General features: G+C 42.0%; 4 protein-coding genes across 5 annotated transcripts in view; 2 read left to right on the top strand and 2 right to left on the bottom strand.

Annotated features, from left to right (window-relative positions):
* LOC117376858 (SEC14-like protein 2) overlaps window positions 1-19527 on the top strand; it is a 108711-nt gene extending 89184 nt beyond the window's left edge. The window contains exons 2-13 of the mRNA XM_033973403.2: window positions 2051-2113; window positions 5267-5342; window positions 6247-6290; window positions 6769-6831; window positions 8289-8477; window positions 9134-9229; window positions 9826-9886; window positions 9972-10055; window positions 11115-11221; window positions 16677-16816; window positions 17297-17466; window positions 18469-19527. Of these exons, the coding sequence (XP_033829294.1) occupies window positions 2060-2113; window positions 5267-5342; window positions 6247-6290; window positions 6769-6831; window positions 8289-8477; window positions 9134-9229; window positions 9826-9886; window positions 9972-10055; window positions 11115-11221; window positions 16677-16816; window positions 17297-17466; window positions 18469-18566 (1182 nt within the window). The 5' untranslated portion in view covers window positions 2051-2059 and the 3' untranslated portion in view covers window positions 18567-19527. The remainder of the gene's footprint in view (window positions 1-2050; window positions 2114-5266; window positions 5343-6246; window positions 6291-6768; window positions 6832-8288; window positions 8478-9133; window positions 9230-9825; window positions 9887-9971; window positions 10056-11114; window positions 11222-16676; window positions 16817-17296; window positions 17467-18468) is intronic.
* A 4558-nt stretch (window positions 19528-24085) lies between these two features.
* On the bottom strand, window positions 24086-69175 carry LOC117376157 (protein unc-13 homolog B-like). The gene is made up of 32 exons (XM_055224266.1): window positions 69130-69175; window positions 68960-69032; window positions 66698-66760; window positions 57039-57258; window positions 53410-53637; window positions 51843-51984; window positions 51106-51275; window positions 50129-50244; window positions 49108-49271; window positions 48299-48449; window positions 47406-47474; window positions 47248-47337; window positions 46426-46563; window positions 45992-46194; window positions 45317-45402; window positions 45201-45236; window positions 44092-44133; window positions 43323-43449; window positions 42520-42616; window positions 42000-42143; window positions 41636-41713; window positions 41261-41338; window positions 31472-31560; window positions 30928-31065; window positions 30727-30850; window positions 29533-29577; window positions 29348-29419; window positions 28322-28469; window positions 28001-28057; window positions 27562-27642; window positions 25712-25871; window positions 24086-24628 (listed from the first exon to the last, which is right to left on the bottom strand). Exons 1-32 carry the CDS (start codon window positions 69138-69140, stop codon window positions 24346-24348), a joined length of 3723 nt encoding a protein of 1240 aa, XP_055080241.1. The 5' UTR covers window positions 69141-69175; the 3' UTR covers window positions 24086-24345.
* Window positions 69176-111472: 42297 nt separating this feature from the next.
* rusc2 (RUN and SH3 domain containing 2) lies at window positions 111473-127304 on the top strand. 2 transcript variants are annotated; one of them, XM_055224148.1, is made up of 13 exons: window positions 111473-111603; window positions 112805-114237; window positions 114453-114891; window positions 116214-116780; window positions 117305-117445; window positions 118336-118458; window positions 119174-119250; window positions 119719-119893; window positions 120439-120544; window positions 120631-120677; window positions 121024-121741; window positions 122126-122350; window positions 123570-127304. In XM_055224148.1, exons 2-13 carry the CDS (start codon window positions 112909-112911, stop codon window positions 123856-123858), a joined length of 4236 nt encoding a protein of 1411 aa, XP_055080123.1. In that variant the 5' UTR covers window positions 111473-111603; window positions 112805-112908; the 3' UTR covers window positions 123859-127304. The 2 variants fall into 2 exon arrangements, with proteins under 2 accessions (XP_055080123.1, XP_055080124.1); XM_055224149.1 differs by lacking the exon at window positions 117305-117445 and having other exon boundaries at window positions 123570-127298.
* Window positions 127305-130521: 3217 nt separating this feature from the next.
* On the bottom strand, window positions 130522-133458 carry ccl19a.1 (chemokine (C-C motif) ligand 19a, tandem duplicate 1). Its single transcript, XM_033973401.2, has 4 exons — window positions 133337-133458; window positions 132458-132581; window positions 132257-132371; window positions 130522-131182 (listed from the first exon to the last, which is right to left on the bottom strand). The coding sequence occupies exons 1-4, from the start codon at window positions 133413-133415 to the stop codon at window positions 131150-131152; spliced, it is 351 nt and encodes a 116-aa protein (XP_033829292.1). The 5' UTR covers window positions 133416-133458; the 3' UTR covers window positions 130522-131149.
* Between the last annotated feature and the right edge of the window lie 10721 nt (window positions 133459-144179).

The raw sequence follows: 144179 nt of genomic DNA, 5'->3' as shown, positions 1-144179 counted from the left end.
TTTATATTTACTGTACATTCAAGGACATTTTACATTGCATTATTCTCTCCATACTCTCCATAGTAGGATGTGTTGACCTGCAGTTACACAAAATGTCCAATAGAGGGCGCTGCACGGCCACATATAAACTCAGCAAGTCAACCGAGCTCATGGATCTATTATAACAACGAATGAACCTCATAAGGTTAGTGAATCCTCGAACGCTTTAAATGTTCACTTGTATGCATATGCTCTCAGTTTGGTGCCTCAATTTAGTTAAAAAAAAAACCCCAACACATTTGATTTATGAGTAAAAGTTCTTGGGCAGAGGTGGGTAGTACTCAATGAAATGTACTTTAAAAAAATAAATAAAATAAAGTGTGCTTTTCTAGCAGAATGCTTTTACTGCTGCTTGAGTAATATTTCTATTGAAGTAAAAAAATACTCTTACATGTGTTTTTCTCACTGTGTGTAAGTTTACAAGTGACAAAAGCTTTATGTATGAAATTATTTGAATATTTGAATATTTGTTTGTTTTTGTTTTTTTTTGCACCACTCTTTCAGATGTCTAATTTTTGTGTCTATCCTAAATCCTAGATTTTGTACATTAGGCTAGTTCATGTTTTGTCCTTCCAGGTAGCCTACATTAACTTCAATTTATAAATCAGATGTTACGTCCTGACAGTTACTCTTAAGTTAGTATTACTATTTACTATTACTACTATTACAGCTACTACTACTACTACTACTACTACTACTACTACTACTATTATTATTATTATTATTATTATTATTATTATTAGTAGTAGTAGTAGTAGTAGTAGTAGTAGTAGTAGTAGTAGTGGTGGTGGTGGTGGTTGTAGTAGTAGTAGTGGTGGTGGTTGTAGCAGTAGTGGTATTTATTATTATTATTATTATTATTATTATTATTATTATTACTACTACTACTACTACTACTACTACTACTACTACTACTACTACTACTACTTAATTCTACTTCTGTAATATTATTTTGAAGTAACTTTACTCCACACCACATTCCCACAGAGCATTCAGTGATGACACAGAAAATCCATTTACAGACAAATATCGCCTATGCAGTAGCTGTGACTGTGTGGAGCCCAAAACGTAGTCAAGCACAGGCACACACTATGTAACTTTTCTGATGGGAGAGTGCCATGCTACCTGTTTGTCTCTACGGAGATGTTGCTTTGTCTGCAATTTGAGGTTTTATTGCTCAGAAAATATCATGCCTGAAATACACCAGAACATTACACCCAAAACAATAACATGCAGACAGATAAGATTAGATTAGGGTTTAATAATTAGTTCAGTTCACCTTTAAGCCTACCACAATTAGGCCTACGTCACTATGCAGGGAATGTTGTCCATTTAAAGGTCCTATATTACACAAAATAGTTTCTTGTGAGCTTTAAACCAGGTTATAATGTTGTTGTTATATCTCCTCAAAAACATACCTGGAGTTAGTGTTTTGTTTCATTTGCACATGGTTTATTAGTCTGTCTATATCTCCAATGAAGCAGTAGTTTTCAAATGAACATCTCCTTTTACCTTTAGTTCAGTAGAGATTGGCAAGTCAAGGGTTGAAATAATCGAAATGATTATTTAAATCCAAATGTGTATGAAGTTTAAAGCCATAGTGAAGCACTTCCTGTATTACCACATGACGTCACAAGGTGGAACTGACTGTTTTCCGTTTGAGACAAACATGTTAAACATGTGCGAATGAAACAAAACACAACTCCAGGTCTGTTTGTGATAAGGAAACAACATTAGAACATAGAGAATAGTGTAATATGGGCCCTTTAAATGAGAATATGCGCGGCAGATTGTGGATTTACTCCGCTGGACAATGTTCTCAAGGGGTTTTCTCAATATATAAACTGTATCCTGTGAAGCACGCGGATCTGATTGGCTTTCCGTAGATAAAGGGCGGTGCTTGTGCGCAGAGCGAGTGACATAAGCTGTATCACCAGCTCCGTGAGCGCAATGGTCTGTGCGTCCTTCCGCTCATCATCTTCATCCCAAAACGAGCAGTGCTGAGCCTCAGAGCGCAGACATGAGCGGGAGAGTGGGGGATCTGAGCCCGAGACAGGCCGAGGCGCTGCAGCAGGTCTGTACCACATCTCTATCTATGTAGGATACTCCTGTCAATCTATTTACCATAACAGCGCGTCACTGGTCATCTGATACGACACTGTCACAACGATTTGCACTATAGGCATAGTCAGGATTCTCAAAACCTTATGACCAAGAAATGTGTCTTACTCTGAAACTAAGTGCTGTCCAGTGTGCTGAAATGTGACCATAGAGGGCACCCCCAACTTACTAAAGCTGTAATGCACAACAAATCCTCCTACAGTCTATCTTTTGAAATTATTCTTCATTTTACTGACATAGATTGGATTCACATGCTGCTACGACTAAAGGTTTGTCTCTTAAGGGTAGCTCAAATTGTGACTTCAAAATAATATTACTCAAGTAGAAGTGCAAAGCAATCGCCCAAGAAATTACTAAAAAGACTAAAGTACTACTAAGTAGCCTAACACAAAACTTAGATAAACTAAATAATATCTGAAGGAGATGTGCAAGAAATACAAATGTTTAAATAATTTCATATAGTCAATATCAAGATTTTGTCACTTGTAGAATTACATCTGTGTAGTCTCTCAGTCGTCCAGGTATGATCCATAGTAAAAGAAAAATATAAAATCTGTCAACTGGACAAAAAGTTGCAGGAGACGTTTCACTACTCATCCAAGTCGCCTCTTCAGTTGTGGTCAGATATAAAGCAGTGCCCACCAGTAATCTGACCAGAGCTGAAGAAGCAACTTGGATGAGCAGCCAAACTTTTTGTAAGCAGTAATCTGGTCTTTTCAGTGGAATATTTTTTAAATAACTGATGTTCTATAATGCTTTATAAACCATTATATTATCATAATAATATTATTACATAAGACAGTTCGTTCCATAAAGGTTGGGAGTCTCTGGACTTGATTTTATGATGGCTTATTGGAAAACATTGGATCACTACACATCTGTAGTGCAGTAATAGCCTAATGGTGTACAATTGGTTTTGTGTTTCACAAACCTCTCTAAGCACCACACTGTATTTATTCACTCCACATCAGGTTGGTTGGTTATAAATAGCCAGAGCTGCCGTGGGGCTGACTGAAGGAAGTGAGGCTGCCAATCTGCCCCACTGGCCCAGAAGTTCCATTGCACTCATCACATTCACACAGGTGTGTGATGTGTTTTGCCCACCACAGCAGCACATACTGGTCGGGATTGAACTGCTAATCTCTGGGTTGATGAGTTGATGGCCCACAGCGCTCGGCTGCAGCCAACTGAATCTCATTGACGCCAGCAGTCATAGAGGTGAATCTGGAGCCAAGTTCTATATTTGGAATTCCAACTGCAAGTGTCATAGCAACGAAAGAGCCAATCAGGAGTGAGGCTGATGAAGGTAACGCCCCTTCTTGCCTGCACCACTGGTTTGGCAGGGGGTGTGCCTGTCAGCATAACACATTTTGAAGTACGATATACTGTTGAAGGAAATCTACACAATAAACAATAATATTGAGACTCATTTGTGCCACTGACACAATATCTCTAAAGCAGGATTATCCCACAAATGTTCTAAATGTATTATATGGTTAAAAATCATGAACTGCAATAAATAAACAGCAGAATGAAGCACTTAGTATTTATTTTGTATCTCTAATGAGTGAACCCTCTATAGATCAAATATTTTGTAGTACAGAAAAATAACAAAAGGTCCCCACCCCCCTTACCAAAAAAAAAATAAATAAATAAATAAAAAAATGTTCCACCTATCTTATATTGAACAATAAGTCAATATAGTAATTTTTGTGACATTGACAGTGCATTTAGCAGTGCTGCCAATAAAACCTGTGGCTAATGCTAGCAGGATCAGCCCGATTTGTCTGTTATTAATGTTCATAGCTTAATTTATGGACAAAATGGCAAAATAAAAACACCAGGATCATGTAGAGTGGGTTAAAACGAACATTTTAAGGTCAGAAGTTAGAATGATGAGCCTGACAGCAGAGGTTACAGAGAGGGACGACGTTTTTTAATTAGAAAGTGAATTGTAGTTGATAAGTGGGAAGTTCGCCCATACTTCCTATTTGGAACGCAGTGGCTAGTAGGTTAGTTATGTCCATTTATGTGTACAGTCTATGGCTCTAATCACTGAGTCGCAGCCTCTTAGCATGTTGAATCACAGGTGCAAAGTTGACAGCAGCAAACACACCCTTTATACTGCTGCATGTGATCAGAGTTTCTTGGAAGAGTTTAAATAAGGATTGTTAAGCCTATAAGATGAGAGATAATGAGAGTTGTGATTTTTGATGCATTTGTTTGGCACAGACTGTGTTCATAAGGACTGATGACACACTATGGAGCATTTAACCCTTTAGATTAGACGCTGGTTTTAAAGGCTGTCTGACATGAAAACACATTCAAACCAACCTCAAACAGTGGCTTAAGAAGAACACAGTCTGTGAGCACTGATCCTTAAGGCTTTTTTAAAAGAGGGGGTATTATTCCAAATTGAGCTTTCTACCATGTTATAACTTTTTTCCCTCATCAAAAACATGCCTGAAGAGGTTTTAGATCCATCCATGCATGTTTGAGTAATTTTGCAATCTCTCCCGGGCCCTATTCGAACCCTCGTTATGGTTAGCAGTGCGATTGTATCCAAGTTCAGCCCACAAGCTTACGCCACCCACGCTATACAAAAGCAGTGTACAGAACTTCACAAACCTGATGCGATGTGCAGTAGTTTCATTAGCGAAATTCATGCAGATTGTAATGTGAGAGTGCTCTGAAGGGGGAGTGACTTATTAAACACGTCAAGGCATTGTTTTTGGCAAATATATCATTTTCAAAATAAATGGGTATATGGTGATCTATATACATTATGTGCTAACAATTAATACCCCATAGAAGTGTAAGTGTAGAAGTGTAGAAGTGTAGAAGTCCCATACACCGTCTAAGTCTACTGGTGTCATGTGTGTGTTGTTGGTTTGGTATTGAATGTGTGTACAGCTTGTTACCCCTAAATACATTTAAATCTACTGATGTAAATCTTTTAAATCTTTTGATGATTTAGAACGACCTTGTCCAGTGTAATTTTAATCCATGTTTAGCTCTAATTTAGGCCTAAGTAAGTAATTGGTGTTTGAGAAGCACTGTTTGTGATGCTTTGCTGTCACTTGTGTTGTCTCTGTGTCTGTTTCAGTTTCGAGAGAGAATCCAAGATGTCCTGCCCCTCCTTCCCGCACAGCACGACCACTTCCTGTTACGGTGGCTACGAGGTGGGTCTGTGATGACACGAAGGAAGTGAGCCAATGCATGGTGCTTGTGAAACTGACCCCTGTACCTGTAACATCCAGACACTCTGCTCAGTACTGCTCTGGCTCGGCATGTATCAGACTAATCCATATGTGGCTAATCGCATTAAAGATGCACCAGGGCCGACAGTCACCTCTGTGCCAGGGAAAGCTGTAGCAGTATATAGTCATTAGTGTAGTGGTCACGATACTAAAATTTCAAACTTGATTTCGAAACTAAGGAATAGATTCAACACCGATTCTGGTATTTAAACAATAGAATGTAATTTTCAACATTGAAAATTTTGTATCTTGATATTATTCCATAGTGGTCCATGGGCGTATATTAGTCTATGTGTCTTATAATTGTTCTGATACAGCTCTATTATTCTAAAGCTCTTCAGGAAAGGTTCTTTTCTGTCCTGTGAATGTGACTTTTTCAGTATTGCTACCTTCTCAAATGAGTATCTAGCTTCAATAATAGTTTTAGTATCTATTAGTATTTTCCGTAGGTTTGTCAACCATAGCCCACGACCCAGGCCCCTGTTCACATGATCTGTCAGACATTAGTCAGCTGTTGACGAAGACCTTTATTTACAGCAAATGTTTCCAGTCAAAGCAGGCCTCGTGTTTGTGGCGATCTGAAGTTCCCCTCTGGACCACGAGCTATGGGGCATTAGCTGTAATCCACACTAGTGGTTGTGACACTGTTGAGTAGGATTATTTGCACCAGAGCTAAGCACATTAGACATGCTATTAAACAATACTGTTCTTGTACAGGCCAGTCACACCGTAGCACATAGCCCCATCTCCAAATGCTCAAAGCAGCCTTTCAGTCCCTCGTCTCACCTCATCCTCCACATGTTTGTTTATCTCTCATCTGTTCCAGCCAGAAACTTCAGTGTTCCAAAGTCTGAGGCCATGGTGCGAAAGGTAACACCAAACCGGACCCTAGTGCATCACCCCTTCCCCCAAACGCACACACACACATGTGGAGCGTACATGCTTTTTGGGGACATTACTAGGTCTTAGTTAATTGCCTAACCTAAGGATAAGAGCACCTTTATTTCTCACGCAGTGGGGAAATTCCAAAAACGTTAAAAGGTTGTGTATTACGCAAAATTGACTCTTGTGAACTTTTAAGCCATTTTAGATAATTTTCACGTATATTAGTGTGCTCTGTGGACCGACCCTAGTGAATGAAATAAATATAACTCCAGGTATGTTTCTGATGAGGAAAGAACATTATAGATCAGAAAATAGAGTAATGTGGGCACATTAATCTAATCATAAAGGATTTATCGTGGGGCACCCGATTTTTGTCCCCATAAGGCAGGCAGCTCCATGATGTTAAGTTATACAGTTACTGCCCCCCCCCCTTCCTTCTAATGAGGAGTATTTGTGTTTGCAGCATCTGGACTTCAGAAGACAAATGGGTGTAGACGTGATCCTGACAGAGTGGCACCCCCCTGAGGTAAGACTGCTCAAGACCCCGGGTTTAGATTGTACTCAAGTATAAGTAATGTTGCATAGTACGTTGAAAGAAACATGGTAAGGATAAAATAGTACTTGGGGAAACAACTAGTCCACATAAGAACATTGTAAGAATGATGTAATATCAGATTTATAATTTTAAGTTGACTTTACTGTAAGAAGCACAAATGTTCAAATCATGTAATATTGTCATAAAGGTTTTGTCACTTGTAGACAAAGTGGAAATAATAACCAGATTTTAAAATAAGAAAACTCAAACTAAATATTGCTTAAACAGGGTAAAAGTATGGTGTCCAAAAGCTAATCCAAGAAGTACATGTTTCTCAAGTAGATTGGTAAATGTAACTGAGTACTACACCTTTGCACTGGTGGAAAGAGTTATTTAAACCTGTACTTGTACTTGTACTTAAGTATAATTCTAGCCATGTAATTGTAATTTGTTACTTTTAAACTCATAGTACCAAGCACAGCACAAGTCCCAATTGTCCCAATCCACGTCTATCTCACGTCTGTCTCTGCTCCTCTCTAAACCTTCAAACTCACTCCTGCTCTGATTGGACGGAGCTTAGATAATATATTATATATATTTGAAACAACTAAATTCATCCTTAATTTGTTCAGTTTATATAAAATACTGATCTAATATGATACTAAGAAATTGGTTAAAAAGTAACTAGTGCTCTGAGTAGTATTTTTCATGTGTTCTTTTGACTTTTACTTAAAAAATATTTTTGGAAGCAGTACTTGGACTTACATTTTTAGCCATATAACTGCACTTTTACTTGAGTACACATTTGTAGTACTTTTTCCACCACTGAGTAAAAGTAAAACTCCCTGATGAAGACTTCCATAAGTCAAAATGTGTTGGCATAGAAAATTATATAGGCTACTTAGCAATGACAAGATGAGGCTGATCATAGTATTTTGAAATAAAAAGTATGCATGAAAAATACTACTCTTACTCAAGTAGACCAGTTACTTTTTAATACAATTTTATGAAGCATTTTAGATCACGCTTTTTAAGGGTTCATATTATGCTGTTTTCTGTTATAATGTTCCCTCATCACAAACATACCTGAGTTTGTGTTTTGTTTCATTAAAACACAAATCCTGCATATTTAGGCAGTTCTTCTCACAGAAAGCATTCTGCTCCACTTTGTGATGTCATGTGGTAATACAGGAAGCGCTCTACTGAGTTTTGAAACTTCATACACCTTCACTACATCCCGAATCCCTACTATAAATAAAGTGAATTGAGTCGTTTAAACCACAACATGTATTTTGTGTGAGCTCAGAGGAGGCGATGCAGTGCTGTTCTGAGTGCTATGTGTGAAAAGGAACAGGGAGAGATGTGGATTGAGTCAAATGGGACTTTATTTAACTCATTTACAGTAATGTAAGTATTTGTGATTAGTTTGTTTCCCTCCCTGGTCCCAGGTGATAGAGAAGTATCTGTCTGGAGGCATGTGTGGCTATGACCGTGAGGGCAGCCCGGTGTGGTATGATGTGATCGGCCCTGTGGACCCCAAAGGCCTCTTCCTGTCTGCCTCCAAACAGGACTTCATCAGGTCCAAGATCCGTGACTGTGAGCGGCTACAGCAGGAGTGTGACCGCCAGTCTCAGAGAGTGAGCCACACAGCAGCACTATTTGTCAGGTTTAATGACTCTGTAAAGGCTGTTAACTCATACATTCTGGAGGCTAATGTGACGTGGAAGATAAGGCAATGTCAGTGGACAAATTGGGATGGATCAGAGAATATTTAAAGATTAAAGATTCAAAGAAATGTATTATCCTGTACACAGTGAACATATAGTTTAAACTATACAATGAAAATCTTGCTTACTTGCTCCCCTTAGAAATAAGTTAGTATAGAGACCTTTACTAAAACAGACATAGACCATAAACAGTGCCTGCATAAAAACAATTGCACTAGTCACACTCCCTGATTATTTAAAAGTAAATGGCACTCAAAGCACTTTCACACACCAGTGTACGCAGACACAGGGGGTGAGGGGGTAAGTGTCTTGCCCAAGGACACAACGACAACATATTCATATGTGAGTAATATCAGAGCAAGATGTCTGTAATCAGTTGTCCAGGCTGACACAAAAAAAAAAAAAAAACAACAACCAAAAAACATTAGTATTTAGATCTCATTTTGCCTCCAGATGCCTCCATCCTGCCATTTTGAACATTCTAACAACATTGGCTTTTAAAGGGTCTGTACATCACAGTAGTTTGTCATGTATTGCTCACATTGTGACTGTGTCTGTATCTGCAGCTCAACACAAACGTGGAATCCATCACTATGATCTATGATGTGGAGGGGCTGGGCCTGAGACATCTGTGGAAACCAGCCATAGAAACATATGGAGAGGTATGTCAGCTACTATATTTATAGGGAGATAATGCTTTCCATTTGCCTCTGCTTCAAATATGGTGGATTTCCATGGTAATGGTCATTTTTGGGCGTATCCCAACCTGACCTGTATATAAGATTTGCTCCACAAACATCCACTTCCTGGCCAAAAAAAAGGGTTACACATTCTAACATTTTGTTGGACCACCTTTAGCTTTGATTACGGCACACATTCACTGTGGCATCATTTCAATAAGCTTCTGCATTGATAATGGTAGAGTCTGACCGCTGCACAAAGCCTTCTCCAGCACATCCCAAACATTCTCAATGGGGTTAAGGTCTGGACTCTGTGGTGGACAATCCATGTGTGAAAATTATGTCTCATGTTCCTGAACCTCTCTTTCACAAATTGAGCCTGATCAATCCTGGCATTGTCATCTTGGAATATGCCCGTGCCATGAGGGAAGAAATCCACTGATGGAATAACCTGGTCATTCAGTATATTCAGGTGTCAGCAGACGTCATTCTTTGAGCACAGACTGTTGTTGAACCTAGACCTGACTCGTACCTATATTCTCGTACCTATTTGCTCACCTCTGCTCTCTTGTGAGTAGATCCTGCAGATGTTTGAGGACAACTACCCCGAGGGTCTGAAGCGGCTCTTCGTCATCAAAGGTGGGTTCAGATGGTTCAGATCTGATCTTAAATAAAATATGATTCAAATTTAGATTTAGAAATGTGATTGTTTTTTCTGCTGCAGCGCCCAAACTTTTCCCTGTTGCCTACAACCTGGTCAAACACTTCCTGAGCGAGAACACGCGGCAGAAGATCCACATACTCGGAGGTGAGAACCACAGTATTTCTGTTCACTATATCAACTGTTACAATTAGGGTTGTCAAGAACATCGAAAATCAGATAATAATCAATTCTAAAACTAGTATCAAAACTAGATACTCATTTAGGCAAGTATTGATACTAAAAAAGTCACATTCACAAGACAGAATTTAACCTTTCTTGAACAGCTTTAGTGTGATCTTGAGCTATATCAGAACATGTATAAAACCATTGACTACTCCATGGACCACTATGGAGCCTACTGGATGACTGAGGGATTACACAGATATAAGGATACATGATAATATAAAAGAAAGTACTACGATCTAATGCTGAAAATCACATTCTATTATATAAAGAAAAGTGTTTTTTTATTATCTATTATCTATTAATCCATTTCTTAGTAATGAAATAAATTTTGAAATTTTAGTATCGTGAAAACACTACTTACAATATATACATTTATATTTCTTGTGAAGGAATGAACATTTTAGAAAGGTCCACATGCTTAGTTTGGCAGTAAATGTTTTTTCAGTTAAGTGGCAGTTTGTGGAAAAAAGTAGAGAAAAAAAGTAAATATACTTGCCCATCAAATACAGATGATATCTCTGTGTTATTTATACAGAGGGATCAGTCTGGTCACTACTCCCTCCTATTTGTTTACTTCAGTGATGCATGTGAAAAAAGGATCTCATGTCACCTATCATTTACAAACAAAATGACATTTCTCTTACTTCAGAGTTCAGTGCTTCACTAATTGATTCTACAGAAATGTGCCATGTTTTTCAGTCCCTTGTGATATATATTTTTCCTTTCTTTTGTCCTTGTAAGCAGTCATATTTGTTTTGATATGACCTTATATCTGTGTAATCCCTCAGTTGTCCAGGTTCTGTCCTGTGAATGTTGACTTTTTTAGTATTGATACCTGCTCAAATGAATATCTAGTTTTGTTACTAATTTTAATATTGATTAGTATCTGATTTTCAATACTTTTGACAACCCCACTAAGCTGTCAGCTGCGCCAAGTTAGCTTCCAGTGCTCTGATGTGTTGCTGTTTGTTGGTTTAGCAAACTGGCGGGAAGTGCTACAGAAATACATTGATTCACAAGAGCTGCCCGCCGTCTATGGAGGCACAAAGACAGACCCCGATGGAGATCCACGCTGCCGCACATGGGTGAGTGCACCGCTTGGCCCAGTCCTGCAATGTAACAGAGATGTCAAGTCTGAGAATCATAATAAGAAGGTTTAAAAGGAATTCCCTCCCCCTCACCTCACTATTTTTTCTGCCCTTTGCTAATGAAGTTAATTATTTAATGTGACAGCTAAACACTCTGCCACTCACTCCCGAAGACACATGACTACAAACCACTCTGCCACTCACTACAGAGGACACACACTCACTACAGAGGACCCATGACTGCTAACCACTCTGCCACTCACTACAGAGGACACACACTCACTACAGAGGACCCATGACTGCTAACCACTCTGCCACTCACTACAGAGGACACACACTCACTACAGAGGACCCATGACTACAAACCACTCTGCCACTCACTACAGAGGACACACACTCACTACAGAGGACCCATGACTGCTAACCACTCTGCCATTCACTCCAGAGACACCCTCTTTTTAAACCTTTGGATTGTGTTGTATTAGTTGTTATGATTGCAGTAGTTCTAGTAGTAGTTGTAGTAGTTGTAGTAGTTGAGGTAGTTGCAGTACGAGAATGCAGGTAGTAGAGGTTGAATAGCACCAGGTTGCGTCCCTTGTAGATTATAATAGCTGTGTTTTGCTGTGTGGGGCTGGGTACAGACAGTGAAGTGCATTCAACAAGCTAGACAACTCATTTGACTAAAACACAGTTAACATGATTACATTTAAGATTTTATTACAAATCTTGCTTTTTTTTCTTTTTTGTTGAATGAAGTTTATAATTTTACTTCTTGATTGGACACGGGCAGCAGATGTGACATGTGTAGAGGTAGTTTTCATGACTGTTACCTATAGCAACCATAATGTTAACAAAGGCCAGAATAATTACGGTTAGACTAGTACAGTGCTTCTCAATTATTTTCTATCATCAAACTCAAACTCAAAAAACTCCAGCGTCTTATCAGCGTGACTGAGGTGTAATGAGGCGTCTTAACTTATTTGGTTTCATACTGTCCGCTGCCACAGCAGACACCGGTCTGTCCTCGTGTCCCACCAGAGTCACGGTGAAGCCAAGTGCTAAATACACTTCATCAGACTTCCTCGTCTTATTTTTACTTCACCTCCGTCTATATCCGCCTTTCTTTTCATCCCTGTTACAATGTTTTCCATAGTGTCTCTTTAGCAAAAGTGTTTCTTGTTCACTGTTCTGTGTCACGATCTGTTCGCTCTCTCCTGCTCTTTGTTGTGCGCACTGCGTACAGTACTACAATGTCATACGCGGAGTCATACGCGCCCCCTTCCCCGGTATCTCACCGCGCCCCCGCAGGGGGGCGCGCCCCACTATTTGAGAACCACTGGACTAGTACAAATAAATGACAACACCTTTATTTGGTTTGAACTGCCTGAACTGAAAAATGCTTTCCTTGTGCCGAAATTATCTCTGCATTTTGGATGGAGTTTTCTGTGTTGATGAAGTAGAGACACAGGTTTTACGTGCTCTTGATGTACTGTTAATGGTATAGGAAATGTCTTTAATATTGGGTGTGGTAAATACTTTGTTATAGGAGTATAGTAAAGCTCAGAATCTTGTTATAATGTTATGGTTAAAACTGCACTGCGTCACTTTACTTTTACTTTCACTTTATTTTTGTGATATTTTATTCTTTTATGTATTGTGAAGCGACTTTTAGTGCCTTGAAAAGCGCTATATAAATAAAATGTATTATTATTATTATTATTATTATTATTATTATTATTATTATTATTATTATTATCTGATAGAGGGTTCGGCACCTGTTTCCATGGAGATGTAATTGCTTTGGCCTGAATGTTCAACAGTGTGACTCAGGGCAACAGGACAAAATTGAGAAATTTAGGGCTGAATGATTTGGGGAAAAAATATCGAATGTGATTAGATTTGAGATTTATGTTTTAATAATAGGATTCTGTTCAAAGTTGAATTGTCAAAAAGACTGAAATATGAACTGACAAACTAATACAAGAATAACATTTCAGCACATGTTAGTACAGATCTAAATTACAGGGTTATCAGTGTTTATACAGAATAAGACAAGATATTTAGCTGTTTGTGGAGACAATTATGGTACTTCAAAAATTGCAGCCTTTGTGATTTGTTAATTTGGTCCATTTAAACTGCAATTTTGATTTGATTGTTATTCATCTTCCAGTGCTAAAAGACTTAGGCCAACAATGCCAACAATATGACATGAAGCATAGAGACCCAGCCCCCCAAGTGAGAATAGAGCCTTTAGTCACATACAGAAGTGGGTAGTACTTAGTAACACTTAGCTGAGTAAGTTTTGAAAGAGATTGTACTTCTGTTTTTTGGAGACCATACTTTTAACTACTTGAATAATGAAGTAACCGTTCTCTTACTTGGATACAATTTGGTTACTCTTGTAAGTCTAGTACAAGTGAGTAATAATATTAGAGGCAACATTACTCTTATGCAATTTTTTAGCTGCTCTACCCGCCTCTGGTTGGCTATAGAGAACCTTTACCCTACCCCCTACCCCAGCTCTGCTCTGAGGTTATCAGGACCCCCAGACTGACCCGCCTCCTCTCGCGTCTCCTCAGATAAACTGGCCCCAGGAGACGGGGGAGCTCCAGGACTGTCCCAGAGAGGGCCAGGCTCTGCTGTCGAGCGTGGCCCAGGCAGGTGCATGCTCCTCGGCTGTGGGTTGTGGAGGATCTGGGGAAACAAGTGACATCAGCACATTGTAGAATCTCCGTAGTTTAAAGTGCATATGACAGATTAAAATGTAGTTAACATGATGAAGATTTTACTGAAGATTTTAACATATAAGTAATGAAGAATTTTACTTCCTGGTTTGACACGGTTAGCGGTGTGACATTTGTAGAGGTAATTCCATATCTGTTATGTAACAAAAATAATGTTAACAAGGGCCATAACTTGACTAAAACGCACAATAATTATAATTAGACTAATAAAAATAGATGACAACACCTTTATTTTGCTAAATGCCAGAACAATAACTTAATAATAACACTATCACTGCATTTTGGATGAAATATTTGCTGTTGATGACATAGTTAGAGGTATTCTGTTTTACAACTCACTGCTACTTCCTTTATTTTTTTTACTTTTCTTCTCAACTTTTTTATTCCAACTTAAATGGCATAAACCTATGATACATCTTCACCACAGGTAATATCCCACCAAACCTTGTCAGAAATAGAAAAAACATGAAAACCTGTCATATGCACTTTAAAATTCTGTGCTGGAACGTGCTGTTTAACTGTCAGGTTGCAGTTATGCCGTTATTGTCCTGGTTTATGGTTAATGCCTCTGTGATTACTGGGTCTATTCGTATAAAACTAAATCATATCCTGTGTCAGCATAAATAAATAAAAGTAAAATTATTTTGTTGCGTAGAAGTGGTTGCCAATACTCTGTGAGTCTGGTCACTGGTGAATTTCCCCACTTTCAGATGGGTGTGATTGACAGGTGGATTAGCCAATCAGGGAAAGGTATGGTCCAGTCCGCTGATATCAAAATTAATATGGCTGCGTTTGAGGAAAAAAGAAAGGAATGAAATATCACAGGAGACTGAAAAACATGGTGGATTTCTACAGAATCAATAAACGAAGCTCTAAACTGTTAATCTGAGGTGAGAGAAAAGTCATTTTGTTTATAATGATAGTTCGTTTCACATGTGTCATTGAAATAAACAATCTGACTGCAAGATCATGCTTAGTTGTTCTGGCTTTAGATGTGACAGAGGGTGTGGTGACCAGACTGATATCTCTCTGTATAAAAAACACTGAGAGATATCATTCTGGATTTGTCAGGCAATAAAAGTGGTGCCATTATTCAACCCCAAAAACATAACTGTTGTTAGTAGAAAGGACTTTAAGCCATAAGATTAATATGGCAATCCCTAACAAATAATATTAAAGCTCAGCTACTTTTGTGGATGTGGTTTCTTTCAAAAACAGTAGAGTAGAGTTATATAAACCCCTGCCCTCCATCTGAAATGATGACGTCATGCAGAATGTGACCGTAGTCATAGAAAAAACTGTAGTGATGTTTAGAGAAATGTGTGTGTTTGACTTTGGAGCTGCTCACTTTGTATTGTCTTCAATAAAAAACACATTTGTAGAAGAGTGGTACTTGTGATGTCTTGTGATAAATATACTTGTGATATATATATATATATATATATATATATATATATATATATATATATATATATATATATATATATATATATATATATATACATATATATATATATATATATATATATATACTTGTGATATATATATATACACTTGTGAGATATATATATATATATATATATATATATATATATATATATATATATATATATATATATATATATATATATATATATATATATATATATATATAAAATAAATTTAAACTGTATTGAAACTAGATACTCATTTGATCAAATATCAATACTGAAACTAGTCTCATAAAAGGGTCGACACTGAACCTTTCCTGAATAGTTTTGGAATTGTATTAATGTATTGTTTATTTGATAGGGACAGATACAACAAACATAATTTCTCATCATTTGTTGTCGGTATCACAGTGTTCACAGTCAAAAGTAAAAAAATTCATACACAGACTCATACACTAAAGGTAAAATGTCACATAGCAATTTTTCAAATAGAACTGCTAAACTAGGAAATACCTGGAGGACTAAAGCGGAGAGTGAAGGGGGAGGAGTGGCAGGGTCTGGAGGTATAAAAAACAGGTATCAACATATCTAACACTAAACCTGCAGCAAGGAAGATCATGCTATGATCAGGGCAGTCTTGGGTGATACCATCAACTACTAGAAATTGTAGCAGCCCCTGAAGGCAGCACTTAAGATGGTTTATCCAGAAAGCTGAAAATGTGACTAGGAACAGTGCACAATGCTATTAAAATATCATATGCACAGCTTAGTAGCTAAAAAAAAGTTGATTTAGTGTTTAGTTACACTTTAAAGGTTTTAAAGGTCCTATTACGCAAAATCGACTCGTGTGAGCTTTAAGCCATGTTGTTACCTGATCCAAACATATAGGTTACCTAGAACTGTGTTTTGTTTCAGTCACACGTTTTTGTAACCTTATATTATTAGGCTGTCCTCAAAAATCAAAATGTTCTGTTCAAGTTCAATTGTTCATCTTAACAGCCATCTTTTAAATGGGAAATGGTAACTGGTAAAATTTTGATATAGCACTTTTCCACCTCAAGGAACCACTCACCCATTCACACACACATTTGTAGAGAGCTTGATTCAAACTGCCAACTTTCAGATCAGTGGACAAATGCTCTTCCGAAAAAATGTTGTTTAAATACATTTTGTTATTTTGAACATTCCACCATAGAAATGCATGTTGAACACCCCCAGCGTGATGTCCTGTCATCGTGACTTCCCTCCTCCTCTCTCTGCTGTGATACTGTGCTGTAGATTAACCATGTGGGTCCAGTGCCGCGCTGCTACTACGTCAGAGACCAGGTGAAGGTGGAGTACGAGCAGAGCCTGACCGTGAGCCGACGCTCCACACAACAGCTCGACTATGACATCCTGGTGCCCGGGTGTGTCCTTAGGTATACAGCAACACTGCAGCACACACACACACACTGACTGAGAGGAGAGGAGCCGCCATCACACACACTCACTCAGACTTACTCACATTGGGAAGAGTAACTAAAACTTTTATTACCTTCAAATTATAAATCAAATATTACTTCCAGTTACTCCAGTTGCTCTTTAAGTTACTCTTATTTGAGTAGTAGTTTTCCCAAATACTCTACTTTGTACTTCTACTTGTGTAATATGATTTGAAAGTAATGTTACTCTTACTTGAGTACAATTTTTGGCTACTCTAACTACCTCTGTCCGTGTGTGATTTTCCTTCTCAAATTAATATTTAATGCAGTACGGACGGCAAATCTGTTTTGTGTTATGTTTTTATAATTTAATGCAACTCAGTGTGAAAGTATTCAGAATACAGTACTCTTGCAGCTTTACTTAACATTGAGAACCATGGTGGTAGCAGAGGATCCTGAAGCCAGTGCTGTGCACAGGTGGCAGTTCTGCAGTGACAGTGCCGACATTGGCTTTGGCGTCTTTCTGAAGACTAAAAAGGGTGATCGACAGAGAGCGTCCCAAATGACAGAGGTGGTGGTCAACCAGCGCTACAACGCTCACCTGGTGCCCGAGGACGGATCACTGACGTGTGAAGTACCTGGAGTCTGTGAGTACTGTGCCCATTTCAACCTGCATCAGTAAAACTGGAGGAGTTAAATTGGCTTGACTGTAGAATCTGAACTGGAGTACATTCAGCTATAGTCAGTGTCAGTTTTTGGAATTGTTTCAAGGTATACTGGGCTGGTTTATTTTCTATTTTAATTCCAGTCAGTGTATAGCCCAAAATCACAGCAGTCGCCTCGCAGGGCTTCACAGAATTGTTGATTTAACAACAAAAAGGTAGAAAAGTGAAACAGTCATTGGTGAATAACACACAGATCAACATTCACAAGAAACAAGCACATGTAGAAGTTTAACTTCTGCTGGAGAGTCCTCTGCCTTTAATTTGACTGTTATTTTGACCATAGACTGTATAAAGAAGTGGACTAAGTGAGTGTGACGTCACCCATAGCGTTTGGCTCCAGTCAAATGAAGCTCATCGAGGCTAGAACAGTTATAGTGGTGAATTTGGAGCCAAGTTCCAAATTTGGAATTCTGAGTGCAAGTATCATAACACATACGACGGAAGAGGTTTTAGATGTCATCCATGTGTGTCCATCATCTATGTATGTTTGAGTCATTTTGAGTGATCTCTCCCAGACACTATTCCTTACAGTTAGCTGTGAAATTCAGTGCAATGCTCTGCCCACAAGCTTAGGTCACCCATGCTCCCACATGACAACTCTCCATAAATATGCAAAAGAATGTAACAAAACTGTACACAGCAACTTGACAAACTTGATGCGATGTGCAGTAGCTTCATTAGCGGGATGCACACTGATTGTATTGTGCTAGGAGCAAATGGAGAGGGGGCTCAGAACGTCAAAACCAAAAATGAAACTTGTTAATACGTTTTTTCGGCAAATACAGCATTTTCAAAAACAACAAAATGTAACTTGGTGACCTAAATATGCTATGTGTTATGTGTTAGCAGTTAATACCCCATAGAAGTAAATTACATCATCTGTAAGTAATATGAGAATAATCCTGTAACCTGCTCCATTCACAGATGTTCTGCGCTTTGACAACACCTACAGCCTCCTGCAGCCCAAAACCATCCATCTCACTGTGGAAGTTCTACTCCCAGACCACTGCCCCGGCCCATGAGCAATGCACCTGATGAACCCTAAAACCCACTGTGCCTCAGCAGGACAGCGATGAATGTGTCCCACGTGTTTGATGCCTTACTCCACTCATGGTTGTATAGAAGTATATGAAGTCGTATTATGAACAATATGCATTTGTGTTCTGTTATGCACTGGCTGTGAACAGTCTCCCACTGTATATGTGAGTTTATGTGTAATATCTGTAATTACTGGGCCTATTACTATTAAAGCTGACTCGATTTCAGTACCAAGAGAACGACTTGATGACAACAACATAGAGAGACAACAGAACGCTATTTTCTTTAAAGGCCCTGTAACTCATTTTTGCTGTCTTAAAAATGTGAAAAACAGAACCAGTTAATTCAACATTTCAATGGTTTGCAGAGGTCCAGAGTTATTCCTCACTTATGCTTTCCTTGCATCCTAATATCAGGTGTTATACTGGTTCTGGTATAGAACTACCTGGGATACACAGATAGGCTACTTATGGTACATATTAAACATATTTTACATCAGTAGTTTGTGGAAAAAACTGCCACTGCACCCATGAGAGCACCCCACTGAATGTGCCTGTGGAGCGGGACTCTTGTTGAGGGTGATCGCATCAAAAAGTTGGGTGAGCCATGAGATTTGGTGGGACAGACACAACTTGATATAATAATGTATTTAAGATAACATTTAGCCTATAGCCTTTTGACAGTTTATAGAGGGTCTGTAGGTCTCCACCATGGAGATAAACAGTGAATTAGCCTAGTATTTAATGGACTAGGGATACAACATTATGTGGGTCATGATATTGTTAGAATTAAGTTGAATAAATTCACGGATGGCTAGTTGAAGGACTATGTGGAAATGTGTTATCAAATGTAATCCCCACCAGCGACAGTGGCCCTTCCCCTCTGTCCCCTCTACACCCTGCACCGCTCTCGTCATTTTAACCCCTGAAACTTGTAGGAAGGAAAAAATGTCTTAACGGACCATTTTATTTTTTTGGTTTGTTTTTTATCAAAGGCCTAATATAGCCAAATGCTTGCCTTCATTTTTGATGACATGGTTTATAAAGTTTAATTGAGCAATAAAAGTTGCGTGTGTCCTGACACCCAGTGTGTTTCCAGTGACACAGCAAACTCGGCAACTTTGGCTGTATTGTGAATTTCATTTGACATTTTCTTAAGAATTAAGTTAATTATAGTGTAGGCTAGTTTTTTGCGACTCGAGGCACATTAAGTAGCCTTAAAGTCTTGTCATTACATTATATTTTACAGTTAGTATTCCTTCTCACACACACTGGTCCATAGTCAGTTTTGGAGGTGCTGCTGATAAATTGGGACCATGAATCTGCATTGCAGCACCCATTGCTCCTGAAGCGGTGCCTCCATGGCATTGAAAGATGGGTCAAATGCAGAGGACAAATTTCCTTATAGAAACAATAAAGTCTACCTTAATATTAATTCTGGTCCTGAGCAGCCCTCAGATGAGCTCATGTGTAACTCCTGTGCTCTGACCAGAGACTAGACTCATCATTAATGTTCTGGACTCCTTTGATTCTTTTACTCAGTCTGTCTGAAATAAATAATATAAAATGCTTTAAAACAGAAACTGGTTCAGCCAAAGGACAAAACCCCAAGCCATAAACAAAGTAATGTGGTCTACTCCATTCAGTGTAGTGAAGAGTGCAGTGAGCGTTACACTGGAGAAACTAAACGGGCACTTCATAAGAGAATGTGCCAACACTGTTGCGAGGGCTCCTCTGGACCCCAGTCCGCCGTACATCTCCATCTCAAAGACACTACCCTCATTTGAAGATAGTGAGGTACAGATCTTAACCAGAGAAAAACGGTTTGAGAGGGGAGCTAAAGCAGATTTGGAAAGACAGTCCTTCCTTGAACAGGAATGGGGACCTGAGACATCACCTGTCCCCAATTTATAATTCCATCATCAGACCCAAAGCAAACAAAGGAAACAAAGAGAATAATAGAGCGATCCAGTACGGCCATTAAAGGTTGAATGGAGACCATAAAGGATCAAACTGTTTATAGTTTCAGTGTAGTTAGCTCCTCCCTTCAGATAAATAGGCAGTGTCAATCAGCAATCTGACCAGAACTGAAGAAGCAGCTTAGACGAGCAGCGAAACGTCTTCAGTCCTAGAACGTTTTGTCCAGTTGACAGATTTAACTTTGGCTTTTACTACAACCCATTAGTCCTCAACATCCGTCCTTTGAACTGCACTTATTAGTCAAAAGTTAGTTGGTCAAAATCTCACAAGGGTTAAAATGTAAAAAGTAAAAAAAACTCCAGTAAGCCACAAGAGCAGCCAACCACGACCATGGCAACCACAGAATGCGTCTGTATAGCTCATGTATGGCTCATATATGGCTCATGTAGGGCTCAGGTATGGCTCATGTAGGGCTCATGTATGGCTCATGTAGGGTTCATGTATGGCTCATGTAGGGCTCATGTATGGCTCATGTAGGGTTCATGTATGGCTCATGTATGGCTCATGTAGGGCTCATGTATGGCTCATGTAGGGTTCATGTATGGCTCATGTATGGCTCATGTATGGCTCAGGTATGGCTCAGGTATGGCTCATGTAGGGTTCATGTATGGCTCATGTATGGCTCATGTAGGGCTCATGTAGGGTTCATGTATGGCTCATACATGGCTCATGTATGACTCATATATGGCTCATGTATGGCTCAGGTATGGCTTATGTAGGGTTCATGTATGGCTCATGTATGGCTCATGTAGGGCTCATGTATGGCTCATGTAGGGTTCACGTATGGCTCATGTATGGCTCATGTAGGGCTCATATATGGCTCATGTAGGGTTCATGTATGGCTCATGTAGGGCTCATGTAGGGCTCATGTAGGGTTCATGTATGGCTCATGAATGGCTCATACATGGCTCATGTATGGCTCATATATGGCTCATATGGCTCATGTATGGCGTATGATCACTGTGGTTGAGATGTTGGACAGGGCTAGTTCAACACACATCTTACTCAGGCATTGATTTGAACATTTGTGTTTCTTGCACGCCTCCTTAAAGTATGATGTAGTTTGTCTCGTTTTTGTGTCTATCCATTAAAGGTCCTGTATTGCACAAACTTGACTCTTGTGAACTTTAAGCCATGTAATATCCTGTAAAAATCCTGTTACCTATTCAAAAACATACCTGGAGTTGTGTTTTGTTTCATTCATGATTTTAACTGTATCACCACATGACATCACAAAAAACTCAGCCCAATTATGCAGGGTTTGTGTGTTAAACATGGGTGAATGAAGCAAACCACAACTCCAGATATGTTTGTGATGAGGAAACATTATAACATAGATTAGAATGATTAGAAAACAGCATAATATGAGCTCTTTAAATCACACACAAAATCCTTACAATTACATACACTTATTAGACGTTACATCACAACAGTTACTCATTAATATGGTGAGTGCTAGTGTTAGTTAATGGATGAATCGCTGACAAATACAACTGCTTTGGATTTTTCATTCCATAGACTTACAGTGCCCTTTGTCCTCCATCTTGAACGTGCGTGAACACAGCCTGTTCAAGTCATAACATTTGAGAAGAATTACTGAATGAATAACTTCACATCACAACCATTTACTGTTAAGAATACATCATTTAATTGAACTTAGCACAGTCAGTTTTAGCCCAATATGTGACATTTACAGCATCCAGTAAAACACAAACAGGTTGTTCAGTATTAAAAAAACAAAAACAAAACTTGAATACGTGAAGGCCCACTGTTATACACAATTATTATTATCTTTAAACATGATCTATTTTACAAAAACATGTAATTAATGGATATTTCAGTAATCTTACATAATCTTGCATATCTCTGTCAAAGTCCTTGCCTGGTATATGTCAGTACATTGTTCTCTATGAAGCTCCTCTGTGTTTTTAAAGTTCACACACCTTCATCTTGACTCTGTGCAAATATTTCCTTAACAGTTATGGAGTGCCTCAGCTAAGGCATACGTATTTTCCAAACACAAACGTGATTTGAAGTCTACAGGCAATAACGTAAAGGAGTCCAAACATCCAGGTGTAATAAGGTTTGAAGATGAACATATTAACTGCTAAATAAATAAGAAACCCGTGGATTTTAGAATATGTTTGCAGAAGTATAAACTACAGCTGCCTGAACAGTGCAGACTTTAGAGGTTTCAACTAAGTGCTTATAACAGGTTAGACTACTCAGTGTTGTGTACTGTTCTTAGTCATTTTTTGGCAATTTTAGTGCAAACTAGTTAAACAGTTTGCAGCTTTGTGTGTAAAATGTGTGTGTCCTGGCTCCAGCGGCCACAGCACTTTCAAGTACCTGGTGACCTCACGCATGACTGTCCTGATTAAATCCAGGCGTTTCTGAGTACACAAATACATGACTGCAGGGACGAGGTTTGAAGTGTGGATACCTGTTAGACCAATCAGACTGTTCCTTTCCCCCCCTCTTCTCTCCAGGTCCTGCCCAGTTTAGCAGCTATATTTGAAATGCGGGTGTGGCAAAGCTTAGGTGCTTAGTCCCACTTTAAACACATTTTAAGACTATGTTAAAAATGTTTACAATTTTTTTTAAGTTCATATTTTATTTCCTGGTTGGACATGGACAGAAGATATGACACAGAAAGAGGTAATTCTATACAGGTCAGGTCTGAGGAGAGGTGACCCTGTTCATGAAAAAATGCTAGTTTAATGGCATAAATCTCGAGAGGCAGACCGTGGATCACCAGAAAAGTTATGTAGCACACCTTTAACTTTCTTTTTTATATATATTTTAGGTGTATGTATAATGCAAATTTAGTAGACTACTTCTATGTACTTTAAAAAGTGTTTTTTTTTTTTTTTTTATTACAAATATATCGCACTGCTTTAAAGAGGGGGTGTTTTACTTCTATGGGGTGTTAATGGCTAACACATGACATATTTAGACCACCATCTTACAATGTATTAACATGACGCTCTGAGTCTCCTCTCCCTTTATTAAGTCAGTTCCCCCTTCAGAGCGCGATCACAACATAAGCATACATCCTACTAATGAAACTACTGCACATCAGGTTTGTCAAGTTGTTGTGTACAGCTTTGTATCATGTTTTTGCATATTTATGGAGAATTGTTGTTTGAGATCATGGGTGACGTAAGCTTGTGGGCTGAGCATTGCACAGAATTGTCCAGCTAAACATAAGAAGGGTTCGAATAGGGCCTGGGAGAGATCGTTAAGATGCTCAAACATGCATGGATGACATCTAAAACCTCTTCAGGCATGTTTTTGATGAGGGAACAATGTTATAACATGGTAGAAAGCTGAAAAAAAAAATCAACTTTGCATAATACCCCCTCTTTAAAGACCTTCTATTTGGTGTAACAGAGCAGCAGAATTGTTCACTGGATAAGTCTGTATTTAAATAAGTAAAATAAAAAATATCATATTGTTTAGCTTGGATCTTGTTCCCACTTGACCCATCTGTTCTTTTAGTATTTTTTTTTTTATAGGCCTTTACTTACTTTTGATCTATTTTTCATTTTTCAAATATAATAGTGACGCAAACACACTGACACCAACTCACGTACTGCAGCTCCTGGAAGCTCTGGCCCAGACAGAATTCTCCCATAGGACACAGTGCAACAGAGGATTACTGGTAGCGTACCTGGCCATAGACCACAAAGCATCGACCCTCCCTCTCAACGTCCCTCATCCTTGTCAAACCTCCCCCTCATTGGCCTTCTTCCTCATTGTTGATCCTCCTCTGTGTCCCTCTTCATCGTCCCTCCTCAGCTGGGCGGTTCTCGGATTTGAGCCGAACAAACTCCTTGGCCACCTCATCGGCAGACCTCTGGGACAGGATGCGTATGACGGTGGTACCAGTTTGGTCGGTGTGGACGCTGGCTCCGAGGGGACACCAGCACACACAGCTCCGGCGATCGACCACGTCCCTCAGCTGCACCACGGTCAGCCCAACTACACGGTCCGCTCGGCCAAAGCAGTAGTCCTTCACCACCACCTGCAGCTCGTAGCAGTCCAGGTTTTCCTTCCCCAGAACACTGCACACAGACAGAGACAGAACAGGATACTAGTCTTGTGGTTTTATACTTGTTCTGATACAGCTCAAGATCATTCTAAAGCTATTCAGGAAAGGTACATTTCTATCCTGCAAATGTAACTTTTTTTTAGTATGTATACCTGCTCAAATGTATGGATACCTGCTCTAGTTTCAATATAACCCTAGTCCTGATACTTAAAACAGATGTTTTAGTTTACCAAATTGATGTTTTGATAAATGTAGAATAACAATATGCATTGGAATTTCATGTTCACAATGCCCTTAATATCAGCAGGTTTATATGGATATATCTCTTCAATTGAGTGGGGAAAATGGCATTTGAAAATATGAAAAAACTACTATTAAAAAATAGTTATATTAGCAAATCCAATGTCAAGGCTATTCAAAATTATTCTAATCTAGTCAAAATGTCCTTAATCAGGATAAAGGTTCATCAGACCTATTATGGAAAACTGACTTTTCAGAGATTTTTTACAATGTTATAGAAGTTTCCTCCTTCTCATTTACTTTCTTAAAGTTGTATTGGGAGTGAATTGAGCAGGTTTAAGCAATCTTTAATCACTTATTTTTAGGACGCCGTATTGCCAATCAAACCCCTTTTTCACCGCTACCAGCCAACACCCACTGCTTTGTACTTTGTTCTTCAATTTTATTTTCTTATATAGGGGATAAGCATCTCATAATCATTTTTGTACAAATAAAAAAAAAAAAAGACTTTTAGTGTGATGTGGAACTATCCATCTGAGGTGCCGAGAACTTCATGCCTCTTTCTTGTGATGACGTTTACGGAAGTCAGCGGACTTGTTTCTTTTATTAAATTGTTTTAAATGAATATTGCAATTTCAAATTATAACATAATGATTCATGGGTGTTGTAGATTATATCTATATAGCACACACCAGTAGACACCAATAGAGCTTCTTTAAAATGAATGGGGAAAAACTGAACTTGAAATTGGGAAGAAAATACTTGGCAAATCCAATGTCTAGGCTAGTCAAAACCATTCTAATAAGATAAAGGTAAAGGTTCATCCTCCCTGGCCGCAGAGAATGGAAATACTCACAACTGAAATGACTCATTGAATTTGGCCGTCCAGCTGTTGTTTTTGGATTTGGTGGTGAATTTGCGCTTCTTGTCGGCGAGGAGGGGTCCCACCAGAGTCACCTCCACAAAGGGTCTGAACATGCCCGAGGTCTGCCACTTCAGGTCAGTCACAGCAATCACTGAAATGAGAAGTATAACCAGAACAGGAGGGTCACTGGGTCTGACAACCACTCCAAAAAAAAACAAACAGCAGCTTCACAAGTATACAGTATACTGTCAGGTACATTTAGTATAGTACTTTTTCTTCAGTGACTTAATCATATTGTACTTCTTGGATTAAATTTCATACACCTACTAGATTGTATAGAGTAACAATACTCTTACTTGAGTAAAAGTTGTGGTTACTTTTCACACTGTGAGTAACTCACTTAAGTTTTATGTTGACAATATCAAATGATTTGAACATTTGTGTTTGTTGCACCATTACCTCTCTTTCTTTTGAAAATGCCACATTTGGTTTCAATTGTGCATTATTTAATGTTTTGTCCTCCCCATTACATTAAAGTTTTATTAAGTGACTTTTCTAGAGGATGGTTCAGCACCTGCTTGTCTGCATGGAGCTGTTATTGCTTAGCCTAGAACATTCTACAGAACATTAAACTATCTCAATAGAGACAAGCAGGTGCCAACACCAAGCCAAGTTACACACATATGTGGATAGAAGAGCCCACTAGCAAAAAACATTACATGTTTTCAGAATGTTTCTTGAGTATTAAAAACACTTGAAATGAAAAAGTAAGATGGACACATTTAATGCCATATTGTGGACCATTCCAGCTAAAACAAACATTTTCACAAGAGACAAGCAGATGAAACTGAAAAATTACATTTGGTAGCTTAAACTTCAAAATAAAAATCAGATGTTATATCCAGACACTTACATTTACTGGACTAGTAGTTTCATAGCCATTTCTTAGACCACTACTACCCCTAATTGAGTAATATTATTTTGAAGTGACAGTACTCTTACTTGAGTACATTTGTTGGCTAGTATAAAGGTTATGCAGATGACATACAACATATGGAACTGTAGTAGTGAGTGGCACTGTTGTATAAGTGTCAGTCGTGATTAATGACATTTTCACCTATATACACTCAAAAAATATCTAAAATGTGAAAGAGCTGCTACAGTCTGATAATACATATTAAACTCTGCTTAAACCCTGACATCTTAAAAAGAAAATTAACAGTGGCAGAGAAACATTTAACTGCTAATGGAGCTAAACAGACATGGCATGACATAAATATGAAAAAAAAAAACATATTTAAAGAGGGGGAAAAACTGTACTTTTTGGAGTTTTGTACCATGTTATAACAGTACTGTAGTAATAATACACTACAACTTCACAAACCTGATGTGATGTGCTGTAGTTTCATTTACAAAATGCAAGATGATTGTAATGTGCACTCTGAAGGGGGGAATGACTTAGCATAGAGAGCAAGGAAGGGGCACAGAGCATCAAAAAACAAAACTGTACCTAATTAAACATGTTAATATGATATTTTTAGCGAATATGGCATTTTTAAAACAATAAAAGGTGAAATGGTGATCCAAATATGTTATGTGTTAGATTAATACCCCATAGAAACGTAATAAGCCGCACTTCAACATGGGGATTAACTTCACATAACTCTGGGTAGCATCGGCCAAGTGATAGAGTAGTAGCAATGGGCAGAGACAGAGAGCTTTGTGTCTATGAATATTGAAAGGAGAATTTTAATAATATCAGAATTAAAATGATATCAGACATAACATCCACCTGTGCTTCTGGCCTATGTTTGTGCAGTGTGCTGAGAATGGGCTCTGACCTTTTACGTTGAGCTTGCGTTCTTTGCTGAGAATGTCGATCTGCAGCTGCACTTCCCCAATGGGCTTCTCCACACCAGAACCTGCCCAGAACAAAACAGGCCTCAATCAGGACGCCAAGGTTTTACAGGTAATCCATAATCAGGATTATTCAAATCACAATATAATTGTAAGAACTGAAATAACCTGGACCATTTTAGAAGCAAAATTAAATCATTTCAGTCCAATTTATACTCCAAAAAGTTAAAAACATAAAAAAACAGAACTAGTTCATTTTAAACAGTTTCCAGTGGTCTAACTTTCAGAGGCCAGATTGGATTTTCAATCACAGTAATGCTCACAACAACTAGCACACTTCCTATCATTCAGAAAGTTTGATCTGGGTGATCTGGTCTGGTGGGTGCAGGGGTCAGCATACCCTCACTCTAGGCTTAGACTTACCTCGCTCTGGCCTGGTCTTCTCATTGTTGGTGATCCGGATGCCCCTGCCGTCATGGACTGGGGACACAAATAAAAGTAAAACTGCTGTGAAAAATACAGTGAGTAGTACTACATATGGATTTGTGATGTAGAACAAATAATACTTTGTGAGTACTACGGTGTAGAACTGTGAGTAGTACTATGTTGTAGTAACTGGATTAGTACTGGGGTATATTACTGTAATGTAGTATTGTGATCGAGAACTCTGGTATAGAACTGTGAGTATTAGTGTGAGCAGTGTGGGTAGTAGTGAGTGTAGTAGTGTGAGTACTAGAAGAGTACCTTGTGACCTCTGAGTGCTGACAAAGTTCCTGATCAGTGCGTCAGTGCTCTGGGAGTACAGGGACAGGGCATACTGCAGAGAAGCCAGCTCCGGACTCTTCTCCACAAACGTCCTCTTCAGCCCACTGCCCCCCGCATGGAAGAAGCTCTGCACAGACACACACACAACACAAATCACATGCGCATTCACATGCACATTAATGCAAACACACACACAAAACACATCAGATGCGCAGACACGCGCATGAACGCAAACACACGCACAACACTCATACATACAAGCATGCATGAACACAAACACACATGCGCACACACAGGCGTGTTGGGTTTCCATGCTCCTCGGGGACATTACATTGGCTTTCCATTCATTTCTTGGAGACTGACCATAGCCAAACAGTCACCACTTGCCTAACCTTAAAGAAAAACATATTGTGCTATATCTGCTATATAGTTATAATCTGTGACACCTGTGGATTGTTATGTTATAATTTTGATGCTTTAAATCACACTATTTATCTAAAACGACTTAATAAAAGAAACAAGTTCGCTGACTTCTGACTTCAGGGCAAACATTGCCCTGAACGTCTTCACAACAAATACCAGTACAGCATTTTGTTTTTATTTAAACCAAAATGACCACTTATTGCTGCCAAATCCTGTGCGTATCACACATTAAGAAAATAAAATTGGAGGACAAAGTACAGAGCAGTGAGCGTATACCGGTGGTGGTGAAAAAGGGTGTTGATTGGCAATATGGCGTCTTCAAAATAAGCTATTTAAGATTGCTCAAACATGCACAGATCACTCCAAATACAACTTTGAGAGGGTAAATGAGAAGGGGAAAGGTCTAAATATTCTAAGTATTCCAATGACTGCGATTGTGGCATGTGTTAAGAAGGGGAATAAAGAGGAGCATAGAGAGGAGCTATTCAAAACTTTTGTGCAGTGAACAAAAAACAACTGTCTCCTGCTGAATACAGATAAGCAGCAGAAGCTTTGAACATTTCTACACGTGGCTTGGCTTACCTTGAGGGTCTCCAAGCTGGCATCAATGATTTGACACTGTTTGGACGTCAGCGTCCTGGGCTCTGCTCCGCCCTGTAGACACATGCAGAGTCAACCATCTGCTAAGCTGCTCACCACAGCAGCTCAGGTCAGTTCAGATCAAGTTAGGTCAAATCTTTTCAGCTCAGGTCTGCTCAGGGACTTACCTTCAGGTTGGACAGTCCTTTAGCTGCTGTGAGAAGCTGAGCACCCTGGACACAGTGGCAACAAAAGTGACTTCTCAACACAATTTTGATTTCTAAATAATTTTTCTGTTAATGAATTTATTTCTATCACTAACACTAATGTTAAAGAAGACATATTATGCTTTATTTCAGGTATCTGCTGATGAACTTTTACATGTAATAACGACACTGGTGGCTATGTTTGCTTGTTTTGCCTGTGTCTAGGTGGCTTCCCTCCCTCCGGGCACTCCAGTATCCTAACCTTATACAGCAAGATGGATTCTTGCAATATTTGAGTTCACAAACTCACAAGAATCCATCTTGAGATTCTCCCGCTGTAAGGTTCAAATTTGCCCAGCATCGGGCAGATCAATTAGAGTAGCATTGAGGTTTGTGCAGAAGCCCAAGGTGAAGCGCCCAAATAAAACTAAAACAAACAAACAGACGTACTTCAGCCTATTTTGGTAAAAATATAGACCATTTGGTTTGTGTAAAATGTGCAGAAAGGAAGTGCTTTGTTCATTTGTGGACAGGGAAGATGTCTGTACTTTTCTCTCAACTAAATGTGACAAAAGTTAGATTTTTTTTTGGCTTGTGATGCTTAGGGTTAGGATTAGAGGCTTGAATCAGATTCAAATATTAGTCATGACGTTCTGCATTTTCTGATCTCTTTCAGCAAGAGCTGATAATGGGTAGAACTAATTTCAGAGTGACCCATAAGATTAATGTCTCTGTACATTGTCCCTTCAAATAAAGACTAAACTAAACTAAACTGAACTAATGTGCTGTGAGCCAGGTACCTGATTTTCCCTCAACAACCCAAAACCTGCACCAGGTAAAATCCTTCAAGACTAACTTAAGATCTGGAAATGGGTCCCCAAGCCCTGTACTGCAGTAGCTCATTGCTGCAGACCCCAGCGGCACAGAAGGATGGGTCAAATGCAGATGACATATTTGCCAATTAAGTGTACCTCAATATGTAGATTGTGATTTAAAATATTTTCTTCATATTAAACTTCAATATTTGTCTATAATGACAGAACAATAAAAATGCTCCACAATACAACTGGGAGTAAGAAGAAGAACCATTACAACAAGTCAAAAAGCTCCTAAATGTTGTTTTGCATAATATGTCTCCTTTAAGTACTTTGTGTATGTGTGGTAGTGTGTTGGTACCAGGCTGTCACTACTCTGGGGTAGGACGATGGTCTTCTCCAGGCAGCTCAGCACCAGCTTCCACAGGTCCTTCAGAATCCTCTTCAGCACGGCCTTCTCACACACGTCTGCAAACACACTCAAACTACAGGAGATAACACATGTCATGCTCAGAAATCCTCCCACAGTCACATGCTCTGTACAGCAGGGGGCAGCACTTACTTTCTGTCCAGGAACTCCATGACGGGCCGGAGGGCGACGTCGGCATCAGCCTCCAGAGTGCTGGGGTTTAGGGGGCCCTTCATCTGGTAAAGGATCTCAGCCATCTGCCTCATGCAGCCAGTGAGGCGGCCCTGGAAGCTGAGCACACAACACTATAAGTCATTTATATCCCCACACTGTGATAAAGTTAATAAATGGTTGTAATATAGGTTAAAGAATTTTAACTTGAAAATGTGAAAAAACAGAATTAATTTTAAATGGTGGTCCAAATGTATTCCTCACTTACCGTATGCATTATGCTAATCTTCTCCTACATCCTAATTATTCACTGTGATGAGTTTATACGCACTTTCCTCTATCATAGACCAGAGTGGTGTTGCTGTCATGGTAAAGCTACAAAAACTAGCATGCTAACAATCCACTTTATTGTATTGGAAAATAAACACTTTAATTAGATGCAGACAGCAGACTTATTTTGACCTTAAGAGCTGCTTATACAACACATTTAGTGGTGTGTGCTGCTCCTGAGGAGAGGGGAGAGTACCTTTTGGTGAAGACGGTGCTGAAGTTGTCCAGGACTGTGCTGAGCTGAAGCTGCAGTTGGTTCAGGACATTGGCGGCCTCCTGGTCCATCTGCAACACACATTCAGAAGTCATTCAAGACATCTGACCCTTAGCTCTCTATCCTCTGCTCCATTTGACCCTCTCCTCTGTATCCTCTGCTCCATTTGACCCTCTCCTCTGCATCCTCTGCTCCATCTGACCCTCTGCTGTCACTCCACATCACTCCAACCTACTGCACACACATATTCGATACGGGCATTGTTCTACATCACTGAGCCCAAAGCCTTCAAGAAAGCATTAGTAGAAACCATAGCTCCAGGTTTCTGAGAGCTGATCTAAGGAGAACCCTTTGAGAAGCCATCATCCAGAATAGGCCCTCTCTTCACAGTTACCAGAAAACTATTGTCTGTTTTTATGTGTGGGACATTTTTAATTGCAGTTTAATATGGGAGCTGACCACATACCTGATGGCTTTTACTGTCCTCCTGTGACCCAGAGAAGCACAGAGGAAAACACAAGGCAGTACATATGTATTAACTTACATCAAAAAGGTTATAGCTATTGCTTAATTTTTATCTGTTAACGTCAAAGATCACAAAGAACATTCTGAGACAAGTACATGAGCACAAGACTAACAGAAGAATGGTTCTCTACCACAAACGTCAGAATGCTAAAGGTCCTATATTATGCAAGATTGGTTCTTGTGAGATTTTAGCCATGTTAGAATGCGGTTACCTCCTGAAAACATGCCTGGAGTTGTGTTTTGTTTTGTACCACTTCACAAATTATTTAAGAGTTTAAACACACAGTGAAGCACTTCCTGTATTACCACATGACATCACAAGGTGGAACACAGTGTTTTTCATTTGAGAAAATAACTCAGCGTGAATACATAGAATTCATGTGTTAAACATGGGTGAATGAAACAACCAACAGCTCCAGGCATTTTTTGATGAGGAAACAACATTATAACATAAATCAGAAAACAGGCCCTTTAACGAAGGGCAAAAATATCAGTGCAAAGAAAAACTATTACGCAATCATAACAACCTTATACTAGAACAGTTTTTGTTATAAAATATTAGTTTATAGTTTATCACGAATTGGAGCACTATTTTAAAGTGCACTATGTCATTTTCCACCATCTTCTTGTCTCTATGGAGATGTTAGATGTTTGCCTGGAATGCTCAACAATATGGTATCTATCTCCATGGAAACAAGTAGATGATGCAACCATACCAATTTACAAGTCAGATGTATGGAGACGTAGCTCTGCTCACAGTAATAATCTATTTTTTTTTCCTTTTTTTGAGGAAACATAATATCTTTAGCTGAATAAATGCACATCTAATGAGCATAAGCTGGTTGCAGACCTTCCAAAGAAAATTTACATGGTGCACCTTTAATGCCCACAGAAATTGTATACATAAAATTCTTATGTCAAAACAACATATTAGACTCAGCACAGACATTGACACAGAAACACACACAATATATAATATACATAAAAATAACAAAGAGCAAAGCATAAATGATTAAAAAAAAAAAAAAAAAAAAAAGAGTAAAGAAAGCAAAATATGTGTCAGTTTGTACAAGAAAAAAAGGGGTGTGGCCAAAAGCTTTCAAAACTATTTAGTATCTCTATAATCCAACCATGTATCTGACCCAAACATCATATAAAAACATACAGAAAAGTACTAGTAAACAGTGTATTTATATGTAATCATCATCATTACAATGTAGTTGAGTAATAAAGATTTTTGATTTAAGATAACTGACTAAGCAGCTAAAAGGACTGCAGCTCTGTTTTTTTTTTTTTCTTTCACCCCTTAGGCACTTTGATCTGGACCCACCTGCTTCTCTGGCTCAGTCTTCTCCTGTGTGTCTCTGGTCTCCTTCTCCTCCTGCACACACATGCATGCAGATGCACACACACACACACACACCCACACGCGCAAACACACACATTACAGGATCTACAGTACTGTGTCTCAGATACAAAACAGACAAGATTTCAGGACCTGGGAAAAAGTCAATGGTCACATTTCTATTGCGCCATTTCTACCTTCAATGCACTCAAAGCATTTTACACCAAGAAACCATTCACCCATCCACACACACATTCATATTCCAATATACACAGACACTGGGGGTGAGTTAAGCGTCTTGCCCAAGAACACAAAAGTATTTATCGGTGGGTCAGTGGACCAGACTGCTTTACAAATGATTTTATGCATTGAGCAGGATTCGAACCACCAACCCTCAGATCACAAGACAAGCACTGTACAACAGAGTTACTGTTGTCTAAAGACAATACACGTTCTTACATGAGGACCACCTCAGATAATAGTGCCAGTTGTAAAATTACATGATCAGTGGTAGATTATAGCTTATAAATGAAGACTGCTATAACATTAGCCAGACAAAGTGATAATTAGATTACGCTCACGTGACATCACCACATTGTAGAATCCCTATAGTTTACACTGAGCTGGAGGACAGGTCAGAATTTTATTTTTTCTGTTGAACTGTCCTACTGCAGATTTGTTAACCTGGTTTATGCTTAAGATCTCTGTAATTACTGGGCCTATCCACATGAAGCAAAAACTGACACATAATTCAATGTTCTCTCTGTCACCATACATTGAAAAAAGGTTGTTGTTTTTTTTCTTCTCACAATAATTTGGTGGTGCCATTATTCAACCCCAAAGACGTGATTATTGTCAGTTGAAGAGACTTCAAGCCATAAAATTAATATAACATTATTTCAATTTTCATAGAGTCAGTCCATCAGAAATAATGATAAAGGTTCAATGATTGTGCATCATAAATTTGGATATTTATTTCAAACAATGTGAATCCCCCATGTTTTTTTTGTAAAACATGAACACTACCTATTCTCACACCAACTAAAATCTTGCACCACAACACAGGACAAACATCTAGTGTGATGGCCAAACCTGCTCCTCCTTTTTCTTGTTGTCGGTCTGAGGAAGAAAAGTGCCCAGTTGTAAGTATGAAAACTTAAAGCCCCCTGGTTCCACACCAAAACATTTCTACATAAGCCCTCTGGTCCTCCGCCTAACCATCTACACCAAAGCCCACTGATTCTACACCTAAACGTATCCACATAAGCCCTTTGGTTCTACACCAAACGTTTCCAAAAAGGTTTCCCTCTGGTTCTACACTAAAACATCTTCTAAAAACCCTCTGATTTATCACCTTCACGTCTCCTACGGTTCTCCACAAAAATTTCAAAGCCTTCTGGGTCTGCACCTACACATCTCCACATGGCTGACCTCCAAATCCTGAGAGTCAAAGCCACTCTGCTACAATGTGAGAGATACAAAACATCACCATCAAAGCCCTCTGGTTCTACACCTAAATATCTCCATCAGACCCCTCTGGTTCTCCACCTTAACATGCCCAACTAAGCCCCCTTTGGTTCTACACTAAAATATCTCCAAACAGCCCTCTGGTTCTACACTGAAACATCTGACACATTACCTCCCTAACATCACCATATAAGCCCTCTGGTACTCCACCTTAACATCTCCAAAAGCGTTCTGGTTCTCCTGATCATCTCTGCATAAGCCATATGGTCCTACACCTAAACATCTCCACTAAAGGCTTCTGGTTGTCCACCTAAACATCTCCACATAAGTCTCATGGTTCTACACCTAAACATCTCCACATAAGCCCTCTGGTTCTATACTGAAACATCACATAAAAGCTCTCTGGTTCTACACCTAAATATTTCCATTAAACCCCTCTGGTTCTCCACCTTCACATCTCCACATAAGCCCTCTGACTCTACATTAAACATCGGCACCAAAGCAATCTGGTTCTACACCTGAACATCGCTAAATAAGCCCCATGGTTCTACACCTAAACATCTCCACATGGCTCACCTCCGAATCCTCTGAGTCCGAGCCACTCTGCTACAGTGTGAGAGAGAAACAAAAGATCTCCAATCAGACACAGAGCACACACAAGAGGGACAGCTATAGAACAGTGGAAGGACATTTAGAACAGTGGTTAGGACCTTTAGGAAAGGGAAGGAGATGTTTAGGACAGCGTAGGGAATGTTTAAGACAGTAGAGGGACGTTTAGGACAGTGAAGGGGACATATACAGGAGACTGCACATTAGAGGTGGTCTTTAACGGACTTTGGAGGCACATTTACCATGACACAAGAAGGGACAGGGGAGGGGACATTGACAGGACACCAGAATTTAAAAGACATTTTCGAGAGACCGTAGGGGGCAGTAGAGGAAACATTACCAGGAGACAGAGACTAAAATGGACAGTAGAGGGAACATTTAGAGGACACAAGAGGGACTGGAGGAGACAATGAGGGGACATTCAATGGACACTGAAGGGCATATTTTAGGGACACTGGAGAGGGCAGACATTTTTTTACGCACCATGCCCTTGTCTCCGTCCTCCTGTTGATCACTAACGGGCTGCAGAATGAATCCAGAGTTACCAGGAGGAGCATAGGAGAGATAGGATCATATGTGGAGCTTACAAGTTCATGGATCAAGATTCATCTCACAACAACAAGCAAGGAACAATCGACCTAAACATCCATGACCGCAAACACAGCAACTTTCATTTAAACAATGGGATGGACTTTTAGAGAAAAGAGGAGGGGACACTGAAGTAGTACTGCTCACTGAAATTATAAATCACATTTATTTTGAAGCTATAACTTATACCATCAAAAAGTTAAGGTCTACTGTGTCCACCACCTGCTTTGCCTGGAATGTTCCACATTAAGGCATTGAACTTGAAGTCACATCACCAGGTCAGGTTACAGATTATATCTGTGGAGTGGATACCCCACGCGCAGTGAGAATGGAAGACATATAACTGATGCCACACTGTGGAACATTTCAGGTAAAGCAATACCATCTCCATGGAGACCAAGGTCTATATTCACACAGTTAAAGTGCATATGACCAGTTAGACTACACACTACTGCACATGGTATATTTAAGATTTAAAAAACTTAGATTTTTTCCCAATTTGGCAGGTTTTTTAGGTTTACATTTTTACTTGGAAACAATGACATGACACTAGGCAACTATTATCTGACAAATATAATTCTAATTATTATTTGACTAATAAGAATGTATGAAAACACATTTGCGTTGTTGAAATAATGTTTAAAGTATCAGAAAAATGTATTCCTTCGATGTAAATTGTGTCGAATTGTCTGCATAGAATTCACCCTGGCATGATGTCATCAATAGGGAAGTCAATACTTCCAGTAATTTAAAACATATTTTTTTACTTTTCCTCAAAAATTGCTACTTGACTGGTGTAAAACTATAATTTGTATTATATTTATAATGGGTATCATCCCATCAAATGAAGTCACAAGTAGAAAATCTAAAAAACCTGTCATCAGACTTTAAGATGTGATTCATTGCACAGTTCTAAATTAAAGCAGGTTACATTAAGGAGCCACTAATTCACACACATCCATACACCATTGCACTAAAACAACCACTGACTGGTGAAAGCTGGGATTTAACCGCCAACCTTTGGGTCAGTAAGCAAATGCTATAAACTGCACTGAAGCTATGAAATTAAGAAAAGGTGAACACCACAAGTCTGGAGCAAACAATGTCTGAATTTTACCTGCTTCATATCGAGGCTCCCTCTACAGGACATCTTTCACAATTCTATTCTATTCATCTAATGTACTGTTTTTAATTGTTCTTCCTGCTAGTTCATTGCTGGTATTAGTTCTCAAAGACGCTCAAAGAAATTATTTGCTTATATGAATACCATGAAAGTTTGAAATAGTTAGAGCCCATTGTGTCTGATGCCCTGTACATTCTGAGCCCTCAATGAAACCCACTAGACCCACCTCCTCTTCGTCTTCCTCTGCCTCCTCCTCCTCTTCCATCTGAGCAACAACAGCAGCAAATTATTACAACAACATCTCCATGTGCCCGAGAGATATAGGGAGAGAATACAAGGAACCAACCACAAGGGGGCAGTGAACTAATTAATAACAAGAGTAAGCAGAGGTGGGTAGCACTCAGTTAAATTTACTTGAGTAACCTTTCAAAGAGATTTTACTTTTAGCAATAAACTTTACTTGAACCTACTTGAATAATATATTTATGTAAGTAAGAGTACTCTTAATTGAGTAAAACTTGTGATTTCACCTCCCACTGTGAGTCTAAAAGTGACAAAAGCTTTATGTCGACAAAATGAAATGATTTAAACATTTGTGTTTCTTTTAACGCTCTTCCAGATATGACTTAGATTGTGTAATTTTTTTAACCTTCTGTCAGTCTTTAAGTTACTCTTACTTAAGTCAAAAGTAAAATGTACTTATACTTGACTAATATTATTTTTAAAATAATGTTACTCTTACTACCCAACTCTGAAAGTAGAAAGGCTTGGTTTGACTTCCCACCGCTATATCACACCAGCATTTGAAATTATTTTTATACAAGTTCATAATATGCGCTTGAATAATTAATTGTATTTATGACAATAAAGTGGTCTATATTATTATATAATAAAATTCAGATGTTTAAACTGTATACCAATTATCCTTGTCACTAGTTGTACTTCTACTTGTAATGTAGTAGTAAACAGTACGTTTGATTCTATGTACTACAGACTACAGAGGTGTACACAGGAGCAGGAGTGTAGTTGAGAAACAACTAAGGGACAAGTGAGGAGCTGCTTAGGAGCAGCGAGCAGACCTACCTTTTCCTCTTCGGCTGTGAGCTGCACAGAGAAAGGAGCACTTCAGAACAGTGGGTGGGGCGGTTGGGGTGGGTGGGGCTTATCTATGAAACCTCCACCTCATCCCAACACTAATGTCAGGTATGTATATATGCAAAGTTCACAAAATTTAAGTGTCTAAAACTGTGAAAAGTGAACTGTGTTCACATGTGGACAACAAACAGCTTAAAACTGAGCTTGTTATGAATTATAGTTATCAGTTACTGGGTGTTAATTTTATCTTCATTGGGGGTTTGGCTGATAAAGACTCATTTTCTCATTAAGCTTTAAGCTGATATCATATATTTTATTTAAACGTTCTCAACTTAATTTTTGACAACTCCATTCTTCTGCTGACGGGCTGCATGTGATGTTATTAGATTGTCTGACTATGTTGCACAGTATTTGCCATACGTTACAGGTAAATCAGCACACCTCCCTGGAGACGTGCAAATGGCAGAACCTTCACTTTCTCCCTCTGGCGGAATAATCAGTGTGTGTATGATTTCTGTAGTTTATATTCCTTTTCACAGAAAAGAGCCTAAATTCTAACCCTCCCCAAACAAAGCTGGCTGAAAACAAATGACCTCTATCAATAACAGTAGTTTTACACAGGACTCTACATCCATCCATTTTCTTCCTCTTATCCAGGCCCGGTTCGTGAGGGCAGCAGTCTAAGCAGGGACTCCCAGACTTCTCTCACCCCAGACATGTCCTTCAGGCTCCTCCGGTGGGACCCCAAACCATTCGCAGACCAGCCGAGAGACATCGTCGCTCCAGTGTGTCCTGGGTCTTCCCCATGGGGCCTCCTCCTGGTGGGAAATGCCGGGAACACCTCCCTAGGGAGGCTTCCACAAGGCATCCTGAACAGATGCCCGAGCCACCTTAGTTGGCTCCTCTTGACGTGTAGGAGCAGCGGCTCCACTCCAAGCTCATTCTGTATGAGTGAGCTCCTCAGCCTATCTCTAAGGGAGCGCCCAGCCACCCTACGGAGGAAACCCATTTCAGTTGCTTGTATCCACGATCTTGTCCTTTCGGTCATTACGAAATCGAGAGCTTTGCCTTATGACTCTGCTCCTTCTTCACCAAAACAGTACGAAAGAGCCACTGCATCACTGCAGACACTGTACCAATCCGCTTGTCAATCTCACGCTCCATCCTTCCCTCATTTGTGAACAAGACCCCAAAATACTTGAACTCCTCCACTTGAGGCAAGGACTCCACACCCACCTGGAGAGGGCAAGTCAACTTTTTCCAATTGAGAGCCATGGCCTCAGAGGAGCTGATTCTCATTCCAGCTGCTTCACACTCTGCTGCAAACTGCCCCAGTGCCTGCTGCAGATCCTGGCTTGATGAAGCCGTCAGGACAACATCATCTGCCTACAGCAGAAATGAGATCCTATGGTCTCCGAACTGGACCCCCTCCAGCCCTTGCTGCGCATGGAAATTCTGTCCATAAAGACAATGAGCAGAACCAGTAACAAAGGACAGCCCTGGCGAAGTCCTACATGCACTGGGAACAGGTCTGACTTACTGCCGGCAATGCAAACAGAGCTCCTGCTCCGGTCATACAGGGACCAGACAGCCCTTAGCAAAGAGCCCCGAACCACCCCCCAAAGGACACCACAAGGAACAGAGTCGAATGCTTCCTCTAGATCCACAAACCACATGTGGAGTAGTTGGGCAAACTCCCATGAACCCTTGAGGACCCAATGGAGAGTATAGAGCTGGTCCAGTGTTCCGCGACCGGGATGAATACCACACTGCTCCTCCTGAATCAGATGTTCGACTACAGGTCAGATTTTCCTCTCCAGTAGCCTGGAATAGACCTTACTGGAAGGTTAAGAAGTGTAATTAACCTGTAGTTGAAACACCCCCCCCTTCTTAAACAGAGGGACCACCACCCCGGTCTGCCAGTCCAGTGGTACTGTCCCCGACCACCACGTGATTTTGTAGCGATGTGTCAGCCAAAATAGCCCCACAACATCCAGAGATTTAAGATACTCAGGACGGATCTCATCCACCCCCGGAGCCTTGCCACCGAGGAGCTTGCCAACCACCTCAGTAACTTCAGCCAGGGTGATGGATGAGTCCACCTCCAAGTCCCCAGTCTCTTCTTCCTCCTCGGAAGACGTGACAGTGGGATTGAGGAGATCCTCAAAGTATTCCTTCCACCGTCCTATCCTGCAGCTGGATCGGCTGGTGGCCCTCACACACCATTATGTATAAGTAAAAATCTTGCCCAAGGACACAATGATGATAGGCCCCAATGTCCTAGAAGTGACCATGTTTTGTGCATAGTGCAAAAGAATGAAATGATATGGATTCCTGTGTTAACTTGTCTGAGTATTTTTGATTATTTATGGGGATTTTAAAGAGTCAAGTTCAATTGAGTAGTTTGATTGGCACGTTTGTAAAATATTCTGGCTAATAATCTGTACACATAATTCTTGCAACCCTCTCTAGTTTCTGTTGCACAGAAACCACACCACCTCCGTCTATCTAATCCACAGAGACTGCGCCCCATTTGTGCTTTCAATACACAGAAGCCGCACTCCCCTCTCTCTTTCTAATGCATGGAGGCCACACTGTTTCTAATTCACAGAGATCACACCCCTCTGTTTCATATGCACTGATATGCACTATTTCTAATGGTTGCAGACTACAGCCCTTCTGTGTTTCAAATGCAAATACACCATGCTCCCTCTGTATTTCTGATGCACATACACCACACCCCGCTCTGTATTTAATACACATAGACCACACCTCTCACAGTTTCTAATACACATACACCACACACCCTCTGTGTCTAATGCACAGTGACCGAGCCCACTCTCTTTTTAAAGCATGGAAGCCACATCCTCCTCTCTGTATCTAACGCAAAACATGCCCCCTTATGCACATAGACCATACTCCGTTTCTACTGCACACAGGCCACGCCCTGTCTGTCTCGTTCTACTGCAAGTATGCCACACCCCCCTCTGCCTCTTTCAACTGGTATGTGTAGACTGACCTGTCTGGCTCCCATCCACTCAAACATCTTCTCCAGGAGCACCCGCACCTGCTGGATGTTGTTTATGAGGACACAGGGCTAAAGGAGACAGAGAACACGGAGATATGTAAAGTACACCAAGATGAACACCTCCTAAAAGATGGAGAGGTAGTGGGATTTTGCTGGCCATGAGGAACAGACTTAAAGTAAACATAAATCACTTATCTAAAGTGTCCATGACATTGACTATGCATTAAAAAGGTGTAGACTGGTGGCCTCACTTCCGTCAGTCTGCCCCAGGACAGCTGTGGCTACAATAGTAACTTATCACTATCAAGTGTGGCGTGAATAATGCACAAAAGATCAAAAGTGGGACAGATGTTGTGTGGTCCTTACCATCTTCTCCTTGTCGCAGCAGGAGGGTAGGATCTTGGCCAGCAGAGCACTGTACTGCAGCAGGACCTTCGAGATGGTCTGAAACAACCACACAGACCTCTTAGAGACACTGTCACTCTTAAGCTTTAGCATGTATCCTACTCTTAATTGTAAGTTAAGTGTAGTACTTTTCACAACTCTCAGAAACCAGGGTGGAGTTTTGCCATCATGGTAAAGCAAACAGCTACTGGCATGGTAGCACATACTTCATAATTAGTGGACAATAAAACAAAGCAGATTATTTTGACCTGAAGAGCTGCTTATACAAATTGTGCTCAAATACACGGGAAAAATCTGGTACAGGGTCTGCAGAGTGGAGTTTTACCTTGGCAAAGCGGCAGGTGTACTGGCCCAGCACGGCATGGTCTGGACACTCCAATTTCTTGATGATCTCAAAGCTTTGGTTGAGCTGAGTGAAGATGTCCACCACAGAGCTGGAGAAGAGCGCATGCTCTGAGGTGGCCTGGAACTACACACACACACACACACACTTATACATGTAATCTTTTTTTTTTTTTCATTCGAGCCAACATGGCTATGCAACACTACCAAAAGAAAATTGGAGCAAGAAGTAAATATGTCACAGTGGGTGTATGTGTAGAGTTTTACAGGAGACTAAAGATTATCCAAACATGCATGAATAAATCTAAATACAACTTCAGCTTCACTATTACATGGTTAAAAGCTCAAAACAGTCGATTTGACAGAAGGTCACCTTTTAATTATATATATAGAGTTCATTGTTTTATGTTCCACCATACTGCCAAAGCAAGTTCCTAGTTTGTGATTTTTATTCACTGACATTGGCAATAACTGACTGATTGTGAGTGTAAGGTGTTACTCACCCCTTCTCTCTTGTCTCTCTCCAGGGCACTGTGCATGAACTCCATCGACACCTCCTCGTTTTCAGCCAGCCAGGCCAGGACAAAGGGGACAAACCACCTACACACACATCACCATCGCACGCATACCACACAGACAACACATGACATGCAAACCACATGCACACCACATGCACATGACAAACATTGGACACAAGACATCCATACAAGCACAAGACATGCAAAAGACACACAGCACGCATACAACACACAACAGGCAACAAAGTTTCAGTTTCAGTTATCAGTTCCGTAATACTACTACATGGGCATAGTGTTGTCCAGCACATCTCAATCACCTGACCCCTGCATGGGCAAACTCGCTCATATCAAAAACCACCAAGGTCTGAAACCTGTCTAGGTAGCCATGACAGAGCTGCCTGCAAGACGAGTACTCGCATGTAGTTATTACAGGGGTACTCACATGAATTGTCTGGGTGGATCTCAGAGGGGTAGCTGCATGTGGATACCAGAGGGGTACTCACATGTGGGTCTCAGGGGGGTGCACACATGGGGAATTGGTTGAGTAGATACAGACCAATATTTTTTTTAAACTGTTAATATTTATTTTTAAAACGCTGACTTAGTACTATATGACGTCTGTTCAGTTATAACTCAAAATAAATGCACAAACAAATGCAGCAGAGCGCACAGCTGATCCTCACATGGATTTACTACTTAAATTTCACTTTAAGTTTCATACACTCATGAGGGGTACTACAGGAGCTGGGGTGGGTTATTGGCCAAGAGGATATCAGAAGGGTACTCACGAAGGGTAGTCGGGCACGGAGTCGCTGAAGGTGGGCAGATCTCTCACATATTCGGTATAGAGCCACTTGACCTTAAAGTGCAGGGTCATGTAATCTGCACTCTTACAGAGCCTGTGCAGCTCGTGCTCTGGAACAACAGGGACAAATTTCATCAGAGCGTGGCACATCTGCACCTACTAGGCTTGGAGGTGGACCCCGATGGGCCAGTCAATGCATTATAACCATCAGTGTCATATTTTAGCTGAAAAGACAACTAAAAATATTAATAAATTTAAAGATATATTTACAGCTTTAGTTTTGTTGACTATTATACTATTCGTATCATCCATTATTAAACTAAAATTAAAACTAAACATTGATTTAAAGCCAAAGCATGTAGCCTTTTAGGCAAAAAATAGAATAAAATAATAATGATTTCTCATTTTGTTTGTGTTTATTGCACTGAAAAGTGGACAAAAGCGGGCCGTGAGAATGCTTGCCTTCTGCTTGTTTCCATGTAATTATAGTTTTTTTTTTACTATAATCTTTCACAGTAGGACATAAAACTCCAATCAGAATGTTCCAAAGTATGGTTTTAACTTTATATTTCCATGAAAGCATGCAGGTGACACGCCACGTCCACAAAATGCTACATACTGTACCTTCAACTAAACGTTACACAAGGCATTACTAGAGCAGGAAAATGTCTAGGTTTTAAATTGTCATATAAACTTATCTATTTCAAAATGTGTGGATAGTGCACATTTTCTTTAATATTTCTTCCACTCACCAGCAGAGAAGTCCACCATGCGAATGTGGAATGACATGGGAGCTGAGATGGGACAAACACAGATGAGATGCAAAGAGTCTAGAGTCTAAAGTCAGAACAGAGGGTGGCCTCATATACCAGTGACTATCTCTAACATTTATATTCTTATTTCATCTGAACTATCTGTCAGTTGGGAAAGCAGGTTTACATTTTTTTTTTTTAATTAAAAATGCTCTATGTAACTTTTTTACAGTGGGGGTCTACCAACTCCTTGGCTCCATGGAGATTTTATTTAATTGCCAAGAATGTTCCACACCATGGCATTAAAAATATCTATCTTTCACTTCAATCACAGCTTTTTCTTTTTTGCACAAAAATTCCTTGAAAAACATGCAGGTGTTACCTCTCCACAGATCTGACCTGTAACTTGGCTTGCTGAAGTCGGGAGTCCCTAAATGTTCAGCATTTCGTTCTGGGAGCAGAGTTCAGCATTTAATTTTTTACAAGAACAAACATTTGAAGACTTGTATTTGTGGAGGTAAGTTTAATGCCATACTGTGGAATATTTTAGGCAAAGAAAAAAAAAATCTTTGTGGAGACAAGTAGGTGGCAGACCATCCGCCAGAAAAGTTACATGTGCAACTAGATTTTGGCACATAATAATAACATTAGGAATTGGATGATTCTCAAAAAAAGATCGACTCTTGATTCAGGTGCTGTTGTGTTGTGTTCGATTCTCAGGTGTTCCTGCACATGTACACTGTGTTGTAATTTTAGCATGGACAAGAAAAGGTTAAGCCTGGGGTCCTACAGAAAGTAAAAAGCTGTATAGATACTTACTGCTGCCACTACATTAAAGCAGTAGGCTAATAGTGTTATTTTATTGGAAAATTCTGTTTTATTTAGCAAATAATTGTAAAAAGTTTTTGTTCAACAAAAATAAAAAAAAAATCGTATTGTGACCGATGAATTAAAATAAAATAATAATCAAATTGTGACAAAACAGAATCGCCCCATCCCTAATTTATATAGGTAATATAGGCCCAAAATCTGGTCAGCACTACCTAACTATCTCAGTACCATCTTTCATTGGGTAAATCCAGAACTTGTTTTGATTCTCTAAACCTCACCATTCTTCCATTGGCTGCGGAGTACTGTCTCCTGAACTAGATGTACACAGAAGACACACAGTGGATTATGAAAATGAAAACATGTAAACAAACAAAGTACTAGGCTGAAGTTTTACCTGCCAGAGCGTACTTCATGTCCTGAGCAAACAGTCCCCACATGACCTCTGCACTGACTTTACCCACATTCAGCTCCTGTGGGAACCTGAGGAGCAAAGAAAGAGTGAGAGAAGCAAAGGAAGTGTGAGAAGAGCAAAGGAAGAGTATGAGAGGTGCAGAGGAAGTGATGAGAGGAAAGCAGAGGAAAAGTGGGAGGTGCAGAGAACGAGATGTGGGGTGCAGAGGAAGAAGTGAGAGGGTAGTAGAGGAGTGAGAGGTGCAGAGGAAGAAATCAGAGGAGTGTGGGAGGTACAGAAGAGGGTGGGAGGTGCAGATGAAGTGAGTGATGCAGAGGAGTAAAAGGTTCAGTAGAGTAGAAGAGTGTGGGAGGAGGAGTAAGACATGCAGAGGAAGAGATGAGAGGAGCAGAGGAGTGTGGGAGATATAAAGGAGGAATGGGAGGAGAATAGGAAGAGATGTGAGGTGCAGAGAAAGAAGGATGGGTGTAGGGGAAGAGTAAGAGGTGTAGAGAAAGAGAGGTACAGAAGAAGACGTGGAAGGAGCAGAGGAAGAGTTGTGGGGAGCAGAGGGAGTGAGAGGTGCAAGGGAAGAATGAGAGATGCAAAGGAAGCGTTGCAAGAGGTGCAGAAAAAAAGGGGAGAGGTGTAGAGAAAGACTTGAGAGGAAGTACTGACTGGTTGATGACTGGGGTGTAGGTATTCTTGTCCTCTTCAATGATGGACACAATGAGAGTGATGAGTTTGGGCCAGAAGTCCAGGTTTTGCAGGCTAGGGCCCTGCTCCTCCGGCTGAGCTTCCTCCTCTGGCTTCTCATTCTGCTCCTCCTCATCTTCACCCTCTTCTTCTCCTTCCTCCTTATCCTTATTTTGTGCTTCAGGCTAAATATTAAATGGTATAAGGTATACTTTATTAATAGATTAATTTTGGGTTGATGGGGGAAACAGGAGTGGAACCAGTGACCTTGCTATGAACCATGAGTCTAGCCTCAGCCACCATACAGCATGTGTGTGTATTGCCTTGGCTGATAAATACTTTTAAGTGAATTATTTGATTATACATTGATGCAGAGTAGATTTTCCAATTCACCAATGGATAGTGTGGGCACTGACCGTGAGTGTGACCTGGAACTGTCGGTTAAATAGGTCCACACAGTTGTTGAAGATGTACTCGTAGGTGGAGTGGAGACAGGCTTTCACACACAGTAGGACCACATGAGCTGCTCTGGGTGGGCTCTGCAGCTCCAGCACCTGCAGACAACATCCACCAGACACAGGTCTTTGGGTTATCTATATGTTAAAGGGGGAATATTGTGTAAAATCTACTTAAATCAGTTTTTGACTGTGTTATAAAATCCCTCATCATTAGCTTTGTCAAAGTTGTATTTTGGTAGATTAAAGTATGTTTGAGTAATCATACATAGATACAGTTGGCATTTGAGAGAATGCCCACTAATGGAAAGTTCAGACTCCTCCCTAAAAGAGAGAAAACATTGTATGTTTTCATTGACCTGAACGGACTGTCTCCACCATGACTCCAGAGCACGCCCCTCCAAAGACGCATTGCTGACTATATCTAGTATCATACCTTCAAGGATGGAGCACTCAGAAAATATCTGTGCTTTCTTGCAATTATTCAAAAATAGTCAGACTTTGGATCATATATCAAGTAAAAAATGTAACATAGCCACTTTTCAAAAATGAAAACATACAAAAAAATCTACTGCTAAACTTGTTACTGTTAAATGCCTCTATGAAAAGGCGGGGCCTGCAGACTACTTCTAAGCCATTTTAGATTAATGTCACCATTTACAATGAACCAAATGTAAAATAATGATAGTATAGTTTTTATTAAATACTCCAAAAAAAGTATTATGATTACCCTAACAATCACCTCATCAAAACTAAACCATCAGTGACAGCATAGGTCAGTACCTTCATCCTGAAGAAGCTGATGCTGGTGAGGAGATCCACAGTGGACTTGAGGTCATTCAGACGAGATTTGTCGCTGGCAGGGAAGTTGTTCTGGACATAAAACATTCATGAGGTTTAAAGCGCATGTTCTTGTGTGTAAGTGAGGACGCATAACTGACCCTGTACATGGAGAGGTCGATACGGAGAGAGTTGTGGAGTTGATCCAGGATCTTCACAAAGCGGTCTCTCTGAAGAACACACACAAAACAGAGTCTTTAAACAGCACTTGTACTATATCGCTGATGTTCTGCTAATGCCTCAAGCACATTCAACCAGACACGGCAGATGGTAATAGAAACTCGACCATATTTACGGCATGTCCATACTGATTGTTTCATGCAACAAATCCTTGGCGATATCACCTTTCCAATGCCTAATCTCATCTGATTTTGGAAACTAATCAGTAAACAGGATTAGGCTGATTAATACTGGGATGGGAGACCGCTGGGAATAACAGGTCTCATAGTGGAATGGCAGTGGCTCTAGCAGAAAGTGTTGTTATGTGCTTGGGCAAGGCACTTTCCCGACCTTGCAACCCATGTTGATGTGTACTCAGGTGTATGAGTGTATGAATGAGTATGTTGGCGAGAGTGCATGCAAGACCAATTAGCATTTGGCAACAATCCAGTGTGCTCACAACATGTATCTCATGTATGTTCATTAAGGTCATTTTACACATGTTAGTGTGCTCTGTGGAGCAGTGCTCTTGGAGCAAATGCTCTTTTACGCCGAATTAACTAGTGGCAGTGAAAACCACCTGACTGTCCCAAATAAACAAAATAATAAAGTTTGGTATTAAGTAGAGATTAATGACAAGAACATAGGTAGTAATTTATAAGAAAAAAGAAAAATATTAATATTGGTTTTATAACATCATTAACACCTTCATTTTCTGACCTGGTTTGTTCATATTCTGGATTGCATTTGTAAACTTTTACATTTTACAAATTTATGGTTTAATTAATATCAAATAAATATATTAATAACTAATTGTGAGGAGCCTGTGACTCACCCCAAAATTACAGGCAGCGATTCTCGTGGGAGCGGGTACGTTGGTTAAGGCAGTGGGGTGGGCGTAGAAGGCATTGATGTTGGCCAAAAGGGCGCTCATGACCGCAGGAACCCCCGACAGCATGTACTTGGACGAAAGGCACAAGAAGTGTCTAAGGGAACAACAACAATACCACCTGTAGAACCTCCATATCTCCGATCTCATGTCTGGATCCCTGGCTGGACCCTTATATGTCACCACATTTATATATACACCAGGAAAATCCAATCTCTGTCCTAGTCTAATTTAAACAGGATTTCCAAAATACATCTAATTCAAAATGAGACTGTATAATCCCTCATTCCACCAGGTGTGGTCCAATTTAGAGAAAGTTTCGAAGGTGGTCATTTCAACAATGTTTTTGCAAATCAAGCTGTTTCGGCTCCCATCTAGACGCCATTTTCTATTTGATGCTGCTGGTTTGAGACAGTGGGCTCTATACTATACTGCCCTGCCCTTGTTTACTAGATAATCTCATGATGGGGCATATGACTTGTGAGCAGTGCATTTCCTTATCTAAAAATGAAATGCTCAAGGTAAATGAGATACCCCTTATCTACACGTTATCTTTTTTATTAGCAATTACGGCAACATTTGTTAGCGCTAATGCTAAATTACAAGATGTCAATGAATGTTTCTTAGCCCCAGTCTGCTGCTAAGATTGGTTTGACCAGTTCTCTGGTGAAATCAGACAAAATTCGTGTCCATGTGCATGTAAACGTACAGGGTGACTGTCAGGGTGTAGCAGTGGTTTAGTACACGTCACTTACGTCATGGCTTGGTAGATAAACTCGATACCATAGCGTAAGGCAAACTCATCCACGATCTCCTGCTGCACCTCCTCAAAGTAGACCCTCCATGCCTCATCTCCATGAGCCACAGGAAACCTCAGCACACTGCCACCCTCCAAGCGCATGCAGTAGTGGAACATGTTCTGAAGTGCAGGTCAAATCCATGTGTTAGTGTAGAGCAGGTCATAAGCAAACACAAACTCAAGTCCCAAAACACCACACTCAACAGTTGCATGAGAAAGTCCTTTGCGTCCCAGGTCATTAGACTTCACAATCTTTAGCACATCCAAGACTATTAAACCTGTTTCTAACAGTTATGTCTATTTTAAAGGGACACCAAGCAACTTTAACTTGGATGATTCCATGAAAATAGAAAGTTAAAAGCATACGTCAGATCATTCTCCATGGAGATGGATTTCCTTGGAGGAGGTCAAGTAAGAGTCAGGTTTAGGGAGAAGCCACAGAGTGCAATAAAACATTTTTTTAAAGTTAAAAGTTTAGTTACACAATGGGGTTTTAAAAATACCATCCATAAGTTTGATTTCATCCCTACCCCCTTGCCCTCACCTGGCCTTTGTTCAAGCTTACCTGTGCGCTCTGCTCTTCTTCTGTCAGACCAAAGCTAGCACACTATGAGGCAGCAGTAATGCAGATGGCATCTAGTGTTCATATATGAAAGTGCAACATGACCGGGCTGGCCAGTGTAATTACAGATGGTAGCTTTAAGATTTAGCTACGTAATTCATAATGTCGTTCAGTGTGAGTGAAGGCAGCTGAACAATATGAAATTTGTGGGATTAATAACATTTATCTATCTATCTATCTATCTATCTATCTATCTATCTATCTATCTATCTATCTATCTATCTATCTATCTATCTATCTATATATATATATATATATATATATATATATATATATATATATATATATATATATATATATATATATAATCAAGTCAAATAAATTACATTAAAACCAGTTGTGGAAATCTAGTTACCTCATGTAGACAGGTGTACTGGACATGGTACGGTGCCCCCTTCTGCTCCCCCTCAATCTCCACACTGATCTGTAGGCGAATAGCCCCGGATACAGCTGACCGGTCTGTCCTTTTCTCTATAAAGACATACAAAGTCAAGACCTGGTCCCACTGGCACTGCACACCCCTCAGAGACCCTGCCCTTCAGGACCCTGTCCCTCAAGACCTCGCCCTCTCACACTGCCCACTCAGAAAATCCAACTCCTCACCATGTCCTGCCCCTTCATATAGCCCATAGCCCATAGCCCACAAAATCCCTCCCCCTCTCACAGCCATGACAAGAGTGTACTCATATGTGCTCCACCCCAGCACCCCTCCCTCGCCATTTGTTTCTACTTGCAGAAAGTGCGATAAACACAAAGTCCTCGCTTATTTCAATAAGATGGTGACTTAAACATTTCTTCATTAACTGTGCTCATTTGTATTTGCACATTTTAAATCAACACTTAAGCTGTAAAACAGCTATACCTGACTTCCTTGTTCACTCTCCCCCTCGCCGTTTCACATGTCATAATGCCAAGCCCATATTGGCCATAAAGAGAAGTTTAGAGGGCATTTCTTACTAAATACATATTAATTTCTATGTAAATTAAAAGTAAATGAGTGTCATGGTGTTTGCAGCTGGAGAAGAAATTTGGCTGCTTAAGAACGCTTTGTGGATCTGGTGCAGAGTTCTCACAGCATCTTCTACAAGTTACAGTTTTTTTTTTAGAAAACATTCATGCCACATGTCTATCTCTCCACACAGTCCCAACCCTCACACAAAGCCCCCCCCCCCCCCCACTACAGGCACAGCCCCATCGCAAAAGTCCACCCCCCCTCAAAGTCCCACCCCTAGCACAGACAGTCATACCCACAGAGTATCAAACGTCCATCTCTCCACCTAGTCCCACCCCCACACAAGGCACTGTCCCTCAGTGCAGACCCAGCTTCCGTACCTAGGGTGTACCACACATCCATCTCTCCACTCAGCGTGCGCACTTCGATGATGCTCTGACCCAAAAAGTCATCGGACTCTCTCTTCAGACGCTGTTTGACTCTGGATCTGATGTCATCATCCTCGTCCCACACCCGCAGCCGGATGCGCTCGGATGAGTTATGGCACTCACTAGACACAGCAAAACAATACAATTATACAACAGCTGCATGAGAAAGTGGTTTTCCCTTATGTCAGTCTCCAATTTCTAGTCTGTATTAGGGGTGTGACAAATGTTTTCATTCTCGTGAAAAGTTTATTATTACAGGCTGCTGTATAAACATATCACTATTGTTTTTTTATGGCTATATGTTACTATTTAGGCAGCGCTGACATTTTGTTGCTGATTTGAAAAAAGTACGCTTGTTTATGTAACACGCATGAATAAAATACAAATTATTAAAGTAAGCTTTAAAGTTGTGCATTCAGTGGTTTGAAGGAGTTAGGGTTAGGGTTATTATAATGCACAACTTAAAGATGAATGCATTATTGCCACATTATATTACTTATATTACTGGTAATGTCAGTCATTTATTTTGTATGGCAAAATATTGCGAGGGATCCAGTGATTCTCAACCCTAATCTCTATGTATGAAAAACATGATGAAAGCACATTTGATAACACTTATTCACAGCCTTATTCCAGGATGCTGTGCCTTGGTTAGGGCCTGTCACACTGTGTCCACTCCTTAAACTCACAAGTGGAACTGCTCCTCCCACACTGGGTTGAGGTTTCCGTAGATGGTTTTGGTCCTCTTCTTGGTCTTGCCCACTTGGATGGTGACATAGGGGTCACTGGCTCCGCTGCGATCTTTGGCCTGGAGCCCCTGTGCACTGACCACTGAAAGAGCAGGCAGAAACAGGCAAGGCTGATTGATCATATGTTGACAGAGTGGAAAAAGGCATTAATTATATTTAAACATGAAAAACAGGACTAGCTCAAACAGTTTGCAGTAATCTAAAGTTATTCCTCACTTACCAACCAAATTATTCACAGTAATGAGTGCTTTTCGCAGCTTTCAGAGACCAGAGCAGAGTTTTGCTGTGTTGTCACGATACTAAAATTTCAAACTCAATATCGATACTAAGGAATATACTCGATACCAATTCCATACCACTATGATAATAAATCTTTCACATTTTATTTAGACAGTAAAATGTGATTTTCAACCTTAAATCATAGTACCGTACTTAAAAAAAAAAAATAAAAAATTACTATGTGACCTTATATCTGTGTAATCCCTGAGTCATCCAGGTAAGTTCCATAGTGATCCATGGGTGTACACTACAGACGTGCGGGTCGGGCCTTTTTCCATTCCATGGGTTCCGCATTTCTGATGAAGTATGGCCCAACCCCGCACAACAGAACCTATTTGTACAACCCTGCCTGACGCGCACCCACACTTACTAAAGACACTGAAAAAAATGCAGCTTTAATTTAGCGAAAAACATGCTTGACAATAACTCATCTTCCATCTTGAAATCGCTTGTTTTTATCTCCGTTTACTGTGACAAATGGTTGTAACTGGTTAATATGGCATGCATGGGTGCTGCTCAAATGGGGTGTGGTGGTGTCAGGTTATAGGTAAATTGCTCTGGTTATGTGCTTACATAAACTTTATGATCAAACATCAATCAAACATAGGCCAATGTACATGAATCATAGTTTGTTTTAAAATATTCTATAGGCTATAGTAATAATCGTCTACATATTTTTCTTATGTGAAAAAATGCTCCAACCTGCCCCGCAATAAATACATTTTTTTCCCAGCCTGCCTCAACCAGATCCCCAACTCTAGTATATATTTGTTCTGATACAGCTCAAGATCATTCTAAAGCTGTTCAGGAAAAGGTCACTTGTGTCCTGTGAATATGACTTTTTTAGTCCTGCTCAAATAATATCTAGTTTCGAAAGTAGTTTTAGCATCAAAGAGTATCTAATTTCTGATACTTTCAACAACCTTATGTAACAGTAATCCTAACAATAACTAGCATGCTAACAGTGCACTTTCTGTTCTTCAGAGAGAACACAGCACACTTTTTTTTCTTTTTTTTTTTTACCTCTGCGTATATGAAAAATCTGTACTGGGGCAAGAAAAAAATTGCTCAAATACATAGAATACAATACAAAAGGATCTTTAAATAGGGTCAACAACTGCAAAAAAAATAAAAAATCAAACTGTGAAATATAGAATTATTGTTCAAATGCAGAGGACTAATCACCAACATAGAACAAAACTTGAAGTGACGGAGATGATCCACTGACCAGTGATGGCGAGCTTGGCAGCCCACTTGGAGGTGCCATCCAGGACACTCTGCTTGGCCCCCTTGATCTGCTGAGCGTGGACCGTCTTCGAGATGTTAAAGACCTTTCGGATCTCCTCAAAGATCTCTGGCTTGTTCCTCTCGCGGATTTTCATCCTGTCCTTCATGGCTGTGATGATGTGGTGGGTGCGGTCCTCGGCCCCACTCTTGGAGCTTTTCTCTGCTGCTCCTGCAAAAGAACACAGGTCAAACACAGTCTTAGAAAACATGTCTATTTGCTGGACTAATAAGAGTAAACACCTCAGCACAAGACTTAAAGGGCCCTTATTACACTTTCTTCTGAGCTATGTTATGTTTCCTCATCACAAACATAGCTATTGTTATGTTTTCTTTCATTCACACATGTTTAAATACACAAGGCCTGCATATTTAGGCTGAGTTCTTCTCTCAAACAGAAAACACTGTTCTATCTTGTGATGTCATGTGGTAATACAAGACAAGCCCCACTGTGTTTTTAAGCTCAATACACATTCACTAGAATCATTTGGATAATTTCAGCCCTGGAATTGCCCATCTCCACTGACTCAAAGGAGCTGTTAACTTGAAAACTACCTCTTCCTGACATCTTAAGGTAGCATTTGTGCTTTGGAGATGTAGACAGACTAATAATGCAGTGTTAATAAAACATGTGTAAATGAAACAAAACACAACTCTAGGTATGTTTTAATGAGTTGACAATATTCTAACATGGCTTAAAGATCACAGGAATCAATTTTGCATAATATAGGACCTTTAAATGTTCCTGTCTGTTTATTGTCCAGTGTATTTGAATGCCTCTGTTTGAGTGCACTGTATACAGAAAGCAGAAATGAATACAAACAGCAGTTATGAAGGTGTGCCACTTACATTCGGAACAAAATGTCTTAACATTTCACCTTAGTTAATTTGTGCAGAATGATAAATGATAATGAACCATGTTAGGCCCACCACACACTAGAGGATAATTTGCCCGATTTAGGACCCAATTTGCTTCTCCCTGATTTCGGGGAGGCGTGACCTGACTTTGGATCCTTGTATGCTATTTTGCATCCGCTGAGCTCCTCATGTGTGCGGTGTCCGAGTGAGTCTGAGCTGCTCTTTCATATCAGGGCTGCAGACTAACGATTTGAGTTGGGTGTTATTACTCACCTGTCATGATGCCTGTTTTTCTTGTCCTCCTGTGCTGTGTTCCCCCCTCCCTCACCTGCCTGTCTCTGGAGCTGGGCGGAGTCCTGCTCCGCCTGCGCACACCTGAAGCCCATCAACGCAATCAACACCACCTGCTGTGGATAAGAGGAGCGAGGACCAGACACTCGGCGCCGGAACGTCCGCGTGTCACACATGAATACTACTGCCTGGCTTTGTATCTTGGTTTTTGTGAACTTTTTGCCTCATTGGGATTTTTCGCTTTCCCCAGATCTCCGCCCGAGTACCAGCTCCGGAAACCCTGCTCCTGCACCTTCTCGCCATCCCTGGTATGGTCTCCAGTTATCCTCACCCTGCACTCGTGACCCTTCCTTGTCACGGACCCGCACCCACACGCCCCAGCACCCTTGGATTCACGGACTATGTTGACTAGTGCACTAACCTTGAAATATCCTTGCTTCCCGGCCCTGTGGATTTATGAACTCTAATCCTGAGCATTTTGTGAATAAAATTCTGTTAAACCTTCGTGAGTTGCGCAATTTTGGTCCTTCCATCTTACTGGTTACGACATCACCTCAGTTCAGTGTAGTTTATTACCAGTGATTCTCTTCATGTCTGTGGTCTGCGTTTTTTGTACCGTGTTTAAGAATTTAAAATCCTGTAGTGTGGGGTGAGCATTACTTGGTGCCAGTTTCTCTTTCATGCGGATATTCCCTGTCATTAGTGACTGTTAATTTGGGCATTTATTTCCTTTCTATTTATTAAGAGGTTTTCTGGGCCAACTAAGGCCAGTAATTCATATTGCGTCAATTTATAGTCTGATATATGATCCAGCTAACCTTTCAGTATCAGCACCCATATCTGATACCAGTATTGGATTGGTGCATCCCTACAGTTAATATGTTAACAGAGTTTGGTGAGTAGGGTCACGCATTAATATTGTGTCAAGTGCATCCTCACCAAACCTCATGACATTCTCTGCCCATTTCTACAGTGCAATTGCTTGGCTAACATGTTTATTACATAAAATTTTATAATTTATGTGTTCTCCTCAATTTATAATACGGTATTAACATGGCAAGCCCATGTAATGTAATTATTTTATATCCATCTTACATAAAATGAAATGAAGTTCCATGACAGAGGTGCGGTTCTAGACCTTGGCTTTAGATTAACTTTAGAAAAGGACTGCAGAGACCAGCCCCCGTCCAGAGCCTCATCTCACCCAGCCATCACTGCATCGTACTGCGTCTCACTTGTACATTCACAAAGACATCCTCCACTTGGCTTCTTGCCTCTTTTGCATTTCATCTAATATATACTTGTAATCTACATTATGTTGTGGTGTGGTCCTTGCTAATGAAATTAACCACAAATCATGTCACAACCTCAGACCAATTCAACCTTAAATTTAGAGGGTCTATTATGCAAAATCGACATTTTGAGCTTTCTACCATGTTAAAACATTGCCCCCTCATCAAAAACATGCCTGAATACTGACTGGCCGGACATGTCTGTAGTTGACCAAGAATTTCTTTAGTCATCTACTGCCCTTCAGTGGAGATGTTATTGCTTTTACCTGAAATGTTCCACAGTATTGCATCAACTTTTCTATCTTGCATTTTTAAGCACTTGTTTTTATTGCTTAAAAGCAACAAGCATTCTAACTGAGTGAGGTCATTTCTCCATGGAGTTGACCTATAACTTGGCCTGGTGCCATATTGTGGGACATTCCAGTCAAAGCAATAATAATTCAATGGAGACAAGCAGACGGCAGACTCTAGCAGAAAAGTTATATAGTGGACTTTTAAAGTTGTTTTTTGTTTCATTCACACATGTTTGAGTAATTCTACATTATTAGGTTGTCTGCGTCTCCAAAACCCAAAATGATTTACCTTGTGATGCCATGAGGTGGTAGTTTTTAAGTTCATAGCTATTTTAGCCTCAATTTAAGGCTAATTTAATTTAATTTAAGGCTCTACTCTACAATGCAATAGAATAACCTTAAGTTGTTGTCTTTTTGCAAAAAAAAAAAAAAAGTTAAATTGAGATAGCCACAAAAAGTCCACAATAGCTTCTGATGCACCAAGAAATGAAGAATACTCAACAAGGCTTGAGCAATTCCAGGGCTGCAAATTAGTCTAGTAAAGGTTTATGGAGTTTAAAAACACAGTGGACTGCTTTTTATAGTACCACTTAATGACATCACAAGGTGGAACCCAGTGTTTTCAGTCTGAGAAAAAAACTCAGCCTAAATATGCAGGATTTTTGTGTTAAACAACAATGAAACAAAACACAACTCCAGGTATGTTTGTGATGAGGATACAATATTCCAACATTAGCACAATATAGGCTGTTAAATAAATGTTATGTTTTCCAATTATGAGGTGATAATTAGTATCCTGAAAACGCCTTTACAAAATGCTTTTAACACAATTGACTCACTCTGCAGACAGTCTGCGTTGAGTAGCTCTCGGCACTTGTCATGCACTTTGACCCCACACTCAGCGCAGCGCATGCCCTGCCTAGCCAAACCCCACAGCAGCCCCTCACACTCGTGGCAGTAGGTGGGCGTGGTCGCTGTCCACACCTCAAAGCGGTGTGGCATGGTGCAGGAGACCGGGTAGATCAGAGCCTGCAGAGTCTTCTTGTACACGTGGGCTTTCTATAAGGGCAGAACACAACACAGTCAGCTAGGCAAGACAAGAGGTGGATAGATTATCCAAAAAAGTAGAGATTAACGTTCATTTAGAATAATATTACCTGAGTAATTACAAGAAATTACCCAAATAAGAGTAAAGACGTATTTGAGAAAAGTACTACTCCTGTAAGGGCAACTTAAAGAGTGTTATGGCATTCTTTAGCATAAATCTTTATTTGTATTATTATGGATCATTTTGACCTAACCTTCATAATACTATCTGTTATGTTGTTATGTCCTTTTGTGTCTGGCGTCAAAGCCGCTTCGATTAGACCAAACTGGCAAGATTGTTTTGGTGGTATAAATACTCTGTATTATTTACATTTGTCAGCTGAGGGCGAGACGACACAGTTAGGGACACAGCTCTTTGACAATTGTGCACAATTGATTCAATAAACCAGACCTTTGATTCAAGACAACTTCTCTGTTTATTTTTATATCTTTAAGACTTTTTGACTATTAGAAATTCCACAACAATTTGGCGTTGTCGGCATGCCCTTTCGTCCGGTTCTTTTTTCTGCGACAGTGATCCAGCGGCTGGCCACCCGGGGAGAGCACTCCCTTCCTGCCTCATCTCTGTCTTTGAGTGAGAGGGCTGCATCGCTCTCGCTGGAAAACGCCGGCGCTAAGGCCTCGAATCTGAGCTACTAGAAGTTGTGGTGAGTTGTCTTGTTTCAAGGGGGCTGTCTCGCTTGGGGGAAAAGGGAAAAAAAAAAAAAAAAAAAAAAAGGGGGAAACTAGGATACTGAAACACTAATACTAACACTTTAAATTGAAAAAAAAACAAAAACCTTTCCATTACTTGCTGTGCCCTGGTGTGACCTCCACTCTGGTATCTAGCTGTTATTGCGAGCGCGCTGGCTGGGATTGAAGGCTCACCGTATTGGTTCAATTCTGTCATTCTGAAGGTAGAAGACGTCGGACGACATTTATTCTAATAAATTTAGTCCTTGATGCGCCTCGCATGAATGAGGACTTGTCAATAGGAGGGTTGAGCAAAGCCTACCGTATTCCTAAATTGTGTGTTCTGGGCTGAAATTGTCGCAGTAACGTGGGTATTTATGAATACGGAGAGGAGACGAAAATAACGTCTAGTAAAAAATTCACCCTACGGACGCGTAGAGGTTGGTATTCAGCGCGCTGACCATTTTAGAGAAAATGGGAAAGAACCAATCCAGGAGCGAGGCTCAGCGGACCCCAGAGTCTGCAGTCACTGCAGCCATGCGCAGCAAGTATGGTCAAGGTTGTCTTGATTATTTGCATATTTGGTCAAAAGAACATGGGTTTCCTGAGAGTGGGTCTTTTAGCTTGAACCAACTGAATAAACTTAAAGCAAGTTTTGAAAAGGAAAGAGAGAAACTAATGCAGGCTAAGAGGGTTCCTACTGCAAAATTACGAATGATAAATGATCAGGAGAAATGTCTGAGTGTGTGGATGAATGAGGCAGAAAGGCGTGATCGTAAGAAAATTTGCAAACAGGCAGCACATGCCAACACTGAGATAAAGAATGAATGTGAAAAAGGGAGTAAATGGGAAGGTCCCAAGTGGGAAAACAAGAATATGTGCGATAGTAGGACGGGGCCGGATGGTCCGCCAATTTATTCACCCAGAAATCCTTTTACTCAAACATATACACCTGCAAACAACAGTGGATCCAGCACACTCACACAAGTACACAATGTTAAAGAACGAGTTACTGCTGTTGATTCTCGTCTCTATCCAGATCTGAGCACCCTTTCTGCTGTGCACATCAACCTGACCTCGACCTCTGCCGCCTGTCAGCCGAGCCCAGCAGCCTAAATCAGAAGAGGACGAGGAAGACCCACCACCACCACCTAAAGCTAAACCCAGACTGACCAGGACGACACCAGTGGCTTTGCGCAGCACCGCAAAAACAGCCGGCACATCCAGCTCATTTCCTATGGTGGAGGCTGTCGGTCCGGATGGTCCTGTGTTTGTGTATCGACCTTGGGGCACGGACGAGGTGGAAAATAACGCACGCACCCTGCCCGATCCTGTAATGAATGGAACCAGATTTGCAACTGAGTTTTGTGCCTTTTATGAGGAGTTCCGTCCATCGGGACGAGAATGCAGAAAGATACTGTCGAATTTGATGAAAGCAAGCGATATAACGAAAATCAGAGACCATTTCCCAGACTCAGACATGCATGCCTCCGAACCGCGCTTCAAGGACAATTACGAGTACATCCAGGCCATGGAGGGCTTGTGCAAGGCCATTGAAACTGCTTTCCCTGCCAAAATCAACATGCTTGCTGTGACAGCGTGCAAACAGAAACCAGATGAGGACACTGACCAATTCATACATTGCTTGATTGAGACTTTTACTGTTAACAGTGGCTTCTCTGACGTTGACCCTGTTCAAAAACGTGCATTTAATATCCACATCTGCCATGCCATTCGTAGAGGCCTGATCCCAGAGGTCGCTGCTGCCGTGGACAAAACTTATGTGGGTGGACTTGAGGAACCAGACTTGGATGAGTTGCGTAAGCATGCACGCCACGCTTACCTGACCTACCAAGAGAAGCTACAGGCCAAAGAGGCCAAAAGAGACAAAGACGCTTTCAATGCCACAATGACACTATTCTCACAGGCCCGGGGACAACGTCAATTCTTTCCCCGCCGTGGGCGAGGCCGCGGGAGATCTGGGTTTGACAACAGAGATGGACGTAGACGTCAAACCTGGTACGGTCAAGATGTCTGTTATATCTGTGGCCAGAGTGGACATTTTGCTCGTGAATGCCCGGAGGGGCCACAGTCAGAGGGGCCTGCTGACCGCCGTGATGAGCGTGGCCGCTTCGACAGGGCACCACGAGATGACCGATACCGATCTTCAGACTGACTAGACGGCGCGGAGGCGGGGGATGGACTTGACTGCACCGGAGAAATGGCCTTACCACACCCACCACGAGATGGTAACATGCACCAGACAACACACACACCTGAGAACACTTCATTTGGAGCACAGGGGACAATTGGCATGTATGCACAACTATCACAGAATCATGATAAATTTCCCGAGTACACTTTAATTGTTAATGGTGATCAAATTAAATTTCTAGTGGACTCTGGGGCTACGCATTCCGTAGTACGAACTTCAGCTCTCTCACATGTGCCCCGAATGAGTGGTCGGTATACTTTTTCTCAAGCAGCATCTGGTAACACAACAAGAGAACGTTTCACTTCTCCTTTGCATTGTTCTGACTCTGAGGGCAATTCATTTAGGCACTCCTTTCTCTATTCTCCACTATGTCCTGTGAATCTACTTGGACGCGATTTGATGTGCAAATTGAGCCTTTGTCTAGTTTCCACACCAAACGGTCTGCAAGTGGTGACCACAAAAGATTTGGCTGTGACCCAATCAAATTTCATAGGGCTTCACACGGAAAGTCAAACTCCCAGTTATGATTTTCACTGGAAATTGTCCCCAAATCCCTCAAATGACTTACTTGATTTGGCAATTGACAGAGTATGCCCAACAGAGAGCACAGAGTTGAGGGACGTGGAAGACGTGCAGTGTTCTGTTGATGTGCCTGTGACAGCATTTCAGGATTTTGAAAAACTTTGGGTTGAGAGTAGTGGGGATGTGTTAGTTACTGAATGGTTGTACTGGTCAAATCAGTACTCTGCTATTTCTGTGTCTAACCCACAGTCTCTGCAGGCTCCTGTTCTATTTTTAGATGCTCACCCCTACATAGCGTTATCTAAACCAAAAGAAGTTGAGTGGACTGGGGTGGGGTTGTTTGTTGAGCAATGCTTGGCTGCCAACGATTGGGCACAGACCAGTGACGACACTGTTACATTCTCGCACTCTGCTCAGGCCTGGAGAATGGGCTATCCCTCCTCCCTCCAGGCATCCCGGTGTGTTTGTGTGTTCCCTGATAACAGTGCTGAGACAGGCTGTTTTTTGTCCCAGGCTGAAGCAGAAGCTATACCAGAATTGAGGGGTATTCCAGCTGATCTCTGGGCGAAAGGCCCCACAGATGTAGGCCTCATACGCAGTTGTCAGCCAGTGGTAATCACGCCTCGATCTAACGTGCGTCCCTGTAGGCCACAATACCCCCTTCGCCCTGAGGCTAGGGCAGGTATAGCTCCTGTGTTCAATGACTTGTGCAAAGCAGGTGTTATTGTCCCAAGTGAATCTGGGGGCGTTCGAAGCCCAATTTTTCCAGTCAAAAAGCAATGTGAGCCTGGTGAACCTCAAAAATGGCGATTCACAGTAGATTTGAAAGCTGTGAATGAAGCAGTTGAGCCAGTTGCTGCGGTGGTTCCAAACCCATACACAATTCTATCACAGATTCCACCTGAAGCAAAGTTTTTTTCTGTGGTTGATTTGGCAAATGCTTTTTTCTCAGTCCCAGTGCACAAGGACTCTCAATTTTGGTTCTCTTTTGAATATGATGGCAATCTGTACAAATTTACTAGGATGTGTCAAGGTTTCATTCATGCTCCCACGTGGTATAATGCAGCGCTGCGTGATTCATTGACTCCACTCGAGTTGACCCAAGGCACATGTCTATTGCAATATGTCGATGACATTCTTTTGTGTGCTCCTACTGAGGAACAGTGTAAACGTGACACAGTGTCACTGCTGAAACATTTGCATGCTGATGGCCACAAGGCTAGCCTTTCCAAATTGCAATTTGTGAAAAAGGAAGTCACTTTTCTGGGTCATGTGATTTCTGAAAGAGGCAAAACTATTCCTATTAAACGGGCTGCAGCCATTCAAAACATTCCAAAGCCTCAGACCAAAAAACAGCTCATGTCATTTTTAGGTATTTGTTCTTACTGTCGACAGTTCATTCCTAATTATTCAGTGCTAGAGGCTCCTCTGAGGGCGCTCATTCATGGTAAGACTCTGCGCACGTGTGACAAAATTACCTGGACTGAGGAAGCAGGAAAATCTTTCTGTGACTTGAAACTAGCCTTGCAGACACCTCCAACTCTGGGTCTGCCTGACCCAGCTCGACCTTTCACTCAGACAGTGGATGAACGTGATGGATGCATGGTTTCTGTTCTCCTTCAGAAACATGGGGGTACCCTTCGTCCTGTTGCTTACTTTTCTGCTAAGCTTGACCCTGTTGCTGCTGGTCTGCCCCGGTGTTTACGTGCTGTTGCCGCAGCTGAGAAGGCTGTTTTAGCATCACGTGACCTCGTGGGTTACTCTGATCTCACTTTGTTGGTACCACATGCTGTTTCTCTGATCTTGCTTGAACAGAAAACCTCTCACTTGTCCACTGCTCGCTGGTTGAGGTACAATACCATTCTTTTGGAGTTGCCAAATGTCAAAGTTAAAAGGTGTGCTCAACTGAACCCTGCAACTCTGCTGCCCATTGAAGGGGATGGCGAGCCACACTGCTGTGTGTCAGAGATAGATTTGGTATGTGCTTCTCGCTTTGATTTGCAGGAAGAGCCTTTAACTAACCCTGATTTGATTTTGTATGTAGATGGATCTGCATCCCGTGACACGAACACCGGCAGAAATAGGGTGGGATTTGCTGTGTGTTCTGACCATGACACAGTGGTTTCAGGACCCCTGCCCTCACACTATTCTGCACAGACTGCAGAATTGGTGGCACTAACTAAAGCTTGTGAATTTGCAGCTGGACAATCTGTGACCATCTACACTGACTCACGGTATGCTTTTGGCGTGTGTCATGATTGGGCGGGTCTGTGGAGACACCGCAAATTTTTGAAATCTGATGGTAAACCTATTTTGAATGCTTCCCAGGTTGCTGACCTCTTGGAGGCAATTCTGTTGCCTTCGGAGGTGGCTATCTGCAGATGTCACGCTCACACTAACTCCAATGACCCCGTCTCTTTAGGTAACAGGCGAGCGGATGCAGCTGCGAAGGCTGCGTCCTATCAGTCTGAGGCAATACACTCTCTGTGTCTTGGCTCTTCACCCACTAATGTTGACATTCCTTCATCTTTATCAGCTATGCAGAGTTTCACAACACCATCTGAAATCGCCCTGTGGACTAAACATGGGGCTGTGAGGCGACAGGGCATTTGGCTTGGCCCTGACAACAAGCCTTGCCTCCCCAAACACTTTTTCAGGCACATGGCAGTACTGTCTCATGGTCGTGACCACGCCTCAAAGGGGGCAATGGTTGATCTGGTCACACAAAACTGGTTCACAAAGGGCTTCTGTGCTTATGCGCAGAAGTTTTGTCAGTCGTGTGCTATTTGTTTGGCACACAATCCAGGTAGGACTAAACCAATCCCGCAAGCAGCGCACCCACCACCAAATCGACCGTTTGGACACATCCAAATGGATTTCATTGAACTCACTCCATGTGAAGGTAAGAGATTTTGTTTGGTTTTAGTTGATGCCTGGTCACGACATGTCGAGGCGTTCCCATGCAAAACATGCTTCAAGTCATGCCGTGGTTAAAGCACTCATAACTGAGATTGTGCCACGGTGGGGCATTCCTGAAAAAATATCAAGTGATAATGGGACGCATTTTGTGGCCAGGATAGTTGAGGAGGTGGGCCGATTTTTAGGTATTGATCTCCGCAAACACACTTCTTATCACCCTGAATCTGCGGGTATGGTAGAAAGGGAAAATGGCACATTGAAACGCAAACTTGCCAAAATCTGTGAAGACACAGGACTCTCATGGATCAAAGCTCTCCCTCTTGCTCTCATGTATATGCGAATGAGGGTGCGATCCCGATGTAACATGAGTCCGTTTGAAATACTGTTTGCAAGACCCCCAAATCTTGGTCTTGGCCCACCTCCAAGGGAACTTCCACACAGCTCCTTGTGCGATGACAATGTTTTGGCATATTGTAAGGAACTTAATGCACTTTTGTCTTCGATTTCTGTACAGGTTAAAGCTGCCCTGCCAACGGCAGCTGAGGCTGTACTGCACAATATCCGAGTGGGAGATTCTGTTCTGGTCAAGGAAACCAGACGCAAACACTGGCACTCGCAACGCTGGGTGGGACCTTACGTGGTTCTCCTCATCACCGACACGGCAGTGAAAGTTGCAGAGCGGGGCACCTGGATTCACGCTTCACATTGTCGGGTTGTCCCTTCTCCACTCGAGGAACCATCGTGTGACCCTGGCGAGGGCTGCACCACCGCTCCCGAGCAACAAGGGGTAGACTCAAACGCTGCCCCCACCACCGAGACCGGACCAGACCCTTTGGCGGGTCCCAGCGGACGCAAGCCACGAGGGAGACCTCCTGGTTCACGGACACAACTCCGCATTCCTGAACCTACTGACCGTGTGCTGAGGCCTCGTGGTAATCGGAACTGACTCATTGATCTCCCATCGTACATCCATGGGTATTGTTTTGCTTTGATATGGCTCCTGAGCCTGATGCTGATACTCCCTCTCTCAGGGGTAGGGGTCTTGAAGGTTAAATGTTTGACATGTTCTCATCAATCTGGCCATAATTGTAGGTATGATCTTGATCTTGTGCTCCTGTGTGGTCCCCTGTCTGTTAAAAGCTATGCGTCAAATAGTGAGTTCCCATTTTGTCCAAAATCAATACGACATTGAGGCTGTTGTGTATCCACCTGATCCCGATTATGTTTCTGATTCTGACGATGACTCGTTTATTACAGAACTTATGCTCCAGATGAGCAGACTTCAACCTCAGTGAGTTCCATTTCATGTTCTGGGTGGCGGCTGACGGCGCGGACGCGTCCAGCAACGGCTTGGGCATGGAGTGGGCTGCTGAGCACTTTGATTAGAAAAAAATAAAATAAAATGAGAAACGAGAGAAAAAAAAACAGAAAACTTTAATGATGCATGTAATTTAAATCGATACTCAGGTTGTATTTTATTTTCTCTTCTATGTGTTCCCTAATCAGTATGAATACAGCAGTTATGTTATTCCTGTGATTTTATTTTGATCAGGTGTTCTTTCTTTGAAAGGTTTTATTCAGGGATGATTTTGGGTACATGTTTTCATATTCCTCCATGTGTGATTTTGAAATAAAGATTTAAGTTGAGTTGATTAAAATAAATGGGATTTATTATAATCAAAAGGGGGGAATTGTTATGGCATTCTTTAGCATAAATCTTTATTTGTATTATTATGGATCATTTTGACCTAACCTTCATAATACTATCTGTTATGTTGTTATGTCCTTTTGTGTCTGGCGTCAAAGCCGCTTCGATTAGACCAAACTGGCAAGATTGTTTTGGTGGTATAAATACTCTGTATTATTTACATTTGTCAGCTGAGGGCGAGACGACACAGTTAGGGACACAGCTCTTTGACAATTGTGCACAATTGATTCAATAAACCAGACCTTTGATTCAAGACAACTTCTCTGTTGTCTTGAATCAAAGGTCTGCTTTTTGACTATTAGAAATTCCACAACAAGAGTAACTGTCAGGACGTAACATCAGTTTTATAATTTAAAGTTAATGAAAATGAACGGACAATGAACAATGCACAAAATCTGGTATTTTCAAAGGATGGACACAAAAATGAGACAAACTAAATCACATGTGAAAGAGTGGTGCAAGAAACACAAGTGTTCAAATCATTTCATACTGTCAGCATAGCTTTTGTCACTTGTAGACTTACTCACAGTGAGAATAGGAACCACAACTTGTACGCAAGTATGAGAGTACTCTTACTTCAATAAAAATATTATTAAAGTAGGACTAAAAATATACTGCAAGAAAAGTACACTTTCATTAAAAAGTCAGTCAATTGTAACTGAGTAAATACCCACCTCTGGGCAAGCCCAGAGAGCATAGGGCTGGAGTTCAGGATATTAATAGTTTCAGTAGTTCGATTAGCTCTAGATTATCTCTATTTAAAGGGCCTGTACCAGATTTTTTTCCATGTATTTGAGCAAACTTTGTCTTGCCCCAGTATAGATATATTGTGTAAGCAACTCTTGAGGTCAAAATAAGTCTGTAAAATCTGTATACTGTTTGCACCTAATCAGGAAGTGTGAGATTAACATGCTAGTTGTTGATAGCTTTACTCTGGCCTCTGAAAGTTGAGAAAAAGGCTTACAGTTCATCGGGATGAAAAAGTACATTGTTCAGAATGGGAAAGTGAGGAATAACCTTGGAACAGTGCAAACCATATGAACAAGTTCTGTTTTTTCATATTTTCAAGACAGCAAATATCAGGTACAGCAATACATTTGGTCTTTAAAGTGCAGAAAAAGAGCTAGTTCATTTTAAACAGTTTGCAGTGGTTCAAAGTTATACCTCACTTTCCTAATGCATTCCAAGCATCTTAATTATTTATCCCAATGAATATACAGGTGCTTTTCACAACTTTAAAAGAGACCAGTGCTGAGTTTTGCCATCTTAAAAATAGCCTTTTGACCAGAAAAATAAGACTGAATAAAATTAAATACATAAAATGAAAGGTCAAATGTACACTGTAGTACACCCACCAGTTCCTCGTCCTTCAGTGATGCCGGACTGGATTGCGCCGCCCTCCTACTCTGGATCACCGTCTGGGGCAGAAGAGAGAAGACATGAACTTAGACACCTATGGGTGCAGTATGCAGACATGAGCTTAGACACCTATGGGTGCAGTATGCAGACATGAGCTTAGACACCTATGGGTGCAGTATGCAGACCTCAGCAGTATGCAAGCCTGTTGAATGTGTATGGAGAGGGCAATGTCTGAAGGACATCTTGGAGGACATGCTGACGCCATCATAGATTTATTATCAAATGCACTTCTCTGCATAGTTACCGTCCTGAGAGAATTCAAATGATTCATGTACAGATGAGCTCTACCCAGCCTATGCACTGGGCCATGCACTCGAGCACCTACAGTTCAATTGGGATCTGGGATATGTAATCTTATTCCAACAAAATACATTAAGCACAACTGCACATATGTCCAATGTCTGTTTAAACCAAATTAGAAATGAGTTCATGCAAAGCACAAATATTATGATAAGCATACAGAATAAATGATAATAACAACTCTCATGCCAGTCTGAGCCTGTGTACTTACCATGGCCTGAGGGGGCAGCGGGAGAGAGTAGACACAACACTCAGTTAGAAGCACATACAAGTCACATTGTTCAAGATAACTGAAGATCACATCATATTGATTATGTATTTACTAATACCCATTATGCAAACTTTACTTTTTTGAGTTTAAGCATGTCTCGAGTTGCATTTTATTTCATTCATGCTTGTTTCATTAGGCCATTAATCCAGAATAGTCTTGTCTGAGCACTCAAAAGTGCTCTTTTCACATTTTTTCAGTTCAGTTCAATGTTCAGTTCTACCATGTTATAATGTTATTCCCTCACCAGAACATGCCTAAAAATTTTATATTTCATCCATTTTACTACTCTTTTAGCGTTGTTTCCTGGGCCCTCCCTCCTTATGGTTAGCTGTAAGATTCTGTGCAATGCTCAGCCCACAAGCCCATTCTCTCATGTGAAAATTCTCCATAAATATGTAAAAGTATGATACAAAACTATACACAGCAACTTGACAATCCTTCTGCGATGTGCAGTTAGGATCTATGGTCCATGTCTAAGAGTCAGAAGAGCACCCAAACTATAATACTCTATTCACCATCACAGGACTTTTAAAGCTGAAAGATCAACAGCACATTTTTACCCTAGCTTAATTATTTTTCCATCAAGGGTAGGTCAAGAAGCCTAGTGGCTTGATTTTTGTATATGATCAATTTAGAGACAACCTGTAAAAGCACGAGAGTAACCCTATTCCAATTTTCTGATGTATGCATTTTGGTGATGTTAATTTTTATGGTAATGTTAATGGTAAGCTACTACTGAAGACACAGCTGTGTTGTGAATGACTTAATACGGGGAGCAAAGTGAATAGAGAGACGGAGAGAGTGCCAAAAACTAAAGTGAAAACTTATAAAACATGTTAATACATTGTTTTTTGGCAACTATACCATTTTCAAACCAGCAGTTAATACCCTATAACAGTAAAATAACCCTTCTTTAAGTCCTTAAATCATCACCAGACTCATTCTGTGGTGTTCACAACGAACACATGGCTCTACATTCACTATTCAGATCACCTGCAGTTCATCCACTGCCATTCACATGTTCCCTGTTCCACTCCCTTCTGGGAAGTGCAACTGTTTCAGATGCCTGGCCACTGACCACTCGGTGATGATTGGACCCTAGATGGACCTGGTTGGATGACCCAATACCTGGCTAGGGTCACCCCTACTGTGGTTAAGCCTCCCTCTGTCCTGGGCTCTGGCCCTACAGTCTTGAACTCTATCTGCAATTGGATTTGTCTTGGACACATCTGCAGCCTGCCCATCTATGGGCATGGATCTCACCTTCACTGTGGTCCTTATCAAGGTTTCTCTTTTTCTCCACTGTTTTTTTTTTCCTTGCCAAGAAGGAGAGTCTAAGGACAGGGGATGTTCTGGGACATTTGCTTGTTTTATGTTGATTCATTTGCTCTGTTACTGACCAATGTCTGTTTCATTGTTGATTTTCTAACTTTCTGTTGTTATATCAATTGGTGTGTTCAGTCCTAAGAAGCAACTGCTGTTGTGATTTTGAGCTTTACAAAATTAAATTGAATTGAATTAGCATAGGATTCGAGGGGAATAACAAATACAGACTAAATAATGACTTCTTTCAGATGGAGGGTATGGCTGTTTGAGTAGGTAGTCTAGAGAGGCTGCTCACACTCACCACGCTTACTAGAGGAACAGTCCTGGCTCTGCGCATCTCCGGAGTACTGTCAATCCCGAACGAGAGCTTCCCTCTGCACACATATGCACACGGACACACATACACGCATACACAAAAGTGTCAGTGTGGACATAGAACATAACAGGAGACAGCATGCGGAGCAGACAGACCTCGCTTTCATCCAAGGATGCTTGTTAGGATGTCCATCCTGATCTTCATTCTAAAAGAATCAAAGAGACACAACGTAATATAATGAAGACATGTGAAGTTTTTAAATCTATAGCATGCACTGTATTAGAAAAGGTTGAATTTCAGTATTAGTGCCACACATATCCACTCCAGACCCATTCATTCAGTGTCCGGAAGATATCATGCTCCATGTTTGATAAATAGATTTCAAAGGAAGAATATAAACACAACCACAAAAGCACCTGATCTCCACGAAGACTTCTGCCTGGAAAAGAAACAGAGCAACACACTGTGTCCATGAGCCAGATTAAGAAGACATCCCTCCTCACATTCTCATATTGGAGATTTAACCAAATAAGAAAAAAATAAGTCACCGCTACGGGTGGACGACAATGGCAAAAATGTAACTCTCGATAATCTTTTTTGGGACAATCCTTATAGCACTAAGATATTATATTTTTGCATTCCATTGTAATTATACAAAAACATATGCAGTTGAAACAGAAGTTTACATGCACTATATAAAAACACATACACTTTTTTTTTCTCACTGTCTGACATGAAATCAGACTAAACTTTTACCATTTTAGGTCAATTAGGATCACCAAAATTATTTCTCTTTGCTAAATGCCAGATGGCAGAAGGATTCAACAGTGCTGAAGACTGACTTTCTTCACAAAGAGCAAAGAAATGTGGAAAATGACAGGAAGACTTCGAAAACGCATATGATATAAGTAAAGAGATTTCATATGGAAGAGAATTCCATCCACAACTGAGAAGGGCATTTTCTAACAGGTTATACATTTATTTAACTAAGTTCAGGTGTTTTTTTTGTCAGATATCAACTATTGGGTAAATTAGTCAAGCTTAGATATATGTATTATTGTTACCATCTTACATTGTATAGTTTGGTTATTTGATACGCATAAGAAAAAGTTAATTGAACCTTTTACAAGAGTGTCCTGTGCAACCCCTGGCCAGCCCCAAGACTTGACCCTGGTAGTGTGGTTGAGTTATACCTGTCTCCAGACCAGTCTCTGAAAAGGTGAACAAGGACACACTGGTAAGGCGTCTGCTTTCCTTCTTCAGCAGCAGAACCTCCTGAAAGCTCAGCTGAACAGTGTCCTCCACGCTGGTCTCAGGGCCTTCTGGCCCTTTGTGTGAAGGGGTCGGCTCTGGAGGACCTTCTGCCACCCCGTGCACAGACACATTCTCAGGGCTCCAGGACCCTTTGGGATAAATCCCTTTAAGGTCCTCACACATGTTGTCAGTGATAAAGAGAGTGGAGTTGTCTGGAGAGGCCAGTGAAAAGTTGCCATTTGTTTGTTCAAGCGTGTCTTGAACACTTTGCTGCCTTGCAGAGTCAGAATGGGCTCTTTCTCCTGGTTGACACTGGTCACACCCTAAACTGGGGTCATACCCTGTATGAAAACGGTCATATGTAAAACCTACTCTTCCTTTCTGCTCTGAGTAAAGATCTGCTACAAAGTCCAGCGTTTGATCGTCTAGACTGTGGCTGCCATTGTACCTGTCCTGTTGTCCAGAGAAGAAGTGAGTTCCACGCTGATGTTTGAGCAGGTCACTGTCTGAAGTGTGCTGCACTTCTCTGGACTGTCTATAGAACTCTGCCTCCTGACCCCCCTCAGAGCTGTAGCCAGGTTTTCTTGAGGTTTGAACATTGAGACCTTTCAGATGCTCCTTTGAGGAGGCTCGAGATCTTTGTTTTTGACTTTGAATAGGTTTTCCTCCTCTAGCAGAACGTGGGCTGTGATATTTACCAGAATAAACCTGTGTGGAATCATCTGGTGACATTGTGTAGTCCTGTCTGTTTGTGGAGTGACCCTGGGCCGATGCACCTCCACAGCAGTCACAGACCTGCTCATAGCCATACACCTCATATTCTTCAGTCAAATAGCCCTGCCTTATGTCAACTCCCTGGGCACTCGGTGGAGGCTGAGCCCACATCCAGGGATGTTGTCCACCTTTGCCCCTGAGGTCCCAACAGGCCTCCGCCTCTAGGTCGGACTCAGACTTGGAGCTATAGCGAGAGGACAATGAGCTGGGGCTGGGATAGTCTTGAGGGTCCATTAGCTCCAGAGAACTAAAGCCTTCTTTACGTGTCATGGCACCTGCTAAGACATCTGGAGGAAAGACCCCAGTGTCTTCGGACTTTGAAGCCAAAGAAGCATGAGCACTAACAGGCCTCCTGCGCAGTGCGTCTCTGCTCCTTCCCTTAGTTCTCCTGGACACTGCTGGACGGGGCTTGCTGTCTGACCGCATGCCCTCAATCTCCAACAACATGGCGTCCACACAGGAGGACACCTCCTCCACCGAGCCGCGCACTGAGGTCAGGTGCAGCCGCAGGTCCCACAGCTCCTCCTGGATCTTGTTGATGCCTCTAAGCTCCTTCAGGATGTTCTCGATGAGCACACTGGAGTCCTCCTGAGAGTAGTCCAGGTAGTTCCCGGCAGAGTGCGGCCTCTTCTGCCGCTGAGGCCGGGGTTCTGCTCGAATTGGTCTGTAATGGGGAGTGGAATGTTCTGGGTCAGAGATCTCTTCGATCTCTCCCTCAAATGAAATGTGTTTGACTTTAGCTGGCCCACGAGAGCGTTTGTCCCGCAGAGAGCAGGGGATTTTAATGCACCCCTCTCTGTTGAGCTCCACCTCACCCACACAGACAGGCTCTGTGCTGGTGTGACTTCCTGAGGAGCAGGCCTCTGAGCTGGGATAAGGTCCTCCATGGGTGTCCCAGTCCTCTTCTGAAGCAGGGTGAAAGAGCTGGTTGTCAGGGGTGTCATGGAGACTGGAACCTTGCATTAGACGATGTATCTTCCCCTTGAGTGCTACAGCCACTTTGGGGTTTGGGGCTCTCTTGGGCTTCTCCATCCCCTTCTGTACTCCTGGGTGCTTGGGATTCATAATAATCTCAGCCAGGAGCACTATCCTCAGTAGATAACTCAGGGTCTATGGCCCATGTCTAAAAGAGTCAGAAGAGCACACACACTATAATACTCTATTCACCATCACAGGACTTTTAAAGCTGAAAGATCAACAGCACATTTCTCCCCTGGTTCAATTATCTTTTCACCAAGGATAGGTCAAGAAGTATAATGGCTTGATTACTGTATAGAGACAATCTAGAGACAACCTGTAAATGCACGAGAATAACCCTATTCCAGTTTTCTGATGGATGCATTTTGGTGATGGTAATGTCTATGGTAATACTGAGGGTAATCTACTGCTGTAGCCACAGCTGCCCCAAGGGACACTGACAGAAGCAAGGCTCTCAAATAGTTTAAGTTGTAGTGTTCATAGAGGGGTTGTTTAAGAGTAGGTAACAGGTTTTCATATTTCTGACTTGATTCTGACTTGGTTTGGTGGGATAGTACCTGTGGTAAATATGTATTATAGCTTTACATCAATTAAGCAACAGTTTGTGAGTTGCAGTGAGTTGTTAAACAGAATCCCTCTATCAACATGGAAATTTCATCCAAAATGCAATTTATGAACAAAGAAGGCATTTTTCTGACAATTTAAACTTTATTATTTTTAAACTCTATTATTTTACTATTGTGTACTTTTAGATACGTTTTAACCTTTGCAAACATTATGGTTGCAAAGTAGCAGTTATGGAATTGCCTCTATGTCAGATCTGCTGCCTGTATCCAATCAGGAAGTGAAATTATAAACTTGACTAATACGAAAAAACTATAAGAAACTGAGCAAGATTTTAGCAACATCTTAAATAAATTATGTTAACCTGTCTAACCTAACCCTATGCACTTTAATATCCCTCAGACACACTGCACACTTGTACTTGCAATTACTCCAATGATAAAACTGCAGGATGCTAGTCTACCATAAAAACTGTCCTCCACTGTGACCCCACCCACTCTGAGGACAGCCTGTAACAGCCACAGCCCATCAGCCAATGGGAGGCGATCGGGGCGCAGAGGGTGGTGATGTAATGCACAGGAGTGGACCACATAGACTGCCACTCGTGAGTCTGTCCCAGAGGAGAGCTGGCCCTGTGCCAGCAGCTCCTGCCAAAAGTCTACAGACTCCAATGCTTTTACGGTGGTGAGACATCTCATATCCTGATCATACTTGTACCTCTGCCAGATCACAGCTATGTTATTACATGGCATCGCCTGGCTGTGCGGTGCTGCCAGATACTTAAACTGTACTATCAAGGGTCTCTATGGGAAAGTTAGTCTGCGAGTGGTAACAATGCCAGTGGATAAAAAAAAGTCTCCAAATGAAGAGATATAATTATCCCAAATGAACAGTGAATGAATTGATGCTGACATAAAATGATTGATTGTTGATTAAGCATAGCACGCAGTAGGGTTGTCAAAAGTACTGCAAATTGGATACTAATCAATACTAAAACTAGCATTGAAACTAGAAACACTTTTGAGCAGGTATCAATACAAAAATGAATACATAAAAAAAAAAAAAAAATCACATTCACAGACAGAAATTAACCTTTTCTGATTAGCTTTAAAATGATCCTGCACTGTATCAAAACAAGTAGAAGACCACATAGTCTAGCATACGCCCATGGACCATATGAATCACAGATATAAGGCCACATGGTAATATGAAAGAAAGTACTATGATTTAATGTTGAAATCACATTTTACTGTCTAAATAAAAAGTATGTTTTTTTGTTTTTTTTTTATCTTCATGGTATTAGAATCAGTATTGAGTATCGAGTCTATTCCATAGTATCAAAATCGAGTTTGAAATTTTAGTATTGTGACAACACCAGCATGCAGTACGTACAGTATACACATGACACAGAAGCCACAGGGGAGAAAATGCTGCTGTGTCCAGTGAGACAGAGACATACCTGAAGACGTAGCTGTCCCCAGGGAAGAGACACATCCTCGCAACACCACAGTCCCCTCAGACACACAGATGTCCCCAGAGGACATCTCCACTACACTGTGGGACGCTCCCATCCTTAACTGTGGCCAGCAGCAGAGCAGTGGGAGCTCCTGTCCCCTCATCTGCGTCCCTCCTCTCTATCCATCCTTGCTCTCCTTCTAGTTTTTTCTCTCTCTCCTCTCTGTCCCCCTTGACTATGTCCTTCTATATCCATCCCTCTCCTCTTTATTCCTCTCTTCTCCACTCTTGTCCACTCTGTCCGTCTTCCCCTCTGCCCCCTCTCACTCCGTTTCTCTCTCTCACTCTGTCTGTTTCTCTCTTTCCATCTACATCTCTCTCTTTCTGTCTCTGTCTCCCTTTCTGTCTCTCTTTCTGTCTCAGTTTTAGAGTGAAGATGTTTTGCCACTCACCCATGGGCGGGGCTTCAGTTCTGATCAGATTGCTGGTGGGACTCTGCTTATATCTGCCCGAAGGGAGGAGCTAACTACACTCAAACTAACACACCTATTTGCTTACAGTTTCTATTTGATATCTAGATCTATTGAACTACACTAAGTGTGAATTGTGCCCGAGTCAGAAGACAGATACTGGTTCACCCATCTCTCTGTCATGAGAGCAGCTCTGGACCCCAGACTGCTGTACATCTCCATCTCAAAGCCACTAACCACTCTTTTGAAGATAGTGAGGTACAGATCTTAGCCAAAGGAAAAAAAAAAATGGAGATAGATTTCTGTTAGGAAAAGTCAATCCCTCTTGAACAGGAATGGGGGCCATAGACATCATTTATCTCCTTTTTATAAATCCATTCTCAGACTTAAATCAAAATAAGGAAAATAGGATAGTTAAAATGGTAAGGTGTGAGATTTGGTTGGATTTGGTTTGGTTTTCTGCTTTGCCAAGTTCTAGAGTGTGTTTTTTTTTCAGATTTGGGAGGTTCTGGAAATTGTTCTTCTGGTTTGGGAAGATTCAGATTTGGGATGTTCTGTAGCATTTTCTTCATATTTGGGACGTTTTGGAGAATGCTCTTAGCATGTTCTTCCAATTTAGAATGTTCTAGAGATTGTTGTTCTGCTTTGAGGTTCTACATTGTATTTCTCTATCTTATATTCCTGTATTTCTTCTGATTTTGGAAATTCGTAATGTCTATTCCTCACATTTGGAAGGCTTGTCATGAAAAAAAAATAAAAATAAATATAAAATAAATAAAATACACACACCACAAAAATGACATGATGAATACAGTATAAGACTGCAAACATTTGGACAATTAGATTTTTAAAAAATATCTCACCACATCTTTCCAACTAATTGCATAACCACAATTTTTTTTTTTTTTTCAAAGCAAATGTCATACACAGTGGCATCCCTCAAACTCACACTATACAGAAGCATTAAGTCAAGAACCACACAACTCACAGTTTCTTCCTACAACCCTTGGGACTTTTAGTAGTTTATTACCTCTGTGATAAAAAGTAATTTATATATATATATATATATATATATATATATATATATATATATATATATATATATATGTATGTATGTATGTATGTGTGTGTGTGTGGGTGTGTGTGTGTGAGTGTAGTGTGTAGTGTAGTAGTATATATATATATATATATATATATATATATATATATATATATATATATATATATATATATATATATATATATATATATATATATATATATATATATATATATATATACACACATACATACAGAGTGGGTACGGAAAGTATTCAGGCCCCCTTAAATTTTTCACTTTGTTATAGTGCAGCCATTTGCTAAAATCATGTTTAAATTCATTTTTTTTCCTCATTAATGTACATACAGCACCTCATATTGACAGAAACACAAAATGGTTGAAATTTTTGCAGAATTATTAAAAAAGAAAAACTGAAATATCACACGGCCATAAGTATTCAGACCCTTTGCTCAGTATTTAGTAGAAGCACCCTTTTGAGCTAATACAGCCATGAGTCTTTTTGGGAATGATGCAACAAGTTTGTTTTTTTGGATTTGGGGATCCTCTGCCATTCCTCCTTGCAAATCCTCTCCACTTCTGTCAGGTTGGATGGCAGACAGCCATTTTCAGGTCTCTCCAGAGATGCTCAATTGGATTTAAGTCAGGGCTCTGGCTGGGCCATTCAAGAACAGTCACAGAGTTTTCCTGAAGCCACTCCTTCGTTATTTTAGCTGTGTGGTTAGGGTCATTGTCTTGTTGGAAGGTGAACCTTCGGCCCAGTCTGAGGTCCTGAGCACTCTGGAGAAGGTTTTCGTCCAGGATATCCCTGTACTTGGCCGCATTAATCTTTCCTTTGATTGCAATCAGCCGTCCTGTCCTTGCAGCTGAAAAACATCCCCACAGTATGATGCCATCATCATGCTTCACTGTTGGGACTGTATTGGACAGGTGATGAGCAGTGCCTGGTTTTCTCCACACATACCGCTTAGAATTAAGGCCAAAAAGTTCTATCTTGGTCTCATCAGACCATCTTGGAGTCGTTCAGGTGTTTTTTTAGCAAACTTCATGCGGGCTTTCATGTGTCTTACACTGAGGAGAGGCTTCCGTCAGGCCACTCTGCCATAAAGCCCGACTGGTAGAGGGCTGCAGTGGTGGCTGACTTTCTAGAAATTTCTTCCATCTCCCGATTGCATCTCTGAAGCTCAGTCACAGTGATCTTTGGGTTCTTCTTTACCTCTCTCACCAAGGCTCTTCTCCCCCGATTGCTCAGTTTGGCTGGACAGCCAGCTCTAGGAAGGGTTCAGGTCATCCCAAACATCTTCCATTTAAGGATTATGGAGGCCACTGTGCCCTTAGGAACCTTAAGTGCAGCAGACATTTTTTGTAACCTTGGCCCGATCTGTGCCATGCCAGAATTCTGTCTGAATTCTGTTTTTTTTTTTTTAATACTTTATGTGAACACATTCATAAGTGAGGCGATGGTGCCCAAGCTATACAATGCAAAGCTCATACAAACAGACCTCAGTAATATTGACTGTATCAGTGTTAGAAATCATGCCATTTAAATTTTCAGTTTTATTTCATTTTTTCCTATTCGTTTACTTCCTCTTTTTGATTTTTGACACATCTCACTCACCTCAGTGCTCTCACACAAATCCAAACTCTACCCCCAAAACTCTCGTCTCCAAACTGAAACTCAAGCCTTTCAGAAGGAAGAGCAGTGACATACCTCTAGAAGCTGCAGACGGACACGGTTGTAGACTTTTAGCCATCTGACAGTGGCAGGAGAGCAGGGAGGAGGCCCAAAATCGAAGCTGAGGAGATATTTAAAAAAAATATCATCAGCATAATAAAATAAGGTACTATCTTTTTTGTTTTGTGATGTTGACGGCAATTCGTGAGTACAAATTGGTCAGATATGTTAGTGGGGACAGAGCCCATATTTCACTATTGTCTGATCTATATTATAATGCTGTTTCTCATCAAAAAGATGCCTGGAGTTGAACATAACTTAATCTGGCCAATATGGCCAATAGTCCATGTGGCCATGTACCCTGAGACCTACTTAGCATAATTATTCAGCCTGTATGAGCCTACCGGCTAGGCTCTTTTTTTTTTCTTCATTTCCTTGTTTTGCTGTGGGTCTGACGATGGAGTTATAAATCTAACCACTACTTAGGCTGAATGATTATGCTATGTAGGTCTCAGGCTCAGTTCACACTTAGTGTAGTTCAACAGACCCAGCCTACATACAGAAACCTGTAAAGAATAGCTGTTTACAGTTTCAGTGTAGTTAGCTCCTCCCTTCAGATAGATATAGGGCAGTGTCGGCCCGCAATCTGACCAGAACTGAAGAAGCAGCTTGGATGAGCAGCGAAACATGTTGACTCATACAACTTTCTGTCCAGTTGACAGATTTGACTTTTACTATGGATCAGACCTTGGCAACTGAGGAATTACACAGACATCTACTGTAGTGATTCTAATAACTAAATCCATGTTTGTGCCAATATATTAATGTGTGAATGAGTGGTGAATAGGGATGTCAAGATTAACAATTTTTTCAACTACCGTGAATATTTATGGCCACAGTAGGTTAATCGTAAAGTAAATCGTAAAGTTTTAGAACCCACAGTATACCGCAGAAACGTCTCTCAATATGCAGCATTGAGTGCAACACGAGCCACTCAAGGTGCAACATGGAGCACAATGTGAGTCACTCACAGGTTCTGTGTGTGTGTCTGCACAGAGCCCAGCATGTCATGCCTATGTAAATATTCTCATTAAAGTTGCAGGCAAAATGTCTAACATATGATCCAACTACATCTTCGAGATCATTATCTACTGCGGTTTGTCCAAGTACAGGTAAAAAAAAAAAATCCACTCTTCAGAATAAAGTGGTCCAGAAAGTGTTACGAGGCTCACAGCGCAAAACAACTATCTTGTAACATTGCTACATTTGATATAAACTGTGATCTGAAAGTGAAAGTATTAAGTGAAACATTTAAAGCAGAAGTTTACATACACTATATTAAAAGACACATGCATATATGATGTGAAATCAGACTAAACTGTTCCTATTTTAGGTCAATTAGGATTACCAAAATTATTTCTATATGCTAAATGCCAGAATAATGAGAGAAAGATTTCTTAAACACAATTTCACCTTCAGGCATCTGAAGATGCCTGGAGATGCCACATTCAGCCAAGGATGAACCAGAATTGTCCACACACAGAATTCTTCTCTTCCTAATATCTTGGCTGATTTCTTTTGACTTTCACATGAAGTTACAAAAGAAAGAGTGTGTTTCACATGTGCCTTCATCAAAAGCTTCTAAAGACATGACATCATGATCTGGGTTTTTCTCAAATTGTTTAAATGCATAGTATTCTTACTGTATTTAAACTTCTGACTTTGAAGAAAGTAATCACAAATTGTAAAAAAAACCCACCTTCTCTCATTCTTCTGGCATTTTTAGTAAAAAGAAAAAAAATGATGATCCTAATTGACCTAAAACAGGAAAACTTTAGTATTTCATGTCAAACAATGAGAAAAAAAGCATCTGTGTTTTTATATTGTGTATGTAAACTTCAGGTTTCAACTGTATTAGCACATATGCTAATTAACAACTCTTATTATATTCATTCAGTTCTATAATCCTGTCTTTCAAATCTGCTTACCTGGACTTGCAGGGAGTGACACTGTGCTGTGGGGGCAAGATGAGTGCTGGTTCCTCCTGGTCCTTTCTCACTCCAGGCTCTGGCTCAGAATGTAACTCCTTCTCCTCAGTCTCGTCTTCTTGCTCACTCATTCTGTGGCTCTCCCCCTGACTCTCTCTCCGATGTTCTTGTCCCTCAACTTCCTGCTTCAGTCCAAGCTCTCCCCTTTCTTCATCCTGAGCAGCTGCTTGGCTTGGCATGGGCAGAGGTTCATGGACATCTGTAGATGTCTGCTCCAAACCAGACTTGGGCTGACATGTTATCGGGTCCTCCTGTGGACCTGGATCTAAATGACTGTTGTCAGGAGCACTGCAATAGAAGAAACAATAGGTTCACTTTATGACATGAAACAAAGTGGAATAAGACAACAGAGGTGCATTCTAATAGGGCCGTATTTGACTACAAAAATTCTTGATCGACTAAAGATTATCAATTAGTCCACTAAAAAGGAGGCTTGGCAAATGCACTTGAAACTATTACGTATCTATATGTATCTGACTCAAACTGCACTCATAAGACTACACCTGCATGAGAGTTCATGAAAAGACAACTATTTATGCAGGTAAATACAAAGAAATAATATATTTATATTAAGAATAATTAAACTCATGATTCACAAGTGTAATCTATCTATTTTACATATAAATAGGAAAAAATGACAAATCTTCAGCAAACTCACTCACTCCTCCTTTCTGCTGTTGCCCTATTAATCTAAATAAAATGACTAGTCAACTAATACAACTTTTGGTGCACTAAGACTCTCTCGACTAAAGGTCCAGAGACTTACATTCAAAAGAGAAGCAAAAAGAATGGCACAGAAGGGAGATATTGTGAACTTGCCTGCTCTGTGCATTGGTTGGCCTCTCTGTATGGTCTTCTGTGGTCGAAACTTGTTGACTAGTGTGGAGCTCTGGTGGAGGGACCTTCTCCTGAGACAGTGAGGTAGGCAGTGAGGGGGACAGTGAGGGGGGCAGTGAGGGGGGCAGAGAGTGGATGTCAGACAGAGGCGACTGGCTTAAGGAGTCACAACTCCCTGTTGTGGAATCCTCGGTCAGATGTTCTGTCTCACTTTCATCTGCACCTTCAGTTTCTCCAGAGGCAGGAGACACCTTCTCAGCCTCAGTTTCTTCTTCTACCGACTGACTCTTTGACTGGGCTGGTGCAGCTGGTGATGGCTCAGAAAGGTCAGGCTTTGTGGGCTGAGTGTCAAAAACTGAGCCAAGGTTTAAGTTTAACACAGATGCTGTGGAATCTTTCACTGCACTTGTCTTCTCAGCATGAAATATGTTGGACGAGAAGGTCTTGAAGCCTGAGAAAAGCCCACTGGCAGTCTCTGTGTTCAGGTTTTCTTCTGCAGGGGGTTGAGGTGATGTGTCCTGATTAGCTGTAGTGTGACCCATTTGCTCTCCCTCTGCACACTCCTCAGTTTTAGCAGATGTTTCCTCAGGTTTGTCTGTGGTGCGGGAGGATGGCTGCTCTGTGGGTCCAGAATCAGAGATGACGGAGTCTTCAGAGCCCTTGGTCTTTTGCTCAAGCTCCAGTGATGGCTTAGCATCTCCACTGAAATCTAACTCTGGGGTTGGTGTGTCTTCTGGCGCAGAATGATCGTTTCTCTTTTCACTGTCAGCACTGTTAGACTGTGAAGGCTCATTTGAGTTTGTGGATCCAGGACCCTTGAACATACCAAAAATATCGTTTGCCAATGTGTCTGTGCCAATGTTGGTGGAGAGGCCAAAGAAAGAAGTTTTCTGTTCCTGCTTTTTGGGAGAAGGATTTGAAACTGATCCAAAAAGTGAGCCTGTAGAAGAGGAGAAGAGCCCACCAATCGATGACGTGTTACTGGGGGCAGCTGGGGTTGAGAACATGGACATGAAGCCAGAGAAGGGAGCGGGCTCTGGGGCTTTCTGTGGTCGTGGTGGTCTGGGTCCACTCATCCTACCTCCCTCTGGCCTAACCATTCCCATCCGTGGTCCTGTCATCCTCTGTCCCTGTGGCCCCACAGCCCCTGGAGCTCTCATCCTGGGCCTTGCCATCGGTGGTTCTGCAATGCCAGGTGCAGGTGATGAGCTTGGCACAGGCTGTGAAGGTAGTACAACACATGGTTCTGATGTGTTACATGTTGATGTTTCAGATTTGGTAGGGACCAGTGCTTGGTTTTCTGGTTTTCCAAGTTCTACAGTGTGCATGTCGCATTTGGGAGGTTCTGGAGACTGTTCCTCTGGTTTGGAACGTTCTAGAGATTTTTCCTCAGATTTGAGAATTTCTGGACCATGTTCTGCCTCAGATTTGAGAAGTTCTGCAGCACGCACTGCGAATTTAGGAGGTTCTAGATTGTGATCATCCAATTTAGAATGTTCTAGAGATTGGCCTTCAGATTTGTCAGATTCTACAGTCTGATCATTGCATTTTGAAGACTCTAGAGTGCGTTTCTCAGATGATGGAAATTCTGGAGTGTGTTCTTCAATTTTGGGAGCTTTTGGACAGTGTTCTTCAGATTTGGCAGTGACTGGAGTTTTGATTGTGACATCTGCATTCTCTTCAGGTGCAGTACTCTGATTAATATCCTTAGATGTATCTGTAGACAATTGAGTTTCTGTCATTGGAGAATCCGTGACAATAAGCGTAGATCTTCCTCCATCTCTACATTGCTCAGCATCAGTCATGGGTGGTTCAGACAATGTGCTGGACACTAATGTTGGGTCTTTCACTCCTCCCTGGTTTATGTTACCAAGGCATTCTGTTTGATCATTGTTCTTTGGGTCACTGGATGTGTCAACCACACTTTCAGCTGTTGGGACATGACTGAGAATGTCCACAGATTCTGTTGTGGATATGATTAATTGGTCATGGTCAGACTCAAGGCCACATGTCTCAGCTGATTCATCTCCAGTTTCAATGTGTTCTTCTCTACATGTCAACGGCATCATTTCTGTGTCCTGTCCAGATGTATCCAGTGTGGTTTTCATGAGTGTCTGGGTATCTGGGTCTGATGGTGTGGGCTCTGAGGGCTCAACACAGATCTTTGAGTCTGCTGTTCCAGAATCCTTAAAGTCAAAACTAAGTGAAGGCTGCATTTCTGAAGCAGGTATGGAGGAGGCATCTTCAGTAGCCTCATCCAGATCTTTACTGACATGTTGTACTTTGGGTTCAGTTGTTTGTTTAGTGTCCTTGGTTTGTGTAAAATCTGTCTTTGTTTCTTCATGGACATGTGCTCCTAACACACCATTAGTATTATACGTTTTGTCTGGATCAGAATTACCACTCATAGATAAGAAAGAGGGCATTTTGAAGATGCCATCTAAGTCTGGGGCTTTAGTATTGGCTGATTGTGAGACAGAGGGCAGATTTTGACTGAACATGGAGAAAAGTCCTTTGCTGGGTGTCTCAGAATCCTGGGGTCTTTGAGGTGTAGTTCTTGTTGGAGGTCTAGTTTGAGTTGTGGGCTGAGGACTCGAGATTCCAAACTTTGAAAACAACCCCCCAGCTGGAGTGTCCTTTGAAGCAGTGGATCCTGTCAGAATTCCCCCAAATAGAGACGATGGGGTAGGCTTTGGTCCTGGTGTACTGGGGGATGCTTTGGGACTGGGAGTTTGCTGCGAGCCACTGAAGACCGAAAAGAAACCTTTGGATGGGGGCTCTTTTGTTGAAGGAGGTTTGGGTATGGGGTCACTACGAGGAACACTCTCACAACCAGACACAACCGGAGTGGCTTGTATTGGAATTTGAGACCCAGAAAACATGGGGAAAATCCCCTTTCCTTGATTTTCTTGATGAGTGGCTGGAGGCGGTGGGTCTTTGGGTGCCTGAGAAGACTGGACACTTGATCCTCCAAACACTGAAACGATTTCCTTTCCTGACGAGGAAGGCAGGATCCCACCAAGTAATGACAGACCAGGAGAAGAGGTTGCTTGTTCTGTTTTTGAGCTGCTAAACATGGACATGAAACCTTCTGTCAGGAACTGACTTTGTGTTTTTTCTTTGTCTTGGTGATCTAGAATGGTCTCATCTGCGGCTTTGGTTTTCTCAGGTACTGGCTCAGAGATGGAGGTGGAGTTCACTTCACTCACTGATAAGCCCTTATCTAGCAAAGGTGTCTTTTCATCTGAAACTGTGGCTATTTGCTCATCTTTGGAGATTGATTCTGATTTGTCCATTTCACAACCCACAGTAGGTGAGGACACAGTTTGAACAGATTCTAGGGTAGACACAAGATTATTATTTAGAGATTCTGTATTAGTCTCTGATATTGGTGGCTTGCAGGGGTCTACTGTCATTTCTGAATCAGAGGTTGAAATAGTTGTGTTAGTTCCTATGAAAAGTGGATCTTGTTTCTTTGTGTCAGCATAAACTATTGTGGATGTGGGCAACTCTGCTTCTTGCTGACTGTTGGATCCTTGGTCGGGGCTGCAGACTTGTGTGGTTATTTGGCTCTCCAGTAAGTCAAACGGTTTCAAATCTTCATTACCTAAAGCCTTTTCTTCACTGTTGTCTGTACAACTTGGCTCTTCCACTTTGTGCAATAATAAACTGGTTTGATCTTTACTTGTGTCATCCTCTGTTGGACTAGCCGCAGAAACAAAAATATGAGGAATCCTTACATGAGGTTTAGGCTCACTTGGGTCCAATTCTGCATTATTAGACTGTGCTTCAGGACCAATACCAATGTATATGGATGGAGGGTAGGGTCTTTTTTGAGCATATGTACCGACTTCACAACTATCATTATCAGTCATGAGAGCCGGTGTTTTGGATGTGCCTGAGATGGTCTGCTCATTAGTCTCTACAGTCTGGTCACAAGTATTGGTACTGATTTCAGGTAAGATGGATGGACTTTTAGAAAGACTTTTCTGACCTGAATCTAATGACTCTGCGTTTAGCTCTCTTGAAGGTGAAAGCAAAATAGTCACTTCTTCACTATTTTCAGATTTCTTGGAAATATCCACACCACCGGACAGAGTAGAGATGAGGGTGAAGGAAGGAGAGCTCACAGTTGCACTAACAATACTTGTTTCTTCGGAAGAAACATTTACTGGTTTTGAGCCTAAGTCACTAAATAATGACACCAAACCCTTGACAGAAGATTCTTGAGGCTTGCCTTTTGTCATTTCTGGTGACACCGCTCTGGATACTTTTGGCAGACCGCTTGCTTCCACATTTGTACTTGTTGCTTGTTGCACACTCCCCTTCAAAACTACAGAAGACTCACTGATAGATGAGCTAGTTAGTGTGTTGACAGTACATTGTTTTTCTGGGATTTGAAGAGGTCTCTCAGCATAACCAGATGTAGATTGGCTTGTTGGACTTTGGTGTGCCTGGGTCAGTGAAGGCCCTGTTGTACACACTGATGCCTGAGAACTGACCAACAATTGAACCATTGGTATGGATTGACTTTCATGTGGTATTTCTTCAATGCTCTCCAAGCTTACCACAGTAGGCTGTTTGACTAGAACTTTTGATCTTGGACTTGCAGGAGGAGGCTGGAAACTGGGGGTCTGGTTAGGCAAATATGAATGCGTTGTACTATGAACAGCAGTGAAGGTGACCCTGTCAGAGTACACAGGTGGGGAGTGTTGAGATACAATCATGCTATGCATGACAGATGCAAGAGCATTATCCCTGATGCTGACTGAACACTCATGCATTGTCTGAGAAGCTAGTTTTACATTTGAATGTGTATTTTCTGGAGCAGGCGATGATGCTGGAACTGGACCATCTACTGATGGCAAACTCAGTCCTTTTGTAAGAGGCATGGCTTTGACTTCTGTTTGAGGACATTGAGATTCCATGCTGAGGTTAATAACACCAGCCCACTGTGTTGTTGCTATTCTTGTTCCCACTTTTTTCTGCTGTAGATCAGTGTACTTGTCAGAGGTAAAATTCTGTGGTTGACAGGGAGGCGATTCGACACATTCAAGTGCTGCAGAAACATTTCTGTCATTTCCTGAGAAGTCCACTGGTTTAATCTGCTCATGTTGCTCTTTTTTGATTTGCCTTGAGCTAGAAAAAGCCTCATGGTCATGAGAGGTTGATATCTGTTTATGAAGAGTCTCAATTGTACTGATACCAGCTCGGGATTGTCCAACTTGTTGATTAGTAGATTGGGCAACAATGAGAGGCATGCCCACTGACCCATCTGTTACGAGACTGGTCCTACGTCTCACCAGAGGGACCACGTGGGGGAAAGAAAGTACAGGTTCAGGTTCTGGATGCTTCTGGTGTGATTTTGAGGACATATCCAAAGAACACTCCAATGCTGGTGTCATGGATTTTTTCATATCACTGAAAAAAGTAGCTTCTGTCACTTCTATGGACCTCATTGGGACTGGTTGTCTTTTCACTTGGTCAGTGGTGGACTTTGTTTCCACAATTAATGGAATCCCAACTGTGTCATGTGAAAGACTTGAGGATCTAGATCTGACGAGGGGAACTGGGCACTCTTCTGGCGGTATGTCTATGATTACTGGTTTGGTGGACATATCCAATGCCCTTTTCGCTGAGCTGGCTGGTGCTGCGTTTAAAGCAAAATTTTTGTGGTTGAAAACTTCACTTTGTTCAAGCTTTACACCCACTTCCCTCTGGCCAAAGTGCTCTTCAAAGGATTGGATTTTTTGGATCCTGGTTTGAGAAGGTGCAAGTTCAACCACAAGCGGAAGACCCACTCCTTCCCTTATTTCAGCTGGTTTCATCTTCACAAGTGACACAGTCTCAGTTTGACCCAATGTGAGTGGTGCTTCCAATGAGACTTTAGCAATTTTTGAGGACATGTCAATTGGGGTGGTAGGCGGAGGAATACCTGAACATGTTTTCTGATGTGTTTGCAAGGCTATTTTGGAATATGCCATTGTGTCCTTTGTCTCTTGAAGTCCCTCCCTTTTGACTGGCTCTGAAGATTCTCGATGGAAGTCGATGAATCTGTCTTGACGAGTTTTCTGAAATGATTGGGAAGCTACTCTGGAGCTACTGGAATATGATGTAGTGTCTTTTATCTGTTGCAGTCTCTCTCTTTTTTTAGATTCTCTACCAGACAAGTCGATGGACTTGTTTTGATGATGACTTTCCACTGTATTATTCTTTGTCTTATGAGCAGACATATCTAGAGCACTTTTGATTGAGTTGGCTGGGGCAGTACTGTTTTGTGAAGTACAAGGTGAAACTTCAGGAAATGTACAGTGCAGTAAGGGTGGCCTTCTTATGGTGGTGTTCACAATATTGTCATTAGGACTTGCCTCCTCATGAGTGAGGTCTACAGCTGCACTGTTCCCATCTAAATCCAATGACTCCAACAGCTTCTTTTCTTTAAACCTTTTAGTCTTGTATTTTGTGTAGTCAAGAACTTCATCTGTTTGCTTTGGTTCGTTTGAGATTACATCATTTTGTGTAGAACTATTGACTTTTGGAGAAGAAAAATCTAACACTCTTTTTCCAAACTGAGAATCACTGGGACCTGAATGGTTTTGTCTATATGTATTGAGACCAGGGGTTCCACATGGTACTGGAGTGCTATTGAGTATATGAAGCTTTGGTTTGGCATGTGAAGGTAGTCTTTCTTCCCCTGTGGTTCTGCTTGTGCTTTCTGTTTTATTGTTCTCTATCAGAATGGTTGTTTTTGCTTGAGGGGAGGCTTTAGTTTGGTTAGCATTGGACTGTTGTCTCAAAAGCTGAGGTCTGGATGAGGAAACATGGGAGATGGTAGTTATGGGAACTGTTGTGGGCATATTCTTGACTGGATTGAACTCTGGTGACTGAACTGTTGGTTCTTTGTGAGCTGATGTTGTTATAGGCACTGGAACATGAGGCACCCTTTTTGTAGTATTAGATAGATTCTTGACAGGACTCATTTGTAGTGACTGTCCTGTGTGTGCTTTACCTAGAGATGGTGGTATTGGTGTTGAAACCTGTGTTGCCTGTACTGGGGATGCTTTGCTGGCTGGAGGTAATACAGCTGTGGAATTATGGGGTGCTGGCGTTTTGGAGACTATCATGGATACATTCTTAACAGGACTTATTGGTGTTAGCTGAGTTGTGGGTGCTTTCCCTGTAGATTGTGATAAATGTGTAGAAACATGAGGTGCTCCAGTTACAGAAAATATTCCAGAAACACTCTGTGGAGACTGTACTGGTGCCATTACATGGGTCCCTCCGACCTGACCTTGTGTTTTTGAAGTTGGTGTCACAGGTAGAATACTAAAGCCTCCAGAGTGATTTGATGACCCACTTGCTACAGGTTTGGTTACATTGCTAGAGGATTTTAAATTTGTTATAGTCCCTGTTGGTTGATCATCTACATGTGCAATTCTAATTTGAGGAATTGGTCTATGTTTGCCAGAGAACATTAGTGGGGATGGTTCTTTTGGCACTGGAGATGCCATAGGAGAGCTTTTTTTCCAGTATGGGCCTCCATGTTCTTTTGATGAAATCTTCTTAGTCAGGTCGGTGGCCATCTTTGTCTCCTCAGAGGAGAGGTTTTGCACAGTAACTTCAGCTTTGACCTTTCTTAACTTATACACAGATAGATCCACAGGCTGATCTGCTTGCAGTGTCATAGACTCCTCAAACATTTGAGAAAAACTTTCCAAATTCATGTTCATTATTTTCTCACCTTTTCTAAGAGCTGAGGAAAGATCTACTGATACACTCTGCAGCCCATCTGAAGCAAACATGTCGGCGCTGTCATTGTAAAGGGGGATTTTAAAACCACATAATGTTGTTTGTTCCTTATTCTTCAGTAGAGGAGTTGTATTTGGGACATTTCTCAGAGTTGCTGGAGGTTCCTCTGGTGCAGCACATGCATAGAGATTTTTGCCGGCTCGATCAGTTAGCAGAGAATAAATATAGTCCTCATCAGTATAGATATAATAGCCACAGTCTCCCGTCTCTGCTGGCCACCAAAGCCCTTGTTCCAAAAGTGACAGCCACTGATTGTACCATTCTAAATTCTTAAATAGCATTTCCTCCTCAGAACTTGACTCTCCTGCAGACTTACTCAAATCCATAACCCCAGGTGTCAGATCAATTGGACCCTTTTTGGAAGCAAGAAGTTTCCAAAAATCTGTAGGTTCTTTAAAGCCATTGCTAGCATTTGTTACTGAAACTATGCTATCTGTGACATTGCAGATTTCCTTCGGAATACATTCTGTGACTGAATGTCGTCGACGTAGTGCGTTTTTGCCACCCTTGGTTAGGTTCATAGCGCTACTACCTGAAATCCAAGTCTTTCTTTTGCTATCAAGCTCATTTAAATGATCACAGCTACTCCAAGGTTTCCTGTCTTTACAACTCATATCAAACAATACAAGATCCTCATCAGGTTCTAAAAAATGAGACCTGTACTCAAAAAGCTGCCCGCTAGCCTCCCTCCAGGGATAAGCGGGTACATGAAAATTTCTAGCATGTATTTGTTCAGGATGCAAAATAGGATTCACTTCCCATTCTGTTGGAGCAGCTTGAGTCATAATTTCTTGCCTTAAGTTTTGGCATGGTACTTGAACTTGGGAAGCCATGGCCTCAGCGAGAGCATAGTCATTGAGCTGCTGCCACAGAAGAGCTTCTATGAGGCAGTGGTGCTCATAGAGATCTGCTGGAATTACCCCATGCTCCGTAAAGTTGTATAAAAGATCTTTATAACCATATTCATTTGCTGTCCCATACAGGAGGCGCTGGATTTCTTCCATATATTGTTGAGTGGGGGATATAGTTGGATCTTTGTGCACAATTGTTGATGCTAAACTGCCTGTTGTATCATTAAAAGACACAGGTAGATTTATATTGGGGACTGGGGCCTTTCCAGTTCCATTTCCTCCACCAGGGACAGTGCTGTCTCTGTATGTACTGGAAATATGTCCACTTGTCTTGGACTTAGGGTCTTCAGTTTTCAGCTCAATGGCTGGTGACTGTTGCTTATTGTCCTGTGGTTCCTCAACACCACTGAACAGGTTAGAGAGAAAACCTCTTGGTGAAAGGCTTTTTGCATCTTGTGTGGTATGAGTCTCTACTGGCTTAGCTCTTTGAATAGGTGGTCTACCCTGCCCTGAAAGTTGCTGCTGGACTTGAGAGGAAGTCTGAGACAGTCCTGACAAATGTGGCTGCCCATGTTGCTTTTGTTCAGGTTTAACTGGTGGAGACAAAGGTGGATCGGATGATACATTATCACCAGACGCAAGCTTTAAAATACCTGAAAGAAAGCCACTTTGACCACTTTGGACTGTTGAACTAGGAGATGTTTTGGGTTTTTGCTGGGACGGTGTTTGACCAGGATACACGCCTTCTGGTTGTTTAGGCTTTGATGGACCAGCAACAGAAGCATTCCCCGTCTCACCTGTCTGGTTTCCTTGTGGCGCAGCATCAGAAGTTAAAGTGCTTAAAAACCCAGAGAGTAGGTCCCTAGGTTGAGCTTCTGATGACGTGGTAGTTCGGGGAGGAATGTTGTCCTGCCTGCGTAAGGACTGCCTGTTGCCTGGGACTTGCTGTTGTGTGGGAGAACTGTCAGAGGATGGGCGCATTGTGGGGCTGGATGACAAAATCCCAGAGAGAAACCCAACTGGTTGATTCTGCTCAGAGCTTTTTTGCATTTGCTGTTGATCTAAAACTGATTTGTTGAATAATCCACCAAGGAGACCACCTGAACTATTGTTAGCGGACTGTGGAGTGGCCTGATTTGGCTGTTGTATAACTGGCCTTTTTGCAGATTCTGGTGGGTCAGTCAGAGCCTGAACTTGTGATGAAGAAGATGTGGGAGAATCCTGGGGACCAAGATTAAACAGACCAGAGAAGAAGCCTCTTTGTTGGGGCTGTGCTTGTGGCTGTGTTGATGGTGCGGTCTTCAGGTTTGACTCACCCAGGTGGGCCTGCAGTGGAGGCTGTTTGTTACCACTGGGTTCCACAATCTTGTTGAATAGCCCGGAGAGAATGTTATCGGACTCTTGACTTTGCTGGGGTGGTGGGGTTGACTGTGATGGTGCTGGTGAGGATTTGAAGAGGCTATCAAAGAAGCCACTTTGGGGTTGGGGTGTTGTTGCTGTTGGTTTCGGTTGCGTTTTTGGTATTATGCGGTGTACTTGTGGTCCAATTTTCTGGTCAGAATGAGAAGAGGAAGTAGAAGCTGATTCTAAATTCTTGCACTGCAGTGACACTTTTTCATGTGGGATGGGTGCATTACTTTGGATAAGGCTTTGTGCATGCTGTTGTTTCACTAAAGAATCTACTTCCCCCTGCTGTTGCTGTAGCGTATTCACAACTGCCTGCTCTCCACTTACTGCATCTGTAGCTCTTTTGAACAGCCCTGAAATGAGACCAGTTGGCTGAGGAAAAGCCTGTTGGTCTTGCGTTTGAGGCTTACACGTTTCAGAAGACTGCCTTTCAGCTGTTGGTGCTACTGGCTGAGTGACAGATGATACTACATTGTCAGAGGCAGTTTTGAATAGTCCCGAGAGGAGTCCTGCAGGCTGTGGGGAGGCTTGTGGGGGTTGGGCTTGGCCAGTAGACTGGGAAGCAGATGAAAACAAACCAGAAAATAGTCCTGCTTTTTGTGGCTGCGTGACTGTGGGTGCTTTAGAAAGGTCCTCTGTACTGCTCACTGCACTTCCCAGCTTTAGCAGTCCACCTAGAATCCCTTGACTTTGTGGCCCTGTGCTCTCCTTCACCGGCTCTGTTGCTTTGACTTCAGACTGTGGGGTCTCCTCCGTGCTCCTAAGAAATTCCATTGCAGTCACTGCTACATCTGGTGTAGGTTGATGAACTTTATTTTCAGCATCAATTTGGTTTGCCTGTACCCCAGAAGACCCTGTTGGACAGCCTGGTTTGGTCAGTGTTACAGAGGGGACAGTTGGAGGCTTGGGATGTAAATCACTTGAAGCCACCTTAAAAAGATTAGAAAACCATCCTGTTTCTGCGTTATCTTTTGGAGCACTTTCAAAAAGGGCTGCACGACTGGGTGACTGTGTTCGCGCAGGGCTGGGGGATGACGTGCCTGCTTGGGTACCATCTTCACCCGAGGCCAATTTAAGAATGCCCGAGAGCATGCCTCCTTCTGGTTTGGATGGGGAAACATTCTCTGAGCTCAGAAAGGGGATTTTGAGTTTCCCACCAATCAAAGGCTCATCTACTGGTTGCTTTTGAGTCTTTGCGGAATTGTCTGAAGGAGCTGTAGATAGCAGTGTGGAGAGAGACTTAAAAGAACTGAAGAATCCAGAATCGGTTGCACTTGTGTCAGCAGGCTGCTCAGGGGGGGCTGAAGTTCTCCTCTGCTGGATGTCAGGCAATTCCCCTGAGGACTCCGTCTCTGGGAGGAGCTCCACTGAACCACTACCACTCTCCTGTCTTTCCTGCTCTGCCAATCCACTGCGTGTATCTGTTAAAAATTCTACAGAGCCATCTTCAGAACCTGGCCTGTTGTCGCTGGACAACTGCTGGTCACCACTAACACTTTCTTCCAGGCTCACGCTGCCTGCAGCAGAGGTGCTTCTCTGGTCTGACTGCTGAGGAGATGGTTCTCTAGTGGGTGAGGGACTGGTAAACAACCTCAGAGGACTAAGACGCCCCAGTACAGAATCAACCACAGATGTGTTTTGGGTCAAAGGTGGTGGGTTGTCTTGTGGTGCAGTGACAACAGCAGGGGAAGCCTCACTCGCACTGTGGTGACCAGGTTCAGAAGATTGAAAAGGTAAGAAAGACTGCAATGAGAACTTTTTTTCTTTTGTGGGCTCCTGAGACGCCGGAGGGACAATAGCTACAGGAGGAGCACTGCCACCACTTTTGGGAATGAAAGATAATAACTTGGAGATGCTAGACTCAGGCTGTGGTGATGTGGACTGGAGTGGTTCTACAGCTCCAGAGTTGTCAGTCGACTCAGCTGTTTGTTTGGGAATAAAAGATAGGAGCTTAGACAGCCCAGAGCTAGCAAGTGGTGCTTGAGTAGATGTGTCTGTAGATGCTTCACTTACAGCTGGCCCAGTCTTTGCACTGGTGATGCGACTGAATAAGGAGCTCGTGGCCTGCTTTACTCCTGACATGCCCTGCTCAGCACTGTCCTCTTTTGAGTCTGGTTTGACTTCGTGGCTCTTCTGTGGGTCTGTAGGCAGTGGAGGGAGTTTTCGCCTCATCGGTTTTGACACCAGCTCATAGTTATTTACTTCTTCTTCTTTTACGATCAGATAGTCAGACACAGAGTCTACCAAACTTCTCAGCTCGTCCATTGGATCAGCAGGTTCAGTGTGTAATATTTCTTCATGACTGAAATAGTTTTGCGGTTGACAAGACAATTTTGACACATCAGGATAGTAGTAATGTTCATAGTCATAACTATTATCTCCTTCATAAAACATGAGGTCGTCCAGGTCCTCCACAGAGCCATAGGAGTACTGCATATCATCAGAGCCCACAGAGCTGAAGTCAGTCCTGGCTCTGCCCCATGCAGCCTCTTCCTCACAGAAGGCTGTGTAACTGTCCAGCGTGCTCTCAAAGCCAGACTTGGCCCACTCTCTGGTCTTGTACAGTAGATTCTCTGTGTTTATCTGCTGACGCTGTTTTCTGACAGAAGGAATGATGTCGATTTCAGGAGGAGATGTTTCGTCCTCAAAGCTTCCAGCTTCTTTATAAACCAAACGTATGTCAGCATTGCTTAGTCTTTCGCCCGGCTCATACGCTCTACTCAGAGACAATTTGTCATATTCCACAGTTTGATAGAATCTGCTCCCTTTAGATTCAGAGGGACTGTCAATAATCCGGTAAATAACATTTTTGTCTTCATCCTCCCACATCTTTTGCTCGTGATCTAAGTAATCATCCAGAACATCACAGTCAGGCACTTTGTATTGGGTCTCCCAGTCCTCCACACCCATCCCAGAGTCCACAGGGACCATACTGGAAGAAGCTTTGCTTTGAAATCGCCTGAAAATGGCCAAGCATTTCCATGGATGTTTGAAAGAGAAAAACAGAAACAAAAAGAGTTGTTAAATATGCAACGTATGAAGTTATAACAAAATTATAGACAGGACTTGTAATGATTGCTAACACCTATAAGGCCATGTAATTATTGAAACTAAAACTCAAATATTTAATGTCAAAGTTTATAAAATGTATTAAAATGTATAATTTGTAGCAGTGCCCCTAGTTCTTTACCTGGGGAATCTGGTGTCTCTGTGGCCAGGGTTGGTCCGATGGGTCCAATCGCTCAGTGGAGGTCTGCCCCCAGGCTCACTGCGGCAGTCGCTGTCCCAGTCGTTTATGGCACTGTCCTGGTCATCATAGGCTGCTCACAAAGAACACATCAGTCACACATGGAGCTCTGACCCCAAGCACTTACATCTGAAGCCCGAATAGGAAAGGACATTTTCTGAAGAAGAGCCTACCAAAATACATAGTTAAAGCACTGCATGATAACGCCAAAGAATTGATACATTGTAGTGAAATCAAATTGGGAAGGACTGCATGTATGTCTATGAAGGGATGTTCAGCACTATGGTGACACAATGCATACATTAGCAAACACAGCCTCATCATTTTTTTGTGAAAACTCAAGAAAAATTACAAAATTTATTGTGATCAATATTATTCGGTTAGGTTTATTAACTATTCATGGTTCTGAATATAGCTTTTATTTTCAACAAAAAGGTAAGAGTGACTAACTGAAAAACAGTTGGCTACTGCCATTGTCAACAATGTTTTTTGAGAGGGACGTGTTTACCAGCACAAATCAGCTCACCTGTTGTAGTTTCAGCTTAGTAATTTCTTTATAGTCAAATTGTGTGAGTTGAGCAATTTACAAATGAACAAAGGATGTGATAAATGAAAATAACCGGGCTGATTTAGAAGAAACCTTATTCTCTTTAATGGAGGCAGTTCAATGCGCCAAACAAACAGAATGTGGGGAAATGATAAACTGCTCACAAACAGACAAACGTAGAACTGCTACATACGTTGCTGGGCACTCCATCCAAAATAGCTCCAGCTGCCTGAAGGTAAGTGGAACAGTTATACAGGCACAGCGCATGTGTTCAGATACACAGCAGAATCTGAAAGGCTGTCTCATAGAAATGAGATGTACAAGCTGGTGGAATGAGAAGTACAGTACATAAAGCACACTACACTAAGAATGTCACCAAGACAATGTCAGCCTGTCAATCACAATACTACACAGAGAGGGATCTGTCTGCAGACCTCCACTCAGCCCGCAGACTACTACCAGGTCGACCCAACCTGCAGATTTCTACCAAGACCTCCCGTGACTCACCAAAATTCCCGAAAAGTAAACAAACAGCGGCCATGCCAAAAGACCACCACCAACAGGCAGGAAACTGTTGGTTTAAACATTTTGCAAAAGTTGACATGGAGACAAGCCCAACCAATTTTCCTAACTTAACCTTTACAGATTTGTGCATAATCTTAACCAGACACAGAGCCTACAGACAAACTACATCTAATACGTAGGCCTATGCTGACAGTGAAATATCATTTTTTTGTTTGTGACATGTTTGAAACTGTTAATTAACCTACACAAGCAGTGTAGAGCAAAGATAGCATAAAGATAGTTAATTTCAAACTGGAAATGAAATCCAGCTGAGATTAAATATCTTTGAAGTGCTTCACTATAACCAATTTCAAATGAGCTTTATCACATTTAATGGTCAATGGAGGCAACAAAATAAAAAAAATAAAAAACTAAATAAACTAATGGAAAATTGTGAGGAACATGTGGGTGGAGGTGCATCCTGGTGGAGGTCTGCAAGGTAGGGGTCTCTGGGTGGAGATCACAACACTGCACCTGTCAGTCACAACAATTCACACGTTCATGACATCACTTCACCTATCAGTAACATTAAACCTGTCAATCAGACCCCTGCACCTGCCAAATCTAGTGATTGTTTATACATGTAGATCAATGTGAAGCCCACAAACACGGGATGTCAGGTGGAGTAGTGTGCAGTTGGTGAGTCTGGACAGTTTTTGTATCCAGAAGGTGATACTCACAGCACTGAGAGGGCACAGAGGCCATTCGCTTCTCCCGCAACTCTTCGTACTGTGCAAAGACAGACAAGAATTCAGCTTTGGTGCACTGTGAAATGATTTTAGCGGAAAGGGGGGTAATAGCACAGTGTTCAGGTAGATGTTTGTACAGATGAAATGAAATATAAAGCTCTACATACAGTGATGAGTGGTGAGGGTTACAGGTGGTGAGGGAAAGTAGTACAGGCTCAAACTGCCTTATTGTTGATATACACTTTAATTACAATCTACACGTAGACCATAACTTCTTTACAAAGATAAAAGCTGAAATATGGTGGCTGAAGGCTTCTTTTTTACCTTCAATTATTGATGTTGTTTTGTAATAAAGTCTTTTGGCATGGTAGTGATTATTTTAGTAGTCAACTCAAGTCTGTGGACCCGCATCCTCCCCTTCTCTCATCTATCCTGGGGCCCCCTACACTTCTGTCCTGAGTGGGCTTTGGCTCTACAGACACGAACTCTATCTGCAAATGGATGCGCGTCAATCCCTGGACACATCTACAGCTTGTCTGCCCTGGTTCAGTCCTGGTTTAGTGCTGGTTCAGTCCTGCTTTAGTGTAGCCTTTATTTGAAGAGACAATATACAGAGATATTATCATGAGTAAGTGAATCATGAATGAGTGATGACAGGTTCACCTCTTCACGGGCAGCGATGGTGTTGAGTCGCTGAAGTTTGTGTGTCCAGTACTGAGCCTCATCATCTGGGATCTCTGAAACAGAGACAGCTGTTATACACAGATACTTCTGTCTTTAATAAGGGTGAGCACTCCTTTTTCCACAACCTTTAATGTTTTTAATAGAAATAGGAGGAGGTAAGACAGTATATGGATACATATGAAAGAAGCATGTGTGTAGGTGATATTTCTCTCATCACAAGGCATGGAGTATACTGGGCTTGCTACTGACCAAATGGCAGTTCGAAGCGCATGTCCAGAAGCACTTGGTGAGAGGTTGGCTTGGACGTCCCACAGACCTCATCCTCCTTCATGAGGACCTCTGAGTCCAGACTGTGCCAATCACCGGGTCCCTCCTGTTGGACAAATATACAGACAATACATTCAAGGTAATAGATGCAACCTGCTCTACTACTGATTTAAAACTAATACAACCACAACTGAACCTGGGATGTCATTAGCTCTCATTTACAGCTATATCCTGTCACCAAAAATTGTGATAATGATAATTTCATTGAACACAAACCCCAAACAGCGAGTCACAGGTGTCAAAATTACCAAAAAAAAATGCTATTTCACTTCAGTGGTATGCTGGGTAAAGGTTTAAAGGTGTATTTCCCCATTGAAACTCAGACAGCCCAGTTTTACCTCAGCGACTTGCATTATGATAGTAGTAAGTTAGTAAGTTTACTTTGTTAGTGTAGCAGGGTGGGTAAGGTGTGAATCATACTATCCCTGCCAGCAGATGGCAGTAGTTTTTAGACTACTGAAGGCATCTACTTTGACCATCTCCCACTGCTACTATGTTGTTTGGTTGTGTCTCACCTGTCCATGTTCTCAGGCACTGTTAGTGTATGCTTCAGCAAATGTACAGATTGTATACAGTCCTTGTTGTGCTAAATAGTGATTTGCATCATAGTGCCACAGAGTGGCTAGGCCTGCGATGAAGGCTCACTATGGTGTGTGCCCCACTGTAGTAAAACCAACCACTGTCACCCCACACTAAGGAACTGTATGTACTGTGCTCTTGTCATTTTAACAAAGGTACTACAATCGCAACTGAACCTGTGCTGCTAGTGCCTTAACCTGCAAATCGAGGACACATACAACGTTTTGTCATTCTCAGTATACGGACAATCCATGCCTCATGTGAAAGTTCAGAACCTCCAGAATTGACTTCACTGAGCTGCAGAGCCTGCACTTGAATTGATTAAATGATTGCTTGCAGGTGCTGGAGTTTAGGAAGTGACGATTCAGATCAGTGAGAGTACTTTTAGGTTTAAACCAACTGCATTTCAGTATTGAAATCCAGTTGGCTGAAAATTATGTGAGGCTCATTCGGTTTTCTAACTGGAAAACCAAAACAACAAAATTATTACATAAACAACTTGGCGTTATGTCCAATCATTTTGTTACTTACAATAAAACAGCATTAGAATTGTTATCAATAAGAGTTATATTGGATTTGTACATGTTTAGCACATATCTGGGGACACAGACAGGTCCTGTTTATGTTTTAAAATCTAAATTTTTTTTTAATTGGTGACTACATTGCTATTACTTTGTATACGTGAAAAGGCCAGACATGGGAGTAGTAGAACAATTGGCCTTCACTTAAATTATGTATCTGGTGGTATGTCACTGTGGAGAGAGGGTGGGTGAGAGTGAGACCTGGTCCGACTGAGGGACGGTGTCCAGGGGGATGAAGGAGGTGCCCAGCATGGTGTCCCAAATCAGGCCTTTGTTCCACAGCTCCAACACCAGCCCACAGTCCCTCTGAGCCACCTCACTGCAACACAGCACAAGCTCAGACAGCCAGTAGGGGAAGGGGACATTTACAGAGATGCAATAGAGGGGACAGGTAGAGAAACTAGCCAGCGAGGGACCAAGAGGGGAAACATCTCATCACACAACAAAGCACACTAAAGGTATGGCTGCAACAAATTATAATCATAGTCATATTTTCATAATAGTAATCATTATCTGGACTACACAGACTCCAAAACACACATGAAAAGACATTTTATAACAAAGTGGCATAATTAAATTAAAATTAAAAAAAATAATACCAACTTCTGATCAATAACTTTATTCGTAAATATTTTCTGCCTAGAAGCCTTCAGTCACCAGATTTAAACCCTTATTTGGTTGATAATAAAGAGGTGTTATTTTACCCCTATTTGAACCCTCAGATGTATCCTCTGCTTCTGAGGGTTCAAGAAAAAAAATATATTTTTGATGAGGGAACAATATAATAACATGGAGAAAATTGAAGAAAAAAATGATTTTGCATAATACCCTCTGTTTAAAAAGTCTTAATGTACAATAGAAATAAAAAAGCGAACTGCTGATTAGTAGACTACTAAAATAACCTTTAGTTGCAGCTCTAGATAAAGCACCACCAGATGAGATGAAGGGTCTTTTATAAGGATTTTAATTTTGTGGGTGCTATGCGGACTGTTCACTGCAAAGTGATAGAAAGTAGTAGTTCCAAAGCACTAAAAACACATTCATTAAAGAGAGGGTATTGTGCAAAATACGTTTTTGGTGCTTTCTACCATGTAATGACATTGTTCCTTCATCAAAAACATGCCTGAAGAGGTTTTAAATATTATCCATACATGTTTGAGTATTTTAGCGATCTCTCCCAGACCCTATTCGAACTCTCCTTATGGTTAGCCGCAAAATTCTGCGCTATATGACACAAAACTGTATACAGCAACTTAATGGATGCAATGTGCTCTGGGTGAGGAGTGTGCCATGTGCTGCGAGTTTGACTGAGGTGTGTGGGATGTGTTCTGAGTCAGACTGATGTGTGTGAGGTGCTGTGGGTCACTCACAACATGAAGTCCTGCTCCCAACATGGATGCTGTCCTCGCACTGTGATGGTGGAGCTCTTCACATTCTGCACCTTCAGCGTCACATAGCAGTTAAACCTGTCTGTAAACAACACAGCAGTTTTAGCCAGGAAAATGTCTCTCTTCTGCATCCTCTGCTCCATCTGACCCTCTTCAGTGCATCCCTCCTCTGCATCATCTAATGACGACATAGAATGAGCCTGTTAGGGCAATGTGTTATCCCTCAGCATTAAAAGCATAAAATACTGACTTCTATTGTAATTGATTCTTGCATGCCTGAGTAATTTGCATATGAGGCTTGAGTACTTAAAAGGGGACATATACTTAAAGGTCTCAAACGTTGCCAAGAAAAAAGACTATAAATTAAAATACACTGTTGCTATGGTGAAAAGAAAATGACAGAGAATCACTTCTGTGGCTTTAAACAGAATGTTAAAGGTGCACTATGGAACTTTTCTTGGTGGTCATGGGCCTTGCCTGTCTGGAGATATTATTGCATTGCCTGTTCCACAGCATGGCATTAAACGTATCTCCACAGAGAAAAGCAGGTGACACCAAGGCTACTCCCCTCACAATAATAAAACATCATAATTGAACAAATGGAAGATAGTTTAACTCCAAGCAGAGCAGTAATATCTCCATGGAGACAAGAAGGTGACCAGAAAAGTTACATAGAGTGCAGGCTACATGCATTTCCTTTAAAGGGGAACTTAGTTTTTTTAGAAAAACTACTACAATCACATCTTAACCTGGGTTGCCAGGGTTTTAACCTGCAGATAGAGGACATACAAGCTTTTCACTCACAGAGCTGCAGAGGCTGCAATAGCACTGATTAACAACTGATTTATGTAACACTCATTCTGCTTTCTGATTGGTTTATTAACTTGAGAACACCAAATTATAATCACGTCATGTGCAAAAAGAGCCACCAGTACGTTTTGCTTATAAACAAAATTGTGGTCTTTCCACATTGATAAAACCTTGTTAACCATGTTTTATCATTTTATTGAATGTGTTTTATCCTTTTACCTTGTTTGATGGTTTGATAACTTGTCTCTTGAAAACAGAAACAGTCAACAAAGTTGAACGGGCAGTCTCAGGTTTATCCTGCATCTCCTTAGTCTAGGCAGGTACAGTCTGGCAGAGGCCACTTTAAAATACTCGCCCCATCCTCTTAATAATGACTTTCAACTGCTCCCATCACAACAGAGGTTTAAAGAGCCTCTCTGTAAAACCAAGTGCTACAAAAGCACCTTTGTTCCAGCAGCCATAAGTGCCCTGAACAAGTGATTTGATTTATACCTCTTTGCACATGTGCTGTATTTGTACTTGCACTTGTTTTAAATATATTGTTTTCTAATGGGGTTTTAGTTCTTTTAGTCTGTGATATGCACTGTTGTCACTTTTGCAGATGAAGATGTGTATATGTGAATGAATCAATGAGGTGACTCACTGCAAAATTTAATTTATCTGTTGGTACAAGCGTAACCTTGATGTCCAATAGTTTTAGTTTTTCTTTTTCTTTTTTTTAATTAAGAATAAATCAGCATTATAATTCTTATCAGTAAAAGCTATATTTAACTTGAAAATGTGACACTTACCTGGGGGCCCGTGCAGCGTGGCCTCCTTCACTGTAAAAGAGAGGGGACAGATATGGGTCAGGACCTGAGCTGTGCATAGCTGACGGGGGGTAGAGGGTGGGGGGCGTGGTCTCCTATGGGGTACTAAACACAAAAAGTTATGTTAATGAGAGAAAATGGTGATGTAAAACCTGTTTCTCTGCTGAGACCCATCTCCCTGTCTGAATCATGGGTGCACATTGTCAAACAAAATCCAAACCTCGTCTACATTGTTATTACATGTTGAGTTTCACTCAGCAGAACCTGCATATCGTCCAGTATGCTTCCGTGGTGGGGCTGATCAAGGTAGAGCCGACCCAGGTGGAGCCAAGGTGGAGTGTAGTGTAAGAAATGAAGTCAGTGTGTGCATATGTGCGTGTGTGTGCGTAAGTGTAACGCAAGTAAGCGAGAAAAAAGAATGCGGGTGAAGGAGTGTGTGTTCTGTAAAGATGTATTTGAGAAGTGAAGTCGGCATGGTGACAACAGTAGCTGTAATGATTTAGGGTATATTAGAGCTGCTAATGTTTAGATTTGTTCTGATATAAAGTGAGTTATGGTCATTAATAGGAATATGGATTTCCTGCCATCTGTCAGCTGTCTCAATAGCTCGGTAGCTTAATTTAATTTAATTTTAAATGTGTGGTGACATTGTACAGTTGAAACCGTAAATTTACATACACTGTATAAAAAGACATACACTTTTTTTTAATCACTGTCATAAAATCAGACTATACATTTTCAGTTTTAGGGCAATAAGAATTACCAAAATTATTTCTATTTGCTAAATGCCAGAATAATGAGAGAAGGATTTTTTTAGACATTTTCTCATTACTTTCTTCAAAGTCAGAAGCTTACGTACATTTCATCAATATTTGGTACCATTGCTTTTATGGAGTATGACTTGGGTCAAAAGTTTTGGATATCCTTCAACAAACACTTCTCACAATAGTTGGCAGAAATTTTGGCCCATTCCTTCTGACAGAATTGGTGTAAATGATCCAAGTTTGTAGGCCGCCTTACTCGCCCATACATTTTCAATAGGATTGAAGCTGATGTCTTGAGATGTTGCTTCAGTATTTCCACATGCTCTTTTCTCATGATAGCATCTATTTTGTGAAGTGCGCCCCTCCTGCAGCAAAGCAACCCTGCAACATAATTTTGCCACCCTCCATATTTCACAATTGGGTTGGTGTTCAGGTTTGCAAGCTTCCCTCTTTTTCCTCCAAATGTAACAATCCCCATTGTGGCCAAACAGTTCAATATTAGTTTCGTCAGACCACAGGACATATCTCCAAAAATTAATACTCGTTTCACTGTGGATAATGTCATACTCTTACCAGCTTCTGCAAGCATCTTCACAAGGTCTTTTGCTTTTGTTCTTGGGTCAATATGCACATTTCAGACCAAAGCATGTTCATTTCTGTGACACAGATTCCATCTCCTTCCTGAGCAGCGTGATGGCTTGACATTCCCATGGTGTTTATACTTGAGGCAACAGTGGCTCAGTGGTTAGAGTTCCTCCAGGTCAAAGGTTAGAGGATCAATTCCTGCTCTGACCATTGCCAAGTATAAATGATTGGTGGTGGTTGGAGTGACCAATGACGCAGATTGGCAACCTTTCTTTGTCAGTCTGCCCCAGTGCTATAGTAGCAATACAATAGTAGCTTACCACCACCGAGTGTGGAGTGAATGAATAATGACTACAGGGTGCTTCTGGAAATTGCACCCAAGGACCAACCAGCCTTGTGCAAGTCCACACTTCTTTTGACTTTCCCATGATGTTACACAAAGAATCAGTATGTTTCAAGTGTGCCTTCAAATACATCCACAAGTGTCATGTCAATAAACCTATCAGAAGCTTCATCATCTGGGTTCTCCCAAATAAAATTTAAAGGCACAGTAATCTTACTGTAAGTCAGTGGTTCTCAAATAGTGGGGCGATGCCGGGGGGGGGGGGGGCGTATGACTCCGCGTATGACACTGTAGATACTGTAGACAGCGCGTATGCAGCGCACACAGCAAAGAGCAGGAGAGAGCGAACAGATCGTGACACAGAACAGTGAACAAGAAACACTTTTGCTAAAGAGACACTATAGAAAACATTTTAACAGGGATGAAAAGAAAAGCGGAGATCGACGGAGGTAATGAGACACATGAAAGTCACATGAAAAGTAAGACGAGGAAGTTTGCTGAAGAGTATGGAGCACTTGGCTTCACCTTGACTCCGGTGGGACACGAGGACAGACCGGTGTCTGCTGTGGCAGTGGACAGTATGAAGCCAAATAAGTTAAGACACCACCTCATTACACCTCAGTCACGCTGATAAGACGCTGGAGTTTTTTCAGTGTAAACGTGCCAAATATTAACAACAATCATCCGCTTTGTGAATGTCACTTAAACCAGTGAGCACTGAGCATCATATAAGGTGGAGTCCCAAATTGCTAAATTGCTTGTTTTAATTTGATATTTATTACATTTTAATTTATTAAGTTGATGTTTATTTAATAATATTTTTGTTTGATATTTAATTAAATTTCATTAAATTTTATTTTTTTCAGTATCAAATGGTTGAATCAGTTGTTCCAACAATATATATAGTTCAAATAAGGATAAAATAAAAAAAATTAAAAATAATTATTTAATAATAATCGCGGGGGGGAGGGGGGCGCGAACTTTTTTCTTCTTTATAGGGGGGGCATGATAGAAAATAATTGAGAAGCACTGTTGTAAGTAAATTTCTGACTTTGAAGAAAGTAATGGAAAGCTCTGAAAAATCCTCTATTTATTCTGGCATTTAGTAAATAGAAATAATTTTAGTAATCCTAATTGACCTAATACAGGAAAGTTCAGTCAGATTTTTTTTATTTTGGTCTTAAGCTGCTGGTCCTCCTGCTTGCCCTATGGTTGTTTGAGTTGAGTATTAGGTCGGTGCCCTAGACTGGTGGTGCATTAAAAACAAAGCAAAGATTTTGGGGCCTGCTGACAGGACCATTCTGCTTGCCCTATTCTGTTGTCATTAATTAGATTTTTTTGTTTGATTATTATTTTTATAATTAGGGCCCTAGCACGAATATGTGAGGAGGGTAAGTCAGCGACCTGAGACCACTATTGTATTTGTATAATTTTAGGGAAAATGGCAAAAATCAAGCAGTAAATAATCATGTATAGTGTTATTGAAAAGTTCAGTGACCTCTAATTTTGAGTAAAGACGGCCAGAAAAAATTATGAAAGATGGCTCAGTAGAGCCACCTCAAAAATCGATTTACATTGCACCAATCGGAGACCAGTCCAGAAAAATGTCATCATTAACAAATAAAACTTAATATCAAAAATTGGTCACATCAGGACATGTACAAAATGATATTATGGCCCCGCCCTAAATCCTACATGAAGTCGGCCACATTGGATCAAACCTGGGATTGACAAAATCCCTCATTGTAATCTTTTGACATCTCCTCCAACAGTTTTCATCAAACATACTTCAAACTTGGCCAAATGACACAAAACCCATGTGCAATAAAAGGTTATCAAATAACTTTTTAATAAAATGTTGGTGATTTTTCAACCAAATGTACATTTTTTGAAATAAAAAAAAAAAAATCTATCTTTCATAAACATTGTCGGATTTGGAAGGAACTCAATGAAGTGTGTGCACACATTCCTAAACTGGACGTAATGACTCTATAGCGCCCCCATCAAATGTTATTAAACAAAAATTTAATAAAAAAAAAAAAAATCATAAAAGCCAATCTATTTGTCATGGACTTGTGAAAGAATTTACAAACAGCTCTTCTTAATGGGGAACAATGTGACAAAGTAGCGGAATAGAAAGTACAGAAACCTCCTCTCAAATGTAGTGAAATAAAAGTAAAAAAGTATCCTCTGTAAAATGTACAGTAAAGTAAAATTCTACTTAAGGACAGTACTTTACTATTTGTATTTTGTTACCTTGCACTACTTGATCTGAGCCTTAAAACCTCTTCTGTCAGCTCATGACATGTTTTGGAGCCTGCATATTATCGATTAACTTGTTGGAGCCTTAAAAGACAGTCCAACATTTGTGCATCATAAGTTTGAAGATTTCTTCCAAAAATAGTGAGTCTCCCATCCCTACCCTCTATCTGAAATGAAGACATCAAGTGCTATAATGTGAGCACAACCTTTGCTAGATTTTCAAACAGAGCAAGTGGTGTTGATCAGATCAGATGAGAGAGGAGAGTGAGAGGAGGGGGTGGGGGGGGAGGAGGAGGGGGGGCATAGCGCAATGATGGACTGTGTCAAAGCTGAGACTGAGCCCACGTGAGCCCGCCCCGCACACAGCCGCGTAATGCCCGGAGAGGCAGCAGATGGCCGGGGGATTACTGGGCCCTCTCCACCCCGTGATCCAGCTCTGGGACACACACTCACAGCACTACCCTCACCTGATGCCCTACCTGACACAACACCAACACAAACAGTCACATACCAACGTATCTCCTGGTGCTATGGGGCATTTTAAGTAAGCTGTACAATCTACTGAAGTCTGAGATAGATTACTCTCCCTCTTCAAACTAATGTTGATACTACTTCTTACTTTCAACATTAAATAATAGTACCTTCCCTTCTATTCTCTATATTACTATGTGGCCTTGTATCTGCGTAATCCCTTCAGGTAGGTTCCATAGGGGTCCATGGGTGTCAATGTTGTCTTATACTTTGATCAGGTCAAGATCATTCTAAAGTTATTTAGGAAAGGTTCATTTCTGTACTATCAATGGGACTTTTTTGTATGGATACAGGCTCAAATGAGTATCTAGTTTCGATACTAGTTTTAGTATCAATTCGCATATGATTTTCACTACTTTTAACAACCCTAAGGTGCACTATTTAACTTCTTTGGTAGAGGGCCTGCCATTATTGTTGTGGGAAAGTTATTGATTTGTCCAAATATTACACATGTAACAATATCTAAATCTCATGGTACAATATTATCACGATATTTTAAAGAGGTTAACAGAACTGTAGATAAGCTGCGATTTTTTCCTCTTTTAAAATAACTACTAATTGTTACTGTCACAATCTCAAGAATTAAACTACAAAAGATATTTCTTCATGTTGGCACCATATAGACCATGGTCTAGTTCAGTGCAGACCTCTGTTTATTAGCTGTTGCAACAATAAAACAAAGCATTTAAGCCAAAGAATCTTGTGATGGTCCACAACATCATTGTGAGATTTCTGACCATATGATATCACGGTATTTCGGTTATTATTGCCTACTTACCTGTACTAACTTTTAAAACATTTTACTAATTACCAAACTAACTTTTTATAATCTTGTATTTTACGTGTGGTGGCATTTTACATCTTGCCATAGGGACTGCAGTTGGAAACTAGCTGTATAGCTAGTACTGGCGCATTTACAGAAATGTCGATTAATGTGCATTGTCCCTATTCAAATAAACTAATAAAAAAAATAAAATAAAAAATAAATAAATAAATTGTTGCAACCCAAGTTTTTATAGCTAAAAAAACAAGCTTTGAAAAACATGCATTGTTACAATTATACTTATAGATTCGTATGTACTACAGCTTAAGTTCACAATATCAGACCACTACAAGACGGAAAAACATTTCATGAATTTGGACATCGCTAAGGTCATAGGCACAGAGAGCAACAAATATCGCTGGGTCAGGGAGGCCATCGAGATCCGGAAATGCGCCCATCAGACTGCAAATCAAAATGGGGGGGGGGGTACACAGTTCTTCTGAACTGTATCACAAATGGGGTACAGCTCTGAAAAAGTCAGACTGCAGATGGCACTGTCATCCTACCTCTTCCAGTAGGAAGACAAAATCTAAAGTATAATTAAAACTGCAAGCAGTGATTAAGTGCCCTCACAACCCTTGCGACCGCGGAAGGGTATGCTGCAGTAAGAGCTGATCATGTTGGAGATAAATGTTTATGGCATTGTAATTTTGCAGGGGCACTGGAAGACATTTTTAAAGATAGAATTTTGATCCACACATCTTTTGTATGCTTTCAAAATGGCTCATTCGGTAAGAGTTAATTATAACTACACAACCATGTCTCAAGTTTGACCCTGTTTGGTTTAGGGTGGGGCCGTAATATACTTTTTTGTCTATTTCAAGATGCTCTATGTACCTGACAAGTTTTATGTGCCACAATGAGAAAATAGGATGTGCCACTGAGCCATCCTGAAATCTTGAGGACATTATGTAGCTTAAATTTAAGTCAGTCTGTAATTTTGTGCCGATTTTCAAGAGCTTTTGAGCATCTTTTCTTTCTCAATTTACTTGGTGGAAAGGAATAATAATAATCTTTTTTTTCCTTCCATTTTTTATGCCTAACGATAAAACAGAACTTGGACTTTGTCATAATGATGTTCATCATTATGAAGAGCATCATTAAATTCTTTCACAAGTCCATGACAAATACATTGGCTTTATATTTTTTTTTAAATGAAATTTGAAGGGGGTGCTATAGAGCCATCTTAAAAATATATAGCTCTAATTTGCATGTCATTATGTCCAGCTCAGAAAAGCACACAAGCGCTTCATTGGGTCCATTCAAATCCGACAATGTTTATGAAGTACAGAATTTTTTTATTTGTTCAAAAAATTACATTTTGTTGAAAATTCACCATGATGACCCCAACATTTTATTTAAGTTAATTGATAACCTTTTATTGCACATGGGTTTTGTGTCTTTTGGCCAAGTTTGAAGTGTTTTTGATGAAAACTGATGGAAGAGACATAAAAAGATTATGATGAGTGATTTTGTCAATCCTGGGTTTGATCCAATATGGCAGACAACCTGTAGGGTTTAGGGCGGGGCCATAATATCATTTTTTACATGTCCTGACTTTACCTATTTTTGATACTAAGTTTCATTTGTTTACGATGACATTTTTCTGGACTGGACTCCAATTGGTGCATTGTAAATAGATTTTTGAGGTGACATTACTGAACCGTCTCTCAATATTTTTTCTCAGGGTCTTCACTCAAAATTAGAGCTCACTGAACTCCAATTTTTGATACCACTTACTTGTCTCTACATGATTGTTTACTGCTTTATTTTTTACTAATCTGACTAAAATGGATTGTTATTGTAAGCAGGGTCACCTCTCCACAGATCTGACTTGTAACTTTGCTTGGTGGCATCACATCCTTGTCACTATTTTAAAAAAATGGGTATAAGGTTTGACAGTCAAGACAAAGCAATAACATCTCTATAGAGTGGGAGCCAGTGGGAGACCCTCTACCAGAAAAATGTACTGCACCTTTAATGCTCCTGGGTGTAGGCTATTTGAAAATGTGAACAGTGAACTGAATCTTGAGTTTATTTTGTATAAATGTGGTGAAAATGGCTGAGATTAAGTTTTTTAAATTTTTACTGTGTAAACCAAAAAACCTAGACCAAATGGGGTTAAAGGTCATTAAACGTCCCACCACATCAACTCCACCAGCTGTTCAGATCTGGGTTTGAGGTCAGTGTAGTCCAAGAGAAGGCTGCTCCCTATGTGGCTCTTATTATGGACGACAAATAAAGCACTGGCCTGTACACTTGGGCTGCACAATTAATCGCAACCGAATCAAAATCCATTGTTTCTAGAGAAAAAAATGTGTTGTAACTGCAGTTTAGACCTCTGCAAACATGTTCTGAAATGGGATTAATTAATTCATCAGTTTATGTTTCAGTCTTCTCTCAAGTGCTAGTGTTGTTTACAATGTGCACTCTCAGCAGAATCCTACTTTTTAAGCATACATGGTAAACCTAAACACAATCACAATTAGATAAGGTTAGATCCAGGGTGAGGGTGGTGGTTAACGATTTTCTTTCAACAATTACTTTTGAACCTGAGAAAGCAGGCCTGTGGAAACATAGTATGTAGAGATGTGGGAACAAGGCATGTCACCTGTAATTACTATATAGACTTAGATAAGCCTATATAACTGTATTAAAAGTTTGTGATCAGGCCTAGTGTGAACATAGTAAGATAATGACGACAAAACCTACCAGTACAACTACAATTGAAAAGTCAGTGGTAAAAACTAGCTGTACATCAATCAGTTCAGCAGACTAATTCAAACTATGCACAATATTATTAATATATAGGCACATTCCTTATTATAAAAGCATCATGTACGTTTCAGATTTGAGCAGATGTTTTTACTACTAGAATCCCTCCTGTGTAGTGCACGCGGGACAGCTCACCTCTCACGCACAGCAGGGCCATGGCGCGCAGAGCAACAGATCCCTGCACCGAGTCAACTCCGAGTCTACTCCGAGTCTAGTCCTGTCAGAGCCCCGCGAGTCCCGCGAGGACCCCGGCCCCACGCCGAGCCACTCATCCCGAGCCGAGCCAGGCTGGTGCCGTGCCGAGAGAAACCGAGAAAAGCCGGGACGGGGACGTTTGTGGGCGGTCACTGCAGATGGACAAACTCCGCTGAAATCCGCTCTGTGCTGCTGCGTTCACGGACACTCATCCAACTAGACTGTGGAGCTCATCTTTTACTGACAACTTTTTAACACTAGTTAAACGGGGAAAGACAAGGCAACACATTTATCTTTGCTTAATTTAAAAAAAAAGGTGTTGTTTTATAATACCTGAGATCAGCCCGTGCCATTTAGTCGCTTGTCAAACAACAGAGGAACCCTCCACAAGAACTAACCTTTTTCCAGATAGCCCCACAGAAATATCTATTTTTCAATCATGGGTCTCAGCTTCCTGCTATGAGCATATATAGGACTTTTCACATTTACATACAAGATATAATATGTTGTTTTAGACTGCTAATCACGGCCCAACCATCTAATTTTTGTCATTATTATCCCCATGGATAATTTGAGTTCGCATGACATCACAACTTTCTTGATTCCCCCTAGTTAAAAGATCTGTAAGGCTCAGAATTATATCCCGTAGTAGAACTTGCTGTTTAACTATCAGATTGCTCATAGTTGTCTGCATCAACATGAAACAAAAACTGGTACAAAGTTCATTGTCTTCATGGTCAATAAGTGGGTGAAAAAGTGTGTTGGCCATCACTATCTTTATGTATGTATATATGTAGACAGATAGATAGATAGGCTTACATAAAATGGAAATATCCTACTTTTTCACAGTACTTTTCGAAATGAGTGCATTTATTCAACGCAAAAGTTGAATCATATCATGTTGGTTTCATTTGTTGTGTTTGTCGGTGAGAGGAGGTGCACAGGTCAGGGCTGGGGCTTAAATCAGGTGGGACACTCCACGAGCCCGTGATCTGCCCGACGGCCTCAGATCTCGGTGACAGGACAGATCTCGTGTTCATTTTAAGTGTTGCACTGTGTAGCTACCCAGGTTTTCTTCATACTAAAAGGACTTCTCGCTCCATACTGAAGTGCATGTGTGCCGACATTTATTCTCGTTCGCACTTTCCACATCTTCAACACCGCGAAAACCAAAAGACATATACAGCAAAATTTTCTTAACTCTGATACATATAATAACTTAAAAATAAATATAAAAACAAAATAATGTTTACCGTGCTCGCTATTATCGCATAATTTGAAATCTGACGTCTTTTCTTCGCACTTTTCTATATATTTTTTCTACTTATATTGACATATTATTGTCAGCTTCACACTGACTAAACTTTAGTGAATGCTCCTGTTTACCCACACACCACGTACTGACACACACATCACTAGAGCAAACACACCAGAGCTCACTGTAAATTTTACACACTTAGGCTCGGTCTGTGGTCAAAGTTTTTTCTAGCTCATAAAGATCATATAGGCCTATAATCATCTGTGTTGTACAATACCCGGGCCCTTTTTCTGCCTGATTTTAAGCATCTCTTATGATATAACAGTAGATAGACGTGAGATGAAGAAAGAGGAGGGAGGAATGCTTCTGAACTACAGGGCGTCACGTTTCATCTAAAACATATCGAGTCCAATCAGCTGTCAGTCCGCCGTAAGTGCAGGTGCTGATAACACTGCGTTTCTAATGTCATTAGGCTGTGTAGTGCATGTGCCTGGTGAAGGCAGCTGCAGTTGCTTGTTATCGCCTTCACCCTTCACGATATATCACCGCCTTTTTACTCAAACACACCTAATGTTCATGGATCTATAATAAGAACGAGATAAGATCTTATTACACTTCAATGATACCGTGGGAAAAAAACAACATATTCAAACTATTACTGAGATTATGCTGACATCTACTGTCTGACATAGGTAATACACCCCTATTTACCCAGATACTGAAGTGCCTTTGCGGCGCTGCTCAAACCTCATGCTTTACTATCAGAGGGTTGGTTGTAGACCTCTCAATGTTTATTAGGCTGATTGCACAGCCCTTTTATTGAGATGACTAAAAGTGACTATTCACCAGTGGTGGATGAAGTGCTCAGCTTTGTTACTCAAGTAAAAGTACAGATACAGAGGGAAAAAGTTGATCAAGTAAAAGTATCACGAAAATATCTACTTAAATAAATACAAATATTTAAGTACTCGTTTAAAATATTACTTTTAGGGTAAAAAGTAAAAGTATTTCACTCATGTAGTGCTATTAAATAAAATTATGCATATTTTGGTGAATAGTAACAATACGAATCAATTTCTTACTTTTTCAAATACATTTTGTGTATTTATTTTTGTTTGCGCAAAGCTGAAGCTTGAACTCCGAAAACTTTCGTCAGAATGTTACCACGAACACGGGAAAACAAAAACAAACAAACAAACAAACAAACACAAAAAAACATCAAATCACATGAAAAGTACTTTTTACTTTTGTTCTGTTAAAAAATGTAGTGGAATAGAAAGTACAGATACCTGCTCTCAAATTTTATGAAGAAAAAGTAATATCCACTGTAAAATGTACTTAAGTAAAGTACAGATACCTAAAAAATCAACTCAAGTACAGTACGTTACTATTTGCACTTCGTTACCTTCCGCCAGTGCTATTCACAGCCTGGTGGTCAACATCTTTACTGCATATCCTGACACTTAGGAGTTGAGTTGGTCCAGTGCGGGGCCCTGGTCCAGTGTGGGGCCAACAGTGACCTCAGGATGACGCTCCAGCCCCTCCGTTCCAGCCCCTCCCTCCCCGCGGAGCCCCGGAGCCCAGCAGACAGCCTCGATGGCGGACATGCTCGCACACTGTGTGCGCTGTGTGGATAAACACGTATTGTTCTTGTGTAAACCGGAGAGACTATCGCGCCCCCGTGAAAAGGTGCGTATGAGCGAGCTGCACATGTGCTGTTATTGCTAACTGGATGATTAGGCTCATGTTGGTGTCGAGAACCGTGTGTGCGACAGAAGATGCTGGAAAAACGCATCAACCGCAGACGCAGCGCAGCACAGGCCCGTGTCCTGGTGTCCTCACAGCACTACACGAGCTCCAGCAGCTCCGTGGACGGGGCCAGGGCTGGTCACGGTCATTTGTCTCGACATGTTGGCTGTTTACTCCCTATACGCACAAAGCGTCTTTGGCACGGGCGTCAACGATGATACCGTTACATCACCGTCACCACCCGAGAAAACGCCCGCTAATGTTGCGTTTGTGGGATCAGTCTGTGGGACACACGTGTGAACATTTGGTGTCGCGTCCGATGAACAGGCCGTTTGGTTATTTGGTGTTATTTGTGTTATGTTCTAACTGTTGTGGCACAGAGGTAGTAAGCTGGAGAACACTACAGCATCTTGACTTCCGACGCTGCTCTAAATAAAAGCTCTTTAATTCCGCTGAGGATATGAACGAGAGTATCGTAAACATCCACATTCGGTGAGGATCGGCTGCAGCACAGAAGTGATACAGCATTGTCTGCCTGTATTCTATAGTGATGAGTTTAATGGGGTGGACATAATTTTAGTAAAGGTCTAGATGCGCACTGTTTATTCCTTGTTTATTTTCTTCCGCCTCACTACACCAATCGTCACCGTATTTTGCTCTTCATCGTCATCATAACTATTACTAATCATTAAGTCATTTCAAAGAGTCTTAGCTCTGCCGAGTCTGCGCTGCCCCAGTCACAGGATGCATAGGCCTATAGTCTGGAGCTCTGGATGCTGGCAGACTAACCAATAAGCCTGTATCCGTAAATGTGAATGTATTGTCCATAGTTAATCTTTTATTATAGTGTGTAAGGTCTACATGAAAACATTTAAATAGCAAAAATAGGGTATGTTTTTAATAGATTTTTCACAAAATCTAGAGATCCCAGATAAAGATGCAGTTTTTACACTATTAGATCAATTACAATCATAAAAGCACTGTGCTGTGTGTAGTTATCGTCTTTGAGCGTTTTAGAGGCTGTGGTCAAATGTACAGCGTTAGTGCTGAGTCTGTCTGACACTGTGCTTGTGGAATCATTCACAGAACAGTAAAAGAGTACTTATTGTTGTTCTACACAAATAATTCCTTGTGTCCACAGATGGACTGTTTGGACCATGTGGTGCACTTCCAAGACCCCATCTGTATCTCGGGGGTCTCATCTGTGTGAAGCTATCCACACCAGTCTATTCCAGCCCCTGGACCATGGATAGCCCCCCAAAGCTGTCTGGCGAGACCCTCATAGTCCACCACATCCCTCTGATGCACTGCCAGGTGTCAGGGGGTCACAAGGGGGGCTGTGCAGGGTCCCTTCTGAGGGACACTCCTTTTATTCCTCCTGAGAACCTGGGCCTGAGCCGCACCACCTCACTCCCTGAGAGAGATCTTCTCCATGGAGAAGCCCTGCTTTACAGCAGCCTGTTTCAGACCTCCAGTGGAACCTGGGCCTCCCATCACAAAGCTGAGCGCAAGAGCACCAGAGGAGACAGCATGGCCAGTGACTCCTCCTCCTTCACCTCCAGTAACTCAGAGGATCAAATCACAGCTCACACTCTGCCCAGAGTGAAGAGCCGGCAACGGCCCACGCTGCGCCACAACCCCTTCCTCTGCAGGGCTGATGGTGAGGAGGACGAGGGAGATGGGCTGAGCGGGTACCAGGAGGACTGTTCTTTTGACCTCCATGGAGACACCACAGACTTCCACAGCTTCTCTTCAGAGCCCTTTCACCTGCACAGGTCTGGGGGTCCCCCACTCTCCCCCCTGAATCCACAGCGCCCTCTTAGTAGCGGCTCAAACGTATCCATGGACTGTGGGGAGCAAGACTGGGCCGACGACGAGGAGGATGAGGACCACATGATGTCCGGGCAGGACTCAGGTCGGGATTCGGAGCGCTCCTACTGTGCCCTGTCTCATAGCTGTGGGCGACACTGTGAGAGCCAGACCTATGGCAGTGACTCTTCCTGCAATAGCTCGGATGGAGTCCTGGTCAACTTCAGCGCCATCTACAGCAAACTGAACAACGCTGTCCCGGAGCAGCCACAATGGTGCGGGGACAGTAACCAGAACAGGCTCTCCAACCATCCAGGGGACAGTGGGGCATTTTACCTGGACCTCCACTGCTCCCCCACAGAGCCCAGACTACCACAGCTTTTCCCTTTGCTGCGAGAGCCCCTTCTGTCCACCTCATCCTCCTGCTCCGCTGAGCACCAGGCCTTTGACCTGGATGCTAACTGTAACTCGTGCCCCCCCTCGGGCCACTCGGAGCGGGCTCCCTGTGTGCAGAGCCAGGCCCCCTGTGTACAGAGCCAGGCCCGGCTGGTGGTGGCCACTCAGAACTATTACAAACTGGTGACATGTGACCTGTCCCACTCCTCACCCAGCCCCGCCCCCTCCAGCAACAACAGCTCCGACGAACAGAGCCGCGGTAGCCCCACACCCAGCCAACCCACCCAGCCCAGCCACTACTACCTCTTCAGACAGCAGCCTCTGGGCCTGGAGGAAGAGGAGGTGGAAGAAGAGCAGGAGGATGCTCAGGTTAGTGTATGACTGCTGATGCATGTCTAATGGTGTGGGTCTGGGTCATTTAGCTCTGAGCATTTTAGGGCATAAATCCTCTCACTTTATGGTTTGGTTCAGAGCTGCCATATTAAGCACATGTAAACACTGTAGACTCAGTTCAGAACAGATCAGAAACATTCTCTTGGCTGTTAGAAAAGATTCAAATACTGAGTTTTGTGTCTTTCGAGCAGGAAAAAGCTGAGGAGGAGGAGCAGGGCAGTGCTGGTGTGGAGGGACAGGTCTATGTGAATACAGCCCCTCGGCGTGCAGGAGAGGGGCGCCCGCGCTCCCGCAGCTATGACCGCAACCTAGACGTGTGCCAGGGCCCACCGTTGGCTGCTGTGGAGAGGATGCTGAGCTGCCCCGTGAGGCTGAGTGACAGCGGGGCTCCAGCACTGACACCACCCCCTAGAGTCACGTCATTCGCAGAGATCGCCCGCAGCAAACGCCGCGCAGGTGCTGCGCTTCACTCTCCCTCTGCCAAATGTCTGGCCGAGCCCTGCCCTGCCACTGCCTCATCACACTCCTCTACTGACTACTCCCCCATTGAGGAGCACACTACGGACCTGGGCCCTAGCACTGCCGAAAGTCGAACCTATGACGGGCCGCGTGCGCAACACAAGGCTCAAGGTACGCCACCCTCTGCTGGTCATTGTTGATTCTGAAATCTCTTCTTGACCTCACTTTGCCATGTGTACCAATGTTTAATGAATAACGAGTATTTCGTTTAGTTTTTGTCAGTGTAATAGTTTGGCTGCCAGAACACAAATAAAAAGTAAGTCCATCATCAGTGACTAAAACTATGACTAATGTATTATGACCACTAGTCTGTACTCTGTAGAAGGGGACATCATCTATTATAGGGGACATCATCTATTATTATCTATTATATTATATCAAAAATATATTTGCCACTTCAACAATATCTAACTGTGATTAGTATTGAATTATGTAATAATTTATTTTGTGTTGGCTTTCACCTTCCATTTAGGATATTGTAGAAAGTTTATGTCAGAGCTGTCATGGTAGTTTGGTTATAGTAAACATGCAGCACTTGTTACAAGTACTGTATGTAGGCTGCTCTCTTAGTGTTTTTTTTTTTTTAAAGGTACCACAATCACATCTGAACCTGCATTGCCAGTGCCTTAATCTGCTGATAGGACACATACAAGTTTTTCTAAATCTTATATGGACCATGCCTCATGTGAAAGCTCAGACCCTCCATAATTCACTCACTGAACTGCAGAGGCTGCACTAGCACTATTAATGTTTGGCTGCAGGTGCTGGGGTTTAGGTAATGAGGATTCAGATCAGAGAGGGGCCTTTTAAATTTAAACCAGCTGGATTTCAAAATTGAAACTGGCAATGCAAATCCTGCCCGCTCCACTCTGTAGCTTGGTGCACAGTGCTGCAGACAGCTGCTCCTGTCCATCACACACTGGGCTGAGGTAAACACACATTTATCTGCTCTACATTTCCCTGTGGCACTGTGGAACTACTGACAGTGTGTGGAGCTACTGGCGGTGTGTGGAGCTACTGGCGGTGTGTGGAGCTACTGACAGTATGTGGAACTACTAACAGTGTGTGGAATTACTGACAGTGTGTGGAATTACTTACAATGTGTGGAGATAGTGACAGTGTGTGGCGTTACTGACTTTGGGCAGAGCTAGGGCCCAGAGTCTGGGCAGGTAATGACTGTGTGTAGAGTCTGAAGGCACTGACTAGAGGTACTGACACTGTGTGGGGAGGTAGTGGGGGCAAGATCCAAAGTTATTGACCTTCCATCAAAGAGGCCTAGACCAGAGTTGTTGGGAGAAGGTCCATGAAGCATTGCATATGATTAAATCATTTAGATAGAAATGGTTTTGGCAGCTCAAACCTGACTAAACTTACCCCTGTAGTGTTTACAGACTAAGTCTAACTGAACATAACAGTACAAATGCTGTGTCTAGATGCAGAGGGCCCGTCATCAGTGGTTCGCTACAGTAAGGAGCAGCGGCCCACAACTCTGCCCATCCAGCCCTTCACCTTCCAGCACCAGTTCTCATCCAAAGCTCCGCGGCCCCTGGTGCCTTTGCTGCCTGTGCCACTGGGCCACATGTCGGGGGCCCACTCCAGCTCAGGCTCTGGCACAGACTCTGGAGGGGAGCGAGAGGAGGACATGTTTGTGTCAGCTGCAGCGTACGCTCCCCTCCGGCAGCAGGCTCCCCCTGGTGGATCGGTGCGGCCCTCCCCACTCGGCAGTTACTCTCCTGTGCAGTTACCAGGCACTCAGCACTCCTCCAACTCTGTGTCTTTGGACGGGGCCCACCAACAGAGCCCTGTCCTGGTGAAGCAAGGCCCCTCAACCCCTCCTCCATCCTCACTGGCAGCCAAGAGAGGAGCCATGCTTCCTGCACTGTCTACTCTCCAGGGACAAGTGCTCCCCACACTGTCCACCCTCCAGCCTGCAGATACACTCAGCTCCCTGGGACACGGAGAGTCCTCCGGGCTCAGAGGCACGCCAGCGCGCTGTCATGGTAGGTGTTTGTGATCAATGTCCTCTGCGCTTATGTCTGTCTCCTGCTTGTGTCTTTATGAAGAGTCTAAGCTCTTTCTGCTGAAAGATGGGACTAGTTGGATTAGAACCTGTTTCAGATGAAAACACACTGTATTCAGAGGAGGCAGTTCAGATCAGAACAGTGTGTCCACAACTGTGATGGTCTCAGGACAGTTGCTGACACTGTCACAGTGTGCTGCGCATTGAAAGGAACTATCCACATAAGATGTGTTTCTTTTATCTTTTTTTTCTCTGGACCACATGTGTGCTGTCAATTCATGGCTATTGAAACTAATAATCCAAAACTGTATTTCATGTGACCCTTACAAAATAGAAAACTCTGCATATTACAGATTATTACGGAGACCCTTATTGTGATAAGAGGATTTTATTATAGATAGATTAATGAAGGATGTGCCTTCTTCTCCTCTAATTTCTTATGTTTGTCATCTTTTCCTTCATCATCCATTCTGTCACTCCACCTGTCCTCTAACCCAACCCCAGCACACCACCTCTCTCCTCAGGCACTCAGATGGAGAGAGTACCGACGGAGGAACCCTCTGGCCCCTGGGGGCCCAGCTCAGAGACCAGTGCGACACAATGTCTTTGACTTCCCTCCAGCACACACTCAGGACAGGCGTAATGGTGCTGCCCCTTCTTGTACCTTTGACCAAAGCTGACAAATGTTATTTGGACTAGTTTTCAATACATTTCCGTATATATTCAGTGAGACACACACTCTTTTAAAGAACAAAATATGCAAAATAGACTTCTTTTTTTTTAGCTTTTTTGTCCGCTCACCAAAAACATACCTGGAGCTGTAGTTTGCTTCATTCACTCTTGTTTGAATAATCCACCAGCATACACCCACTGCTCTGTTCTTACTTCTTTCTTCAATTTCAATTTCATAATCAATAGGAAATTAAAATTGGCAGCAGCATAAGATTTGGCAGCATTGTGTTGTCATTTTGGTACAAAGTAAAAAAAAATCTGCTAGTTGGCTACACAGCTTTTTGTTGTGATGACGTTTATGGCTACGTCAGCTCGCATTGGGCACCAGTTTCCTAACGTGGAAGTCAGCAGCCTTATTTCTTTTATTTATTCATTTTAGATGAATATTGCAATTTAAAATGTGCATATTATAACATATTGATCCAGAGGTGTAATAGATTATAACTATAAAACAGACACAAGTGCAATAGGTCTTCTTTAAGTTTATATTCCATATGCACATATTTAAGTGAGAAAATGTGAAATACTTCCCAAAGTGACTAAAAACATGTTTAAAATGGAATTAATGCCAGAAGAATACATAATATATGTTCTTTAATATCTACATTTGACATTATGGAGGCACTAATACAACTTTTGTTTACTTATTCTCAGTACTCGGTATCAGTGTCTGTAAAAGTGGCTGCAAGGGAAGGTCAGTGCAGTTGAGGAGTGGGGCTAAGTTGGGTTGTAGGTAAGGCCTGACTTTCCTCTGCCAATAGTGCTGACCTGTGTATCTGTATGTTTGCGTGTTTGTGTGTCAGACTATGGCTCAGACTACCTGGGTCTGACAGAGAAGCCCCCTGAAGAGTTTTGCTTGTCTCCAGACACATCGTCTCACTCCAGCCCCCAGCCTCACCTGGCTGTGGACCTGTTGCAGAAGAAAGGTTTGTCCTCCATCTTGCATGCTCCCTCTGCCTGTACAACACTCCCCTCAGAAGGCATTTATGTTCAATATCTCTGTAATTACACATTCAAACAAATGGGCATGGTTCTTGTCAGTTGAAATGCTAATTTTAACTTCTATAAAAACTTTAAATCTAACATAACAACATTTTATTTATTGTAAAGGAGAGCCAGTTATTGGTAAGTTTAGGTTATTTCAGTCTGTGCTGTTGCATTAGCACTGACACAAAAAAAAAGTACCTTTGGAAAAGCAAAAGTGTCATCTGGTGAAGTTTTCTCCTCATTTGTGAAGTGTTTAACATGTTGTCAGTGACATCCACCCGCAGCTACCTACCCACTGCCCGACCCTAAGCTAGGGTGACCAGATGACCCTATTTAACCGGGACAGTCCCAGTTTTGAGCCCAATACATAAAACTGTGCTTGAAAATGACCATAATGCAAAAACAAAATGCATTCTGTTGCCTCAACAAAAGTCCCTCATTATATATTGACCCATAAGTGAGTCGAGAATAGACAACGTTTCGCGCTCTTGCCACAGTTTTATTTACATCAACTTTTCCAACACGAGTGTGCCACAGTTTTTAATTTTGCAAAATCTGGTCACCCTTCTCGTAGGGATTACATTTGAGCAAATATGGCTATACTGACTTTATAACTGCTGATGTACTGAGCGCTGCTGCTCTGGTCTTGGTCAGGTTTGGTGAAGGCGGTGAACACGGCTATAGACCTCATTGTGGCACACTTTGGCACCACACGGGACCCAGACGTCAAGGTCAGCCTTTTCATTCATTCATTATTTAATGTATGTGTTCATTACATCTTGTTGACAAACTAGAGAGCAGAGAGAAGAGCGTCTTGTGTGGCAAAGGTGCACTATATAATGTTTTTGGTAGGTGTATCCATCTACTTGTCTCCATGGACATATTGTGTGTCGCATGTGAAACTTGAATTAGTTGGAGTCATAGAAAATCCTCTGTAACTGTAAATACAATATTGTGATGAATGATAAGTCAGCATCAAAAGTCTAACCCTATTTACTAATCTTTTGCAGTACATTACTGCCAACATGAAGAAACTGTCTTAACACTTTGCAAGAAAAAACAAAACACAGTTGTCATCTCTATAATACTGTCTCCCTGTCTGCAAATATCATTTAGGTCTTACTGTGACTCGAATACTGTGCTTAAATTACATGATCAGATCTGGGTATAGACGGTTCAACCCTCACTGTCTCCTGCAGAGCAAACTGGGCAACAGCTGGGTGAGTCCAAATGTGGGCCACCTGATCCTCAAGTACCTGTGCCCGGCCCTCCACAGCCTGTTGACAGATGGACTCAAGCCCTATGTGAGGGACCTGATCATCGGGCAGAGGCGTTGTGGGCCCTGGAGCCTGGTAGAGGCCTCCACACAGCCGGGTAAGGCCCACGTGTGCTCTGCACTGATACTGTAGCTCACCTGGATTCTAGTATTTTTGTAACTCTCCTCCTTTATTTAAAACTAGAGGCTAATAGTGTTGTCACAATACTAAAATTTCTTGATTTCAATACTAAGGGATTGAGTCGATACTCAATACCAATTCTGTTACTACAATGATAGTGAAAGCACTCTTTATTTAGACAATAGAATGGAATTTTCAACATTAAATCATAGTACTTTCTTTTATATTACCATGTGGCCTTATATCCATATAGTGGTCCATGGGTCTATACTAGTCTATTTGGTCTTATACTTGTTCTGATACAGCTCAAGATCATTCTAAAGCTATTCAGGAAAGGTTCATTTCTGTCCTGTTTTTTAGTATCGATACCTGCTCAAATAATTTGATTTAACTAGTTTCTGTTTTAGGTATCGGTTAAAATGATTTTTGATACTTTTGACAACCTAGAGCCTAATGTCTGTTGGGGTTGGTGAGCTTTGTATAATATTGAGAACTCTATCATAGTTTATGTGTGTGCTGCAGGCCCGTCCACCCGCCTACTCCACAGCCTCTTCTGTAAGATCAGCCAGTATTCAGAGCTCACGTCTCCCTCTATGAGACTCAACGCCTTCATCATGGGCCTGCTCAAGTACGTTCCATTCTCTGTGTGTATGAGTGTGTATGCTCCTCAGGCAGTGCTCCATAACAGTGCTCCCCTGTCTGTTTGTGTTACAGCCTCAAGTCGCTGGAGTTGTGGTTCAGTGTGCTGCACAACCATGAAGGTATTCCTCTTTAATCCTCCACAACAGAGTTCTGGATCCTGGTGGGGGCTGGGCTGGGCTTGATGGGGCTGGCCTGAGCCTGATGGGGCTGAGCTGAGCCTGATGGGGCTGAGCTGAGCCTGATGGGGCTGAGCTGAGCCTGATGGGGCTGAGCTGAGCCTGATGGGGCTGAGCTGAGCCTGATGGGGCTGAGCTGAGCCTGATGGGGCTGAGCTGAGCCTGATGGGGCTGAGCTGAGCCTGATGGGGCTGAGCTGAGCCTGTTGCTGTGTGTTCTGTGCCTTTTTTACGGTCTGTTCTGAGGCGTCATTAAACTGGATTGTACTGTTTTGTGTTTCGAATCCTAGATATGATTGCAGCGTACTACCAACCTTGGGGCTTTCTGGCTCTGTCCCAGGGGCCGTGTCGGGCCTTGTTTGAGGAGCTCTTGTTGCTACTGCAGCCTCTGGCTCTGCTGCCCTTTGACCTGGATGTCCTGTTTGAGCCCTGCCTCTTGCAGAAGGGTCGGGAGCACCTGCGCCGAAAAGAGCTGCTCTGTGGCAACACTCTCAGCCTCCACCAATCAGAGCGTTCCACCTTCCAGCTTATGAGGGGCCAGAGCTCCTCCCCCTCTGAGCGTGGCCAGGCTAGGGGTGAAGACGGGGCAGACCCTGCAGGTGAAGCCTCGGTCACTGCTGGAAGAGGAAGTACCTGCCAAAAGGCCAAGGAGGGCTGGTGGTACCAGCTTATGCAGTCCTCCCAGGTTTACATCGATCAGTCCACACAGGGCTCCAAGTTCACCAAAGCAGAGAGGAGAAGGCGGTCCTCTGAGAGACAGGCCCCGCCTACCAGAGAAGGAGTGGTGGAAGGGGCGGAGTCAGGGCCCATCCGCTGCAGCTCTGAAGGCAGTTCTGTGGTCCCTAAAGGAAGGCTGTCCTGGATGGGCAGTCCCCCAGAGATTGCCCTGAACCATGACAAAGACTCGTCTGTGGAGAACCAGGGGCTGCGCTGGGGGCATCTCTTTGGAGCCACAGGCAGCTCCTCGCAGGAGGGTCGAGAGTCAAGAAAGAAAGCCCCAAAGAGCAGGTAAGAGCCTCATGGGAGTTCAGCACAGCCATCTAGACCTGCCCCAAACTGAGCCATAGTCAGACACTGCAGAGTGATTAAACCTTATGGAGGGATAATGAGGCTCCGACTGCACTCCTGTCCACTCCACATGTGTGCTAACATGTGTGCTAACATGTGTGCTAACATGTGTGCTAACATGTGTGCTAACATGTGTGCTAACATGTGTGCTAACATGTGTGCTAACAGTTCTACTAACAGGTCTACTATCATGTGTAGTAACGAGTAATAACATGTGTTCTAGAAGGTCTACAAATATGTGTAATTACATGTATAATAAAAATAAACATGTGCACTACTACTATGTGTAAAAACATGTGTTCTAAGATGTGTTCTTATGTATAGGGCTCCCTCAGGCTGGCTGCACTTGGACAGCTCCGTCTTCTCCCGTGTGGCACAGAGCATCACTGCAGGGAGTGAGAAGAGGCCTCAGTCCACAACCCCCATGGCAGCAGGTCCCACCCACATAGCCCCAGGCCCCGCCCCCTCAGAACAACATCTTGCCCCCTTTGAATCACAGACCACCCCCCGCTACGTTGCCACCACCAGTGCTGCTCCTGCCTCACTCCCGTAAGTTTCCTTGGGCAAACAGACCCCAGACACTACTACTGGCAGTGTCAGTGACGTTAAAGGCACTCTCCCTGATTTTTACTGTCTTAAAAACATGAAAAAACAAACTAGTTGTTTTTAATGATTTCCAGTGGTTGCAAGTTATTCTTCACTTACCTTATGCATTTTTGGCATCAGTTATTCACCAATGAGTTTATAAGTGCTTTTCACAACTTTTGGAGTTTTGGCATCACAATAGTGCTAACAACAACCAGCATGCAAAAAGAGCACTTTCTGACACAAGACACATTTTGCTTAAATACATACAGGTCCAGGGCCATTAAAGATGCTGCTGGTGAGTAGAAGAAGCAAAAAAACTTAATTTAAGAGGTATCAATCTGAAATGTTTACTTCAGTTTTTCATAATTTAAAATGTAATAAGGAATTTTATGCATATATTGTCAAAATTACACATATCTGGGACACATAAAGCCATGTAATTTTTTGATTAATTTTACATTTTGCATTTTGTTGACATAAACAAAATGTGCAGAGGTAATTTTGAAAAATATTTTATATAATATTTGAGTAAACTAGAGAATACTGAAAGAAAATACAAATTTTGGCTTGTTTTTTTTTTTGCAAACTTCAATACTAAATTTAAAATAATTAGGATAAAAGCTCTAAAAAGTCAATTTTGCAGAATAGGTCTAATCCAGTTTCATAAATCTTAACTGTGTTATAGTTGTTTCCCCCTACCCTTTCGAAGTTGGTTTGGAGTGATTCATACATGTTTGTGTAATTTTTACTTGTTTATTTTGAAGAAGCCTCATTGCTGATGAAAAAAGAACTGTTACTGGCTATTGACAGCTGCACGGCTCAGTGATGTCAGCTCACATTGAACAATGCAGTTAACGTGGACAACAGACTTGTTTCTTTTATTACGCCGTTTTAAATTGTTATTGAAATTTAAATTGTGCACATTATAACATAATGATCCACAGGTATCATTGATAATAATTATATATCAGAGAAGCTCAATAGGTTTTGTTTAAGTGAAATGCTAGGAAAAATGTCATTTTAAGATGAAAGCTATTATTTACGAGAGCAAACAGACCAAAATCTTTTAAGTTGTAAAGTTTTTGCCTTTAGTATCTGGAGAGTACATGTGTGTACCTTTGCTTTTAACATGTATCTACCATTGCCTTTAAAATGCTGCTGATGTGCTTGTGTGCCGCAGGGTGGTGCGAGCCCTGTGCCACCACGAGCCCACAGAGCCTGGGCATCTGAGCTTCCACCGTGGGGATGTCCTGAGGGTGCTGCGGCAGAGTGACCCCGACACGCTGCTCTGCTCGCGGGGAACATCTCGCGGCCTAGTGCCCATTGTGTACGTGAGCCTGAGTGGCATGGAGGACAGTCAAGACCAGAGCGAGGCAGGGGGTTGGACATTGGACAGCCAGGACCAGTGCGAGACAGGGGAGCTCAGGTGGACAGAGCACAGCCAGGACCAGAGCAGACATGAGGTCTAAGGAGGACATCAGAGGTGCCCTAAATGTGCAGAGGGACTAAAGGAAAGCATGCTTACTCCTCCAGAAGAGTCTAAACTGTGCATGTGCGCTCGGCCCCTCCCCTCCTCAGAAACACCGTCCCCTTTTAAAGGTGCACTATGTAACTTTTCAGGTGGAGAGTTATTGCTTTGCCTGGAATGTCCTACAATGTGGCTTTAAATGTATCTATCTAGCACAGAGTTGTCAAAAGTATTGAAAATCAGATACTAATCAATATTAAAACTAGTATCAAAACTACATTCTCGTTTGAGCTGGTATCGATACTAAAAAAGTTACGTTCACAGGACAGAAATGAACCTTTCCTGAATAGCTTTAGAATGTAGTATAAAACAATACAGTTATAAGCCCCACAAAAAAGCACTATGATTTAATGTTGAAAATCACATGCTTTTGTCTAAAGAGTGACTTTATTATCATTGTGGTATTAGAGTTATTAATGTTCTTATCGTGATTTATGCACAAAATAATGAAATAAAAAAAAAAACAGGATCATGTAGAGCGGGTTTAATAATAAACTTTTTAAGACGAGAATGACGAGTCTGACAGCAGCAGTTACATAAAGAGACGCCACCATTTTCTCAATTGAAACCTAGAATGAAATGCTCACTGCCTATTTGGAAGTTTCTACTGTTTATTTATATATTCAGATGATCTAGCATTTATTTCACCACAGCCAGGTATTATATTTGTTCTCCTTGAAAAACATGCATTCTTACAGTTATGGGGTTGCTCCTCCATTGAGCTGATCTGTAACTCAGCCTGGAGGGGCACCACCTGCTTGTCTCCATACAGTTGGCTAAATTTAATGCCATACTGTGGAACAGGAAAACCAGGAAAAGCAAGGAGCTAGTGGCAGACCCTCTACCATAAAAGTTCTGTATTGCACCTTTAAAAGAAGCAGCCAACTCGTGCTTTCAACTGCTCTATAATGTATCCCGTCTCCATTTGAGTGGTATTCTACTGAGTGAATTTGGTTTAAAGTTGGTTTGATTTTGAGATGGAGTCAGCTTGAATATTGAAGGACTCTCAAAACACAAGGAAACAACATTATAACATGGATATAAGCAAAATACAGTTACTACAAGTATGTAAGTATGTGTTTAGTCATGGTAAACAAATATAACTCAAAGGGACACTTGTACAGTACTAGCGTCACCTGCTCATGTCTGCAGTGGTAACACAGCCCACTGGGGGTGCTGTGGAGACACTTGTGTATATGCAGTTATTGTACAAATCTGAAAGATAATTATATACAGTGGATATTTTTGAAGGTTAAAGGTTATGTATGTTATGAAATGGGTTTTAAAGTGAAGACGGTGGAGGACTGTGTAAACTAGAGTGTGTTTTATAGTAGCAGAAGTGTGAGAGGGCATATTAAAGTGCATATGACAGGTTTTCATGTTTGTCTAATTATGACTTGGTTTGGTGGGATAGTGCCTGTGATAAATATTTGTCATAGTTTTACATCAGTTAAGTGACAGTTTGTAAAAAACAAAAAAAATAAAGTTTAGAATAAAACATTTTGAACACAAGAATACAGGGAAAAAAATACAGGAAGTAGCACTGGGTTCTAAAACACAATCCCTCTGCCTAAGTCATCAACACGGGAAACTCCATCCAAAATGTAGAGACAATTCATGCACAAAGAAGGCACAGTTTGAACCTTCATTTAACAAAATAAAGGTGGTGTCATTTTTTTTTTGTATTAGTGTAATCATAACTATTTAAACTAGAAAAATTGGCAAGTTTTTTTTTTTTTGTAAAATCTTAAATCTAATGATGTTAACTATATTTCAGCAAAATGAGCAGTCTAACCTGTTGTATGCACTTTAAGGAGGTGTGGGCCATATGGCATAAAACACAACAGATTTTCCAGGTTTCTAAAGCTATTTCCTGTTTCTTCTCTGTGATTGGTTATTTCACTTGTCATTCAGATGCTGACCAACACCCCTATTGGTCAGTCTCTTGAGTGGGTGAGAAAAAGTCAAAGGCATGTGTTTGAACATAGAGCTTCATCTAAGGTCCACTGTGTGGCTTTACTGGTAGTCTGTCCACCTACGTGTATCCATGGAGATATTATTTCTTTAACTAAACTGTTACACAGTATGACTTTAAATTTATTGATATCCATGGAGACAAGCAAAGGTAGAGGTGAGATCTGTGGAGAGGTATACTGCATGTGTTTCAAGCTATTTTTGAGCACAAATTAAAAAAAATACATAAATAATAAAATATGGACAAGATGGATAAGTTGAATGCCATACTGTGTACCATTTCAGTCAAAGCAGTTAAATCTCTATGGAGACAAGATGGTGGCAGATCTCTATTCAGAAAAGTGACATAGTGTAACTTTAAACAGAAAGCACTGCCACGTATAACAAAGCTTGTACCTGATTTCAAACCATTACTTAAGAATGTGTTATTGTTTGAACTTTAAGCCCCACCCACTGATTCTTAAAAACAATGTGCCTGATTGGATGAGAAAAGGTGACCCAGTCAATAAACTCTGATAAGTTATTATCTGAGAAAATAAAAATGTAAAATTAATAGGGTTGGTAATAGTAACAAAAATCAAACACTAATTGATACTAAAACTAATGAAAACTACATACTCATTTGAGCAAGTATCGATACTAAAACAATCACATTCACACGACAGAAATGAACCTTTCCTGAATACCCTACAAATGAACTTGAGCTGTATCAGAACAAGTATAACACCACATAGACTACTACGGACCACTATGGAACCTACCTGAATGACTGAAGGTTTACACAGATATAAGGCCACATTGTAATATAAAAGAAAGTCCTATTATTTAATGTTGAAAATTACATTCTGTTGTCTAAATAAAGAGTGCTTTTTAATTATCATTGTGGTATCGGAATCTGTATTGAGTATCAAGTCTATTCCTTAGTATCGAATTTGGTTTGAAATTTTAGTAACACAATAGTAACAAGACAAAACATTTATTTACAATGCCTTATGTAAGCGTTTATGTGAACAAGAAGAACTTAAAAATCTGTTACAGGCCCTTTCAATAACTATTGCACATAAATCCGTATGGCCCACTCCTATTTGTAGTGCTTTGGACCACTTTGTACCATGTATTCTGACTGTTGCACATTTTGTACAGACATGTTATGTGTGTAATATAGAATGTACTATTTCTGCTTTCTAACTTGGCAGATGTACAGTCAGTCAACTTGAGATAATTCAAACAGTTGTCTAAAGTATGAATAAAGTTACAATCTATAGGAACAATAATAGCAGTGCAGTGGCTGGGTGGCTCGCATTCTCGCTTCACAGCAAGAAGGTTCCAGGTTGGACTCCTGGTCTTTCTGTGTTGTTGTATTGCTCATGTGTCTATCACCACTGCAGTGTAATAAAAAGCTTCTGCTCTTCTCATAGTGTCCTGTGTGTCAGTCGCAGATTCCACACAGTACTCACAGTGTCCAGGATGTTAGACCTGTTTAGACTTAGGTTAGTCCTGGGTTAGACCTGGTTTAGTCTTGGGTTAGACCCGGTTTATTTCTAGGTTGGCCCTGATTTCATCTTGGATTAGACCTGGTTTAGTACTGGGTTAGACCTGGCTTAATCTTGGGTTAGACCTGTCTTAGTTCTAGGTTAGCCCTGATTTAGTCTTGGATTAGACCTGGCTTAGTCTTGGTTTTAGTCCTTATTTAGTCCTAAATTAGATCTGGTTTAGACCTGGTTAAGTCCTGGGTTAGAACTGGTTTAGTGTTGGGTTAGACTTGTTTGCTCCTGGATTTAGTTCTGGGTTAGTTGTTTAATAAAACCCTCTGCTTTTCTGACAGTATGTGTCAGTCACAGAGCCCAGAGTCCATACATCTCCTGCTCGAGTTTGTTCACTCCAGTATACTATATACTAAGAAGCACACACATGGGCCTTGATTCTATAGGGCTGGTACGAGTCAGTATGGTGTGGACCTTGAGTGTATCCTCTGCATAAAGTAATCTATACCGAACTGAATTGTAGTAGTTGCGGCTTGGATGAGTAGCAAAACGTTTTCAAAAACGTTGACAGAATTGAATTTTTCTTTTATTACGAATCATACTTGGATGTCTGAGAGATTACACAGACAACCCGTAACAGTTGTAATGCTTATTTAGTTACAAAACCTTTGGACATGTCCTATTTATTTATGCTATAAGTTGGTGTTTTTGTTCTCAAGACGATTATCCAATCACAAAGTAGAATGAGCCTCACATGAGTCTGTCCTTTGGGTTGCCCCTTTCAATGCTGATCCAGTCGGTTTAAACCTAAAAGGACTCTTTCTGATCTGAAGGGTCATTACCTAAACCCCAGCACCTGCAGCCAATGATGAATCAGCGCTTGTGCAGCCTCACAACAGCAGTTGCCTCTTGGGACTGAACATGATAACTGATTTAACCAACAGAAAGTTAGAAAATTAACAATGAAACAGAAACAGACAACCAAATTATTCAACAGAAAACAAGCAAATGGATAACTTTCTCAGAACATCTGTCCATAGACTGTCCTTCTTGGCAAGGAAAAACTAAAAAAAAAAAAGAGAAACCTCGAGGAGAACCACATTGAAGGAGAAATCCACTCCCTTGGACGCGCAGGCTGCAGATGTGTCCAGGACTAATGTGCATCCATTTATAGATAGAGTATAGATAGTTTAGAGATAGAGTGGGGCCAGAGCTCACCCAAAGGACAGAAGGAGGCTTATCTACAGTAGGGTAGGGGTCATACTAGCTAGGCATTGGGTTATCCAGCCAGTTGAGGGAAGGGAGGATCCGGGTCCACGGAACAGGATCAGGGCACAGGAGGGGCATCTAGTGTCCAACGGTCACTGGGAGGTTAGCGGCCAAGCATCTGGAGCAGCTGCACTCCCCAGAGGTGTGGGACAGGGAACATGTGAATAGCAATGAACGGACTCCAGGTGAACTGAATGGTGAATGTTGAAAGTAGGATAAAACAGAGGATAGTGCTCAGGTTACCATACTTCCCCCAGCTTTAGCTACTCTTAAGGCAGCTTAACTAAAACTGCAGGTTTTATTTCTGCTTCTAACTGGCCTGGACATAAGCCAATTCAAAGAGGAACTTTTTAAGTCTGGTCTTAAATGTAGAGACTGTCTTTAACATTGGCAGGAACTTGGTACGTGAAAGTTCTCCCTCCTACTGTGTTTAGACACTTTAGAACCAGTAGTCCAGCATGCTGAGAGTGGAGTGCTTTGTTTGGATGATATGGTATTATAGCATCTTGCAAATATGATGGGGCTATGCTCTTTATGGCTTTATAGAATTTCTCCACTGCGGAACTAAGGCATATTTTATCTTATATGTCAGGAGGAGAACTTTAAATTTAATTCTAAACTCGACAGGAAGCCAGTGAAGGGCCTCCAGCACTGGGATGATGTGTTCTCTTCTCTTAGTTCCTGTTAAGAGCCTAGCTGCTGCATTTTGAACTAGTTGAAAGCTTTTTATAGAGTTTTTAGGGCACGGGGCTAGTAGGGAATTACAGTAATCTAGCCTTGATGTAACAAATGCGTGGATAAATTTTTCAGCGTCACTTTTAGACAAATTTTTTTTCTGATTTTGATGATTTTACACAGGTGGAAAAGGGCTGTTTTACAGGCTTGGTTTATATGTGCTGTGAATGCGCTTCACAGAGCTCTTGATCAAATAAGACTCCAAGGTTCCTAACAGTAGAGGTGGAGGCTACACTGACATTGTCCAGTGTGACTACCCGGTCGGATAGAGTCTCACAGGCCTTTAGAGCCTGTCCTGGAGACAGCAGGAGTCTACAAACCAGCTTGGTCCTGGATTAATTCTGTTTTGATGTTGCTTCAGATCTGGCTACAGTCCTGGTTTAATCAGAGATGGGCACAGCAGACAAAAATTTTATGCAATTCAAAATAATGTTAATTTTAAATAATATGACTGTTGAAGTACAGAAATCATATTTGGGAAAGTACTTTTCAAGTAATAGTAACTGTAAGAGGCTGGACATAACATTTGATTTATGATAAAAAATTTATAATTGACAAAACATTAAATAATGCACAAAATGTGGTATTTTCAAAGATGGACACAAACATGAGAAAAGCTAAATTGTATCTGAAGAAGCGGTGCAAGAAACAAAAATGTTGAAATCATTCCATGTTGTAAACATAAAGTCACTTGTAGACTTACTCACAGTGAGAAGAGTAACCAAAACCCAAGTAAGAGTACTGTTACACTGTACAATATATTACTTATGTAGTAGGAAAAGTATAGTATCGGAAAGCTATTCTGAAAACAATTTTCATAAAAAGTAGCTCTATACAATTTCATGGATTTGAGATGTTTTATTATTTCAGATTTACACAGTACATACAGTGTGATATAGACTATATAAGGTACAAAGCTGCACAGGGTCATGTGATTTTTAAAAATATAATATATAATAATTTATTCATAATGTAAACCAAAATCACAAAAAAAAAAAAAAAAAAAAAAATACAAAAAATACAAAAAATACAAAAAAAAAACAAAACATGCATAGTCAGTTCCAGGAAGCTTAGTCATGGAAGCCACAAGGGTCCACATATCACAGTTTGTGTGGAATCATGTCATAAACTACTACTACCACTTTTATTCCATTTACTTCAATAAAATAGTACATGTTGAAAAATAACAACGTCATTCCCTTTAGCCTGAGTTAGCTGAGTTTTTTAGTTTAGTTTAAGGTGTAAGGTACTTAGAGATTTTTTTTATTGATCCTTTGTCTTGAGAGCCAAAATACCAGATTATAACATAAACAACTTGGCCATCATGCCCAATGTTTTTTGGAATTAAGAATAAAATCAGCATTACAATTGTTATCAGTAAAAGTAAATGATTATAACATGTTTACCTCATATCTGGGGACACAGAGCTTACATTCAGTTCCTTTAAAAGATCTATGCATATGTAACAGTACCTTATTATTTTGTGTAAGGTGCATGTTTTGGGTTTGGGTTTATTCCTGGTTTAGAATGGTTTTAGTTCTGGTTTAGTCTTGGTTTGAGTCCAGGTTTAGTCCTGGTATGGAGTTTCATATTTGATCACATTCTCTTTCTTTGTCTCACATTCATACTGTCACAGAAACACAATTCATTGGATTTATTTTTTAATTTGTCTGCATAGTGAGTACTTCTTCTTGTATGTTTGTATGTTATGCTGGTCTGATATGGGAGTATTCTGTACTCAGAGCTGCAGACTGACTGGAGGATGACTCTTCACTGACGCTTGACTCCGTTACAGCGCCCCCCCTGGAACACACAGGTACAGCAGGTGTACCATATTGTCAAAAAACACTGCTCTTCTGGCAATTACACACTATATATTATAATCATATTTGGAGTAACCTGCAAGATCTTTTAAAATGATTTCTTCCCAGAATGTTACACATTTTGAAATGGAGGCAGCTGGAGGTCAAAGGAGGTCAAACACCATAACGCATTGTACAACTGCATTTTATTTCTTAGTAGTTTATGATTTTACTGTATGTACAGACATTTAGACCACGCAATCAGTTTTCACTTCATCTACAGATATATTACACTTTTTACCACAAATTCTACTTTTTGTGAAGCTCAAATACAATTTTGAGGCTGGATAATAATATTTGTTTCATCGTTTGCAATCCAAAGCAAAACCCTGGACATTTCAAATGTTAAAGATTTAAAACCGTTAGCATTAAAATGTCACTTAACATGTGTTATGGCTTGTTTCATTTTGCCTCCATTCTGAACTTCTGAACATTCTGGTGACAAATCATTTTAAAGGGACAGTATGTAGCCTGCACTGATGAGCTTTAATATGAGACTAGAGAGATGGTTGCCATGGTAACCGACAGTAAAGAATGTGCATGTTTGTGAGAGTAGAATTCTACTCAGAAACTGACAGAAACTAACTTTTCTCCCTTAATTCTTTAAAACCTGGGGTTTTTGTATTTGTACTTTATCTACTGCCCGTGTTCTACCAAACTAGTGTGAATAAATATTGATTGATTTTTTTTAAATTTTAGGTAGTAATTTATTCTTTTATTAAGTAAACAGAATAATTGTCAGGTGTTTTGTCCATACGATGTATTTTGTATATTTATTGAGAATTGTCATGTGACATAGGCTTGTAGGCTGAGCATTGCACAGAATCTTACAGCTAACTTTAAGGAATAAGTCCCAGGAGAGATCACTAAATTACTCAAACATGCATGGATGATATCTAAAACCTCTTTAGGCATGTTTTTAATAAGGGAACAATCTTATAACATGGTAGAGAGCTAAAAAATATTTTCCTTAATACAGGAGGTAGTAAATGATGATGTACAAAAGTGACTGTACCTTATAGCCGGTCTTCTTGCAGTGATTCTTCAGCTTGTCCACATGTTTTTTTATCTGGTTGAGTTTTGGCTGAGTGGGAGTGATGCACAGATTCCGGCCTTGTCGGGTCACCAGGCTTGGGTCAGAGGTCACAGGTCAGGGGGCAGGATTCAGACCATCAGTCCTAAACCATAACAGTGTTGGATAGAGAGTGGTACTCACATGGTGGCATCGATGTCACAGCCCTGTCCCCCAACTTGCTCGAAGTAGTGCACCACAACTTCCTTAGGAACCACCTTGTTCTTCACCTCTAGGCAGCAGTCCATTGCAATCTGTCCCACAGCCACTGAGACAGGAAAGTGGGGGAAGGACAGGTGAGAACGGAGATATGTGAGAGAGGACAGGTGAGAAGGGGGGAGAACGTCTGATAGGGGATATGTGAGAGGGGACACAAGAGAGAACAGGTGAGACCGGAGACAGGAGGGAGGACAGGGGAGATGGGGGACATGTTAGAGAGGACAGGTGAGACAGGAGACAAGGGGGAGGACATTTGAGAGGGGATATGTGAGAGGGGACATAAGAGAGAACATGTGAGTCAGGAGACAGAAGGGAAGACAAGTGAGAGGGGAGACATGTAAGAGAGGACACCAGGGAGAGGACAGGTGAGAAAGGACATCATGAGAAGAACAGAGAAAAGAGACCAGAGATAGAGGACAAGGAACAGAACATAGGAGAGGGCACCAGGGAGGAAACAAGTGCGAAGAGACCAGAGAGTGGACATGAGGGAGACCATTAGAGAGAGGACACATAAGAGGGGACACATAATACAGGAGACAAGGGAGAGGATAGAGACAGGACACCAGAGAGAGGACACCATGAGAAGACCAGAAAGAGGAGACCAGAGGCAGTGGACAAGGAACAGGACATAAGAGAGGACACCAGAGAGGACATTAAAGAGAAGACACATGAGATGACACAAGGAAGAGGACAGTTTCCATTTATACTCACCTGAGCTCAGAGGGAGAGGAGGTGAGAGAGGACAACAGAAAAGGACAACAGAGAGAGGACACTAGAGTGAAGGCAGTTTCTATACAAACTCACCTGAGCAGCAGCAGGCTATGAGGACACAGACGAGGACAGCGCAGGGGACACGGGGGATGCAGAGGACTGGAGCAGACATGTTGTGTGGAAGAGAGCAGAGATATAGTGACCTCTCTCACAGTCAGCTGCTGCTTCTTATACTCTCTGGGTGCACACTTTCACTTTCCTTTACTTTTGTGTAGCTGTTCCTGCCCACACACACACATACACACACACACACTAGGATTCTGTGCTTCTTACAGTGGAGAGGAGGGACATTTTACATCCATTCATTTCTTGTAAAGTGATCATTTTATTTAAATGTTTGGGGTTTTTTTTCAAGCTGGAGGACGTATGTGGGGTCAAGGACATCTGGGAATCCCTGCTTAGACTGTTGCCCCCACGACCTGGCACCGGATAAGCGGGAGAAAATGGATGGATAGATGGATGAATACTTTAATAACCTTAAAGTGCATATGACATGTTTTCCTGTTTTGCAAATTCTGAGTTCTAAAATGTAATACCTCTACCTATGTTGTCATGTTTATTGTGTTTTCATAACTATTGTGCAAATTAGACATGTTTTGGGCCACATTTGCTGACAGATAACAGTTATGGAACTACCTCTACATGTCATATCTTCTGCTCGTGCCCAACCAAGAAGTAATATTATAAACCAAAATGACAAAATTAGAACAAAAATAGGCAAAATGATTTGTCTTAAAAAGAATTAAATGAGTCTAGTCCGTCATATGGACCTTAACCATAGTCACTACTTACCTTACAACTACTTATTTAACCTAAGCCCTAAATTTAAAATAAGCCCTAACCTTAATTTAAGCCATAACCTAACCTAAATCCTAACTTTAAACTAAAACCTAATCTTAACCTAAGGCCTAATCTTAAACTAAACCCCAGCCTTAATCTAAGACATAACCAAACCCCTAACGTTAAACTAAACCCTAATCTTAACCTAAACACAAATTTTAATCTAAACCCTAATCTTAACCTAAGGCCTAAATTTATACTAAACCCTAATCTTAACCTAAGCACAAATTTTAAACTAAGCCCTAATCTTAATTTAAGACACAATTTTAACCTAAATCCCAACCTTAACCTAAGCCCTAACTTTAAACTAAACCATAATCTTAGCCTATTTTAACCCACATCTGAACTTCAAACCATGTTGTTGACTTAATAAAGGATTTATGTCACAGGGACCTGATCTTTGCAGACTGATATTCCCCACACTCTGATAAATAACTGCTGTAATGCCCTAGAGCCCCACACCTCAGCCCTGACACAAGGCCAAAAATGTGTGATAGTAGTGCTCTGAGAGAGTTTGAGAGCAGGGTATCAGCTTCTCCTGTCCAAAGCATCCACGATTTATAAGAAGAGCTCCTGTTTTATGAGAAGGCTCCTTTGTGGTTTCTCTTTCACAGAGCAGTGTCTGGACTTCCCCTAATATGCTACAGGAAGAGCTGGAACAACTTGCTCGCCTTGGGAACAGGCTTATGACAATGATTTTATTAACTATTTACATGCCCAAAAGTTTGGACACACACTATTTACAGTGTAGATTCTCACTGAAGGCAACAAAACTAGGAACAGACACATATGGAATGTATCAAAAATAAATAAACTCAAAATAACCTCAAACTTGTTTAAGATTAAAAAAAAAAAAGAAAAAAAAGCTTTTACCCTTAGCTTTGCTCACCACCTTGCACTTTTAGCATTTCTGGACCCAGACAAGGCACAGTAAAAAACATTTCAAGAGACTTCATCAAAAAGCTCATTGAGAGAAGGCCAAGGGTTTGCAGCACTGTCAACAAAGCAAAGGGTGGCTTACTCTGAGGATTTGAATATAAAATGTATATATTAAAAATAGTACCGGTAGTTATTCAACGTTTTTCTTGACTACATAAGTCCATATATCTTACTTCATCAAATTTATGTCTTCCAATTGTATACAAAAGGTAGAAATCTTTTGACTGGTAGTGTGGGTCTAAACAGATTTTTAAACCTGTACATGTATTGGTAATTGAGTCTGCAATTCAATCATGTGTTTGTAATTAGTTACATTAGAAATCGTATAAGTTACTGAGTACTAAAGTCCAGACTGTGCAATCTATGTCTGTCTCTGCTCCTTTATATACAACAAAACACACAACAGCACTGCATCTCCTGCTCTGATTGGTTAGAGCCCAGAGAATATGACGATACATGCAAGTACAGTTTTGGCAGAAGTACTTGTAATTGAATACATTATTGGCCAAGTAACTGTACTTTTACTTGAGTACAACTTAGTATTGTTGCGATGCTAAAATTTCAAATTCGATTTCACATACTAACAAATAGATCTGATACTCAGTGATTGCTGCCGTGGCTGTGTCTGGGCAGGTGCAAGTGCAGGGACGGGGCACCCCGCCTCAGAGGATGGCATGGGAGAGGTGCACCCATGGACTGTCCCTGACCCTAGAAACATAACGTAGCAGATTGGGGAGCTTTCCCTCTAGTGTAAGTACCCCTTAAGGCTAGGGGTCCTTCACCTAACTTGCCCCAGCTTGACCCATGCTGTTTTATGTCTCAGGTCCTGTACTAGGACCTTGGACATCTGAACTCAGCACCTTACCTCCGCACCTTACCTTATTTTAGTTAAGCTAGTTTTACCTTAGTTATAAGATAAAAGTTGTACTGATACAGCTCAAGATCATTTTCAAGCTATACAGAAAAAGGTCAGTCAGTAAACCAGTTGCAGTAACTAGTCCATTGACTTTTTGTTTTGTTTCTTAAATATAGTGAATATCAAGCCTGACCTTAATGCTAATTGTGTGATTGTGAAACTGAACCAGGCACATAGTTTCAGTTTCATTCGAAGCTGAAAAACATATGAGTACTGTATACTACTGCTTTTCCAAACAAACCAAAGTGGGTAGTGTAGCCAGAAATTGTAGTCAAGTAAGAGTTATGTTTCTTCAAAGCATTACTCAATTAATACTACTCAAGCAAGTACTCAAGCACTCTAACTTACCGTAAAAGCCCTTTATGTGGGCAAAGCAGACATGCCGACACGTTTCAGTCACATAAGTGGTTTTCTTCGGAGAAAACATGAAGATTTAAAATACCAACAGGTGGCCTTAAATGTAGGAACATGGTCATATGAGGTGGCCATGTGAGGCCAAGTGACCACCCCATCACAAAAAACACACAATACAATAAATCACAATAAAATGATGGGAAAAGACAAAAAAAGAGAGAGGTGGTATGTAGAAACTACTCATAGTTGTATCAAGTATGTGATCAGTGTGTACACTAATAGAGGTGGGTAACCACTAAGACTAAAAGATATATTCATTTAGAGAAATCAGTGCAAATACATTAATACAAAGCAGCTCATCAAATTCATATTGGTACATACACAGTACAGGAGTTCTCAAGACTCAACAATAAGTAGGTTTGTTGCTTATTTTGAGGAAAACAGAAAAGTCAATGTCCTCATTCAGACATGGGAAGTTCATTACTTGCAACATCAAAATGATTTCCCCTTTTCTACCCCTAATAGTTTTGGGGATGACCTTGACATGACATGACTTTCTCATGACATGAGGTTTTGGGTAAATTGGGTCTTGTGTCCAGATAGCATATTTGTGTTCAGAAAACTGGCCTCTTAGTCTCTTTAGTTAATCCAATATAGAAACACTAATATAGAAACAGAAACAGAAACAGAAGTGAATGTAATTTGAAGAACAAAACATTAAAATAATGCAATTAAGTAAGTTTGGTATTTGTAATATGATTGACACAAAAATGAGACTAACTAAATCATATATCAAAGAGCGGTGCAAGAAACACAAATGTTCAAATAATTTCATATTGTCAACATTTTTGTCACTTGTAGATTTACTCACAATGGGAAGAGTAACCAAAATTTTACTGTATTTTTATTTCAGTAAAATATTTCTCAAGTAGGAGTAAAGATATGCTGCTAGAAAAGTACTCTGAAAAATACAGTTTCTTAAAAAGTAAATGTAACTGAGTACTACCAACCTCTAGAGATGTGCACAGATAGGGCCCAGTGGTGCTCAAGCACTTGCCCCTTTGACTTCAGTGCTCTTGTGGTCACATAGTCATTTATCAACAATAACGACACAAAGTAAAATGTGGTTATTCAGTATTACAATATTACAGTCAAACAGACCACAAGACTCCACTCCACAGGTACAATGTACTGTAAGGTATTTTGTAGAAGTGCACCACTACATCAAAGTGTTATCTTGATTTACCAACACTAATAATAATAATAATAATAATAATAATAATACATTTTATTTGAAAGCGCCTTTCAGGACACTCAAGGACACTGTACAAGACAAAGTTAAAAACACATATTTACAGATAAAACAGAGATACAAAACTGGATGATGGTGAGAGTGATTATATGGTGTAGGACTGTGTGAACAGGTGGGTTTTGAGTCTGGATTTGAAAAGTGGAAGAGAGTCAATGTTGCAGAGGTCAGGAGGGAGAGAGTTCCAGAGCTGGGGAGCTGTCATGATGTCAGTTTTCCCTGTCCTCCCGTGCTCTCTCCCCCTCCCCTACCTGTGTGTCTGGAGCTGGGTGGAGTGCCTGACTCCTCCCGTGCACACCTGGGGTGCATCAGCCTAATCACCACCACCTGCTGCTGAGTACAAGAAGGCTTGGCAGTCTACACTCGGTGCCAGACCGTCCGCGTGTAAAACGTGAATGTTTCTAGCTAAGCTTTGTTATTTGGTACTTTCCTGCAAATGCTCATTTGGATTTATGCACCCTCCAGATTCCTGCCTCCACTCGCCCAGCTCCTGCCGTCACGTTCCAGTCCCGGTATCGTCTCCTGCTCGTCTCGTCTCCGGCTCGTCTCGTCTCCTGCTCGTCTCGTCTCCTGCTCGTCTCGTCTCCTGCTCGTCTCGTCTCCTGTCCGGTCCTGGTCTCTGGTTTGTCACCCGCTCCCCGCTCTGGTCTTCGTCTGCTCCGCCCGCCCTGGTACCGCACCTGCTTCTATCCCCGTCCTGGTCCTGTCCTGCCCGCCTCTACCTGCACCGCACCCGCCTGACCCGTCTCCCGCTCCCCGGTTCCTGTACCTGCTCTTGTGACCTGTTTAAAGACTGCATTTTCACCGCTGTAAATAAACACTGTTAAAACTGCTCTGGTCTGCATCTTTTGGTCCTATCCGCACCGTTACGACAGAACGGTCTGGCCACTATGGACCAAGCAGGCTCAGACCCGGACCAGACGCGCCGCCTCACGCACTCTCACCCCGAGGCGGTGCTGGGTCAGCATGAACAATCCATTCGAACTCTATTGGAGCTAAATCAGACATTGTCCCAGCAGGTGGCACAGCTTAACCACCAGGTGGCCGCGCTCCTCGTCACCCCGCCTGCTGCAGCTGGAGCGCCGCCACGCCTCCCGGAGCCGAGAGGCACGGATCCGGAGCCGTATGCTGGACAACCTCACCTCTGTCGCGGATTCCTGTTCCAGTGCGAGTTCATGTTCCAGCAATGCCCTTCTCGTTTCAGCTCGGGGGCCACCAAGATCCGGTATATATGTGGATTACTCCGGGGCAGAGCTCTCCAGTGGGCAGAGGCGCGCCTAATGAAGACGTCTGTGGATAGCCTGGATTTTAATGAATTTGTGTCCACGTTTAAGCTGGTGTTTGACCACCCGCACTACCAGGACAATGCTGCCTCCCGGTTATTGACTCTCAGCCAGGGCTCCAGGACGGTAGCGGATTATTCCATTGAATTCTGGACACATGCGGCGGAGCTGGACTGGACGGACAGCGCGCTGCGGGCTGTGTTTGTGCGGGGCCTGAACGAGACTTTGAAAGATGAATTGGTTTCCCGGGACGAACCCCCCGACCTGCGGAGCCTCATCTCCCTCACTCACCGTATTGACAACCGGCTACGGGCTCGTCGCCGAGAGAGACGCCGGTCACCGGTCCCGCCGGAGCCACGCGCTGCCCCGCCCCCGCCAGATGAGCCCATGCAACTCGACAGGACCCTTGTGTCGGCCGAGGAGCGTCAACGGAGGCGTCGCCTGGCCGGGGCTTGCCTCTACTGCGGTGAGCGCGGACATTATGTGGTCACTTGCCCAGTTCGGCCAAAAGGGGGGGCCCACCAGTAGCGCTGGGAGTACTGGTGGGCGAGCAACACATCCTGGACTCTACTAATAGACTGCGGCTCAGCGCCACCCTGTGCGTTCGCACAGAGACTTTATGCGTTTCCGCCCTTATCGACTCCGGGGCTGAGAAGGACTTTATTGATGCCCAAGTCGCGGAGCAGCTCGGGGTCTACCTGGAGCCCCTCGAACGCCCCTTAAATGCCCAGGGGCTCAATGGACGTTTTCTGGGGCACATCACCCACATCACAGAACCTGTCACCGTGATTCTGTCCGGCAACCACCAAGAGAACCGTCAGTTTCATGTCCTGTCCTCCTCCGCTTCTCCTCTGGTCCTTGGTTACCCCTGGCTACGCGCCCACAACCCTGTTTTCGATTGGGCCAGGGGCGGAGTTTCGGGCTGGAGTCCCGATTGCCACGCCAAGTGCCTTCGGTCCGCCCTCCCTCCGGCCGGGAGGTCCGTTCCTGTCGCCGATCCGTCCCCAGACACCCCCAATCTGTCCTCGGTGCCTGCTGAATATCACGACCTGGGGGAGGTTTTTAGCAAGAGCAAGGCCCTCTCTTTACCGCCCCACCGCCCATATGACTGCGCCATTGACCTCCTGCCGGGTGCCCCACTACCATCTAGCAGGCTATATAACCTGTCTAAACCTGAACGCGAGTCAATGGAGGACTATATCCGTGGGTCCCTTGCTGCCGGAATCATCCGCCCGTCCACTTCACCCGTGGGAGCGGGGTTCTTCTTTGTGGCCAAGAAGGACAAATCCCTGCGGCCTTGCATTGATTATCGGGGTCTGAACAATATAACTGTAAAGAATAAATACCCGCTACCCCTACTGGACTCGGCATTTACGCCCCTCCACGGTGCGACCATCTTTTCCAAGTTGGATTTGCGGAATGCGTACCACCTGGTGCGCATCAGGGAGGGAGACGAATGGAAGACGGCCTTCAAGACACCCCTGGGACATTTCGAATACTTGGTTATGCCCTTCGGTCTCACCAACGCCCCTGCCGTATTCCAAGCCCTCATCAACGATGTGCTCCGTGATTTCCTTAACCGATTCATCTTTGTTTACTTGGATGACATCTTGATTTTCTCGCGGTCCCCCCAGGAGCATCACCAGCACGTTCGCCAGGTTCTCCAGCGCCTCCTCGAGAATAAACTGTTCGTGAAAGCTGAGAAATGCGAGTTTCACGCAGAGGAGGTCAGCTTTTTGGGCTTCATTGTGGGGCGGGGCCAAGTAAGAGCTGATCCTGAAAAGATCCAGGCTGTCACTGAGTGGCCCATTCCTACCAACCGGAGACAGCTCCAGAGATTTATCGGCTTTGCCAATTTTTATAGACGTTTCATCCGGGATTTTAGTAGGGTTATCTCGCCCTTAACTAAACTCACCTCTCCTGCTTTGCAGTTTGCCTGGTCCCCTGAGGCGCAGACAGCCTTCGAGAAGCTTAAGAGACTATTTACCTCCGCTCCCATCCTGCACCAGCCCGACCCTTCACGGCAATTCATCGTGGAGGTCGACGCCTCCGACTCGGGAGTGGGGGCCGTGCTTTCGCAGAGGTTCGACCCCCACAACCGCCTCTGTCCCTGCGCCTTCTTTTCCCGGCGATTGTCCTCGGCCGAGGTCAATTATGACGTGGGGGATCGGGAGCTCCTTGCCGTAAAGCTGGCCTTGGAGGAGTGGCGCCACTGGCTCGAAGGGGCGGAGCAACCATTCATCGTCTGGACCGACCATAAAAACTTGGAGTACATCCAGTCCGCCAGGCGCCTCAATCCCCGTCAAGCTCGTTGGTCCCTCTTCTTCAGCCGCTTCAACTTTCTCCTCACCTACCGCCCCGGATCTCGGAACGTCAAACCAGATGCCCTCTCCCGCCAGTTCGCCCTGGAGGATAGCCCGGTCACCGCAGAAACAATTATCCCCTCCTCGTGTGTGGTGGCCGCGGTCCATTGGGAAATCGAGGACACCGTCCGAGAGGCCCAGACCAACGACCCCGACCCAGGTAACGGCCCTCCAGATAAACTGTTTGTTCCCGATTCTGTCCGGTCTCAGGTGCTCCAGTGGGTCCATGCCTCCCGTTTCGCCTGCCATCCTGGTGCCGGTCGCTCTCTCTCCCTCCTCAGGAGACGCTTCTGGTGGCCCACGATGGACACAGACACCCGGGCTTATGTCGCCGCCTGCCAGGTATGTGCTCGGGCCAAGGCCTCCCACTCACCCCCTTCTGGTCTCTTGCATCCTCTCCCAGTTCCTCGTCGCCCTTGGTCCCACATCGCCTTGGACTTCGTGACGGGCCTTCCCCCTTCCCAGGGGAACACGGTGGTTCTCACCATTGTGGACCGCTTCTCCAAGGCCGCCCATTTCGTTGCCCTGCCTAAGCTCCCCACAGCCAAAGAAACTGCCGACCAGCTGACCAGTCATGTCTTCCGACTCCACGGCATCCCGGTGGACATCGTGTCCGACAGAGGGACCCAATTCACCTCTCAGGTATGGCGGTCTTTCTGCGACAGTTTGGGGGCCACGGTCAGCCTCACGTCCGGGTTCCACCCACAATCTAATGGGCAGACGGAGCGGGCCAACCAAGACCTGGAGTCGGCTCTACGGTGCACAGCCTCCGCCAACCCCGCGACCTGGAGTACTCACCTGCCCTGGATAGAGTACGCTCACAACTCCCTCGTGAGTTCCGCCACTGGTATGTCCCCCTTCGAGGCATCGCTGGGATACCAACCCCCTCTCTTCCCCACGGAGGAGAGGGACCTCGCCGTCCCGTCTGTTCAGCGCCATCTCCAGCGCTGTCGCCGGATCTGGAAGAAGGCCAGGGCGGCCCTTCTTCGGGCGGGAGCGCGCACTAAGGCGACGGCCGATCGCCACCGTGTCCCGGCGCCCGTATACCAACCTGGCCAGATGGTTTGGCTCTCCGCCAAGACGATCCCGCTGAAGACGGACTCCCGTAAGCTGTCCCCCCGATTCCTGGGACCGTTTAAGATCATGAGGATCATAAATCCATCGGCGGTGCGCCTCCAGTTACCCCCGTCTCTCCGGATTCATCCGACCTTTCACGTCTCCCAGGTTAAACCAGTCCGGACCAGCGACCTGTGCCCTCCGGCCGATCCCCCACCGCCCGCCCGAGTCATTGACGGCCACCCGGCGTTCACCGTCCGCCGCCTGATTGACGTTCGTCGCCGTGGTAGGGGCCTCCAGTACCTCGTCGATTGGGAGGGTTACGGTCCGGAGGAGCGATCCTGGGTGCCCAGGGCACGCATTCTGGATCCCGACATGGTGAGAGACTTCCACCGCGCTCATCCTGACAAGCCTGGGGGTCCACCAGGAGGTGGACCTTAGGGGGGGGGTACTGTCATGATGTCAGTTTTCCCTGTCCTCCCGTGCTCTCTCCCCCTCCCCTACCTGTGTGTCTGGAGCTGGGTGGAGTGCCTGACTCCTCCCGTGCACACCTGGGGTGCATCAGCCTAATCACCACCACCTGCTGCTGAGTACAAGAAGGCTTGGCAGTCTACACTCGGTGCCAGACCGTCCGCGTGTAAAACGTGAATGTTTCTAGCTAAGCTTTGTTATTTGGTACTTTCCTGCAAATGCTCATTTGGATTTATGCACCCTCCAGATTCCTGCCTCCACTCGCCCAGCTCCTGCCGTCACGTTCCAGTCCCGGTATCGTCTCCTGCTCGTCTCGTCTCCGGCTCGTCTCGTCTCCTGCTCGTCTCGTCTCCTGCTCGTCTCGTCTCCTGCTCGTCTCGTCTCCTGTCCGGTCCTGGTCTCTGGTTTGTCACCCGCTCCCCGCTCTGGTCTTCGTCTGCTCCGCCCGCCCTGGTACCGCACCTGCTTCTATCCCCGTCCTGGTCCTGTCCTGCCCGCCTCTACCTGCACCGCACCCGCCTGACCCGTCTCCCGCTCCCCGGTTCCTGTACCTGCTCTTGTGACCTGTTTAAAGACTGCATTTTCACCGCTGTAAATAAACACTGTTAAAACTGCTCTGGTCTGCATCTTTTGGTCCTATCCGCACCGTTACGACAGGAGCAGAGCAGCTGAAGGCTCTGCCCCACATGGTGATGAGACGGGCAGAGGGGACAGAGAGCTGGAGAGAGGAAGAGGAGCGAGAGGGAATGGAGATGTGGAGGAGGTCAGAGATGTAAGGTGGGGCCAGGTTATGGATAGCTTTGAAGGTGGTGAGGAGGATTTTGAAGTGGATTCTCTGTTTTATGGGAAGCCAGTGTAGTTCTTGGAGGATGGGGGTGATGTGGTGGGAAGATGGGGTTTTGGTGATGATGCGGGCTGCAGAGTTTTGGAGAAGCTGCAGTTTCTGGAGGGATTTGTTGGGGAGACCATAGAGGAGTCAATCCGGGAGGTGACAAGACTGTGAACAAGTATGGCAGAGGTGTGAGGAGTGAGAGAGGGACGGGTGTCAAAGGCAGCTGTTAAATCAAGGAGGATGAGAATAGAGAGTAAACCGGAGTCAGAAGCTAGAAGGAGGTCATTGATGATTCTAAGAAGTGCCGTTTCTGTGCTATGGAGTGGGCGGAAACCGGATTGAAACTGTTCATAGATGTTGTTAGTGGCAAGATGGGTGTGGAGTTGAGAAGCGACAGTTTTTTCAAGAATTTTGGAGATGAAGGGCAGGTTGGAAATAGGACAAAGGTTATTGAAATTATTAGGATCTAGACCAGTTTTTTTCAGAATAGGGGTAACAGAAACAGTTTTGAGA

Source organism: Periophthalmus magnuspinnatus, chromosome 9, assembly GCF_009829125.3.
Source record: "Periophthalmus magnuspinnatus isolate fPerMag1 chromosome 9, fPerMag1.2.pri, whole genome shotgun sequence".
NCBI lineage: Eukaryota > Metazoa > Chordata > Actinopteri > Gobiiformes > Gobiidae > Periophthalmus > Periophthalmus magnuspinnatus.
Note: the sequence above shows the minus strand (reverse complement) of the source record. Positions and strands in the feature narration are given on the sequence as shown.

What these genes read in the sequence shown, in the direction of transcription:
- rusc2 (XM_055224148.1), top strand. Translation starts at nt 112,909, where the DNA reads ATGGATAGCCCCCCAAAGCTGTCTGGCGAGACCCTCATAGTCCACCAC. An exon ending in GGACCTGTTGCAGAAGAAAG is followed by an intron (nt 118,459 to 119,173) that starts GTTTGTCCTCCA and finishes GGTCTTGGTCAG; the next exon opens with GTTTGGTGAAGGCGGTGAAC. An exon ending in AGAGGCCTCCACACAGCCGG is followed by an intron (nt 119,894 to 120,438) that starts GTAAGGCCCACG and finishes TGTGTGCTGCAG; the next exon opens with GCCCGTCCACCCGCCTACTC.
- LOC117376157 (XM_055224266.1), bottom strand. An exon ending in TACACCCCAGTCATCAACCA is followed by an intron (nt 45,403 to 45,991) that starts GTCAGTACTTCC and finishes TTTGCTCCTCAG; the next exon opens with GTTCCCACAGGAGCTGAATG. An exon ending in CAGCACTCAGAGGTCACAAG is followed by an intron (nt 28,058 to 28,321) that starts GTACTCTTCTAG and finishes TTGTGTCCCCAG; the next exon opens with TCCATGACGGCAGGGGCATC.
- ccl19a.1 (XM_033973401.2), bottom strand. Translation starts at nt 133,415, where the DNA reads ATGTCTGCTCCAGTCCTCTGCATCCCCCGTGTCCCCTGCGCTGTCCTC. An exon ending in CATAGCCTGCTGCTGCTCAG is followed by an intron (nt 132,582 to 133,336) that starts GTGAGTTTGTAT and finishes TTCCTGTCTCAG; the next exon opens with TGGCTGTGGGACAGATTGCA. An exon ending in GCAAGAAGACCGGCTATAAG is followed by an intron (nt 131,183 to 132,256) that starts GTACAGTCACTT and finishes TGTGTGTTCCAG; the next exon opens with GGGGGGCGCTGTAACGGAGT.